Below are 144179 nucleotides of genomic sequence, written 5' to 3'. Positions count from 1 at the left end.
AGGAGGCACCAGAGTTGAGCCTTGAAGGAAGGTAAGGACTTAAATATGTAGTTATTAGTTGAGAACACACTTCAGGCATTATTGCTAGTGGAGCAATCAGGGGAAAGGATCCCCATTCTAGGGTGAGATTGGAGAACTTCAAATTTAATAGTCTAATTTAGTTTAAATATGGAATATATTCAATATAGTAGTGTGAAATGAAGCTAGAAATATAAGTTGGACCCAGACTGAGAAGAGGCTTAAATAAGGGAGTAGAAGATGGGGTGTGGAGGAGGGCAGGGGCAATATTCAGGTAATCACTAAGGTGTGTGTGTGTGTGTGTGTGTGTGTGTGTGTGTGTGTGTGTGTGTGTGTGAGAGAGAGAGAGAGAGAGAGAGAGAGAGAGAGAGAGTATGCTGGCTATACTTTTAAGTTTAATATATATTTCTAATTTTTTAAGTCTAGACAATCAACAAAATGAAAATACAAGCCCTGATTTATAGCTTTTGCAATTTTTAAGGTATACTCACACTGAAAATTTAACAATTAGCTCTCACAAGCTGGTATGCTGGCTCCATGACATCATTGTTAAATGTCAGACTAACAAGTGTAAAATATAGCCTAGAGGCAGTATAAAGCCCTAAAGGTTTCTGATCATCAAAGAAAAGAATAGAGTATACTAATGTTGAATAGGATAATATCATAAGGCATCTCACTTAAACATTGATAGATTTAGCTATTTTTTGGACCTCACTTTTGGTAATACTGCCTTGCCACTTAGTACTCAGTAAGATTCAGAAATGCCATCAACAAAACTACTCAAAAAACCCAGATATTCTAGCTTTGATAGTCTCAGAGACATAATTAATTAGAAGATTAGAAATTATGTCTTTATAGATCTTCGGCTTGGTCAATCCATCATCAAGCATTTATTTATTAAGTGCTTACTATTTTTCTTGTGAACATGTTAAGCCCTTGGAAAACAAACAAAAAACAGAGACAGTCCCAACTCTTAAGAAACTTATATTCCAATGCAGGAAGCAAGATATAAATAAAGAAGGAATAAAATATTCACACAGATTTAAAGGAAGATTGCCTTAATATAGATATCATTAGCATCTGGGGTGGGAGTAGAGAATGGGAAAGGTTTCCTTCAAGTGGCACTTGAATTTAGTCTCAAAAAAGTCAGGGATTTTGAAAATTAGAATAAAGAGATCAAAACATTCCCGGTATTGGAGATAGCTCACAAAGGGTCAGAGATGAGAGATAATTGAACTACAGAGTACATACAGAGTAGAAATAAATAAAAAGGTTGAATAGGTAGGACAGGGATAGATTGAAAAAAGTTTTGGATGATAAATTAGTTTATAGTTTATCCTAGAGGTAATAGAAAAAGGATTTTTATTAAGTAGAAGGCTCACATAGTCAAATTGACACTTTAAGGAAACTACTTTGGATATTTTATGAAGGATGCACGGGCTAGGGAGTTAGGGTAAAGATTAGAAAGGGAGTACAAATAAAAGAGATAAAATTGAACATCACAATTGAGGACAAAGGGTAATTTCTATCATATTCATTATTTTCTTAATGGAATTCATAGTTCTATGAGCCAGGCATAACAGTTAAAAAAAGGGGTGGAGGAGGGAGATTGGAGGAAATGAGACAAGCTCTAGAAAAACAGTGATTTAGAAACTCATAGAAAAGGGAGCTCAAATGAGATATTTTAGAAGATTTAATTCCATGAGTAACACAGAGACTAGAGAAGGTATAAATAAGAATACAGACTGCAAATCAAAGAATATAAATTCCAAACAGACATAAAAATAATTAAGAGAACAACATAAAAGCTCCTTAAAAAGAAAAAAAAAGAAAAAATAACAAGCACAAGAAATTGGAGGGGACAAGAGAAGTGAAGATTTAGAACTAACTACTTAAATGAAAGGGAAGAAGAAGAGGAAAAAGATAGAGATAAATAGACAGGAAAATAAAAGAAAGAAAAAAATTAGCTATTTAAAACTTGGGAAAAGTTGACAAATGAAAGAGAGTCAATTGTGAGGTAGTGTGAATGAGATCTCAAGCTTAAAAGAACCACAAAACAAAAAAGCATTGTCATTATTAAATTTATATGCTCATTATTGTTTAGTCATTCAATTGCATCCAATTCTTTATGACCCCATGACCATAGCAGGCCAATACTGTGCTTGGAGTTTTCTTTGCAAAGATACTAATATGGTTTGACATTTCATTTTCCAATGGATATAGGCAACAGATATCAATGACTTGCCCAGGGTCACATAACTTTTAAGTATCTGATGTCAGATTTAAACTCTGTTCTTCCTGACTCTAGACCTTGTTTTCTATCCACTGAGCAAGCTAGCTGCTTCCTAATATGCTCATTATACTTAAATAAACTTATATCTTCATTTATCATCTGAATATATTATCATAGTACTATTGTAACTGATTTCTCCACCATGTCCCCCAAAATTTCAATATTGAAATAATCACATTTTCTTATAATAATAATACATCATCCCTGATGCTTCACACCATCATTACCCTCTGCTTCTTTTATTGAAGGGTATGGCCACGAACTCCAAACTTCTTTTAAAGGAAATACCTCAGTTCAGACATTTCTTACCTGGTATTTACTAGCAGGGCTTCTCTAACTTCTCCACTTTTATCTCCATCTCCTTCCCCTCTAATTTTCAGCTTCCTTTGTTTTTTGACTTCCCTAATGAGATTGCAAACTTCTTGAGACCAAAGACACTTTTTTGTATTTGTATCTGTAGTGATGAACACTGTACTTAACAGAAAGTAAGTATGCAGTGTTTATTGACTGACAAATGGAATAGGATATTAATTTATAAAAGAAAAATTAACGCAACTGCAAGAAAATAGATTGCAGCAAAAACAATAGGACACTTTAATCTTTTTTTACAGAGATGAATAAATCCAATACATAAAAAAAGGAAATTACAATATTGAACAATTTGCTTTAGGGCTATAAAAGTAATCTAAGCAAATCTCATTTTATTCCCACAATAATGTTATGAAGTAGGTACTATTATCATACCCATTCATAATATGAGGAACTTGAGGCCAAAAAATGTTGAGTACAACTTCTGGCCAAGATGGCGGAGAGAAGACAGGCATAGTTCTAAAGTCTCCTGATCTCTTCCCCATCTATCACATGGAAAAAACCTCTTAAAAGAAATCTGACCCACAAAACCCAGAAAGAAAAGCCAGGAGAAAGAACATCTACCTCAGGCTTTGTCTCCAGCAGCAGCTTTGGCCGAATTCCAGCGGGTGAGTCTGGGCTCAGAGGGAGGATCAGCCCTGGATCAGCCAGATCAACAGCTGAATTGGAACCAGGAGTCTGAGGGCCCCAGAGCCAAACCTGCTGGATCAGCGGTGGAGCTGCACGACAGGGGCATGAGTCAGTGGTGGAGCAGAGGCCCTGGTGTTGGAGCTGTCCCCAAGCAGATCCTGGACAGTGCTAGGGGGAGAGTTCTGGAGCAGGAAGGCTTCTGACACCATCCCTGGGCTCCTCTGGTCTGAGTCCCATTACAACTCAGACTTCTTCCCTAACAAACAAATGCAAACTACTTCTGCCTCAGGCCCAGGTGTGTGAGCAGAAGAACCAGCCCAGCTGAGGAATGACCTCAGGCCAGGGTAAGGCCCACCATTGATTGAAGGCAAAAGAATTCAATAGCTCCAACTCCTCCCTTCAAGGAAAGGGAGAAGGCCTCAGCCAAGGTCACAGACACTCCATAGAGAGCAAACAACACCTCCTACTGGCCAGCCAGAGAAACTGCACTCAGTGAGTAAAGCCTTTAGTGATCCCAAGCCCCTGTGAACCAGCCCCTCCCCAAATCAAGTCTTAGCAAAATGAAGAAGGGTCAGCGGAAAGGTGGATCCATAGAAAAATTCTTGGAAGGGAAAAACCCTAACTCAGAGAGACCTGGAACCTCTGAGGAGAATACAATATGGTCTTCAGCACAGAAAGATTTCCTTGAAGAAATAAGGAAGGAGCTTAAAAATTTGGGAGCGACAATTAATAACTTGCAACAAGAAAACAAAACCTTAGAACGTACAATTGGACAAATACAAAATGAGAATAAATCTCTCAGATCTTCAAATGGTCAAATGCAAAAAAAGAAATTAATTCTCTCAAAACCTCAATTGGTCAAATGGAAAGCTCTTTCAAAAGTAGAATTGACCAATTGGAAAAGGAGTTGCAAAAGGTTAATGAAGAAAACTCCTCCCCCAAAAAGAATGGAGTCTACAGAAATGATGACTCCATGAGACAGCAAGAGTCAGTTAAACAAAATCAAAAAATATAAAAAAAGAAGCAAATGTAAAATACCTCATCAACAAAACCACTGACCTCAAGAATAGATTGAAGAGGGGCAACCGGAAAATTATAGGACTTCCTGAAATTATTGAAGAGAAAAAAAGCCTGGACTTAATATTAAAGGATCTAGTGATGGAAAACTGCCCTGGTATCATGGAATCGGAGGGCAAAATAGTTATTGAAAGAGTACATCGATCCCCACCAGAAAAAGATCCTAAAATGAAAACACCAAGGAATGTTGTGACCAAACTCCAGAACTATCACATAAAAGAGAAAATCCTGCAAGCAGCCAGAAAAAAAAAAACAATTTAAATATCAAGGAGCCACAGTAAGGATCATGCAGGACACAGCTGCATCAACATTAAGGGATCAAAGGGCCTGGAATGAGATATTTCAAAGAACAAGGGAGCTTGGAATGTAGCCAAGAATCTACTTTCCTGCAAAGCTGAGCCTTCTCTTCCAGGGACAGAGATGGACATTGAATGAAATGGAAGAATTCCAAAAATTTCTGATGAAAAGACCAGAGCTAAACAGAAAATTTGGACATCAAACAGGAGGTTCAAGAGACACATGAAAAGGTAAAAAAAAAAAAGGTTGGCAGTAAACGGAAAAAAAAATACAATCCAGTAAGTTGAAACTGGCTATATCCCAGCATGGGGGGGAAAAAAGATTCTCATAAACTTTGAGAATTGTAATTCTAACAGAGAGAATGCACCTAGCCAGAAAATATGGACATTCATGACCTATCCATGAGACTGCTATCTAAAGAGATGTAACTGGCTTTAACCGCACTTGGGAGAAAGACCCAAATAACTCTCAGGAATTTTGACTCTATTCGATAGAATATACTGAATTAGAAGGGACAGACACTCAGAATTTTCTATGACTTAGATAGAATGATCTAAAAACACTACCTCCTTAAAAAGGGGGACAGGAAAGAGACTGGAGGAGGGAGGGGAGTGAATGGTGTAATTCTCATTACACTTAAGAGGTATACAAAAAAAACCCTATGGTAATAGAGGGGAAGAAGGGAGCAGATGAGAAACACCTGAATCTTCTTCTCATCAGACTTGGCTTAAAGTCAACCTACGCATATTCAGTTAACTTATAAAACATCTAACCTTTCAAGTATTAAAAGGGGAAATGGGGAGGGGGGATGTAGAAAGGGAAGGGGAGTGTGGGAAAAAGGGGAAATAACAAAAGGGAAGGGAAAAGGGAAAAAGGGAAAGGGGAAAGAAAGGGGAGGGTGTGATATAGGAGGGCAAATACACTGAAGGGGTGGTATTCAGAAACAAAATACTGGGGAATATGGATAAAGGGGGGAAAATACAAACGGAGGGAAGATAGCATGGAAGGCAATAAAGAATTAGTAATCATAAACTTAAATGTGAATGGGATGAACTCTCCTTTAAAACGTAAGCAAATAGCAGAGTGGATTAAAAACCAGAATCCTACAATATGCTGCTTACAAGAAACTCATTTGAAGCAGAGAGATACATATAGAGTAAAGGTAAAAGGCTGGAGCAAAATATATTTTGCTTCAGCTGAAGTAAAAAAAGCAGGGGTAGCAATCCTTATCTCAGACAAAGCAGCAGCAAAAATAGATAGCAGCATTAAAAGAGATAAGGAAGGAAACTTTATCCTCCTAAAAGGTACCATAGAAAATAAAGTCATTTCAATATTGAACATATATGTACCCAGTGGGACAGCACTTGGGTGCTTATATTGGGTGCTTATATTCTTAGAGGAGAAACCGAAAAAACTACAGGAAGACATAGACAGCAAAACTCTACTAGTGGGAGACCTCAACCTCGAATCATAAAATAAACAAGAAAGAAGTTAAGGAGGTAAATAGATTGTTAGAAAAATTAGATATGGTAGACTTATGGAGGAAACTGAATGGGGATAGAAAGGAATATACCTTTTTCTCTGCAGTACATGGAACTTATACAAATTGACCATGAACTAGGACATAAAAACCTAATGATCAGCTGCAGAAAGGCAGAAATAGTGAATACATCTTTCTCAGATCACAATGCAATAAAAGTCATATGTAATACTGGGCCAAGGAGATATAGACCCAGAACAAATTGGAAACTGAATAACCTCATTTTAAAAAATGAGTGGACCAAAAAACAAATTATAGAAAGAATTAACCATTTCATCCTAAATAATGATAATAATGAAACAACATACCAAAACCTATGGGATTCATTCAAAGCAACTCTCAGGGGATATATTATAGCTCTAAATGCTTACATGAATAAATTGGAGAAAGAAGAAATCAATGAAGGAAACATACAACTAAAAAAATTAGAGAAAGAATAAATCAAAAATCCCCAATTAAATACTAAATTAGAAATTCTAAAAATTAAAGAGAAATTAATAAAATTGAAAGCAAAAAAACTATTGAATTAACAAATAAAACCAAAAGTTGGTATTATGAAAAAACCAATAAAATTGATAAACCTCTGGTCAATTTGATTAAAAAAAGAAAGAAGGAAACCAAACTGCTAGTATCATAAATGAAAAAGATGAACTCACCAACAATGAGGAGGAAATTAAAGTAATAATTCAAAATTATTTTGCCCAACTCTATGCCAATAAATTTCATAATCTAAGTGAAATGGATGAATATTTACAAAAAAATATAAGTTGCCCAGGTTAAATGAAGAAGATATTAAATACCTAAAAAACCCTATCTCAGAAAAAAAATTCAACAAGCCAGTATTGAAATCCCTAAAAAAAAATCTCCAGGGTCTGATGGATTCACAAGTGAATTCTACCAAACATTTAAGGAACAGTTGGTTCCAATTCTATATAAACTCTTTGGAAAAATAGGGAAAGATGGAACTCTGCCTAACTCTTTCTATGAAACCAATATGGTGCTGTTACCTAAACCAAGAAGAGTTAAAACAGAGAAAGAAAATTATAGACCTATTTCCCTGATGAATATAGATGCAAAGATCCTAAATAAAATCCTAGCAAAACAATTACAACAAGTTCTCAATAGGATAATACATTATGATCAAGTAGGATTTATTCCAGGAATGCAGGGTTGGTTCAATATTAGGAAAACTGTTAGTATACTCAATTATATCATTAACAAACCTATCAGAAATCATATGATCATATCAATAGATGCCGAAAAAGCTTTTGACAAAATACAGCATCCATTCCTATTAAAAACACTGGAGAGTGTAGCAATAAATGGACTGTTCCTTAAAATAATTGGCAGTATCCACCTGAAACCATCAACAAGCATTATATTCAATGGGGAGAGGCTAGAGGCATTCCCAATAAGATCAGGGGTGAAACAAGGGTGCCCATTATCACCACTACTATTCAATATTGTATTAGAAATGTTAGCATCAGCAATTAGAGAACAAAAAGAAATTGAAGGAATTAGAATTGGGAAGGAAGAGACAAAACTCTCACTATTCGCAGATGACATGATGGTCTACCTAGAGAATCCCAAGAAATCATCTAAAAAACTACTGGAAACAATTAGCAATTTTAGCAAAGTTGCAGGTTATAAAATAAACCCCCATAAATCCTCAACTTTCCTATATATGACTAGCAAGAAACAGCAGGAAGAGCTAGAAAGAGAAATTCCATTCAAAGGAACATCAGACAATATAAAATACTTGGGAGTCTATTTGCCAAGACAGATTCAGAATCATTTTGAAAACAATTATAAAACACTTCTCACACAAATTAAATCAGATTTAATATCTGGGCAAATATCAACTGCTCATGGATAGGGAGAGCTAATATCATAAAAATGACAATTCTACCAAAACTAAACTATCTGTTTAGTGCCCTACCAATCAAAATTCCAAAAAAATTACTTTAATGAGTTAGAAAAAATTTTAAGCAAATTCATATGGAGAAATAAAAAGTCAAGAATTGCCAGGAGCTTAATGAAAAAAAGTACAAAAGGAGATGGCTTAGCCCTACCTGATCTAAAATTACATTATAAAGCATCAGTCATCCAAACTGTTTGGTATTGGCTAAGAAATAGAGTGGTGGACCAGTGGGATAGAATAGGTGTAAAAGCAGGAGATGATTACAGTAATCTGCTGTTTGATAAACCCAAAGAGTCCAGCCATTGGGATAAAAACTCCCTCTTCCATAAGTTAGTATGGAAGAAACTTAGATTAGACCAACACCTCACACCCTTTACCAAGATAAGATCCAAATGGTTACAGGACTTAGACATAAAAAACAATACTATAAGCTAATTAGAAGATCAAGGATTAATTTACCTGTCAGATCTATGGAAAGGGGAGCTGTTTATGACTAAGGAACAGTTGGAGAACATCACCAAAAACCAATTAGATGATTTTGATTACATTAAATTAAAAAGCTTTTGCGCAGATAAAACCAATGTAATCAAGATCAAAAGAAATGTAGTAAATTGGGAAACAATCTTTACAACTAATGATTCTGACAAAGGACTCATTTCTAAAATATACAGAGAACTGAGTCATATTTTTAAAACAAAAAGCCATTCCCCAATTGACAAATGGTCAAAGGATATGCAAAGGCAATTTACAGATGAGGAGATCAAAGCAATCCATAGCCATATGAAAAATTGCTCTAAATCATTAATTATTGGAGAAATGCAAATTAAAGCTTCTCTGAGGTACCACCTCACACTGCTCAGATTGGCCAATATGACCAGGAAGGATAATGATCATTGTTGTAAAAGTTGTGGGAAATCTGGGACACTATTACACTGTTGGTGGAGCTGTGAACTCATCCAACCCTTCTGGAGAGCTATTTGGAACTATGCCCAAAGGGCAACAAAAATGTGCATACCCTTTGACCCAGCAATTACTACTACTGGGTCTATACCCTGAAGAGATGAGGAAAAAGGGTAAAAACATTACTTGTACAAAAATATTTATAGCAGCCCTGTTTGTAGTGGCAAAGAATTGGAAATCCAGTAAATGTCCTTCAATTGGGGAATGGCTTAGCAAACTGTGGTATATGTATGTCATGGAACACTTGTTCTATTAGAAACCAGGAGGGATGGGATTTCAGGGAAGCCTGGAGGGATTTACATGAACTGATGCTGAGTGAGATGAGCAGAACCAGAAAAACACTGTACACCCTAACAGCAACATGTGAGTGATGTTCAACCTTGAAGGACTAGCTCATTCCATCAGTGCTAAAATCAGGAATAATTTTGGGCTGTCTGCAAAGGAGAGTGCCAGCTGTATCCAGATAAGGAGCTGTGGAGTTTGAACAAAGTTCAAGGACTATTCCCTTTAATTTAGAAAAAAACAGATAACTTATTGTCTGATCTTGTCACCTCTCAGACTTCTCTTCTTTAAAGATATGATTTCTCTCTCATCACACCCAATTTGGATCAAGGTACAACATGGAAACAAAGTAAAGACTGATAGAGTGCTTTCTGTGGGTGGAGGAGGGAGGGAAGTAAGATGGGGGGGCAATTGTAAAACTCAAATAATATCTTTAATAAAAATTAATTTTAAAAAAAGAAAAATTTTATAACCTTGCCAAGTATCATTTCTATAACTATGGCTAAATAAACTGCTAAAAAAAATTGTTGCGTACTTTCCCAGGTGACAGAGAGTCAGAGGAAGAATTTAAAAGCATATCCTTTCTCTCAGCACCTCATGATAATTTTTTCAAAATCAAATATACATATTATATATATATATATATATATATATATACATAAATAATAATAAAATCAAGGAGGCTACAGTAGAAATAAAAGTCCCATTCAAAACAATTACTAAATAATGAAATAAGTAGAAGTCAGTCTAACAAAACACATTCAATACACATGTAGATTTAATTAGTTTTGCTCCTTAAATAAATAAATAATTTTTAAACAGCTTGAGAAGTATTCAGGTCTCATGACTGGGTCATGACAATTTAAGAATTCTAGTAGTACCAAAGTTAATCTACATTATTAATATTATTCCAATAAATCGACAAAGGGAAGAGTTTACAGAGATAGATAAAACAACAATAAATATATTTGGAAGAACCAAAATGTAAAACTATCAAATGAGATAATAAAATTAAAAACATAGGAATGAAGAGAGTAATACTGCCAGAAATCTAATCATATTATGAAGCAGCAATAATCATCAAAACATTTTGTAACTATTTTAAAATAGAAAAGTAGATAAATGGAACAGTCCAGAAAAAATCTTGTTAAACTGGAAAGGAATCTAGCAAAAATTAGTCTTAGATCAATATCTTAAATAAATTTCTGTAATAAACTCTGAATAGATGTGATCTGAAGATTAAATTTTATAAAATAAATTGGAAACAGGTAACGTTCCAGAGATATGTTGTTAATGTTCAATCATTTAAATCATGTTCAATCCTTCAGTACCCCATTTTTGGTTTTCTTGGAAAAGATACTGGAGTAACTTTTCATTTCCTTCTCCACTTCATTTTACAGATGAGAAAACTAGTGCAAATAGGGCTAAGTGACTTGCTCAGGGCCACAACTAGCTATACATCTGAGACCAGATTTGAACTGAGGAAGTCATATGAGGCTTAATGATTCCTGGCCCAGCACTCTATCCACTACTCCATCTAACTGCTCCCTGGGGATGTATTTTTAACCAAAGTATAGACGTAATTACAAAAGTTTTAATAGATTGGGGGTGGGGGAGTGGGGAGACAAGGTGGCAGAGAAAAGTCAAGAATCTCCATAAGCTCTTTCAAATTACCTTTCAAACAACTTTAAATGAATTCTGGGGCAGGGGGCAGTTAGGGGGCTCAGTGGAAAGAGCACTGACCTTGGAGTCAGGAAGATTTGAGTTCAAATATAACCTCAGATACTTAATAATTACCTAGCTGTGTGACCTTTGGCAAGTCACTTAAACCCATTGCCTTGCCAAAAACAATGAATTCTGGAATGGCAAAAGCATCAAACGAAAGAAGTAAAACAATTTTCCACCACAAGTAAACTTAAAGGTCAGGAGGAATTAAATGTTAAATAAGTATCAGTTATTATTATTATTATTATTATTATTATTATTATTATTATTATTCTCAAATAAATTACAACCTATTAATAACTTTATGAAAGAATGCTCTAAATAACTAATAATAAGACATATCCAAATCAAAACAACCCTAAGTTGTTGCCTCACACTTTGCAATCATCAAAGATTGCAATTGTCAAAGCAACAAAGTGCTTTGTTGGTGGAACTCTAAATTAGTACAACCATTTTGGAAAGCAATTTGTAATTATGCAAATAAAATAACTAAAATATCATGACCTTTGACCCAGAGATTCCATTACTATGCTTATACCCCAAGAAAGTCATTTATAAGAATACATCAAAATGTTTATATCATCACTTTTCATGAGAGCCAAAAATTATAAACAAAGTACTTTCTCAATGATTGGAAAATGGCTAATGTAATTGTAGTTAAAAAATGTAATGAAATATTATGCTGTAAAAAAACAGTGATCACTATGAATACAATGAATCATGGAAAGATTTACAAAAACTGAAAGGTAGAGGAAATGGAACTTACTGTGAGTATACAGGATGAATTTAGAATTTATAAGGCATTGGGAGAAATGGTGGATTCCATAGTCACAAAATCTTAGCATTGAAAAGGATTTTTTAAGCACAATTTTCATAATGGAATAGCAGTTACCTTTTTGAAATATTCAGCAAGTGATCACACAGTCTTTATTTCAAGACATTCTGTAAGTGGGAACCCATAACCTTCCAGTTAAGGCCATTGTACTTTTGAATACCTCTATGTGTTTGGATGTTCTTTCTTTCATAGAACCTAAAGCTGCCTTTTTGTAATATTCATTTATCTTACTTCTACCCTTGTGACCTAAGCAAAACACATTTAACTCCTTTTCTATAGAACAACCTTTAAAAGTTCTCACTGTCTTCTCTTCTTCAGTACAAACATGCTCAAATTCTTCAAATAATCATAGTGTGGCAGTTTCCAGTCCCCATTTCATCCTGCTTCCCTATGGTAGGTATAATAGTAACCTGTCCCATCTATACAAATTAGGCTATTTTTTCATGAAAAGATATTTAGAACATTCAAGTGTCTTAGTTGACTCAAATTCAGAATGTTAACATTCATTCATGGTTACCTAAGCACAAAGCAGCTCTAGGAGCTTTCTGAGATTTGACTGGGATAAATGATTAATAATTAATAGACAGGCAATTCAAATGAGGAAGTTTTGCTCAGCTGAATGACCTTAAGATTTTCTCAGTCACTATCCTTGCTATACATACTTCTGCTATGGTAAGTTTCCTTTGGATAACAGCTGAATGATCAATCGTTTATCTTATTTTGTTCCAAAACCATTAGGTAATTGGCCAAAGTGAAGCAAGAAAATAACTAGGTCAAAGATATTTTAGACACTCCAGATGTGTTGAGTTTTCTGTCCTGGTAAATTAAAACTTTTCTAAGTTTTACTCCTAGAAGATCTCTTCAAAAATCTATTTACCGGAGGCAGCTAGGTAGCACAGTGTATAGAGCACTGGCCCTGGAGTTAGGAGAACCTGAGTTCAAATCCTAATTCATGCACTTAATAATTACCTTGCAATGTAACATTGGGCAAGTCATTTAACCCCATTGCCTTGCAAAAACAAACAAATGAAAAAGTCAATTTACCTTTATAATAGTCTAGATGGGTTGTCCAGATTATTATCCTGGACAAAGAATTAATCTCAGAATCAGGAATTTAGGTTCAAGTCCCACCTAAGGATATACTGACTCTGTGATCAAGGGCAACTCACATAACCTCCCAGTGCACTAATAACTCCCTGAGGGGTTTTTTTTGTTTGTTTTTCAGTAATTTCAGTTGTATCCAACTCTGCAATTACATTTCAGGTTTTCTTGGAAAGATACTAAGGTGGTTTGCCATTTCCTTCTCCAGCTCATTTGACAGATGAGGAGACTGAGGTAAATAGGATTAATTAACTTTCCAATGTCACATGGGCTCACAGTGCTGAGAACAGATTTAAACTCATGAAGATGAATCTCCCTGACTTCAGGCCTGGTGTTCCATACACTGCACTCCTTAGCTGCCCTAAGGTTACAAGTTGCAAAGAAGTTGCAGAAGATATGATGGTAGTTAGAGAACCTGAGAAAATCATCTAAAAAAACTCCATGAAACAATTAACAAATTCAGTAAAGTAGCAGGTTATGAAATAAACCCACATAAATCATCAGCAGTTCTATATATGAACAACAAAGCCCAAGAGCAAGGGAATCTATCTCCTAAGACAAACCCAGAAACTGTATGAGCACAATTATAAAGCACTTCTCACCCAAATAAAATCAGATCTATATAACTGGAAAAAATGTCACATGCTCATGGTTAAGTCGAGCTAATATAAGCAAAATGACAATTCTACCAAAATTAAATTACTTATTCAGTACAGACAAATCAAACTACCAAATAACTACTTTATTGAGTTAGAAAAAAAAAGTAACAAAATCCATTTGGAACAACAAAAAGGCAAGAATAGCAAGGGAACTGATGGGGGAAAAATTAAAGGAAAGTGGCCTAGCTCTACCAGATCTAAAACTATACAATAAAGCAGCAGTCATCAAAACTGCCTGGTACTAGTTAAGAAATAGAGTAAAGGATCAATGGATTAGGATAGGTTCAAAGGAAACCACAGTAAATGACTACAGCAATCTACTATTTGACAAACCCAAAGACATCAGTTTCTGGGATAAGAACTCACTATTTGACAAAAATGGTTGGGACTGGAAAATAGTATGGAAAAACTAGGCATAGATCTACATCTCACACCTTATACCAAAATAATGTCAAATAGGTACAGGATTTAGACATAAAGAGCAATAACAGATAAATTAATAGATCCAGAAACACTCCATCTATCAGATCTATGGAAAGGGAATAAATTTATTACCAAACAAAAATTAGAGCATGTTATAAACTGCAAAATGAATGATTTTGACTAAATTAAATTTAAAAGGTTTTGCACTAATAAAAATAAATGTTGCCATAATTAGAAGGAAAGAAGAAAGCTGGGAAACAATCTTCACAATTAGGTGTTTTGATAAAGGTCTTATTTCTAAAATATATAGAGAAATACATTGAATTTATAAGGTAACAAGTCATTCCCTAATTGATAAATAACCAAATAATATGAATAGATAGTTTTCAAATGCAGAAATTAAAGCCATATATATATATATATAATTATATGAAAAATGCTCCAAATAATTATTGATTAGAGAAATGAAAATTAAAACAATGAGATATCATCTCACACCTATCAGATTGACCAAGATGAGAAAGAGGAAAAATGTTCTATATTGGGAGGATGTGGGAGGACTGGGATATTGATACATTGCTAGTCAAGTTGTGAACCACTCCAACCTTTCTGGAGAGCAATATGGAACTATGCCTAAAGAGCAATAAAACTGATCAAACCTTTTGACCCAGCAATTTCAATTCTAGGTCTATATCCAGAAGAAATCATTTTAAAATAGGGAAAAATCCCACATGTTCTAAAATATTCATTGCAGTTCTTTTCGTAGTGGCAAAGATTTGGAAATTGAGAGGATGCCCACCAATTGGAGAATGGCTAAACAAGTTGTGGTACATGAATATTATGTAATACTATTGTTCTATAAGAAACCATAAATCGTTGGATTCTAGAGAAGCATGGAATTACTTATGGGATCTGATGTTGAGTGAAGAGACTAAAACCAAGAGAACAATGTACACATCAACAACAACATTGTGAGATGAACAGCCTTGATGGAAGAAGCTCCTCTCAGCAGTCCAGAGAGTTAGGACAACTGTATTAGACTGGCTATGAACTATATTATCCCTATCCAGAAGAAGAAAAACAAAACACACATCCACACATAAGACAACCCCTCACAATCTGATGAATATATTATAAAAATTATCTCTTATGTATCTCCCTTAATCCTAACTCATCATGCCAAAAATTACTAATCTGAAAAACATGTTTATTAAAATATGTATGTACAATGCTGTTCACCTCTGGGGGGGGGAAGGGAGGATGGAAGAAAATTTTGTAAGTTAAAAATGTACATGTGCATATGTATGAAAATAAATAAATTTAAATTTGAAAAAATAAATTGCAAAGAAGGTGCTAACTTTCATTGGTGGAGTGAGTTCCTATTTCATCAAAATCACTTATCCAGTTCCCATCTCTTTCATATCAGAATGTACTTAAAGTTTACTAAACCCTTTCCACAGGAACTTTTCTGACTATGCTGCTTCTATCCTCTAACTTGTGACACTAATTATTTGAACCGCAAGTGTAGAATTTTACACTTACCCATATTAAATTTCATCTTATTTATATTCAGATCATTGCTATATGTTTTTGGGTTGAATTCTAATATTGTCATGCCACTTGTTTGTTATACCCCAAACTTCAGATCATATGCAAACTTGATAAACAATCCATATGTGTCTTTATCCAAAACACTGATAAACATGTTACTAGCACAGGGCCAAGGGCATATCTCTAGGGCCCTCTAGTGGAGAAGTCATCTTAAATTAATATCACCAACTTATGAATTCACTCTGGGTGAGCCAACCACTTCTATCATTGACTCAAAATTCCACCTCTTCTTCTAAACTTTCTGGTCTTTTTTTCCCTTAATTTTCAGCGTTCTTGACTTTGAGGTTGTCATGATCCAAACTTCAAAATTAGGAAGTTTGGAACCTGCAATAGTAAACTGTAGATTATTGGAGAATTAGAGAGATAGCTTTACTTTCTCTCTCTTTATGTCCTTATGTGACCATCATTCCAACTTGTCTTAAGATGAATGTTGAAAAGTGAAACTAGCATTGAGACTCATGAAACTGCAACTATTCCAGGTCAGGAGTCCCTATAAAACCTTCTCTACTGTAAAATTTGTGATCTTTTTGGTTCAGTTTTTTTTCTTATAAGGGTATAAGTAAGATGTGGAAGATTGTGGTTGCCCTCAGGGGAATTAAAGGTTGAAATGTTGGAGGCTTTATTCACCTGTCAGTTTCCCTACATAGCTTTTGCAATCTCATATTTTCAGTAAAATAGAAGTAATTTTTATATTGTAATGGGCATAAAAATACACAGGCATAAAAATAATAGCTCTATGTTAAAAATGTCAGTCATTTTAAGGGTTATTCCATCTGTATGATAGCCTTCCAGACTTACAAATTCTTAAGCACAATAGCCATAATAAACGATAGTCAGAAACACCTGGGTTTATTATATTTAATACAAGAAGATTTAGCTTGACCAATGAATAAGCTATTCCTTGCAGGTAAATTAGTCATTGTTGGAGGTTCATGGATTCTTTCTGACCTCCTAAAGTAAGTTGGAATTATAGAAAAAGTACAGAAAAATGCACATAGTATAATAGAAAGTACAGAGCCTGGAAATTTGCATTTACTAATAAGAGTAAATTCTCACCCTTCATTTCAAAAAATTAGTTTTCCTCAAACAAGATGGGGAAGATATCACTGCACAGCAGCTCTTCTGGAAAAATCTTGGGGGGTTTGGAAAACTACAAAGTTTATGTGGCAGCCAAGAAAGCTAAGGGTTCAGACTGTAGGAAGAGAAGTATGTAGAGTGTCACAGTTGGGAAGATCAAAGTCTTGCTCTAGTTTGCCCTCACCAGACTTACAGTATTACATCCATTTCTGGGCAACGCAGTTAATGAAGAACATTAACATGATGGAGAATGTCCAGAGGAGAGTGTGTAGGACCTCAAATTTCTGCTACGTGAAAATCTTTTGAAGAGAACTGAGAATGCTTAATCTAGAGAAGAGAAGATGGGAGGCAGGGGCACTTCAATAATGGATTTCATTTAATTAAAGGGCTATTATGTAAAAAGAAGGACTAAACTTATTCTGTTTAACCAAGTAGAACCAAACCAACCTAAAAAGCAGGTTGAGGTTTGATGCAAAGAAAAGCTTTCCTACAAATGAAACTATCTAAAAGTAGAATAGGTTGCTTCATCTCAACCACTAACAATCTTCAAGTAAACAAACACTGGACGGCCACTTGTTTTATTCAGTACCAGTTGGACTAAAGGGCCTCTATGGTCTCTTCCAATTCAGATACTGTAATTCTGATTGTTTATATCTCATCTCTGCCTTTCACTGAATGATATTTTAACCCTCTTAATATCAATTTCCTAATCTGTAAAACAAAGCAGATAAGTGGCAATAGCTTTGGACTTGGAGTCAAGAAGACCTGAGTTGGAATTCTCTCAGATACTTACTAACTTTACGATTCTGGGTTTGTCACTTAACCTTTCTTAGTTTTATTTTCCTCATCTGTAAAAAAAAAGTAGCATCTACTTTACCGTGTTGTTGTGAAGGATCAAATGATATGACATATACAAAGCACTTTGCAAATCTTTAAAATGAAATAAATATGTTAACTATTAATAATTATAAAAATATATGCAATGTTTATATGTGCATATGCATGTATATATATATATGTTTAGATAGATAGATAAATAGATAGATAGATGTGTGTGTGTGTGCATATTTTTATAAGGCACAGTGGATAAAGCACTGGCCTTGGAATTAGAAGGAGTTCAAATGTAGCCTCAGACATTTACTAGCTGTGTGACCTTGAAAAAGTCACTTAACACTGATTGCCTCACATCCCATCTCCAGTTGTCCATATCTGGCCATCAGTCCCAAATGGTTCTGTAGGAGAAAGTGAGGCTGCTGACTTAACACAGTACTTCCTTTAATGCAATTCATCTGCTTATCATGGCATCACCTCCATGATGTTGTGGTTTTCTTCAAGAATGAAGAATGGACATCAATCCTTTGGGGAAAGAGTAGAGAATGAGAAGATGGAGTAGTGAGCAAGAACACAATTTCTTTAAAGTCTCTGCTCCCTAAAAGCTAAGAGAGCTAACTGTCTTAACTATAAATGAAATTAGATAAAATGGTTTCTAATTTCCTTCCCAGCTTTGGACCTATGTACATTTTCCAAGTCCTAAGGTAGGTCCTGGGAATATAAAGGCAAATTAAAAGAAAATAAAATCCTCCTTGTTCTTTACGTTCTCTTGTGGGTGACTATTGTCCCATTTAGTCCCCAAGGATTAGGAGCAGAGGGGGTTGGATAGGGGTAGAAGGTCTTGATCAAGACATTGTCTCTACAATCCAATTCTGATTATAGAATTGAGTATCAAAAGAAATTAAAGAATTTGGCATATTAGTGACCCTTCACAATTGTTTCACTTTGTTTTTTTAACGACAATACAAAACAGTTTTTTATTCTAAGGTGAGATCTCTGTTGTACAAATCAGGAAAGAAAATATTTGAGAGATGTGACACTTTCATCTAAAAATAGATAAGCTGAGAAATTTCTCTACTGTCAATTTTTAAAAAGTCAACAAAAATTAATTTTAAAAGTGTCTACTTTGTGCTAAGCACTAGGGATCCAAAGAATTACAAAGAGCTTAGAATATAATTGACTAAACAAGTTGTAAGTAACTAAATACATTTAAGCTATATGCATAGTAAATGGAAGACAGTATAAGAAACAAACAATTAGGGGAGATTTGGCTCTTTTCTTTTTTGGAAAACATCTTTGCAGAAGATAAGTGTTTAGCTGAGTCTTGAAGGAGGCCAGGAATAAATAAAAATCAAGAAGATAAGGTGATAAGGTAGAGCATTTCAAGTACTTAAGGGTTGCCAACATAAAGACACAATGAGGGGAAGCAAAATGTCTTCAGAAAAAGGTTGACTAGTGAACCTGGAAGTAAAGGGAGCTACCACAACTCACTGAGCGGGGGAAATAATATTATTAGACTTAGCCTTTGGACAATCATCTTAATAGCTAAGAAATGAACTGAACTAAGGAGAGATATTTGCTTTTCCAATTCATTTTACAGCTGAGGAAACTGAGGCAAATGGGGTAACTAATTTGCCCAGAGTCACATAACTACTTAAGTATCTGAGATCAAATTTGACTTCAGTTCTTCCTGACTCCAGGCCCAGCATTATATCTAGTGCCCCCCCACCTTATACAAAGCAGATCATTAACAACTCTAATAATAAGTCTGATAGACTGAATAAATAATGCATTGCCTTAAGGCTACTAAGGTGGGGGGACCTATGCACGTTCATCTATTACCACACACAGGAGTCTTTTATCAGCATCTTAAGTTGGCACCATTTATTGTTTATAATAGGTATTTTCTTCAAACCATTTCTCCTCTTTGAAAATAAAGGCAGGTTATCTACATGTCATAATGCTGGCTTCCCATCAGTCTTTGCAGGACTCACAGTTATTAGAAAAAGATAAGGTTCTGACAGTTTTTGCAGCATGGTTTGAAGATTTACTTTGATTCCAGATTCTGACTCAATTCTTTCTCTATGTAGGACAGTGAAATATAGCAGCAGGCTTGGCCTCTTTTGCCATTTTATTCCAGTGTGACCAGGCTATGGGCTTCAGTAACATTAGCAAGATTAATGGGAAGGACAAAGCTCTTTGTGACCTTCCTGTTGATTTATTCTCAGACCCAACAGGTGCAGGATGTGGGAGTTGGAGGAGTGAATGTAAAGGAAACCTACATCTTAACATTTGCCATCAACACCTCTGCATCCCCTCTCTGGTCAATATGCATTGAAGAAAGAAAAATCAGTACCCTAGTGAGTTCTAAAATGATGACCAATTCTTGCCTCTATCCCAGGTGCTCCAATTCTTCTAAAGCACAATGGATCTCAAATCTTTTAGAAATTACTTCCCATAGTTTTCTTAATGACTTATATTCTGTTTTGTAGCCCCCCTAAGACTCTCTGAAAGTATAAACCTCCCCCCCACACACACATGCCTAATTGTATGCCTGCCTGTTTCCCTTCTCATAAATCAGGTTTATCAGCCTATTTCTCTGGTGGGTGTTCAACTACAACCATTCTATTAAAAGAAAAGTTCATGATGAAGGAAAAGAGAAGAGAATTTTTGAGAGAAATAAGGCCTGGGGACCCAAAAGGGAAGATTCCATGTAGCCTTGAATGTAAGGTGGTCAGACCCCTGAGCTACTTCATGAAGTTGGGCTCTCAATGAAGTTTCTTAAAGTCAGGGCCCACTTTCCACAGTGAAAACTAGAGATACATTCTGCTTGATTAGGTGATTAATTGACACTGCCTCCTATTGAAATAAAGGACTTGTGCCAATGTTCTTTGTCTAAATATTTTTAATTAATAGGTGCCTTCATCAAACAGTAGAAAAAATTAAGCATTATTGCTCACCAGAGACCCTGAAATTAGATTGATTATCTGCATCTTAATTTTCTTTTTCAACACCACTAATTTATTTTTAATAGATCTGTAATTTAGTTTTATCTATCTCTCTTACTCCGTTTGGGGGGGAAACATTAGCAGACTCCTATGCCTAAAGCCAGTCAGCCATCTCCTGTACCCTTCGGGCACTGCTTTCTGCATGGCGTATTCATTTTTAAATTATCTGGCCCAGTGTGAGGAGGAAAATCAATTAATTTTCAGATGAAAGTCAGGTTAAACCACAGTAGTAGCAAAACTGAAATGAAAAAGAGAAGGGGGAGGGTAGGAACCTAGATAAAGACAACTTTCACTACTAAACGAGTCCAAGCTCTAACTTGTCAATAAAATTTCTTTCACAAAAGGATCTGCTGTCCTTGCAGTATCTTCCCTTTGTAACTGGGGCAATGGATATTATTATTGCATTGGAAATAAACTTTCTCCCGTCAGCAGGTATTATCTATCAGATGAGACACTGGCAGAGATGTGAATGTTCATCCCTTTTTTAAGTATGACATGTAGGGTAGTTAGGTGGTTCAGTAGATAGAGCACTCACCTTGGAATTAGGAGGTCAGAAGTTCAAATCCAGCCTTAAATGCATGACATTTACTAGTTGTGTGAGTTTGGGCAAGTCACTTAACCTTGACTGCCTCACAACCAGGGCCATCTCCAATCAGCCTGATTCATACTGGACTCAGATGCCCCTAGAGAAGAAAGTGAGACTGGTAACCTAGCACAGCAACGCCCTCCCCCACCATTGTAAATGAGGAAACTGACTTGCCCAAATAGTCACATAGTAGAAGAATTTGGTTTCAAAACCCCTTTTCTGACTCCAAATCCAGTTCTCCTGCTTGTCATGACATCACCTCCCCTGATGTCATGATCCTCTTTAAGAAGGAAGGACAAATATCAAATATGACATAGGCCATCTTGTGACTATTCTATTCCTTACACTCACAGAAATGCAATCTACGTGATTCAAGTCAAATTAAATAGGAGGGATATTTAGGCAACTTCTGCAAGAAATCTACAAATAGCAGAGACTTGGGAAAAGAATCAAGACTTAATCAATTCCAAAGAAACAGCAACAGAACTTTAGTTTCCAGAGCTGTTTGCTCTAAGAATGATAGTTCACATTTATTTGTAGAGTGCTCTTTAGTTTGAATTATCTCATTTGATTCTTACAATAGCCGTTTTTAGTATCTTATAAATATCACATACTGCAAGTATTATTATCCCTAAAAAAGTAAAGAAACTGAGGTCCAGAGAAGGAGAAAAGCTTCTCAAGGTCAGCAGACTTGCAAGAAAATCTTATGACATGAAATCCATGGCTCTGCTCTACTATCCCACATGTTCCGCATCACATGGTATCCTTGATGTAGAAAATTTTTCAGCCTCCTCAGATCCTTAACACTCATAATCATTTAATTGCTGATTCCACTTCACCCCTGACATCCCCAGAGTATCAGAAGTTGTCCAGGTTCTGGGGAGTGGAATACATATCTCTGAGGTTAATCAAAAGAGATAAATTAAGGTTTTAATAAGCAAAGTACAAGTCAGATGTGAACACTAAAACAAAAACATGACAGATTTCAGAATCTGCAGTTCTGAAAAAATATACAAATGAAATAATGAATCCATAAAACTTTCAAAAAAATCTAGATTTCAAAGGATTACCCAAAGGACCCATTCACAATAAAATTGCAATTCTGGTGATTATTCAGGGCAGAATCTAGTCTAAGGAGTTGGGAAAGACTTTGGAAGTCATCTAGCCCAACCTATAAAGAATATTAGATTTGGAGACAGAAAAGGGGTTCTGAAACCCAGTTCTTCCACTATGTGTCAATTTGGGTAAGTCAGTTTCCTCATTTAAAAATATAAGAAATTTGGATGAGGACCTTTAAGGTTGCTTATAGCTCCAACTTTGCAATATGATTACAGAAATAAGCATAGATCCAATGTCTACTTGAAGACTCACAAAGATCCTCTACTTTGAGACAATCATGATGCAATTGCCTCAAAGTCTTTCCCTAGAGCAAATCAAAGTCTGTCTTCCAATATTTCCCCCACTAACTCTTATTCATCTCTGTAAGGGTAATTAAAAGAAGTCTTTTATAAAAAGGACCAGAGTTCTTCAAATATTTGAAAAAAGCTATCATGTGATTTCACTGTTTAACATGAAGGAAGAAATAGAACTAAGAAAAATCTTAATGTAGGATGTAAGAAGGTTATTTATTATATCTTTATGAACTTGTGTCAAGTTTGATAGTAATAACAGAAATATAAATAGTCTACAATCATCTTGGTCAGATAACCTCTTAGTTTTGGGAACTATGAAAGCTATAGGGAGGAGTTGCTTACAGTCAGTTTTTACAGATATGTGAGAATCGACCATTAAATTTTCACCATGAAAACCTCAAAAACTGGCAAATGTAATGAGAAAAACATTTATAATGCAGCTTAAATTTAGAAGTGTCTCATGCACATTTTCCCCAAGAGCCTGTTTTAAACATTTACCAGCATACTTCTAGATATCGACAAACTAGATATATCTAAATAATTAGAATGAACTTCCGATCAAAATGGTGGAGAGAAGACAGGCACTGTGTTATGTGCTCCTCTTTCTCCTCAAAAATAACATGAAAGAAACCTCTTAACAGAAATTCAGTCAACAAAACCCAGAAAGAGAAGCTAGGAGAACACCTACCAACGAGGTCTATCTCAGGGGACAGTGGGTGAACTGGGAGATGAGAGGAGAGTGTCAGCACAGGGACAGAAGCTGGGGGAAGCCAGAGGACTAGGAATTTGGTGAGTGGCAAAAGCAAGATCTAACTTTAGCTGTGGAATCTTTAGCTGGGGGGAGAGAAGGTACAGGAGGTGAGTTCCAGCACATAGAATTTCAGAGCATGCCTGGAGAATAACCAGCTGTACCAGGAACCTGAGCTCCATACTTTCAGCTAAATCCTATTCCCAGAACAAACAATAAACAACCCACCACCTCCTCAGACCCTGCTGCTGAGGGCCTCAAACACTCCAGAGAAAGCAACCAGCGATCCCTATTGGCCAGCCCTTGGAATTACTAAGCCAAGTGAACGAAGCCTCTAGAATCTTCAAAATCAAACCTCTGACAGTCAGCCCCGACCCCCCCCAACACAAGATCCTAGAAAGATGAATAAAGGCCAGCAAAAAAGGGGGGCCCATGGAGAAATATTTAGAAGAATTAGATTTTAACCCAGAGAAATCTAGCACTTCTGAGGAGAATATGAATTGGACTCCAGACCAGATAGACTTCCTTGAAGTAATCAGGAAGGAGTTTAAAAATCAATTGGAAAAACTGGAAAAAGAAACTCAAGAGAAAATTAACACCTTGCAACAATGAAAAAAATCCTTGGAAAATACAATTGGACAAATACAAAATGAGAATAACTTTTTTCAGATCTTCCTTTGGGCAAATGCAAAAAGAAAATGATTCTCTCAAAACTACAATTAGCCAAATGGAAAACATCTTCAAAAATAGAACTAACCAAATGGAAAAGGAGTTGCAAAAGGTAAATAAAGAAAATTCTTCTCTTAAAAAAATAATGGAATTGGTGGAAACTAATGACTTCATGAGACAACAAGAGTCAACTAAGCAAAACCAAAAGATAGAAAAAATAGAAGAAAATGTAAAATATCTCATCAGCAAAACCACTGATTTCAAGGAGAGATAAAGAATAGACAACCTGTGAATTATAGGCCTTTCTGAAAACATTGAAGAGAAAAACAGCCTGGACTTAATATTATAGGATTTAGTGATGGGAAATTGTCTTGATATCATGAAACCAGAGGGCAAAATAGTTAATGAAAGAATGAAATGAAAACACAAAGGAATATTGTGGCCAAATTCCAGAGCTATCAGATAAAAGAGAAAATCCTACAAGCAACCAGAAAGAATCAATTTAAATACCAAGGAACCACAGTAAGGATTATGCAGGATCTGGCCACATCAACATTAAGGGATCCAAGGGTCTGGAATGAGATATTCTGAAGAGCAAGGGATCTTGTAATGCAGCCAAGAATCCACTATCCAGCAAAGCTGAGCCTTCTCTAACAGGAGAAAAGACTGACATTTAATGAAATGGGAGACTTCCAAGATTTCATGAAGAAAAGACCAGAACGAAATAGAAAATTTGGACACCAAACAGAAGGCTCAAGAGACACATGAAAAGGTAATAAAAAAGGTAAAGAAAAAAACTGCTATCCAATAAAATGAAACTGGCTATATACCCACTTGGGAGAGAGATTCTCAAAACTTTTGAGAACTGTAACTCAATTAGAGAGAATACACTTAACCAAAAGTTAGGGACACTTATAAATTTTCTTTAAGAACAATACCTCCTTAAAAAGGGGACAGTAAGGAGATAGGAGGATAGAGGAGATTGAGTGGGATAAATCACATTACATCAAGATGGTAAAAAAAAAGACCTATTGTAATAGAGGGGAAGAAGGGAGGAGGTGAGAACCACCTAAACCTTCATCTCATCAGACTTGGCTTAAAGTTAAATTACACACAATTATCTTACCTTTCAATTATGGGAGGAAAAGAGGAGGGGAAGAAAAAGTGGAACTAACAGAAGGGAAGAAGGGGGCAAAGGGAAAGGAGAAAGGTGAAGGGGATTGATATAGGAGGGTAAACACACTGAATATGGCGGGATTCAGAAACAAAACATTGGGGAATATGGATAAAATGAAAAAGGGAAAAATACAAACAGAAGGAAGATAGCATGGAGGGGAATAAAGAATTAGAAATTATAACTTGGAGTATCAGTGGGATGAACTCTCCCTTAAGATGTAAGCAAATAGCAGAGTGGATTAAAAACCAGAATCCTACAATATGCTGCTTATAAGAAACTCATGTGAAGCAGAGAAATACATATAGAGTATAGGTAAAAGGTTGGAGCAAAATATATATTGCTTCAGTTGAAGTGAAAAAAGCAGGGGTAGCAATCCTTATCTCACACAAAGCAACCCCCAAAATAGAGAGCATTAAAAGAGATAAGGAAGGAAACTAAATCCTCCTAAAAGGTACCATAAGCAATAAAGTAGCTTCAATACTAAATATGTATGCACCCAATGGTATAGCATCCAAAAGTTTAGAGAAGTTGAAAGAGCTAAAGGAAGACATAGACAGCAAAGCTGTACTAGTGGGAGACCTAAACCTCCTGCTCTCAGATTTAGATGAATCTAATCATAAAAGAAACAAGAAGGAGCAGGGCAACTAGGTGGCACAGTGGATAGAGTACTGGCACTGGAGTCAGGAGTACCTGAGTTCAAATCCGGCCTCAGACACTTAATAATTACCTAGCTGTGTGGCCTTGGGCAAGTCACTTAACCCCATTGCCTTGCCAAAAAAAAAAAACCCTAAAAAAAGAAGCAAGAAGGAAGTTAGGGAGGTAAATAGATTGCTAGAAAACCTAGATATAATAGATTTATGGAGGAAATTGAATGGGGATAGAAAGGTATATACTTTTTTTTCTGCATTACATGGTACTTACAAAACCTGACTATGTACTAGGGCTTAAAAACATAATGATCAATTGCAGAAAGGCAGAAATAGTGAATACATCTTTCTCAAATAATAATGCAATAAAAATCATATGCAATATTTGGCCAGGGTGATATAGACCCAGAACTAATTGGAAACTAGATAACCTCATTTTAAAGATGAGTGGATCAAGCAAAAAAAAATTTAGAAAGAATTATTTCATTCTAGATAATGACAATTATGAAACAATATAACAAAATTATGGGATATACTCAAGGCGGCTATCAGGGAAATTATTCTATCGTTAAATGGTTACATGAATAAATTAGAGAAAGAAGAAATCAATGAACAAAATATGAAACAAAAAAACAATATTACAAGCAAACTAGAAGATCAAGGAGTAGTTTACCTGTCAGATCTTACTTGTCAGCAGTTTATTGCCAAGGAAGAGGTGGAGAAAACCATTTTTTAAAAAAACAAGATAATTTTGATTATATCAAATTAAAAATTTTGGCACAGACAAAACCATTGTAAACAAAATCAAAAGAAATGTAGTAAATTGGGAAACAGTTTTTACATCTAGTATTTCTGACAGAGGACTCATTTTTAAAATATACAGAGAACTGAGTCAAATTTTCAAAACAACAAGCCATTCTCCAATTGACAAATGACCAAAGGATATGCAAAGACAATTTACATTTGAGGAAATCAAAATGATCCATAGTCATATGAAAAATTGCTCTAAATCATTACTTATTAGAGAAATGCAAATTAAAGCAACTCTGAGATAACACCTCATACCTCTCAGACTGACCAATATGACCAGAAAAGACAATGATCAATGTTGAAACGGATGTGGGAAGTCTGGAATACTAATATATTGTTGGTGGAGCTGTGAACTCATTCAACTTTTCTGGAGAGCAGTTTGTAATTATGCTGAAAGGGCAACAAAAATGTGCATATCCTTTGATCCAGCAGTATCACTACTGGGTCTATCCCCTGTAGAGATTATGGAAAAGGCAAAAACATCACAGGTACAAAAGCATTCATAGTAGCCCTGGATATGGTGGCAAAGAATTGGAAATTAAGTGAATGTCCTTCAAGTGAAGAATGGCTTAACAAACTGATGTATGTATCACATGGAACTCTATTGTTCTATTAGAAACCAGGAGGGATGAGAATTAAGGGAAGCCTGGAAGAATATGCATGAACTGATGCTGAGTGAGATGAGCTGAATCAGAAAAACATTGTATAGCCTAACAGCAACATGGGTGTGATGATCAACCTTGATGGACTTGCTCGTTCCATCAGTGCAACAATCAGGGACAGTTTCGGGCTATCTGCAATGGAGAATACCATCTGTATCCAGAGAAAGAATTGTGGAGTTTCAACAAAGAACAAAGACTATTACCTTCCATTTAGAAAAAAGAAAAAAAACCATTATCTTATTATGTAATTTTGCTATCTCTTATACTTTATTTTTCTTCCTAAAGGATATGATTTCTCTCTCATCACATTCAACTGAGATCAGTGTATACCATTGAAACAAGGTAAATACTAACAGAATGTCTTCTGTAGGGGGTGGGGGGAGGGAAGCAAGGGTAGGGGATGAATTGTAAAACTCAAAATAAACAAAATCTTTCCAATAAATAAATAGAATGGTGAGAACTTGGATTGAATGATAAAAAAAACTGAGGATTCTTAATCTAGACAAGTCTAAAAGAAGGCATAATTACTATGTTCAGAAGTCTGAGAGACTGGTAAATAGTATTTGTCCTTCATATTGGAGCAGGACCCATTTTCAATAGTACAATACCTTTCAATAGTCAGGTCTCAAGAATCTTTGTGCCAGAAAGATGAATCAACCAAAATTGTTTAAGTAATGATCTATCTCTATTTTTTCCTTCCTAAAACAGTTCTAGAAGAGATTCTGAGTTCTCATTAGTGTCAAAGCAAAAATCATCACCCTGGTATTTTGCCTGGTGTTGCTGGAGCAACATGATGTCTCACTGATACAGGAGGGAAATCAAATCCATAATACCAAGGACTCACACAGCAACCAGACATCACCAGAAGTCCTATTTCCTATCACATTAGGTCAAGAAGTGAAATGGGTTAGTGGAGCAAGGTGGTGCAGTGGATAGAGCATTGGCCCTGGAGTCAGAAAGACCTGAGTTCAAATCTAGCCTCAGATGCTTAATAATTATCTAGCTATGTGAACTTGGGCCAATCACTTAACCCCTTTGCAAAAAAAAAAAAAAACAAACAACCAAAAAGAGGTGAAATGAAATGAAAATGCAACTAGAAGGATGTCTTTGCACAACACTCCCCCCCCGATATAATAAACATAATGTGTGTGATGACACCATAGAAAACTAGAGATATATGAGTACTGGTGATAATTTGCTATAATATCTTTTCTAATATTTCATTTAAAATTTTTGCATCCATTTTCATTAGAGAAATTGTTCTATAATTTTCTTTCTCTGATCTGGTTCTTCCTGATTTAGGTATAAAAGGAATTTGACTGAACTCCACCTATTTTTTCTTGTAGCTTGTGTAATATTGGAATGAATTGTTCTTTAAATTTCTGGTAGAATTCACTTGTAAATCCATCTGACCCTGGAGATTTTTTTTTCTGAAGGATTTCTTTCATGACTTATTCAATTTCTTTTTCTAAAATGGGGTTATTCAACTATTTCTTTTTCCTCTTCTGTTAATCTGGGCAATTCATATTTTTGTAAATATTCATCCATTTCACTTAGATTGTCAGATTTATTGGCATACATTTGGGGAAAACCACTCCAAATTATTGATTTAATTTCCTCTGATGATCTTTTATCAGTCCTTATCCTTTCAGACCTTGCCCTTTGATACTGCTGATACCTTCTAGTCTTGGTTTCTCTCTCTTGGGCAACTACATGGTACAATGAATAGACCACTAGACAGGAAATCAAGAGGCCTAAAATCAAATAAAGTTTTGTCACTTAATTTCTGTATGACTTCAGACAAGTCATTTAACCTCAATTTTACTCAGTTTCCTCAGCTGCATAATCAGAATGATTAATAGTATTTGCTTCCCAAAACTACTATAAGCACCAAGTACAGTAACTATACATACTACATTCTTCCTTTCTGGGTATTTTGGACCACCCTCTCTCCTAATTCTCCTCCTTCTTCTCTGACAACTCTTTCCTAAATTCTTCGCTGGCTTATCATGTACATTAGGATGCCTAACTGTGGGTACTCCAGTACCTACTGCCCTATCCCTATAATCTCTCTCAGTAATCTCAACAGCTCTCATGAGTTTAACTATTGCCTCTATTTCAATAACTTGAGAGAGGAAGAGTCCACCATCCTTTTGATCTCTCAGGTCCATAATCTTGAGTTATCCAGGACTCTCACTCTCCCTCACTCCACATATTTAATCCATTGTTATATCTCACCATTTCTACCTTCACTATAGCTCTCATCTCTGACTTTTGACTTCTTCCCTTTAATTCAGACAGTTACCACCTTAGTTCAGGACTTTGACCAGTTCTTGCCTAGAGTATTTCAAAATTCTCCCAATTATTCTCCATGCCTTCAACCTCTACTCTAGTATACTTTACACACTGTTACCATAGTAATTTTCCCTAAATGCAGATCTTACCATGTGAGTTCCTCAATGAATCTATTGCAGTGGCCTTCTATTGCCTCTAGTAGGAAATATAAATCCATATATTTAGCTTTAAAGGTTTTTAAGACCTAGTTCCTATCTATCTTTCCAGTTTCTTCCCCTTCCTATTCTCTTCAATTCAACCAAATGGTCTTTTTACACACAATAATCTATTTCCAGTCTCTATATCTTACTGTTGACTATTCCGTATGTAATTCATGACTTTCTTATCTCTATTTCTCATATATAGATATAGATATATACTTATCCTTCCTATTAGAAAGGAAGATGGGTATGTGGGGATTATTTCATTCTTTTATGTAGATCCTCAATGCCTGACATACATTTATTCCTTAAGATACATTGATTCATCAGCACAGGAAGTTCCTCCACCAAGGCAGATCAACTTTGTTATGCTATGACTGAAAAGTAGTCTAAACTAGTGGCAAATTTCTCTCAGTTTAGCTAGACTGAAACTCATATACCTCTTATCACCAAAGTAATTCTCAAAACTTGTCTAGCTAGGCAGGACCAATCAGAGTTTGTGTTCCACAAGCATAGTCCCCGAGTACATGTCATCATTATACTGCAATAAGGTACTTTGTTGTTGGTCAGTAGTTTCAGTCATGTCTGACTCTTTGTGAACACAATTGGGGTTTTCTTGGGAAAGAAACGGGATTGGTTTGTTATTTCCTTCTCCAGTTCATTTTTCAGATGAGAAAATCGAGGACACAGAATGACATGAATTGTTGAGGGTCACATAGCTAGTACATCATATAGTCTGGGTCCAGATTTGAACTCAAGAAGATGAATTTTCCTGACTTCAGGCCCATATTCTATCACCTAGCTGCTGATGAGTTACTAGAATAAGACTATTATTCTAAATAAATCCTGTTCTATCCCCAATCACTAAAGCTATAACTACACATTGTTGCCCCAGGGACAAGTATCACAAAAGCACCTGTGGGAAAAAGATATTAAGGGAGAGAATGGGGGTTTCCACTTGACCAAGGAAAAGCAGAGAATAAAATATATTAAAAGGTTATTGCTAGATTGCAAGAGTGAGGCAATAAGGGGTCAATATAGCATTTGTTCACCTGACATGTAGCAAGTAGCTAATTATTCTTGTTAAATAATAATCTTAGCTGTTTCTTCCTAGTGAAAGAGTGCAAACATAATCAGACCCCTCTAATCTTCAGAACCCTGTGACAAAAACCCTTATCACCCTACTCTAGTCCCAGCTCTTATGGCTACCTTATCCATTATATCAGTGCATATATAATAACATAAGACAATTCTACAACATGTTATTAATTAATACCCTAGGAATATGAACACATCAAACCTCCTGGTTCTTAATTCATAAGAAATATCTATCAAAATCTTTGGTATCTTCTAGGGCATTTCATGACTTTTAGAAAGATTGTTTAAAAGAACCTAACATCTTCCTGGTTATTAAAAAAAGATCAGAACAAGTGAATCAAATTATAATATGAAATGATCTGAACTTTTTTCTTATTTAAATTAAAGGAAATTTTCCATAAACCTTTGGGTGAAAAAAAAGAAAAGAATTACTTTGGGATACAGCTATTTTATAATTCCTTAGTGGCTAAATAAAGGGATTGACTCAAAATAGAGCTCAGTATTTCTTCTGAACTGAAAATTGCAAAAAATAATCTGATTTTATGAGCAGAAAACTTGAATCCATATACCTCATCTAAAATTTACTAGAAACCTAATTACAATACTTTAGATCTATAAATGTAGGTATTCTCATAATGAAAAAAGAATTTAGAGCTATCACTGTTATTTATATGAAGCACTAAAATTTCTTTTACTTGGGTAGCATGGCCTAAATAACATGGTGTTGTCAAACAGAATTAGATTCAGAGTCAAGCTCAGCTTTGCTATTAATTAGCTGTGTGACCTTGAGCAAATCAGCTAACCTCTCTGGGCCTCAGCTTCCTCATTTGTAAAGTAAGAAGATAGATTGGTGTAAAGTAAGAAGAAGATAGGTAACCTCTAAAATCTCTTATAGTTATTAACTACTCTATTTTGTTCAGAGTGCCACTGAGCTTATATTCTCCCAAAATAGTAAAGGAATGCTGAGATTGATGAAGGAAATTAATTCTAGCCTAAAGAAACCTGGGGAAAAGAACCGGGGAAGAGATCAGGAGGTAAAGGGAAAGGATTAAAAAGGAAATAGAAACAGTAAAAATATTTTGAAGATGAATGAGTTATTAGATAAGAGTTTAAAAATAGGAATCAGTCAATAGTTGAGACAGACTGGGACATTTATGAAATGCATTTGTAAATGTAAATATATTGTATTTGTAAATGTAAATCTATTTATGATATGCATTTATAAATGTAAATATATTTATGGAATAACTGCTGGAAGCTTCCCTGGCTCTTCATTGACTGGAATAAAATGTAAAACTCTCATTTTAAACATGATGCTTTTCACAATCTAGCCCCATACTACCTTTCCAAAACTTTTCATAAGTTACAAACCCTACTCCTCCATTTCTTGTACATTCTGCGTTCCCACTAAAATGGTTCATTTGATATTTTACATGCAGAGTTTTTTATCCTCTCCCATCTCTGTATTTTTGCATAGATCTTCCTCTTTGGCTAAAATGTACTTCCTTACTGCCCATCATCACCAAGTTCTTTTCAATGCTCCTACAAGAGACCTCCCTGGTATTGAATCTTTTAAAATTATTTTGTGTCAATTTTGTATGAATTTTTTAAAATTTACTTAACAATAAATATTTTATTTCTTCCCAATGGGATATACTAAGGTCGAGGAGGGCAAAGATTATTTCATTTTTGTCTTATATCCCTAGTGTCTGATACAATGCCTAGACTATAGTATGTATTTAATAACTGATTGATGAATTGAATTAAATTGAGTGGCATAGGGATGTGCTTGAGTTCAAGAATCACTCTAATAATTTACTTTTTCTATTAGTGAAGTATTGCCTCAAGCTAATTTTAGGACTTTTGGATAATGATAGAATATTATCTCTTACCTGAAAATTTGATTATGGGCATACATAGAAATAAATACAATAAAATTCACTAAATGACAATTTATGAAGTAGGGAAGAAATTATTTATTGGGTTTTCAAAAGTTTAGAAATTTTAGAAACTTTATAGAACCATTTTGTCTTTAATCTGCTAAAACCATAACACTATTTTCCAATTCTTTTATGCTATTACCCTCTCTATGAACCTTATTTAAAATCAGCTACTATCAAAGTATATATTAATTTATTTAAAAAAGCTTGGATCAAAAATGGTAAAATTAAAGTTGGAATCCATCTCAGTATGCTTTTCTTATTTTATGTGTGAGGATGATGAGACCCAAGGAGGCTAATATATTTGTTCAAGATCATATAGAATATCAGATTGCTTCATGTCTTGGGGAAGCAGAAGCAAAGGCAAGGAGGGAGAAAAATTGGAACTCAAAAACTTACAAAACTAAATGTTGAAAACTAGCTTTGCTGATAAATGGAAAAACAAAAAAGTAATATTGAGAAAAAAAAGATATCATATAGTAAATAACCATCAGGCAGAACTGAAATGCATATCCTACAAATTCAGATTCAGGATTCTTTTCCTTTTACTACCTTAAGTTCCTCATAAGATTTCTCAATTTCAATCTTTCTTTTATCTTCAGGATTTATCTTTTGGGGACTTAAAAAGTGAATTTTAATTTGTCCTTTTTCTAAGTATTTTTTATGTGACTACCCAGTTAATTGATCTGTGGTTTTTTTCTCTTCTTTATTGACAAAAGCATTTAGGGATATAAAATTTCCCCTAAGTACTGCTTTTGCTGCATCCCACAAATTTTACTATGTTGTCTCATTGCCATTGTTTTTAATAAAATTATTGATTGCTTCATTGATTTATTTTTCAACCCACTCATTCTTTAGGAACAGCCTATTTGGCTTCAAATTATTTTTATCCATGTTTCCAAGGTACTTTATAAATATAATTTTTCTTGAATTATAGTTTAAAAGAGATCAATAATACTTCTTTTCTGCATTTGGTTGTGAGGTTTTTGGAGTCCCATATGTGTTCAGTTTTTCCTAAAGGTGTCATATACAGCTGAGAAAAAGGTAAACTCCTTTCTATCACTATTCAGTTTTCTCCAGAAGTCTATCATATCTAATTTTTCTAAAATTCTACTCAACTCCTTACCTTCTTTCTTTCTTATTTTATAGTTACATTTATTCAGTTCTATTAGAAGAAAGTTGAGATTTCCCAGAAGTATAATTTTACTATCTTTTTCCTTCTATTCCTCATTTAACTTTTCCTTTAAGAAACTGGATAGGAATATTCAAGGCAGAGTCAAGATGGCAGAGAAACAAAAGGGAATCCCCTAAGTTCTAAACCCTCCAAAAAATTTAAATAATGGTTCTAATAAAATTCTAGAGCAGCAGAAGCCAAAAAAGACAGAATGAAACAATTTTCCAGCCCAAGACAAATTAGAAGGTTGACAAGAAAGGCCTTTGCACCAAGGTAAAAGAGGAGCACAGTCTAGTGTGGGCCACACCAGTGCAGATCCCATCTCAGCAAACTAGTAGCAGACTTGGGGCAACTAAATCAGTGGAAGCAGTGGTGGTTTCCAAATCTCTTTGCCAAATACAATGTAGATTAAAAGGTTAAAAGGAGAGGTACCTTGCACCTGAATGAGAGTAAAGAACAATTCAGGATAGACTGGCTACACATGCTAAGCCCAGAAAACCAGGAACAGATCTTGGAAGCCACTGAATCAATAGTGGTAGTGGCTACTTCTGGGACTTTCAGCCCACAGATGGTTAGTGGTAAAACAACTGTAAGAAGGAAATAATAGGGGCTCTCTTTGAATGCACTGAGGCAGGATTCTGTTGCTCTTCCCATACTTGAATTTGGATCTCAATTCTAAGTGGCAGCCCCAGGGCAAGGAGGTGCACTAGCACATTAGAATTTGCATTCATAGGGGAGCAAGTACCTCCTCACAGTTACAGGGCAGAAAAGCATACTGAGAAAATTCACCTCAAGCCAGAAGCACACATCCCTCTCTTTAAATCATACCAGCTTGGGATAACAAAAAATTTACAGGTCCCTAAATTATTTCTGGAAATAGATGCACAAAGCTGCTGAGTCTTAGGACAGTGTGTCCTCTACCTACTTTAAAAAAAGAGCAGATCCCTACTTTAAAAAAAGAGTTAAAAGGAAAATAATAGGCTGAGGAAATGAACAAACAACAGGGGCAAAAATGATCAAAGAAAGTTGCTATGATGAGAAGGAAGATCAAAATGCATATTCAGAAAACCATACAAAAGTCAAAGTTCGCATATCCAAAGCCTCCAAGAAAAATATGAGCTGGTCATGGACCATGGAAGAGCTCAAAAAAAAGGATTTTTGAAAACCAAGTAAGAGAGCTACAGGATAATTGGAAAGAAAAATAGTAGTAATGCAAAAAAATCATGAAAAAGAAGTCAACAGCTTAGTTAAGGAGACAAAAGATACTGGAAAAAAAACAGATAAGGTTTTCATGGTAAAAGAGATATTAAAAACCGAATGGGGAGAAGAGTGCCTTAAAAAGTAGACTTGGGGTACAGCTAGGTGGCACAGTGCATAGAGCTCTAGCCCTGGAGTCAGGAGTATCTGCGTTCAAATCCAGCCTCAGACATCTAATAATTACCTATCTGTGTGGCTTTGGGCAAGTCAGTTAACCCTATTTGCCTGCAAAAACCTAAAAAAAAAGTAGACTTGGTCTCATGGAAAAGGAGGTACAAAAGTTCACTGAAGAAAACACTTCTTTAAAAATTAGAATTGAGGGGCAGCTAGGTAGCATATTGGATAAAGCACTGGCCTTGGAGTCAGGAGTACCTGGGTTCAAATCTGGTCTCAGACACTTAATAATTACCTAGCTGTGTGGCCTTGGGCAAGCCACTTAACCCCATTTGCCTTTCAAAAACCTAAAAAAAAAATTAGAATTGAATAAGTCGAATCTAATGACTATGACAAATCCAGAAACAATGAAACAAAAAAAAATCCAAATGAATGAAAAAAGTAAAGAAAATGTGAAATATCTCATTGAAAAAACAATTGACCTGGAAAATAAATTCAGGAGAGTTAATTTAAAAAATTATTGGACTACTTTGAAAGCCATGATAAAAAAAAAGACCTAGAAATCATCTTTCAAAATAGGACTTCTGATCAAGATGGCAGAGAGAAGACAGGTATTGTTTTAAATTCTTCTTGACTTTCCCTCAGAACTGACATGAATCAAACCTCTTAGCAGATTTTGGATTGAAAGAACCCACAGAAGAATAGAGGGCAACATCTTTCAGCAAGGTCTGTCACAGGGAGAATGAGCATGCCAGGGCAGAGAACAGGGATCCAGTACAGGGGCAGCAGAGAGAGAGACTGGGGTCTAACCTGAGAACTGTGGCAGAAGCCACTGCAGTGTGGGCAGATGAGGAGAGCTCCAGCAGAGCTGCCAAGATACCAAGCCAGCCAGCTTGGCTGGTCTGGAAGGCGAGGTTCACAGGCCTGTGTTTCCAGTGCCCAAGGCCAGGGTATCCATGGCAGATCTTCCCCAGAACTGATTACCCAGAGAGAGTCTGACTTTTCTAGCTCTAGTATTCTAGCCCATATTGTGTGAGGACAGTTCATATCCAGCCCCAGGCATAGGGAGTAGGCCACTGAAGCCTTCAATAAAGACAATTCAAGAGAAAGATTCTGGTTTCCTACTACAGGACCTACTGAATAACCCCTGAGAGTTCCTAACTCCAGTTGGCAAGACCTCTAGGGATCTCAACACTGAAGTTCTGAGCCCTTCCCCTACACAAGACCTTAGGAAAAGATAACATAAGAAAATGAAAAAGGCCCATCCAAAGCAATGTCTATTGACTGTTACCTTGAACATAAGCTCACTAGCTCAAAAAAAGAGGGAAGAAGGAATAGTTTCAGAGGAAAATATGAATTGGATGCCAGCTCAGAAAGATTTCTTAGAAGAGATCAGACAGGAGTTTAAAAATCAAAAGGAAAAATTGGGAAAATAAACACAAGAGAAAATTAGCATCTTACAACAAAAAAAATGGCAGAAGAAAGCAAATCTTTTAAAAATACAATTGGAGAATGCAAAAAGAAAATCATTCCCTAAAAACACAACTGATCAAATGGAAAAATATAATAAGTTGTTCAAAACTAGAATTGACCAATTGGAAAGATAAATGAAGAAAAGTATTCTCTAACAAAAAGACAGGAATCTCTGGAGGCTAAAGACTTCATGACACACTAAGAATTCCTTAAATAAAATTTTTTTAACTAACAAAAACAGAAGAAAATATTCATTGAGAAAACAAGTGTGCAGGAAAATTCATCCAGGAGAGATAATTTAAGAATCATAGAATTACTTGAAAACTCTGAACAACAACAAAAAAAGAAGCCTGGACTCCTTACTTTAGGATTTAGCTAAGGAGAATTGCCCTGATATCCTGGAATCAAATGGCAAAATATGCTTTGAAAGAATACATTGATCCTCTCCTGAGAGTGATCCCAAAATGAAAACAAACAATAACTAATATTGTGGCCACGCTCCACAATTAACAGATGAAATAAAAATTCCTGCAAGTGGCCAGAAAATAATTCAAACATCTAGGTTCCACAGTAAGGATTATAGAGGATCTGACTGCATCAACATTAAGGGATCAAAGAGCCTAAAATATAATATTCCAGACAGCAAGAGAGCCTGTATTACAACCAAGAATCCACTATCCAGCAAAACTGAGCCTTCTCTTTCATGTGAAAATATGGATATTTAATGAAATAGGTGATTTTCAAACTTTCCTAATGAAAACACTAGAGCTAAACAGAAAATCTGATTTCCAAACAAGAGACTCAAGAGATGCATGAAATGGTAAATAGGCAAAAAGAAAAAAGTTTTATCCAATAAGATTAAACCAGTTACATCTTCCCCAGGAGGAAGATTCTCATAATTCTGTTTTTTGTACTTAATAAATGTGTTTTTTAATTATTTTTTCTAGTTTTCAATCTTATCTTTCTTTTTTTAAGTAAAAAATGATTGTATTTATTTTGAGTTTTACTTTTTCCCCTAATCCTGCTTCCCTCCCCTCACCCCTCACAGAAAGCTGTCTGTTAGTATTCACATTGTTTCCATGGTATACATTGATCTTAGTTGAATGTGATGAGAGAGAAATCATATCTTTAAGGAAGAAAAATAAAGTATAAGAGATACCAAAATTACAAAATAAGATATTGGGTTTTTTCCCCTAAATTGAAGGTAATAGGCTTTGGTCTTTGTTCAAACTCCACAGTTCTTTCTCTGGATACAGATGGTATTCTCCATCACAGACCAGAATTGTGCCTGATTGTTGCACTGATGGAATGAGCAAGTCCATTAAGGTTGATCATCAGTCCCATGTTGCTGTTAGGATGTACAGTGTTCTTCTGGTTCTGCTCATTTTGCTCAGCATCAGTTCATACAAATCCTTCCAGGCTTCCCTGAGATTCTCATAACTCTTGAGAACTGTACTCTATTAAAGGGAATATACTTAAGTTGAAGATATGGACATTCATGGTATGTCCATGACTTTGATGGGATGATTTTTTAAATTTTATATATATGTATATATGTATATATACATATATATATGTATGCATGTGTGTATATATAACTATTATATTTATTATATTATATTAAAGGGAGTCAGTAAAGAGATGGGAGGAAAGGGGAGATTGAATGGAGAAAATAACATCACATGAAGATGTACAAAGGACCTAGTGCAATAGAGGGAAGAAGGGAGGAGGCAACAACCCCCTGAATCTTACTCTCATCAAGATTTGACTCTAAGAAGGATTAATACACAGATTCAGTTGAACTTAGAAATATATATCTTACCTTTCAAGTATTATTAGGAAGGGAAAGTGTGTATGTGGGGATATAGAAGAATGGAAGGAAGGAAGAAGGGGAAAAGGGAAAGGGGAAAGAAAAAGGACAGGTGAATAGAAGGGTGAGTGGTGTTCAGAAACAAAACACTAGGAAAGAGGGATAAGGTGAAAGAATGAAAAAAATACAAATAAAGGGGAGATACAAAGAAGAGCAATAAAGAGCTTGGAATTATAAGTATTAATGTGAATGGAATGTATGGGAGTAATGTATGGATGTATGGGATGAATGGAAGTGGATATCAGAGTGAATGAAAAACCAGAATCCCAAAATATGCTATTGACAAGAAGGAAATCTGAAGCAAAGAGATACATACAGAGTAAAGATAAAAGGCTGGAACAGAATAATTATGCTTCATCTGAAGTAAAAAAAAAAAGTAGGGATAGCAATCCTTTCCACAGACAAAACAGTTGCAAAAATAGATCTCATTAAAAGAGATAAGGAAGAAAACTTTATCATCCTAAAGGGTACCATTGACAATGAAATAATTTCAACACTAAATATATATTCACTAAGCAGTATAAATTCAAATTCTTTGAGGAGAACTTAAATGAGTTGCAAGAAGACATAGACTGCAAAACACTGCTGGCAGGGTACCTCGACCTCCCTCTCTCAGAATTAAATAAATATAACCATAAAATTAACAAGAATAAAATTAAAGAGGTAAATAGGATGTAAGAAAACTTAAATATGATAGACCTCTGGAGAAAATTTAATGGAGATATAAAAGACTATACTTTTTTCCCTGTGGTACAAGGCACCTAAACAAAAAAATGACCTTGTATTAGGACATAAAAACCTCAATCAAATTCAGAAAAACAAAAATATCAAAGGCAACTTTTTCAGACCATCCTGAAATAAAGGGCCTTGGAGAGATAGATATAAAACTAAATAGAAACTTAAAAAACCTAATGTTAAAGAATGAGTGGACGAAACCACAAATCATAGAAAAAATTAATGATTTCAGCGAAGGCAATGACAATAACAAAACAATATATCAGTTATTAGGGGATATATCGCTAAATGGTTACATGGATAAAATCAAAGAAAAATTCAGAAGTATTTTGTCCAACTCTGTGGCAATAAATTTGATGATCTAAGTGAAATGGATAAATATTTACAAAAATATAAATTGCCCACCTTGAAAGAAGAGAAAATTAAATACTTAAATAATCCTATCACAGAAAAAGTAATTCTGGAAGCCATAAATGAACACCCTAAGAAAAAATCTCCAGGGCCAGAAGAATTCACAAATGAATTCTATCAAACATTCAAGGAACAATTGGTTCCAATTCTATATAAACTCTTTGGAAAAATAGGTGAAGTAGCTCTGTCAAATTCCTTCTATGACACCAATATGGTGTTGATATCAAAACCAGGAAGAGTCGAAACAGAGTAGGATAATTATAATTTCTCTAATGAATATAGATACAAAAATTTTAACTATAATATTAGCAAAGCAATTATAGTAAGTTACCAGTAGGATGATATATTACAATCAAGCAGGATTAATATCAGGAAGGCAGGTTTGGTTCAATATTAGGAAAACCATCAGCATAATTGACCATATCAATAACAAACTTAATAGAAAACATATGCTTATCTCCATAGATGCTGAAAAAAGCCTTTGACAAAATACTGCAGCCATTCCTAATAAAAAAACATTAAAGATAATAGGAATAAGCAGATTGTTTCTTAAAATTATAAGCACTAGGGTGGCTAGGTGGTACAGTGCATAGATCACTGGCCCTGTAGTCAGGAGTACCTGAGTTCAAATCTAGCCTCAGACACTTAAAATCACCTAGCTTTGTGGCCTTGAACAAGCCACTTAACCCCATTGCCTTGCAAAAACCTAAAAAAAACAAAAATGATAAGCAATATCTATCTGAAACCATCATCAAGCATTATCTGTAATGGGGATAAGCTAGAAACATTCCCAATAAGATCAGAGGTAAAACAAGAATGCCCATTATCGCCACTATTATTCAATATTGTGTTAAAAATATAATCCTTAATAATAAGAAAAGAAAAAGAATTTGAAGGAATTACAGTCAGCAATGAAGAAACTGATGATATGGTGATATACCCAGAGAACCCTAGAAAACCACCCAAAAGATTACTGGAAATGGCTAGCAATTTTAGCAAAGTAGCAGGATATTAAGAAAATCCACATAAATCCTTAGCATTTATATATGTGTGTGTGTGTGTGTGTGTGTGTGTGTGTGTGTGTGTGTGTGTGAATAGATCAATATCTCACAGTCTATACCAAGATAAGATAAAAATGGGTGCTATATTTAGACAAAAAAACATAATATTATAAGCCAAATAAGAGAACAAGGAATAGTTTATCTGTCTGATCTATGGAAAGGGGAGCAGTAGATGACCAAAGAAGAGATGGAGAATATTTTAAAAAATAAACTGGACAATTTTGATAACATAATTCAAAAAAGTTTTTGCACAAACAAAACCACCACATCCAAGATTAAAAGGAGTTTAATAAACTGAGAAACAATTTTTACAACCAGTGTTTCTGACAAAGGGTTCATTTCTAAAGTATATAGAAAACTGAAGCAAATTTATAAAAATATCATTCCCTAATTGACAAATGTTCTAAGGATAGGGAAAGGCAATTCTCAGACAAATAAATCAAAGCTATCTTTAGTCATATGAAAAAATTACTTTAAATAATTATTGATTGGGGCAGCTAGGTGGTGCAGTGGATAGAGCACCGGCCCTGGAGTCAGGAGTACCTGAGTTCAAATCCAGCCTCAGACACTTAATAATTACCTAGCTGTGTGGCCTTGGGCAAGTCACTTAACCCCATTGCCTTGCAAAAACTAAAAAAAATATCATTATTGATCAGAGAAATTAAAGCATCTCTGTGGTACTACCTCACACATCTTAGATTGGCCAATACAACAAAAAGGATAATGATCAATGTTGGAGGGATGTGGGAAATAGGGGATTCTAATGCATTATTAGTGGAGTGTGAACTGATCCAACCTTTCTGGAAAGAAATTTGGAATTATGCCCAAAGGCAATAAAAATGGGCATATCCTTTGATTCAGCAATATTACTCCTGAAGAAATCGTTGAAAAAGGGTAAAAATTCCACATGTACAAAAATATTTATAGCAGGTCTTTTTGTAACAGCAAAGAATTGAAAATTGATGGGATGCTCATTAATTGGGGAATGACTGAAGAAATTGTGGTATTTGTATGTGATGGAATGCTATTATTCTTTAAGAAATCATGAGGGATGATATTTCAGGAAATCCTGGAAAGATGTGCATGAATTGAGGCTGAGTGAAATGAGCAGAACCAGAATAACATCACACACACTAACAACAACATGGGATGATGATCAACCATGATGAACTTGTTCATTTCAGCAGTACAATAATTGAAGATAATTTTAAGGGATTTATGATGGAAAATATCATTTGTCTCCAGAGAAGGAACTGAGGAGTTTAAATGAAGATCAAAGCTTATTGTGTTCAATTTTTAAAATTTCTTTTATGTATTATATAATTTTGTTAACTCTAATGTTTTCTTTCTTGCTTTTGGATCTGACTCTTCTCAGAACACATTCAATTTCCATCTATGTTTAGCATAGTTTAAAATGTAAAGCCTATATCAAATTGCTTTGGGGAGTGGGGGAGGGAGGAGGGAAGGGAAGGAGGGAGAAAAATTGTAAAACTCAAAACCTTGCAAAAATTATTGATAAAATCTTCCATTGCATGTATCTGGAAAAGCAAATAAAACATTTATATAATTTAAAAAGACATTATCAGGAAACTGTCCAGAGGGTCTAGAACCAGAAGGTAAAATGGAGACTGAAAGAATCCACTGGTCACCTCCTGAAAAAGATTATGGGAACATTGTAGCCAAATTCCAGAGTTCCCAAGTCAAGGAGAAAATATTGCAAGAAGCTAGAAAGAAACAATTCAAGAATCATGGAATCACAGCCAGTATTATACAATATTTAACAGTTCCTACAAAAGAATCATAGAATGTGGAATATGATAGTCTGAAAATCAAAAGAGTTTGGGTTACAACCAGGATTCAACTACCTGGAAAAATTTAGTATACTCTTTTTAGGGGAGACAGAGACAGAGATTCATAAGGCACAGGAGTGAGTTGGATATGAGGAGATAATATTTAAAAATATAAGATTAAGGGATGAGAGTAGAATATACTAGGAGAAGGGAAAAGAAATGGCATTATCTTATATAAAAGGGACGAGAGAAAACTTTTACAGTGAACGGGAAGATTTAGGAACTTCAGAGGTTGTAAGTAAACCTTATTCTTATCAATATTGATTCAAAGAGTGAATAATATAGGCACTCATTGGAGTTTAGAAATCTATTTTACCAGACAGGAAACTTAGAGGGAAAGGGAGATTTTTAAAAAGGGGTGGGATTGATAGATGGGAGATTAGATTAGGAGAGGGCACAAGATGGAGAGGGCAAGATGAAAGAAGAGATTATAGAATAAATGGGGGAAATGGGATGGAGGGAAATACAGATAGCAATAACTAGGAAAAATTTTTGAAGCAAGTTTCTTTTTTAAAGGTTTCATTTCTCAAACATATAGGAAACAGTCAAATTTATAAAAATAAAAGCCATTTCCCAATTGATAAATGATCAAAAATGTGAACAATTGTCATATGAAGTAATCAAAGCTAACCATAGCCATATGAAAAACTTACCTAACTCATTATTTGGAGAAATGAAAATTAAAACAATACTGAGGTACTACCTTATTCTGATTAGATTTAATAATACAAAAGAAAAGTAACAAGTTTTTGAGGGAAGGTGGGAAAAATGCAATTTTGGTGCAATTGTGTATTGATGCAACCATTCTGTAGAGCAATTTAGATATTCCCTAAGGGTTGTAAAACAATGTATAACCTTTGACCTACCAATACCACTGCTACTTACTGTTTTGTTTGTATTCCCTAAAGAAATTTTTGAAAAGAAAAGAAAAAATACCTATATATGTACAAAATTATTCATTGCTACTCTTTCCTGTAGCAAAGAATTGGAAAGTTAGGGGTTGCCCATCAATCGGGGAATGGTGGGAGAAATTGTTCCATGTGATAATGTTGGAATACTATTATGCTATAAGAAATGAAGAGCATGGGGCAGCTAGGTTGCTCAGTGGATAGAGCACCAGTCCTGGAGTCAGGAAAACCAGTTCAAATCTGGTCTCAGACACTTAATACTTACTTAGTTGTGTGATTTTGGGCAAGTCACTTAACTCCATTGCATTGCAAAAACCAAAAGAAAAAAAGAAATAAAAGGAAAGAAAGAAAGAAAGGAAAAAATAAATGATGAGCAGGGTACTTTCAGAAAATCCTGAGTTGATGCAAAGAAATGTAATGTGGACAAAGTAATAGCAATATTTTAAGACTATCAGTTGAGATATTGTCAGCAATATAATAATCCAAGATAATTTTGAAGAAATTATAATGAAAAATGCTATACATCCCCAGAGAGAGAAGTGACGGTGAAGCATTAAAAAAAAAGATGAATGCTATGCAATTTTGTGCATTTATATTTAGTGTTGCTATTACTTCATTGTCTTTTAATAAGATGTAGGTTTCCTAATTATTTTAATTAGGTCTGGTTTTGCTTGTGCTCTTGAAATCATGATCTCTAGACCCTGATTTTTTTTTTTAGGTTTTTGCAAGGCAGTGGGGTTAAGTGGCTTTAGGGCCACACAGCTAGGTAATTATTAAGTGCCTGAGGCTGCATTTGAACTCAGGTACTCTTAATTCCAGGGCCATTGCTCTATCCACTGCCCACACCTAGCCACACCTTACCCCCTGATTTTTAATAAGGCATAATAGATTTGTCTTTGGCTGATACCCCTTTTTTTAACTCTGTGTATGTCCTTCTATTTTAGATGTGTGTCTTGTAAACAATATACTATTGGATTCTTGTTTCTGAGGTATTCTATTATCCACTTCTGTATTATGGTTGAATTCATGCCATTCACATTTGATTATTATGTATTTCCTTCCATTCTATTTTCTTCTGCTTAAATTTCTCTTTTTTTTTGTTTTTAATCTGTTCTTCCTCAAAAGTCTATTTTACTTTTGACCACTACCTCTCCCAAACTGTCCTGCCTCTTATTATTTCTTCCCTTGCCTTTTCTTCTATTCCTTTCTCCCCCTATATCCCTTATGGATAAGACAGATTTCCATATCCAATGGAATATATATATATATTAATTTCTATGTATATATAATAATATAGTGTATATATAATGTAATATATAATATATATATAATATACTTTCTACCCTACTTGAGCCAATTCATATTGAGTGATATTCAAGCATTCCTCACCTCTCCATTTTCCCTTATACTGTAAAAGTTCTCCATTGCATGCCTCTTTTATGTGAAATAATTTTCTTCATTTTTCCTATATCTTTTCCCTTCTCCCTTCTCCCAGTGCATCCCTCTTCTCAACTTCCATCTTGTTTTTTTATATAATCTCAATATAATAGAAATACCATGATCTTTGTTTATGCAGTCCCTTTCCCACTATTAGGAAATAATGATAAAATTCTTAAGAGTTATATGCATCATCTCCCATATAGGAATATAGACAAATAAAGCTTATTTAGTCCCTTATGATTTCTCTTCTATATGTTTTCTCTTCCACTTATGTTTCTCTTGAATGATGTCTTTAAATTTCGAATTTTCTTTTCAGCTCTAGTCTTTTCATCAGGAATGCTTGATGGTCCTCTTTTTCATTAAAGATCTATTTCTTTCCTGAAGGGTTATATTAGTTTTGTTGGGTACATTATTCTTTGTTATAATCTTAACTCCATTGCCTTCTGTGATATAATATTTCAAGCCCTCCATTTCTTTAACATGGAAGCTGTTCAATGTTGTGTGATCCTGACTATGGCTTCATAATTTTTAAATAGTTTCTTTTTGGTTGCTTAAAGTATTTTTATCTTTGACCTAGGAGTTCTGGAATTTGTCTATAAAATCCCCTTGGAAGTTTTTATTTGGAGATCTCTTTCAGAAGGTTATCATTGGAATTTTTACATTTTTATGTTCCCCTCAGGTTTTAAGATATCAGAACAGTTTTCTATCATTTAATAAAATGTTATTCTTTGGTTCTTTATCATAGCTTTCAGGTAGTCCAATAATTCCTGTTATCACTCCTCAATTTCTTTTCTAGGTAAGTTGTTTTCTGATGTGACATTTCACATTTTCTTTTATTTTTATAATTTTGAATTTTTTGTATTGTTCCTTAATATGTCATGGAGTAATTATCTTCCACTTAAACAATTCTTATCTTTAAGGAATTATTTTGTCAGTGAGTTTTTGTACCTCTTTTTCTATTTGAAAAAGTTTAAAAAGATCCTTTTTTTCTTCATTGAGACTTTGTAATACTTTTTACTATTAGGTCAATTCTGTTTTTAAGATATTTCCTTCAGTATTTTATGCCTTTTTTAACCAAACTATTCTCTTTTCATAATTTTCTTTCATCACACTCATTTCTTCTCCCAATTTATCTACTACCATTCTTATTTGATTTTAAAAATCTTTATTTTTTTGCTCTTCCAGGAATTCTACTGTCCAATCTAGATCTTTTCTCTGTGGCTTAATTCATATTTGTTTTAATGTCCTTGTGTTCTGAGATTGGGTCTTTATCTTCCTTGTCCTCATAGTGACTTTTTTATAGTCTTGTTCTTTTTTATTGTTGTTTTCTCACTTTTTCAGTCTATTTCTTAACTTTAAACTTTATTTTAAAATTGGACTCTGTCCTTGGGGATAAGAAGTGAGAAAAGCACTGTTCCAAACACTGGGCTTTTGCGCTATCATTTACACAGTTTGCTCATAGGATCTGTGAGATTTCAGTACTTCCAAAGTGGTATGATTTGAGGAGAAATATGGTCACTGTTCTCCTGCCTATACTCTGTTCCTAATCCAGTATGGAGCTCTGCTACCTTCCTGCTATAGTATGTTATGTTCCTTTCTTCCTGAAATTGTGACCATGGCCTTTGCATTGAGAATGCTCTCAGAGATCTTTTGAATCTCCTAAACTGGCTTGTACTAGAAAATAAATGTCTTATACCAACTCTTTGTTGACTATGCTGCTCCAGAATTCAATTTAAGACACTATTTTTAAATTGTAGAAGAGAATTTTGGGAGAGCTTGACAGAAAATCTTCCTCTACTCTGCCAACTTGGTTCCCAGATTTCTAAATTTCATTTTTTGAAAGGGAAAATGGCATAATTGTGACAGCTATTTTCATGGTCTTCTGTTTTCTTAGTCTTAATAACCATAAGTCACAGGCAATATTCTAAGAAATGATCTTCCCTATTGCCTTTGAACATACAATGTTTTAACCCTTCAAAAATTCATGGTCTCTGAGGGAAACCAGAGAATTTTTCATTGGCATGGGAGTGATTTGTGTCTTTTAAATTTTTTGGAGTTGCGAATGACCATTTTAATTTAGTTTGGGTTTTTTCAATTGTATGTCAACTTAGCTGTAGACAAAAATGAAATATTTAAAGACTACAACAGTGAAATTAACATTCAAAGATAGTATAAAATAGTAATTCTTAACAGCTAAACACAGGTATTTGTCAACATTTCATAAAGATGCTTAAGTGATTTAAAATGGCTACATAATAGACAGACCAAAAGAGATGAGAAAAATGCATTGGTCCTCAAAGATATGATTAGGGAAGGCATCATAATACAGTGAGTAACATGCTTGATCTGCAGTCAAAGGACTTTTGTTCAACCACTAGAATCCAAGAGATCTGTGAATAAAGTTGAACAATTCTATGATTTCTTTAATACTTTATAACTGTATTTAATATTATTTATTTTATTTTTAATTTTATGTATTTTATTTTATACATTTGAAAACATTTAAGAAGGGCTACATAGGCTTCACTAAATTCAAAGAATTCACTGATGCAATAAAAGGTTAAGAACCCCTGGACTAAAAAATCTCTAAGGTCCCTTACAGTTTGAATATGATCCTATAAATTTTAATACAGTTCTGACATAGCATTAAGAATCTTACTCATTTGCTTTGGCTTTAAATAGAAATCGCTCTCTTGTAAGGTGTCCCTGCATTTTAACACGTGAGAATGCATACTTTGATACGATCATTTCCTGAGGTCATTTGGACCCCTATATTCATAGAGCAATTTATTGGTTCTTGGGTATTTTTGTGAAGTATGGATAGTTCATCTTGCTTATGGAGAATTTTGGACTCACAAGAGGATCATAGATACATAAATGAAGGAGCTTTCTAAGGAGGTCATAAAGGTCCCTTTTGACTGTAACATTGTATAATTCTGTAATTCTAGGGAAATACATAAGAAAAGTTTTACTTAAAATACAGTTAAGTTAATAGAAGAATAGGGACAAGAACCTATGTTCCTAATTTCCAGTCTAATGCTGGTTCTACATTATACATGTATATTGTCTAAACCTTCATTTATTTCAAGTATCTCACCAAATTGTTACAAACATTGACTAGGCGTCTCTTCCAAAGCTGTTAAAGACCCATGTCTTCTTTAACTAGGGATCTACTAAAGTAACATAGAATTTTTATTGAGTTAAACTCCACTGAATATATAAACAAGCACATGTACTGTCAGGAAACTTCTAATAATAAAAAGATGAAAGTTTATAAAATATTTCTTCAATAAATAGGTTATATAATTATAATAACTAGGAAGATAAACACAAGCTTTCCTGAAAAGAAAACCAATTAGTATCTAAATAATCAGGACAGTTAGGTGACACAGGGAATAGAGAGCTGACTCTGGAGTTGGGACTTAGAGTCAGACCTGAGATCAAACCTGTCTCAGACCTTACTAGCTGTGTGACCCTGGGCAAGTCATTTAATGCTATTTGCCTCAGTTTCCTCATCTATAAAATGAACTAAAGAAAGAAATGTCAAACCACTCTAGTATCTGTGCTAAGGAACCCAAAATAGGGTCATGAAGAGATAGCACTAAACTCAACAGCAACAATCAATCCATCAGGCAACTCTTTCATGAGGAGTTCCAGCTGAATTCAATTCACTGGCTCTCTTCCATATCTAGAATGGTAACCCTCTTTGACTCCACTTCCTGTCTTCCCAGGGTTCTTTCAAGTCTCAGCTAAAATCAAACCTCCTGTAAAAAGTATTTTCCAATGCCCCCTAATGCTATAACCTTCCTGATACCTTCTACCTATTTCGTATGTATTTATTATGTATGTAGTTGTTTTTACATTGTCTCCTCCATTAGAATGTGAGACCCTTGATTGTAGAGACTGTCTTTTTTAGTTTGTCTCTTTGTTTGTTAACCTTTATTTACATTCTCAGCACTTAGTAGACTATCTGTCAAATAGGAAGCACTTATTGAAGGCTTATTGACTGATTACCACTAGTCCTTCTATATTGAAGAGGACTACACCAAGCAACCAAATGATCGGAGTTATTGTAGTGGATGAGAATTGCAGGTCGCCAATAGAGATCGAAGGTTAGTGAAAAGTGAATGAATTCATGGTCCCCTGGGATTTTAACTGCTCCAGATTTATTATAAATTGCTTCAAAATAGACAGGTTAAAACTTTTTACTCCTCCCAGAGGAAGTGACCAGCACTTTGAGGACAGACGAGAATAACAACTTTCTAGGAGAAGTTGCTGTGGAGATAGAGACAGACAGAGAGATAAGGAGAGAGAAAGCTAGACAATGAGGAAGAGCTGGCTGGGTCAGGGAGAGTAGCAACCCAGAGGGGAGTTTAGATTAGATTTTTATAGTCTTGCCCATTATCTGGGTACTGGCAACAAAGGGAGAATCCTTCTCCCTTACATGACTGAAACCAGGTAGAAGGTTGGAAGTTAGTGGGTTGGGAATGAGGAGACAGGGTACAAAATTTACAATTAAAAATGGAACAATAGTAGTCAATTTACATTTCAAGAGCAGATAGCATTCTACACTTTAAGAAATTTTAACTGCATAAAAAATTCCAAAATTTGTTTCTAATTACAAATTTCCTATATTCCCAGTTCTCTGAATCAGTATGATTGCACCATTATGTTTATTATAGTAAGGAGTATGCTGTGCAATCCTTCTCACTTGCCTATACCAGAATTGTTCCATCTAGAATCTGAATTATATGAAATAGGAATATTGAAGATGTTCTGGCTCCTGATGGAATCTATTGGTCTTAATGGTTTCATTTCCTCCAATATCAGCGAGGGACCACAACACCTCATCAATGCCAGGCAAACACCAGCCTGTGCTATGTGATGACAGAATACAACAATAAGGGACATCTTAACCTGTCTCTCAATAATTGTCAGTGTGATCTTTCCTCTCAAACTTTCCATCTCTGAATTGTGGGTTCTCATCAGTATAATACAATTGGCAATAGCTTGAAGACTAGAATAATATCAACTTGCCATTCAGAGAGCTCTTCTGCTCTGCTGTTAGCATACGCCCTAGTGGTCTATCCCACTGGACACCAAAGGATCAGAAAGCTTTCCAAGCCACAGGCCTCTTTCTTAAGCAAACCAGTGTTACAGTTTGACACCCTAGTACCACCCTAGTCAAACTTCCCACCTGACACTGTCCCTAGATGGACCAAATGCCTCATCATCTAATTAGTGAGATTCACTGTCCCTATCTACCATCTAGTGAAACCACAGCCAAGGAAACGAATTGACTGACTGTCAGTGGAGAGACCAGAAAGAGATCCTTTCTGGTTGGGTTATTTAAGAAAGGAATTTCGGTTTGGGGAAAGTGTTAAAAGATGTCTAGGAGTTCAATGAATGCGGTAGAGAGGAGATATCCCACGCAAAACTTTTTTTGTGTTCAAAGGAAGAAAAAGTACAGGGCATACCTAGTTCAGATGAAACACAATGTATTTGTGTGTGTGTGTGTGTGTGTGTGTGTGTGTGTGTGTGTGTGTGTGTGTGAATAAGTAGTGGGATATATGACTAGAGTTATTTTTAGAGAGCTTTAACAGTCACCTTTCAAAACACACAGACACACAGACACATAGACACACATACACACACACACACACACACACACACACACACACACACACACTGCTCAGAAACATCCCCAATAAAAATTATACTTCAAAAGAGGTACATTTAATTAGTAAGAATAGGAAAGCTAATTACTTAGAATAGTCTGACTCTTTATTAGTTTAAGAAAAAAAATAAACCTTTTAAATCATACCTTTCCATATATCTTCTGTACTAATAGTGATGTAACCAGGCAAGGACAAGCTAGTGTTCATGTCTCTCTACCAAATACCACCAAGCTTGTATCCATGCTTAAAGCAAGAACTGTATTCTGTATCTTTTTTGACAAGCCACAGTGCTTTGTAAAAAGATTATAAACATAGTAGGTTCTCCAGAAATGCCACTTACTAATTGGAAATTTGACTGCTCTATCTCATTAGAAAGGCGAGAACCATTTCTCCATGATTTCATTCAGTCAGTTTGATTTAAATTTATCTTATTATTAATGATTTGGAGCACTCTTTCATATGATTTTTAATCATTGGAAATTCTTCTTCTGAGAATTGTTTATTCAAATCATTCCCAATAGGGAATGTCTGTTGATCTTACGTATTTGTGTTAGCTACCATGTATCTTGGATATTGGACCTTTGCAGGAACATTTGATGTAGATATTTCCCCTACTGGAAAGTTCCCTTCTTATCTAAAGCTTATTGATTTTAATAGTGCATAATATTTCCAATTTCATATAATCAAAATTTTCTATTACATCATTTCTGATCACCTCTAATTTAAGGATATTTAAGTCTCCTAACCAAGGCTATAAAAGGCATGGGTTCTAATTCTCTACTCATTTCGCTTTTTTTATGGTATGCCCTTTAATATTTAAGCCATGTATCCTGAGCTTAAGGGAGTATGTGAAAATATGTCAATCCAAACTTAATTTCTATCAAATTTCTTCAGTTTTCCAAGCAGATTTTATCAAACAAGGAGTTCTCTACCAAATAACATATCCTCAGGTTAACAAGCATTGAATTTCTGAGTTTATCTCTTATTCTTTCTTATCTATTTTAAGCTACTGATCTACTTTTCTACTTTTTAAATAAGTGTCAAAAAGTTTTGATGATTACTGATTTATAGCATAATTTAAGAACTGGAAGTATACTTCCACCTTTAAAAGTACTTTTAAATAATTTTCCTTGATATTCTCTATCCCTCTAAATGAATTCTGCTATCATTTTGTCTGGCACTATAAAGCATCCCTTTTAGAAATTTGACTGGTGTAAGATAAAATATTTAAATTAATAGGCAATATTATAATTTTTATCCTGTTGTTATAACCCAGCTCAAACAATGATAATCCTTCAAATTATTTGTTGCACCTTATTTCTTTAAATCTTGCAAATCCAACTGGATAAATTTTGAGTATGCCTTGACATACTTATTCCAAGATATTGTAAGTATTTTGATTTCACTTTGAATTGCATATCTTTCAAACATTTCCTTCTAGACTTTGTAAATTCAATTGGCATTTGGTTTCTAAGGGCTGATTTTAATTCTATTAATGTACTAAATCTATGAATTGTCTCTTTTTCTTTGTTGTTTATTTGGAGTTTTCTAAATATTCTATGATATTATAAGCAAATATGATTAATTTCATCTCCTCTTTGCTTTATGCTTTTAATTTCTTTCCTTTGTCTTAATGCTACCTTTAGTGCTTCTAGAAGAATTGTCAATAATAGTAGGGAAAGGGGCATCCTTGATCCAGGGTTTCCCTACTGCAATATCAATTCCTTCTGTAATTTGTTTAGTTTGGAACAAGAGATGAGTCAACTGAATAATAAATGAGAAGAGTATTCATTAAGGAAAATGTAGTTCTTGGTCTTTTAGTTTCATCCAAATGAATTCTGCTATTGTTTTATCTAGTTCTATAAAATATCGACAGATTTCAGAAGTTTCTAATTCTTCATCTTGTCTTATGGGATAGATTTTTTTCTACTCTTCTACTTTCTACTCTTCTACTCTTCTACTTTTCTACTTTTCTACTCTTTTTCTACTCTTCTACTCTTCTATCACAGCTCTTTATTATCTAATTTCCTAACTTTGAATAGAATGCTAGGTTTGGAATCAGGAAGAGAAAGATTCCTCCTCTAACATTTTCTATAGAAGTCTCACAAAATATCTTTTGTGTTATGTAAAGTGGCATTTAAATAGCTGTTGTTAAACTCCAATGAGATTATCTGAGTGAAGTGCACTGAAAACTCTAAGGTACTATATAAATGTTGGTAGTTATTTCCATTGAGATTTTCTCTAATTTTTCCTTAATTTTTTCAACTTTAAAAAAAGAAAAAAAACTCTGACATCTTTGAAAAATCCAGGACTGAATGAATAAAACATTAATAAATGTTTTCATGGTTTGACCCTGCTCAAATCTTACTTATAACTCCATGAGAAATTGTAAATTAAGAATTCAACCATCCTGGTCCCCCAAAATCTCATTAAGCAGAAGTTATTATAACCAAGTTTGAACATAGTAGCCAGTTTTACCTGATTTATCAAGGTTATTTAAATCTTAAGGAAGGCACACAAGCTTTAGGTACATTTGGTTTTCATCTAACTTTGAAAAGGCTTAGATTTCAAAAATGAAACTATGCAAATGATTAGCCCATCATTTTGTGTAAATGCTTTTAGTCTCTCAATGTTACTGAGGGAGAAACAGCTTCTACATAGCTCCTATAAAAAAAAAAACTGTTCTATGGACATCACATTAAATCCTGAATTACATACTCTACCAAACCAGCTCCTAATGAGCCATTCAGGTCTCTGATGTATATAATATACCTTTTTAAAAATGCATGAATACATATTCCACCCACAGACTTGGATGGCTCCTTTGGGTTATTAAGTTTCAAAGGAGTCTATCAGTCTCTCAGGTATAACGTTCCATGAAAGCCTAAAAAGAAAATCCCAGAATTAGAAGCTTAAACTACCTTGAAGTGGAGCCATGCATCAGCAAAAAAAAAAAAAAAAAAAAAAGGCAAGCAATTCAAAGTTAAATTTGATGCTGTGGCATGCTTCTGCAATTCTTGCCTTTTGTCAGCTTAGGTCATAACCCTTAAAACAGTTCTAACTTTGTTCTTTCCTGATCTAATTATACATCTCAGTCCTGTTTTGTTTATAATTGGACCTTGGTAACCTCTGCTGGCTTCCTTCTGTGGAGTTAGAATTCTTGTTCAAGAAATATGAATGTGTTTATAAGTACTTATTCTAAAGGTACATTTCCAAGGCACTAAAACAGGTCAAATGAATGAACCTGAGTCTCAGAAACTGGGAAGTCTCAGGAAAGAACTTGTATAATGAAAAATAGTTGTTGGGTTTTTTGAGGGTTTTTGTGGGAGGGTTACAGGAGTGGGGGAGGGGAAGAGGATGATTCAACGTAGGAAAATAGGGTAGGTCTAAAGAAGAAATTCATATGACCTTTGAGTACAGAAACACTCAAGAGAGGCAGAACCAATCCGGAGACCAACTGTGAAATTCCCTTCAGGAAGAAGAAATGTAAGATATATAAAAGCAGCAGCCTAGAATGTCAATATGAGTTTCAATGAATAAGGAAAGAGAGGAGGAAGAGGGAATGGAGTTAAGAGAGAGATAAGATTTACCAAGAGCAGGGCAAATATAGAAGGAATGGTGTAGATGAAAAGCAAGGAAGTTAAAAAATACTTGTTAAGTGGAATGTGACATGAAGTTTGATGAGTGATTGCATCAGTATATGGGTCTAGGGAGGTACAAAAAAAGGACAATGATTTAAAAACAAAATTGGTTTGATTTGGGAAAGTTATAAAGCACTTCCAATTATTCAAAGTTCCTTATCAAAAAAACCTCTCTTTTAACAATATAGTATAATGGGCATAAAAATAGCATAAAAATCAGGAAGACATGAGTTCCATGTTTGTCCTCTGTCATATATATGTTAACTGTATGATTGTGCATAAGACATTGATTTTTTCTTTTTTAAAAAAATATTTTGCACTTAAATGCAAAATAGAAAAGAAAAGCATCACCATATACATAAGATTCAATATAAAGCAATGTATTTCCATTTCAAGAAAACCTATATAAATTCATACTACAGACATTGTTCAAAGTTATCCATTTTTTCTTTGTTTCCTTGTAGGTTTTCTTTTGTTCTCTGATGTACACTTTTTAACTTTATTTTTCCCCCTTCATTCCCCACAAAGTCTACAATTAAGCATAGATAGATTGACACATATACATATATTTGCAAATAAACACATATTTACATACATGCATATACCCATATATAGAGATATCTATAATCTTACACATATTCGTATATATATATATATATATATATATGTAAGACTGCACTATGCTTATTTCCAATTGTCCTCTGTTCCTGTATAGGTTTATAACATCTTCTTTCCTAAGTTCAAGTTTTTCCATATTTTTTGAAATCCGCCAGCTCATCATTTCTTACACCTTCAGTAATATTCCAAACTTATATTGTCTAGTTATCTTAAAATGTTTAAGACAATATTAATGAATATGGTGAATATATAGTGTAGCTTGCCTATTTTTTCCTCTTTTGATTAATTCTATTTTTGCTTTAACTTTATCTAAGATTAGGCTAACTACTCCTTTTATACATAATAAATTCTCCTCTAGATCTTTATTTTATGTTTATGGGTTTCTCTCTTTTTAATAGCATTTCCTAAAAGCAACATATGGCTAAATTCAAATTTTTCCATTTTATGGGTGAATTCATCCAATTCACACTCTAAGCTGTAATTATTATAATTTTTTTTAATTTTTTTGTGCCCAAGACCACACAGCTAGGTAATTATTAAGTGTCTGAGGGCGAATTTGAACTCAGGTATTCCTGACTCCAGGGCTGGTGCTCTATCCACTGTGCAACCTAGCCCCCCCTAAGCTATAATTATTAGCTGTCTATTTTCCTCCTTCCTATTTTCTTCCCTAGCCTTCTTACCCTTTTCCTATTGCTCCTCACTCCTTTGCTTTACTCCTACCTGCTACCTTGCCCCTCCAAAAATTCCTCCCTTATCCTCTCCTCCCTCCTTAACCCATCTGAATTTCGAGAACTTTTCTGTCCTTCCAAATGTCTCTCTGTCCCTCTTTATCCCATTACTGTTAATCTACACAACCTTCTAAAATTCATTTATCCTTTTCTCTCACGCTGTAATTCTTTACCCTCCTAGTCTTCTTACCCTCTTATTTCCTTATGAATTCAGAAGGCTTTTTTACTCTTCTAGTTATATATTTTAATCCATTTAATCCATGAGAGCAGCTTTCCAGAACTGCCAGTCTTCTTCTTTCATCTAAATCCTCTATCTCAGTTCTTCCTCTTTTATCTCATTTGAATGAAATGATTACTTTTTATCTTTACCTAAACCATTTTACATTTTAGAATCACATCCTACTAAGCTCTACTCTGATCTTTTTCTTTATTAATACTCAATTATTAATGACATATGGTTAAACATATGGTTTATATTTTGATATATAAAAAGTAAACAATTTGTCCTTATTGAGTCAATTGTAATTAGTCTTTAATGTTTGCATTATATTTCTCTTGGATCTTGTTTGTCATATTTTCGTTTGGGTCTTGTTGCAACAAAATCTTGAAAGTCTGGCAATTTATTAAATATCCATTTTTTTTCACTCAGGATTATGTTTGACTTTCTGGCAGCAAACCCAGTTCTTTTATTCTATGACATATAGTATTCCAAGATCTGTGGTCTTTTAATGTAGCTGCTGCTAGGACTTATGTGATTCTAACTGTGGCTCCACTGTATTTGAATTGTTTTTTACTTGTTATTTTCTACTTAACCTAGGGGTTTCAGAATGTGACTATGATATTCCTATAGTTTTTCCTCCCAAGGTTTCTTTCAGGTGGTGATTGATGGATTTTTTTTGTTTCTACTTTCCCCTCTCATTCTAACATTTCATGACAAATTAATTATTTCTTATATTATTCTATCAAGATTCCTTTTTTATGATAAATTTCAGTGGTCTAACTATTCTTATGCTTTATCATCTTAATCTTAATCATATCTTCTTAATATATAAATCAGTTGTGTTTCTTATGAGATGTTTCATATTCTCTTCTTTGTTAATTCTTTAAATTTCATTCATTATTTCTTGGTCCCTTTTAAGTTTACTAACTTTCTCTTGCCCAATTCTAATTTTCAAGAAGTCATTCTTTTCCCTTAAGATTCTGGATCTCAGGGGCGGCTAGGTGGCATAGTGGATAAAGCGCTGGCCCTGGAGTCAGGACTACCTAGGTTCAAACCCGTTCTCAGACACTTAATAATTACCTAGCTGTGTGGCCTTGGGCAAGCCACTTAACCCTGTTTGCCTTGCAAAAACCTAAAAAAAAGATCTGGATCTCCTTTTCTAGTTGGGTGACCTTCTTTTCATAATTTTCTTGCTTTTGTTCATTTTTCTGCAAAATTTGTCATTTGATTTTTAAAATCTTTTTTGAGTTCTAGGAATTCTTTTTGGGAAGGTAACCATTGGACATTACTCTTGGAGATGATAAACTATTATTTTTGCTTTAGTATCCTCCTCTGAAAATGAATTCCTATCTTCTCTATTCTCCTAGTAACTCTTTATGGTTGAGTTCTTTCTCTTTTACCTGCTCTTTTATATGTAGAAGCTTGTTATTATATTTACTTCTAGTCCTAGGGTGTGGGGGTTGGTGCCTCTAGTCTCAGAGACTTACCATTATTTTTTTTAGCTTTGTCATGGTCCCAACTTCTACTCCATTCCCCCTCAAGCCTCTGTGTCACTACTGACCGTGGACACTTACTAGAGAACTTGGTCTAAGCTCTAGAACAGAGGAGAAAATGAAAGTTATAGCCAGCTTACACTACTGCTTCTGAATTTACCAAGTGTGTGCTGGTTCTTTCTTGCCTAGGCAGCACAGTTGGGCTTGGTGTCTTTTGTCAGCAGAGATTCCTTTACTCTTTCCCTGCTCAGATGTCTGACTCCCCACATTTTATCTCCCAACCCAGATGGCCAAGTTAACTCTCAAACATTTTAAGTTATAGAGAATGCCCCTCAGCAATAGTAGAAGGGATTTCCTATCTCAAATCCTCCAAGACAATGAAATCGCAGCTCCAGTCTCTATTTCTATTTTTCATTGTGATATTATATGATCGGTAATCAGAGATAATCATAAACTCAGAAGAAACAAAATAATATAACCTAAGGGCAATAAAGAGCAACAAAGTAAAAACTAAGTAAGCTGCAATATGTTAACCATGATGATTTGAACAAAATAAAAGGAATAAAAGAGATTATTAAGGATCTACTACATTGTTATAATATGAATCCTCATAAATTCTACCTTTTAGAATGTTTTTATCTTCCTGCTTGACTGAATCAGGTGACACTCTTCCTTAAAGCCTTTCCTAATTCTCGTACCTTTCCTTCTGCCCCAGTTCCTAATGTTCCCTTCTTCCTCTAATTATTTATCTTATTTATTATACATGACATATACATGTACCCAATTCCTTTATCACCTTCACCCATACTATTTCATCCTTGAGGGCATCGTCTATTCCATTTTTTTATCTTTCTATCCCTAGAACCTATCACATTATATCTTCCTTAGTGAATGTTTAATAAATATTAGTTGAACAGAATTTTGACAAGAAACGAAAATGGGTAGGTCATGTCCCTAGAGGAAGATAACAGGTAGAGAGCCTGAGTACAATAATGATATGTGAAAAATATTTATAAGATCCAGCCAATGGTCACTAAAACATTATATACATTTTAAGATCAGCAAGAATCCTATAGTATAAGAAATTTTGGATGGATTTTTAATCTGTCCTGATGTAGGGATTAGTACTTTTGTGAGTAATTGCCAAATCTGGGGGTAGTGAAATGTGAGGAAATAACAACTAATAATGTAAACTTTGAAGACATTCTGAAATTCAGTAAAATAGGAGATAAGGGAAATAGTATGTGCAGTCACTTAATGGAGTCAGAAACAGAAATAATATTGTCCTTGGGAAAATCTAAGACAAACTAGATAGAAGAAACTGATGAGTTTAGAAAATAGAAAAAAAAAGCCTGTTATATAGGTATGTCATAATATAGGAATGGATGCTTCAGTTATTGGGACATATATTAGACCACCCCATCTAGAACAGATCAACTAATAATTTACTGGCTTACACTAAATGATTTCATAACTCAATAGATGGAGTGATCAACAAAGAAGAACTTAGTGTTAGGTTAGAAATCATGTAAATCTTGGGCACAGGGGAAAGGTAGTGAACCTGCCATCTTACAATTTGTTGAATACATAAGGACAAGAAAGTCAGGCATACTTTGACATGTATTCTAACAGATTTCAAAAACTTCAGAAAAAAGACAGCTAGAATTCCTAAAACTAAAATTCTTCAGAAAAAATCATCAAGAAAAGTGGGAAAGTTGTAAGAGTGAACTTATGAAAGCACAAAAACTTATTATTCTAATAAAGAAGAAAACAGCAAAGTATGAAAAAAAAATAGACTCATGTGGAGGTCCAGAAAACTTTACAGCTAACTCGTCATGTAAAGAAGATAGAAATAGAGTTAGGTAATAGGATACCACCTAAATGTATGGAGAATAAAGACAAAAGTGTGGCAAGTTTCTATAAAACTGTTATAAATACTAAAATTCAGAAAAAACTCAGACTAGAGATGAATATTAAGACAATATAAAGTATATGGAATTTTAAGTTGTATTGGAAAAACAAAAAGAATTTTAAAAGGAATTAAACATATAAAACATAAATTAATTTCACCAAGACATATAAGGGCCCCATTTTAAATAACTAGTTTTCTATGGCTATAGAAGTCTAAGTCCTGAGTGGACATATAGAGATCTAGATTTTCTTCCCCAAATAGCACCTTAGCAGATGGGATCCCAGATTCCCAGATGGGATAATAGAAATGAATGTGCATATAAGGGGAGCAACAGTCACAGGATATCAGGGACCCTATCTGGCTATTCCATCAACTAAGGGTGCTTTTTCTACATCATTCTCACATTTAAATCACAAGAAGCACAAAATCATTGTGATAACAATACCATTTGCTACATCAAAAATCCGGAACTGAATCTAACTCAGATTAGTCTAGTGATTCAGACTCTGGATATTTGTCAGTCATTTAGTGCAATAAAATATTTTTCCTTATAAAGAATGAAAAGAATATAATTACTAAACACAGACACTATTCCCCTGTGCCTCCAGATTTGCCAGGAAAGCAATGAGTCAGAAAAACAGCACAAGGGAGTGGTAAAATTCAGTAACTCTGAAAGTGGTAAAATTTTACCAAAACTCAGGAATATTAACTATAGGTTTGCTTTCTTAGACTCCAAATCCACAAGAATATCTGTCTAACCATCTCAGTTCATGTAAAATAAATGCTGTTCCTACTGTATCTCACCCTTAGTGGCAAGGCCCTAAAAATCCTTCAGGCAAATTTTCACTATTAATAAGACTGTTAAAACAACTCTTACATCAAGGAAAATTCTAGGATAAATATATGAAGGGAAAAACAACAAAAATTTAAAAGTTACAAATCATAAAATGATATAAAAATATATTTAAAAAGAGAATCGATGCAATGGGAATAAATAAGGGATAGTTCATAGCAGGTCTCCCATTATAACAATAATAGTGATAAACAGGATCAATAACAGGGCATGGCCAATGACATCTGTGTTGACATAGTCAATGATCCTCCTTACAGGCCAAAGTCACGAAAGTAGCTAAGAGTCTTTTCGTTCAGTTGTATTGCAAAAGATACTAGTGCACTGTATAAGAAATTAAGATTCTTATATGAGTAAGTTCACTCAAACCTGTATGAGAATGTGTCCTTCCCCCTGAAACATTGTCCTATGTGATTTGACCGCATTCTTAGAGTCCCAGGAACTAGCCATTCCTTGGAACATAAATAGTACTGAAAAGAACTGGCTATTCTCACAGTACTGACCTTAATTATGTTGTGTCTTGTGGCCCCATAAGACATCTTCCTAACATCATAACACTTACTGACTTCCTACGTTCATGATAAGAACTCTGGGATCCTTTCCAATTGAATTTGGCAACAAGCCTTTGTTCTCCCCTAATAAATATCCTAAGACTCCAATCATTCATTATGATGATGATAAAGAAGAAGGAGAAGAAGCAGAAGAAGCAGAAAAAAAGGAATCCCACCCATGGAGAATACATTCTACCTGGTGCTCCCCCGAATTGGTGATGTTTTCTCTCCCATTCAGGACTCTCCCGAATTGGTGATGTTTTCTTTATCTTTCTCTTCTACTTTTGTTATAGTATTAATAATCCTTTCTATTATATCCACATATTATTTGCTATATAGAATATTATTGTAAGCAATCTATTCCTTACATTATTAAAATACTTTCATTTTCAACTGTGTGAAAGTGTCATTTACAGGAAGGAATCTGAACTTCATTAAAATCACAATACATGCACATGGATGGAAATAAATAAATAAATGGGTGAAAATTGTATTGCAAAAGGCCTTTCAATGGGACTACACTATGGATCTAATTTGACAGGAGGTTTTGTTTATTTCCAAACACTAAGTTTTCCCTAGGTCACCATCCTAAAGGTCCTATTTCCTAATAGTCCCATCAAAAAGGATGAAAGCAAATCAAAGAATGATACTTTGTCCCTGTGGAATCCTCTGCTGAAGGGATATTCCTTCTTCAGAAAGATCTGAATAAAGCTCCCACATCTTCATGTAATCACTTAAGAATACCATCTAGAAAATTAATGAAGTTTCTTTCACGTGGATACACATTGACATGGATTTTGGTATTTTGTTTTTAATTATCACCTCCAAGTTATTGGGAAGCACCTCCTAAAAATTTCACACTTGGCTGTCTTCTCCTTCCTCCACAGGTCCTTCTAGGAGTTGTCTGAACCATCCCAAGGGAAAAAGGGAATATGCCATTTAAGGAGGACTTAAATTGTTCCTTTTTTATTTATTTTAAATCTTACAATTTTGCCCCCATTCTTGCTTCTCTCCCCCCACCCCCACAGAAGGCATTCTGTTAGTGTTTACATTGGTTACATGTTATACACTGATCTCAGTTGAATGTGATGACAGAGAAATCATATCCTTAAGAAAGAAAAATAAAGTATGAGATAGTAAAATTACATAACAATATAATGTTTTTATTTTCTAATTTGATGGTAATAGTCTTTGTTCAAAGTTCATAGTTCTTTCTCTGGATACAGATGGTATTCTCCATTGGAGATAGGTCAAAATTGTCCCTGGTTGTTGCAATGAAAAGATGAGCAAGTCCAAAGGGGTTGATCATCACCCCCATGTTGCTATTAGGGCATACAATGTTTCTCTGGTTCTGCTCATCTCACACAGCATCAGTTCACACAAATCTTTACAGGCTTCCCTGAATTCCCATCCATCCTGTTTTCTAATAGAACAATAGTGTTCCATGACATACATATATCACGGTTTGTTAAGCCACTCCCCAACTGAAAGACATTCACTTAATTTCCAATTTTTTGCCATCACAAACAGGGCTGCTATAAATATTTTTGTACAAGTGAGGTTTTCACACTTTTTTATCATCTCTTCTGGGTATAGACCCAGTAGAGGTACTGATGGATCAAAGGGTATGCACATTTTTGTTGCCCTTTGGGCATAATCTCAAATTGCTCTCCAGAAAGGCTGGATGAGTTCACAGCTCCACCAATATATTAGTGTTCCAGATTTCCTGAATCCCTTTCAACATTGATCATTGTCCTTTCTGGTCATATTGGCCAGTCTAAGAGGTGTGAGGTGGTATCTCAGTGATGCCTTAATTTGCATTTCTCTAAGAAGTAATGATTTGGAGCAATTTTTCATATGACTGTGTATTGCTTTGATTTCCTCAGCTGTAAATTGCCTTTGCATATCCTTTGATCATTTGTCAATTGGGGAATGGCTTGTTTTTTGTAAAAATTTGACTTAGTACTCTGTATATTGTAGAAATGAGTCTTTTGTTAGACACACTAGTTGGAAAAATTGTTTCCCAGTTTACTACTTTTCTTTTGAAATTGGTTACAGTGGTATTGACTGTGCAAAAGCTTTTTAATTTAATGTAGTCAAAATCATCTAATTTGTTTTGAATGATGTTCTCTATCTCTTCCTTAGTCATAAACTATTTCCCTTTCAATAAATCTGACAGGTAAATGACGCCTTGATCTTCTAGTTTGCTTATAATACTGTTTTTTTATGTCTAAATCCTGTATCCATTTGGATCTCACCTTGGTATAGGGTATGAGGTGTTGGTCTAATCTAAGTTTCTTCCATACTAACTTCCAATTTTCCCAACAGTTTTTATCAAACAGAGAGTTTTTATCCCAATAGCTGGACTCTTTGGGTTTATCAAACAGCACATTACTATAATCATTTCCTGCTATGGCACCTAGTCTATTACACTGATCCACAACTCTATTTCTTATCCAATACCAGGCAGTTTTGAGGACCAATGATTTGTAATATAATTTTAGATGTGGTAAGGCTAAGCATCCTTCTTTTGTACTTTTTTCATTGAATCCCTGGAAATTCTTGACTTTTTATTGCTCCATATAAGTTTGCTTACAAGTATTTCTAACTCATTAAAGTAATTTTTTGGAATTTTGATTGGTAGGGCACTAAACAAGTAGTTTAGTTTGGGTAGAATTGTCATATTTATTATATTAGCGTGACCCATCCATGAACAGTTGATGTTTGCCCAGGTATTTAAATCCGATTTTATTTACATGAGAAGAGTTTCATAATTGTTTTCAAAAAGTTTTTGAGTCTGCCTTGGCAGGTAGACTCCCAGGTATTTTATTTTGTCTGAGGTTACTTTGTTTTTTTTTTTTTTTTGTTTGTTTTTAGATTTTTCAAGGCAATGGGGTTAAGTAGCTTGCCCAAGGCTACACGGCTAGGCAATTATTAAGTGTCTGAGGCCAGATTTGAACTCAGGTACTCCTGATTTATCAGCTGCACCACCTAGCCACCCCCATCTGAGGTTACTTTGAATGGGATTTCTCTTTCTAGCTCTTTCTGCTGTATCTTGCTGGTCATATATAGAAATGTTGAGGATTTATGAGGGTTCATTTTATATCCTGCTACTTTGCTAAAGCTGCTAATTACTTCTAGTAGTTTTGCAGATGATTTTTTGGGTTCTCTAATATACCATCATGTCATCTGCAAAGAGTGAGAGTTTTGTCCCCTCCTCTATTCTAATTCCTTCAGTTTCTTTTTTGTCTCTTATTGCTGAGGTTAACATTTCTAATATAGATATTGAGTAGTAGTGGTGATAATGTGCATCCTTGTTTCACCTCTGATCTTACTAGGAATGCCTCAAGCCTATCTTCATTGCATATAATGTTTGTTGATGGTTTCAGATAGATACTGCTTATTATTCTAAGGAACAAACCATTTATTCCTACACTCTGTAGTGTTTTTAGTCGGAATGGGAGCTGCATTTTATCAAAAGCTTTTTCAGCATCTATTGATATGATCATATGATTTCTGATAGGCATGTAATTGATATAATTAATTATGCTAACAGTTTTCCTAATATTGAACCAACCCTGCATTCCTGGGATGAATCCTACTTGATCATAATGTATTATCCTAATGATAACTTATTGTTATTACTTATTCATTAAGGAGATAGGTCTATAATAGGTCTATAATTTTTTTCTCTCTTTTAACTCTTCCTGGTTTAGGTATCAGCACCATATATCTGTTATAGAAAGAGTTAGGCAGAGTTCCATTTTCACCTATTTTTCCAAAAAGAATTGGAATCACTTGCTCCTTAAATGTTTGATAGAATTCACTGGTGAATCCATCTGGCCCTAGAGATTTTTTCTTAGGGAGTTCAATATTGGCTTGTTGAATTTCTTTTTCTGAGATAGGGCTATTTAAACTTTTAATTTCCTCTTCATTTAATCTGGGCAACTTATATTTTCGTAAATATTCATCCATCTCACTTAGATTGTCAAGTTTATTGGCATAGAGTTGGGCAAATAATTCCAAATTTTTACTTTAATTTCTCCCTTATTGGTGGTGAGTTCACCCTTTTCATTTATGAATCTATCAATTTGGTTTTCTTCTTTCTTTTTTTAATCAAATTGACCAGAGGTCTATCAATTTTATTGTTTTTTTTTTCATAAAAGCCGCTCTTGGTTAATTAGGTCAATAGTTTTCTTGCTTTCAATTTTATTAATTTCTCCTTTAATTTTTAGAATTTCTAATTTGGTATTTAATTGGGGGTTTTCAATTTGTTCTTTCCCTAATTTTTTTAGTTTCATATTTAGTTCATTAATTTCTTCTTTCTCTAATTTATTCATGTAAGCATTTAAAGATATAATATATACTCTGACAGCCACTGTGAGTGTATCCCATAGTTTTGGAATGTTGTATCATTATTGTCATTATCTAGGATGAAAGAATTAATTCTTTCTATAATTTGTTGCTTGATCCACTCATTCTTTTTTTTTAGGTTTTTGCAAGGCAAATGGGGTTAAGTGGCTTGCCCAAGGCTAGGTAATTATTAAGTGTCTGAGACTGGATTTGAACCCAGGTACTCCTGACTCCAGGGCCGGTGCTTTATCCACTGCACCACCTAGTTTCCCCCGCACTCATTCTTTAAATTAGGGTATTTAGTTTCCAATTAGTTCTGGGTCTATATCTCTCTGGTCTAGTATTGCATATGTTTTGTTTTGGGGTTTTTTGCATTATGATCTGAGAAAGGTATATTCACTATTTCTGCCTTTCTGAAATTGTTAACTAGGTTTTTATGTTGTAGTACATGGTAAATTTTTGTATAAGTCTCATGTACTGCATAAAAGAAAGTATATTCCTTTCTATCCCCATTCAATTTCCTCCATAGATCTATCATATCTAGGTTTTCTAACAATCTATTTACCTCTGTAACTTCCTTCTTGTTTATTTTATGATTCAATTTATCTAAATCTGAGAGCATGAGTTTGAGGTCTCCCACTGGTAGAGTTTTGTGGTCTATGTCTTTCTGTAGCTCTTTCAACTTCTCCTCTAAGAATTTGGATGCTGTCCCATTGGGTGCTTACATATTTAGTATTGAAATTACTTTATTGTCTATGGTAACTTTCAGAAGGATATAGTTTCCCTCCTTATCTCTTTTAATGCCATCTACTTTTGCAGTTCCTTTGTCTGAGATAAGGATTGCTACCCCTGCTTTTTTCACTTCAGCTGAAGCAAAATAAATTTTGCTCCAACCTTTAAACTTTATTCTGGATGTATCTCTCTGCTTTAAATGAGTTTCTTGTAAGCAGCATGTTGTAAGATTCTGATTTTTAATCCACTCTGCTATTCGCTTAAGTTTTAAGGGAGAGTTCATCCCATTCAGATTCAAAGTTATAATTACTCTTTATTGCCCTCCATGCTATTTTCCTTTTGTCTGTATTTTCCCCTTTTTCCCTTTATCAATATTCCCCAGGTTTTGTTTCTGAAAACCACCACATTCAGTGTCTTTTCCCTCCTAAATTGACCCCCTCCTGTTTTTCCCCTTCTTCCCTCCCTTCTGTTATTTTCCCCTTTTTCTCCACTTCCCCATCCATTCCCCATCCTTCCCCCTCCCCTTTTCCCCTTTTAATGCTTGAAAGGTAAGATAAGTTTCTTAACTTGATTAAGTGTGTGTAAATTAACTTTAACCCAAGTCTGATGAGATGAAGATTCAGATGGTTCTCACCTTCTTCCTTCCTCCCCTCAATTACAATAGATCTTTTGTACCTCTTGATGTAATGACATTTACCCCATTCAGTCTCCCTCCAACCTCCCTTCCATTTACTGCCCCCCTTTTTAAGGAGGTATTGTTTTTAAATCATTCTATCTGAGTCACAGAAAAGTTATGAGTGTCCATCACTTCTGGCTATGTATATTCTAATAGACTTACAGTTCTCAAGAGTTATGAGATTCTTTCTCCCAAATGGGTATATAGCCAGTTTCATCTTATCGTATAGCAGTTTGTTTGTTTTTTTAACCTTTTCGTGTGTCTCTTGAGCCTCCTGTTTGATGTCCAGATTTTTCTATTTAGCTCTGGTCTTTTCATCATGAAATCTTGATTTCATTAAATCTCCATTTTTTTCCCTGGAAGAGAAGGTTCAGCTTTTCAGGATAGTGGATTCTTGGCTGCATTCCAAGCTCACTTGTTCTTTGGAATATCTCATTCCAGACCCTTGGATTCCTTAATGTTGTTGTGGCCAAGTCCTGAGTAATCCTTCCTGTGACTCCTTGATATTTAATTCTTTTCTTTCTGGCTGTTTGCAGGATTTTCTCTTTTATCTGATAGTCCTGGAATTTGGCCACAACATTCCTTGGTGTTTTCATTTTAGGATGTCTCTCCAGAGGGGATCCATGTATTCTTTCAATAACTATTTTGCCCTCTGGTTCCATGATATCAGGGCAATTTTCCATCACTAAATCCTGTAATATTAATTCCAGGCTTTTTTCCTCTTCAGTGTTCTCAGGAAGTCCAATAATTCTCAGATTCTCCCTTCTCAATGGATTCTCAAGAGCAGTGGTTTTGCTAATGAGGTATTTTACATTTTTTGTATTTTTTTGTTCTTTTGGTTTTGTTTAACACAATCTTATCGTCTCATGAAGTCATTAGTTTCCACTAATTCCATTCTTTATTTTAGAGGACAAGATATTTCTTCCTTTATCTTTTGCAACTCCTTTTCTAATTGTTCCATTCTATTTTTGAAGGACTTTTCTATTTGCTCAAATGTAGTTTTGAGAGAATCATTTTCCTTTTGCATTTGCCCAATTGAAGATCTGGGAGAGTTATTCACATTTTGTATTTCTCCAATTGTTTTTTCCAAGGATTTGTTTTCTTGTTGTGAGATGTTAATTTTCTCTTGCAACATGTTAATTTTCTCTTGAGTTTCTTTTCCCAATTTTTCCAATTGATTTTTAAACTCCTTCCTGATTTCTTCAAGGAAGTCTTTCTGGGCTAGAAATTAATTCATATTCTCTTCAGCAGTGCTAGATCTCTCTGGGTTAGGATCTGTCTCTTCCAAGTATTTCTCCATTGGTCCCCCCCTTTTCTCTGGCCTTTTTTCATCTTATCTTGGGGGGTTTTGAGGATCCTAGAGGCTTTGCTCACTTGGCTTAGTAATTCCAACAGCCAGCCAGTGGGGGGTGCTAGTTGCTTTTTCTGGAGTGAGGTCCTCAGAAGCAGGGTCTGAGTTGATCTTGAAAACTGAGCTGGGCCCTGGGGGAAGGGAGTTAATATCTTTCTGTGGAGTGAGCTCTGATGTCCTGAGGGGGTGGAGGGGGGGGGGGCTTGTTTATTGTTTGCTGTGGGTAAAGGGCTCTGCAGAAAGTATGGAGCTCAGGTCTCTCGCCCAGATGGTTGTTCTCCAGGTTGTTCTCCAGGTGTGCTCTTGGACTCTGTGCTGGAACTCACCCAGCCATAGCTCTTTTTCCCCTGGCCAAAGACTCCACAGCTAAAGCTGGATCTCACACCCTCCACTCATGTAAGTCTCCATGGCTGAGGCTGACCCTCTGGCCTCCCCCAGCAGCCATCCCCAGTGCTAATCATCTGCTCTTGTCTCCTGGTTCACCCATATTCCCCTGAGACAGACCTTCTTGGTAGGTGTTCTTCTCCTAGCTTCTCTTTCTGGGTTTTGTTGATCGAATTTCTGTTAAGAGGTTTCTCTCATGCTATTTCTAAGGGGAAAGAGAGAGCACTATCACAGTGTTTGTCTCCTCTCTGCCATCTTGGCTGAAAGTCCTTAAATTGTTTCCAAAGGGAGTGTAGAAATTTCCAAATGGACAAAAAACAACCCTCAAATCCTAAAATGAAATTCTCCCCATGAATCAGAGAGATACTTAAAGTGATGAATGTCAGTCTAGAAGACTATTATTCAGCATAGGCAGGGATGCTATCTACAAATTTTAAAGTTCATAGAATTCTTAAATTTCTACTTGAGAAAGCAGTACTGGCAACCCCTATGGAGGGATACTAATATGCACCTAGGATTCAAAAGATATTGGGAACAAGTGATTTTTAAGGGGAATTCCAGTCAGAAAAAAAATCATTATATTTCAGATAATCTTCCAAAATATCAGTCTGCATGTTAAGTATCCCCTTACCTCATAGGAAAGGGTCATCTTCAGTCATTTTCCCACAAGAAGGAAGTAGAAAAAAATTAAGTAGTATTTACTACTTAATGAAGCACATCTGGTAATCATAAACTGGGAGCAATCCACCATCCTTAAATGAGTTATTTTAAGGATATTCTCTCTCTCTCTCTCTCTCTCTCTCTCTCTCTCTCTCTCTCTCTCTTCTCTCTCTCTCTCTCTCTCTCTCTCTCTCTCTCTGCAAATGCCGATTACATTAGAAGTCTATATTTGTACGCATAGTGTGTATCTGCATCCATTAAAAGTATATACAGTATATAATAAGTTGATTAAGTCAAAGTAGTGAAAAGATCTAAATTTGCCTTGGGTTAGTTGGGAGGTAGAAAAAGAAAAAGGAGTGTTGAGTGATACATGAAATCCAAAAAAGTCAAGTTATATCTTAATATAATATCCTCCTTAATATAATACCCTTCTTGAGGGTAAGGATTTTTTAGCTTTTTCTTGATAAGTCTGGCTCCTACCACAGTGCCTGACACATAATAGGTGATTAATAAGTATTTGTTGAATTAAAATAAATCAAACAAGTAATGTGAATCAACTAAAGTATTGGAGATCTGAAAATGATACAATTCCTCCCTTCACTTTACAAATAAGAAAATTGAGGTCCAAGTTCATATTGGTCATGACTTGCCCTGGCATCATACAAAGAAAGAGGAAAAAAAATCCTAAAAACTCTTTCCACTACTTCATACTGCCTCAGATCTACCACAGTAATGTTCTGACTTTTTAGTGTCACATCTTTCAAACCTAATAATCTCTAAAATCAATGGTGAAGTTGGAAAGAACATCAGAGAATTATAGATTTTCAGAATTAGTATAATTCAATCCATATTTCACACAACTAACAAATTAATAGTCTTTATGTATTGGGAAGATTGATGATTTTTCTGTTCAATCTCTACTAACTCCCTGTTGACAATAAAAAATGCACACTTTATAACCTGGCATTCAAAACCCTCCATTATCTGGTGTTACCCTGTCTCTCCTGTACACATCATATGATTTCTTGTCTTCATATGATTTCATATCTTTATATCATTGGGGATATAACATTTATGCCCAATATGTCCAATGATCTCTTCCTTTTCTCTATCTTTGCTTAATGAAATCATATCCATCTTTCAAGCTCTAACTCAAATGCCATATCCTCCAAGGAGCCTTCCTGATCTTCCCAAATGAGAATGTTTTAATTTTCCCTCCTTGAATCTTACCTGTAATTTTGTTTGTACTTTCTTATGCATATCATATAATCTGTTTTGTATTACACTGATCTGTGAATATGATGGATGAATCAGTACTATTATATTATAAACTACATACTTGCAGGAAAAATTTTTTATTCACCTTTGTACCCTACACTAGAATCCCCCAACATGATTCTTTAATATGATAAATGTGTAAGAAAATTTTAAATTTAAATTTTACTTTTTAAATTCAATTTGATTTAATAAGTTAAAATTAAAACTTCATTTTTAAAAAATTTTCTTTAGTAGAAGGTAAGTTCCTTGAGGGTCAAGATTATTTCACTTTTGTTTCTATATTCCCAGTATAAAGTCTGCCATGTATGTATTTTTAAAAAATCTTGAGTCAAATTGAGTTTCATCAGATTGGCATGAGATTTGAAACAGGACATGGCTGAAACACATACCCTTATACACTAAACTCAACATATGGAATTATGCCTGGGAGTCAATACAGACCTATGAACGGAAGTTTATCCTATTTGAAAATGCCTCTTCAGAAGACAGAAAGCTTCACTCCAAATTAACTAAAATTTCTAAGACAATTTCAAAAGCATCCCTAGGCAGAGCCCACACAGGGATCCATAATACAGCAACAGAGAGGGAAAGCTTACAAATTCCCTGTACTCACTTCTAGCAATTAGACTGCAACACAGTGAGCCCTTTTTTCCACTCCTTCAAAACCAATTTGTGGAATAGGGGAATGTCCCTCCAGGAACTGTAGAAAAATTGGGACAGACCCTCGTAGACCTGAATGAATAGCAATCCTAGCAAAAGTTTCTCAGAGGAAAGGTTCTATGTAATTGCAAAATTCTTATTTAAAGAGCCCTAGGCTTCAATTGTTATACTCAAGAATGAAAATCTCTCTGATTTTGTAAGAAAGAATATGTATTGCCTATCTTCCATATTGGCTTATCTGTTGTTTGTGCTTATACAGATATTGATAGTAGTGTTTGTCCTGTTTGTCCCTTCAAGATAAATAATTTTATACATGATCATTCACATATAAATAGGTTTTATATTCTACATATTGCTTTACAGTTATTATTTCATATGAGACACATATACTACAAGATAGGTATCATAGTTAAGTATAACTCAATTTTGTAGATTAATACATGAGAATTTATTAAGTACCTACTATGTTTGTGATAGTACTAAGTTTTAGGAATGCAAAAACAATAAATAAAACAATACCCACTTAGATTAGGGAGACAACAATAATTCCTTTAGAATGAATAAAAAGAGAATAACTATGAATAAAAAAACAAAACAGTTAAATGCAAAATAGCTTAAGAGGAGGGGTACTAGTATTTTTTGAGAAGAGAAGAAAAATTTGGAAAAGCCTGTGAGGGGAATGAGATAAGAAATCTGTTAGGGAAGTATAAAAAGACTGCTTTGCTGCAGTGTGGGTCTAGTTGAAGTTGGATAACATTAATTTATAATGTACCCAGTCAGCACAATTTTATTGCTTCTTCCAGCTCTGTTCAGTAGCAACTGAGTAGAAAAGGAGGAAGCAGATGGTGGGAGTAATACAGGGCTGTAAAGGAGGGGGAAGGAAGACAAGGGAGAAAAATATTCAAGAGTAGAAGACAATTTAGAATTGAACTGGCTTACTATATGGTCAGGACTAGAGAGGTCAGGCCTCCGATGGAGTAAAAAAAGCATATGATCAGGGAGAAAAATAGCTTCTAATTAGGGTAGTAGAATACTAGGAGGTACTGGTGAAAGCTGCTGTGTGACCATTCTTATATCTAGCTATAGTAAAATAAAGGAGAATTGGAGGTTTGAGAGAATATCAAAATGGATATTGAGGTCCCCAATCTAAGTGCATGAGTTAGGAAGGAGAAGAAAATTGTGAGACAGGTGCTGAATTCCTTGAAAAAGTAGAGATAGTAGCCTAAGTTCTACTACATCACAGTTACTATAATTCATACTGGATGAGCATTTTTGATACTATGTATCTCTAAGGAGAAGTTACTCAGTGAAGGTGGTAAAAGGAATGTCTAGCAGTGCCAAGGAACAAGGACGAACTAGAGGCAATCTTATTCTCCCTCTAGAACCAGTGTGTTAGGGGATGAGAATGAAGGTACAGCCTCTGGTATAGAGGAGGGGAAGAGAGAAGCCAGGTTTCAGTGAAGGCTAGGATATGGAAGAAGTAAGAGAAAGAGTTAATGATAAAGGGAAGTTTGTTCACAATGGCACAGGATATAAAGAAAGAACAACAAAAAGGATGAACAAGATTGAAATGGATGACTGGGATAGTATTGGAGAGGATGGTGACAAGAAAACAAGAAACGGGGATTAGGGATAATTTATTCCTATGTGGTCAATGGCTGATTAATATAGATATGGGGTGGGGACCAGTTAGGAGAGAGAGACAGGGGGCGGCTAGGTGGTGCAGTGGATAGAGCACCGGCCCTGGAGTCAGGAGTGCTTGGGTTCAGATCCAGTCTCAGACACTTGATGATTGCCTAGCTGTGTGCCCTTGGGCAGGCCACTTAGCCCCATTTGCCTTGCAAAAATTAAAAAAAAACCTAAAAAAAAATAAAGAGAGACAGACAGAGAGATAAAGAGATAGAGAGACAGAGACAGAGAGACAGAGAGAGATGATAGATATCAGATGAAAAAAAAGTGGTCAAAAATTGAGAGCCATAAAGGCTGTAGTTAATAATTGGTAGATGATAAATAAAGCTCACAATCTCCAAGGGATCTTGTAAAACATGAAGAAATTGAGACTGAGAGAATGAAACATCTATTATAACAGTTAGCTGTAATAACACAGTTTATCTCTTATGATTTCAGGATTTCCATCTCCCATCTCCATGCCATCATATATATTATTCCCCATGTCTGGAATGCACTAGCTCTTTATCTCTGCACAGTTGAATTTTTGCTTTCTTCCAAAACTCAGCTTTGATGCCACCTCTAGCCAAAAGTTTTTATAAAGGTTTCTATGCATTTTTTTAACTATCAGCCTAAATATTATATTCTTCTAAGAGAATGGAGCTATCCATAAGGGACAGTTTTTATCTTTGTCTCTGAACCCCCAGAGTCTAATACAGTGTGTTTTATATGGTTGGACATTAACAAAAAAAAAAAAAAAAAAAAACTGTATAGTGGAGTTCTGAGAATTTCTTATCCACTGCACTCAAAATAATCTCCATATTCCTTTTATTTCTTGAAATTGTCAAATGAATGCATTCAAGAGCTGTGATTGATTAGCTTGGCTACATTCTAGTTCTCTTATTTTCTTATCTCTAACCACGCATTTGCACAAAAATCTTACTGTAGGCCTTTAGGGGTCTTCAGCAGAAGCAGATAGCAAGCTGGTCTTTTTATTTCATGTTTTGTCTGTTTGGTTTTGTCTTCTTCCAGTTCGGCTTAGCTTAGCTAAATTTTCTTTCTTTTTCCCTTATGGAGAACAGGGGAAAAGGGTCTGCACCCAAAATGAAATGCTCTGAATCATAGCCTAGTTTGTACTTAATTGTAAAGGATTGAGTTAATTAACCTTTGGCAGAGCTGATTAGTTTGAACCTTTTGTTGGGGCACTGGGGAATGTATTAGTGGTTGCTAATTAAAGGTATTGAATATACCTTTACTTTAATTTGAATTCTTGGTCCTGTATTAATTTGATTAGGAAGAATAGGAAAAGGCTCTATTTAGACCTTCCTCTGAAAATTTCCAAATGAATCTTATAGTAATGACTAGGAAAAAATAGAAGTATAAAAATATTTGCCCTTTTTCATTAGAGTTGCTTTCTTTTGGGTGAGGGACTGGGGAGAGGTAGGATTTAGAAGCTTCTATAGAAGACACAAAACTGGCCAACAATGCTGAAAGCAATGGGGCCTTTATTTGTTTCATTTTAACACACAGAATGGGTCATGAAAAAAAGAATGAAGAGAGGAAAGGAAATAACATGACTGAAAAGCAACTCTCTTTGTGATGCAGGGAACTATGAACATAGGAGATTTGTAAATGAAAACAAATTTTGTAATCCTTTATACCCTTTCTATTGTTTTAAATGTAAAATTTCTACCATCTCCTCATTCCCATCCCCCACCTTCAAATTTTCAGCTACCTGACCTTTCCCATTGACACTGGCATGAAAGAAATGACATGTTAAACTGAGAAGTCACATACCTTTGGACCAGGTTGAACCAATACAGTAGCTTGCCCACTGGAGAATATCTGAGCAAGGTGCTAGACCAATCCCCAAGCACCACCTTTTGTCCAACCCACTATAGAAGGGTATTTACGAAGAAGCGCCACCCCTCCTTGCTTCCTTTTTGACTCTACCTTCCATTTTACTAGTATGGCTTTCTCTCAAACTCTTTCCTAGGCCACTTGCTCCCAACCTAGGCCCTCCTGGAGCATCATGGGCCAGACTAAGCCAGCTGTCAGTTATTCTCTCCTTCTCACTCAAACTTCACCTAGTATGTCCTCAAGGTGTTTGCTACTTTTCTAAAAGTTTTAATCTGTATACTTTGTAAACCTTTTATAAATCCTGAGCAGTTTGTAATCCCAGAGCTTATGTGAATTCATTCACTTTCACTAACCCTCAATTTCTATTGGAGACCCTAATTCTCATCCACTAAATTTGGATCCAGATGCCATGCTCTCATCTTTCCTTCTAGTACTATGTGGAAATATCAGGGTTGTTTGGGAATATAGATTAGAATCCAGGGCTTTAGAAAGAAAGATAGGAAGAGGTTGTATTTGGGCAAATTTTATAGGTTTGTCACATTTGAGATGCACCAGGTAATAATGCCCCAAGTAATGATAAAAAAAATTAGACATTTCTGGAGAAGAAGATTCCAGAGTTATAGGAATGGTTTCCAGGGGGAAAAGTGGGAAAATGGTGGACTCAGGTTAGAGAAAAAAACACATCTAGAATAGAGACAATCTCACTAGAAAGAACAGGTCCAGAAGACAAGAGGTTTTTCAGACCATTGCAATATTAGAACCTAAAATCCAACTGCTAGTCATAAACTTAAAACCCCATATTTTGTGACTATCTTGCAGGTAAAAATATTTCACCATGATGGCCATTTAGTATTTCAATGAATAAGCAACAAGATAGAACTACCTCACTTGAAACAAACAATCAATCAAACAAACAAACAAACAATAAAGCTGAATTAAGTACCTATTGCATTCTAGGACCTATGCTAAGAGCTGGAAATACTGTTGCAGAGAAGTTCCACTGTACTTCCAAACAATCTGGCACCAAAAATCTTTCCCTTAAAAAGGAAAATGAGATTAATGGAAATAGGTTGCAAAATTGCAATATGCTAGAGAAAAGAATTTTTCCCAGCGGTTTATATTTGATACTTTTTGAGAAGATAAGGAGGGAGAAAGAGAGAAAGAAGGAGAGAGAGAGAGAGAGAGAGAGAGAGAGAGAGAGAGAGAGAGAGAGAGAGAGAGAGAGAGAGAGAGAGAGAGAGAGATACTGGAGAAAGAATCATTTTAATAGAAAAAAATGCAAGAGAGAAATACTGGCGAAAGAAACATTTTAATAGAAAGAAATGCAAGACAGCCATCTAATGGATGGTGAAGCAATAGGTCTGAGTTCTACACTTCTGGGTGTGCCTGAAGTAGGTCACAGAACAAAAGCTCTTTGTACACCTTCTTTGGTGGTTTGATTTTCCAGAGGGCTTCAGCACATTTGTTTCCTTGCCAGATATGGAAGAGGGCAAGGGATTAAGTCTGGGATTGGGTGCGGTTAGGAGTTAGGACAGATGCTCCTTACAACTCTGCTACCCAGAAATAAACAGGTATCAGGAAGAGGAAAAATACTATTGTTGACATTTCTCTATCAACATGTGGGGGAGAGACAGCCAGGTGTTCCAGGGACTGGGGGTGGTGCTTTTGCCACATTCATCTGTACTCCAAAAGTGATTTCCTCTGAGTTCTCTGCCTCCACCAATTAAAAAACCAAACCTCTACATACCTCATGCTTGACTATGCTAATTAAAAAAAAAAGAAAAAACAAAACAAAAACCTGGTGACAAACTTTCTGCAAGTCAACCAGTACTATCCTTCAATAGCAGAACCATCCCATCCAAGCTCAAAACCTTTTCCAGCCAGCAGTCACTGTAATGGAAGAGCCTTTGGGAAATTAAGGTCACCTCTTTATCTAGACAAGGCATAAAAGCACAACATGAAAAGAAAACAACCATAGCTCACATTTGCATGTTGCTTAAAAGTTTTCAAAGTTCTTTCCTTGAAACTTGTTAAATGGACACTCTGAGTTTAATATCTAATGATAATAGATAACTCATATAAAGCTGACTATGTGCTAGACAATGTGTTGAGCACTTAACATTTATTATTTCATTTGAACTTGAAAATAACTCCCATTTTACAGATGAAGAAACATAGGCATACATATACTAAATGACTGACTCAGCTAATAAGTGTCTGAAGCTTCATTTGAGCTGATGTCTTCTTGATTTGAGGCCTGGACCTCTACCCACTCTTCTCCTTCACTATGTCATTTCATTTTTGGATGAAAGCACAATTCCAGTCCTTATCCATTTCCCCATTAACTGACACAATCAGTAGTTAAATATCAGAACCAGAACTCCACTTAAATCTAAGTCTTCTGACTTCATGTTAAGACTTTGCATGGCACCTCACTATTCAGTGTTCGTGCAGAATCCAGACAGATCAGAAGTAGGATTGTGTCCTTTTTGGAGGGGTTTACTTCCCAAGCTGACCACAATATTCCTGTGATTTTGACTTATCTATATATTATACTTAGTGGCCACAAGGAAGCTAATTATTCACTAAAAAGTGGTTCATGATCATTTGCCCCAATCTATATGTTGAATATTGTAAGGAAGATTTTTCTCAAGGTTAATTTCAGTCAGCTTTTGGCTTGCTCTTAGACAATTAAACCAATGGTCTCTGAATGTCTGTCTCCTGAAGTCTAAATTTGATACTAAACTTGATCGCTAATTCACATTAAACATTTAACAATTGACATTTTTCTCTAATTCTTTCAGTTTGACAATAGCTAGTTAGAATGACTATTAAATACCAAGAAAGAACTCTGTATTCACTTTATTTTGTGTTTCTGTTTCTGTGATGGTTTTAAGGAGACAGGTTATAATTCTTTTTGTATTATTTAAATATCAATAAGTTGGCTACATGTGTACCAGTAGTCCTTCTAGACAGAAAATACTGTCAAATCAAAATTTTACAAATACAATCAAAATTTTATGGCATTAATAATAATAACATAACAAAATAAAATGGAGCAGCTATGGGTCTAATTCTAACCCATAGATATTGGAAATAGTTTTCAAAGATCTCAGAGAGAACACTGGCTAAGAGGGAAATAGTTCCAATGATAACATATACATATACAAACATGTACTCACTAATTCATATGTCTGTGAGCTTTCTTCAGACAAGGGAAAAATTGTTTCATACTGCAACAACGCCTCTCCCTGCCTTCTCCTCTTGGCAATTATGTTGGCCCAAGACTGCCAAGAACCTTTTAAATTCTCTCAAGGGAGGGGAAATGGGGTTTCATGATTTTAATGCATAGAATTTAGGTTCACATCTCATAAAGGCTGGCTCTTTACCCAACAGCCTGTGTGGCCTTGGGAAAATGTCTTCACCACTGCCTCTTCAACTTCCCTATTGATCAAGTGGGTGGCAAAACTTTGGCCATAAGGAGTATGTAAAGTCTAGGTGATTTTGTAAGCTACAGTGTTGGGGAGAGAGGAGGCAAGGGAAGGAGGGAAGGAAGGAAACAGAAGAGAAAAGAAAAGACAATCTTACCTGAATACACACACACACACACACACACACACACACACACACACACACACAGAGAGAGACTATTTGTGTGTGTGTACTTATATAGAAAGAGACAGAGACAGAGCAGAAAATGAGAGAGAGAGAGAGAGAGAGAGAGAGAGAGAGAGAGAGAGAGAGAGAGAGAGAGAGAACAGAAATTATCTTATTGTGGAATTGTGTGGAGAATTCTAGACATAGAATAAAAATGACCCTGGTTTTAATCCTTCCTCTGATTCTTACTAACTCTGTATCCATGGATAAGTCATTTAATTTCTCTAAACCTCAGGAAATGCCAAGGATGGAAAAGATCTTTGATACACTGACATATTTTCTTTTTTAAAGCACATTCATCATTAAGCATTTATTATTAATGTCCACTATAAGTCAAGGGTTTTGGGAAGGCAAAAGTATCTTGCAGTTCAAGATGTTATAAGTGTGTTCAACCCCAACTTTGTACAAATTGACTAAACAGTACTAATTTCTTACTATTTAAATGCAGATACAGACATCATGATAAAGTGGATAAAGTGAAAGGTGGGAAGTCAAGTAGATTTGTATCCAAAGATGACCTCTGATACAAACTAGCTCTTTGACCATGGACAAGTCATTTAAATTCTTGTTGCCCCAGCCAGTTCTCTATAACTTATAACAGATGACAATCTGTAAGGCTGGAGGGAGTTCCCAAAAGAGAAAATCACAGGCTTGAATTACAGGCTTAAATTGATTTGTAACCCCAACACTTAGTGTAGTGCCTAACACATGGTAGATGCCTAGTAAATGTATATTACTCTCTGATTCATCTTAACCCCCATCTATTTATATAGAAGTCTTGGGTCTGGGGGACTTAGAGGGAATTTATGCTATTGACTCCAGAAGAAAATTAAATGGTTTATACCAGTGTTTGTTTCTCCTCTGGTTGGGAACACCAAGGGAGGGAGGTGTCTGGGGATGATTCATGAGATTCTCTCTCAGATTTACCTACCAGAAGACCTTTGCCCTATACCATAAACTCTCTAAAGTGAGGAACACTAATGAGAGAGAGAGAGACAGAGAGAGAGAAGAAAAGAGAGAGACAGAGAGAGAGAAGAAAAGAGAGAGACAGAGAGAGAGAAGAAAAGAGAGAGACAGAGAGAGAGAAGAAAAGAGAGAGACAGAGAGAGAGAAGAAAAGAGAGAGACAGAGAGAGAGAGAGAGAGATAAAGGGCAAACATTCTACCAAATCATCAGTATTTTTCACTTCTCAGTCCTGGCTGCAAAAGTGAGCTTCACTTCTGCCCTGTGACCAGGGACTGGGAGAGAGGAAAGGGAGAAGAGGGAAGTAGGAAGAGATGTATATTCACTGTGTCCCACCTGTATCTGTCACCAGGGGCAGCACTACCTGAATCCCTCATCCTATAGTTCACTTTCTAGATGTCCCCAGGTATGAAAGAGAAATCCAAGGTTACTTATTATGTCTACAAGATACTGGCTAAAAATAAATTGTAATTACAAATGAATTCTGCTTAGTCTTGACTATTTCAGGCCAGACACTCCTCTTCCTGAGCAGACAGGATTAGCCCTGATCCTAGTGAAAGATGTGGTAAATAGAAACCCTAGTTTGTTTTTTAATCATTTATCATCATCATCACCAACGGCAACATCTAACATTTGAGTGACTTATGTAAAGATAACAGCAGGTATATAAAATGCCATATTATAAACCTTTCACATTTGATTCTTACAACAACCCTATAAGGGAAAAATTAACAATAGCCAATTTTTATATGTGACTTGGGGGGAGGGAGAATAGGAAGAGATAGAGTCAGAAATCGAATTCTGAACTTCTGACTCCAACTTTCCACTACTATCAAGGATGATGATGTTTGTCCTTCGTTCTCAAAGATCATGGCATTGAGGAGATGATGCCATGACAAGTACATGAACTGAATTTGAGTGATTGGAGTGCTGTGTTAAATCACTAGTCTCACCTTCCTCCAGAGCTATCTGGGTCCAGTAGCCAGTTATGCATCAGGATGACAGGAGATGACCATGGATATGGGGCAGTCAGGGTTAAGTGACCTGTCCAAGGTCACACAGTTTAGTAAGAAACAAGAGGTCAGATTCAAACTCCCATCCTCCTGACTCAAAACCAATTGCTCAATTCACTGCACCACCTAACTTCCATTATGCTATTTGCAGAAGGAATGCAAAGAGACAAAGAACATAATTCTTGTGCTCAAGTACCCAACCAGAAATTTGGAAATATAGTTTTAAAAATGTTTAACTAATTATCAGAAAGTGAGTTCTACTAAATATCTACCAAGTACAAATAATATGTGCTACTAGATTTCAGTGCTGAGTAGGAAATTTTTTCTCGAGGATGGCTTGCTTATTCCACAGATAATTTGAGAAGAATGGGAAGACTATAGGAAAAGCAACCATGGCCAAAGTTACAAAGGAGAACATACATATGATCTAGTTACAAGATAAAGATTCATTTGTGTTGTGGAAGATAAGTTTGAAGAGGTAGTAGGGGCCAAATTGGAAAATTTTAAATATAAGACTGAGTTTAGAATTTATTCTCTTGTCTAGGGATAGAGAATGTCTGACCAAGGGCCATAATGCTGATTTTGATTTAATCTAAATCATTGGGTCTGTCTCTGCCAAATCAATCAGAGGTGGACTCGAAATTCAATAAATCTAGGAATTGTTGATTTTGTATGACCCTCAAATGATGTTATAAATACTAAAATAGCCTTTGGCAGGGAAAAAAATTCCCCACCCCTACTCTAGGCAATCAATGAAATCTTCTGAGAATGGGACAATAACCCCAAGAATAACATTGTTTTGGGGATTTTTTTTAGATTTCAATTGCCTGGGAATTTGATTCAACAGATTTGAGAGCTGAAAGGGAACTCAGCAGTCATATCATTCTATCTGTACATAAAATGAATTCTTCTATATCATAACCAGAAGTGATTATGCAAATTCTGCTTTATGATTTTTTAAGGATAGGGAACCACCATCTGTTAAGACAGTCCATTCCATTTTGAGGCAATTTGAATCATTAGGAAGTCCTTCCTAACATGAAAGCCATCCATTGTTCCTAGTTTTGTCCTCTGGGGTCAAACTGATGAACTGTAATCCTCTGTTCACAGGACAGCTCTATTTGGAGACAACTATCTTGCCCCCTCTGAATCTTCTCCAAGACAAGATCACAGTTCTTTCATCTGATCCCCTTATTACAAAGATTTAATGTCTTTTAAAAGGTTGCCATTTTCTAGACACTCTCCAGCTCATTAATACCTTTCTTGAATTGTAACACTTGGAATTTAATGCAGTGTCTTAAAGAGATCTCAAGAAGATAGTAGAGGACTATCATTTCAATATTCCTGAAATTCTGCTTTTCAGTGTAGCCCAAGACCTTAGTTATGTTTTTCAGGAATTACAACTCTTTGTGACTTCAGGATTTTCATGGCAAAGATATTAGTTGGGTTTGCCATTTCCTTCTTCAGCTAATTTTATAGATAAGAAAACTGAGTCAAACAGGGTTAAGTGATTAGCCCAGGCCACACAACTAGTAAGTAAATGAGACTGGATGTGGACTCAGGAAAATGAGTCTTTTTGTTACCCATATAGAGTGATAATTCATTTTGAGCTCACAGTCCACTAAAATCTTTATTATATTTTTTCAGAACAATTGCTGTCTGACCATGCCCCTTCCATACTGTACACACATACACGCATACACACACATAAACACATACATAAAGTTATTTTTTGTATCCCAGAGTATTTTAGATTTATCCCTACTATATCCCACTTTATTTTATTCAAACTAATTTTCTTTCAATATTGTTTTAGACTGTGAATCCATTTTCCAATGTTAGTTATCTTTTCTAGTTTTGTGTCATCTGCATCTAAAGAGCATCCTATCTTTGCTTTTATAGAAGTTATTAATAAAAATATTAAAAAAGCATATGGTCATGTACCATGTGGTCACGAACCATTCCAGTTTCTGAAAATGTACCCCTAGAGACCCCCTGTTAGAAATTAAACCATTAGCAACTGAACACTTTAAGTTCAGTCAGACAACCAATTCTAAATCTGTCTAACTATATTATTACCTAGTCTAAAACTCTCTATCTTCTCCATAAGAATATAATTTATCAAAAGTTTTACATATCTATAGCCACAACATTCTCTTAACAACTAGTTTAGTAACCCAGTCAGAAAAGGAAATAAGGCTACTTTGGTATGACTTAATGAAGTCATATCAATTCTTTATAATCACTATTTCCCTATCTTATTCAGCAGTCATCTCTATAATGATCTATTCTAGAATTTTCCCAGCAATAGAAGTCAAGCTTATGGTCTACAGATTACATTCATCTTCCTTTTTAAAAAAAATGATACATTTTTTCTTCTCCAAATAGTACCAAATTAGTATTATTTTTGAGCATGGAAATAGCATAGTCAGACCTTTGATTTGGAAATATCATTCTGGAAGCTATGTAAAGGTTGAGTTTGAGAAGTAAATGATAAGAGAAAGGGAAGTCAATAGTAAATTTCTGGCTGGAGTCTAGGCAATAAGTTATGAGAGCTAGGTTTCATGAATGGGAAGAATAGGGCAGGTATGATAGCACAAATGTAGATTCGATTCACTAAAACTTTGCAAGTGACTGGATATGGAGAAGAGGGAGGAAGTGTCATTCATAAAAGGTACTTTATATTTGTGAAAATGATTTTATGGACAAAGTAGTGTTTATGACTATTGATGTCTCAATGATACATAAGATAGATTGAAACCTGGCCATGACTAAAGTTAAGGAGATAGTAAGAAAAACATAATAGAATAGGGGTTAAGGGACTGGATTAGTTTGTTGGTGGTAAGGAAATAAGGAAAGAAAGAAATGAAAACAAAATAACTACAATAGAATATTATTAGGACTTGGTATTGGCTGTATTTGAGGAAAGAAAAAAGAGGGAAGAGTCAAGGATGACTGAGATTTTGAGTGAATAACAAGGAGAATGTCCTTCATTGAAAAGAAGTAGGGAGAGGCAGCTAGGTGGTGCAGTAGATAGAGCACAGGCCCTGGAGTCAGGGGTACCTGAATGCAAATCTGGCCTCAGACACTTAATAATCACCTAGCTGTATGACTTTAGGCAAGTCATTCAACTCCATTTCTTTGCAAGCCCCCCCTCAAAAAAGGAAAAAGAAGTAGGGAAATTTGTCAGAAGAGTTGATTGGCATAACTTGGTCCAGCTCTTGTATATAAGGAGTTTGAAGTTAAGACAGATCATCCTAGTTTAGTTATTCACCAAGCAGTTAGAGATGTAGAACTAAAACTCAGGAAAGAATCCAGGTCCAGAGACGCAGATTTGAGATTCGTTAGTAAAGAGATAATTGTCAAAACCACTATAATGAGTGAAATATACAATGAAGAGTGTTGAAAATAGTAGAAAATGGAAGCAGTTTTCCCTGAGCATAGGTATATAAGAATCAGGATAAATTACTCAAATTACAGACTGAGAGTTTACCTATTTTGTTGTTTGGGTGCTCAGTGAAATCCCCAAGGCAAATTTAGGACTAGTTAAATTTTTTTTCTAAATGGCCATAATAGCAGGTGCACTGTCTCTTACAAACCTCCATCTCCTATAAAAGAAAGGATAGTTAGAAAAAGTTCAGTTGCTATGGATATCACACAGAAACCAAAATATGAAAATCAGAACCATACTTATGGTAGGACAGTGGGAGATTTTCCCCAAGTGCTGAGAAGTAGAGAAAGAAGAAGATACTTCTACATCATTCTGATCCCAAAGACTGAGAATCATATGTCATGCAATTCTCAAAAGAGAGTGAGAAAGAAGCGGCTAGGTGGTGCTGTGGATAAGAGCACCAGCCCTGGAGTCAGGAGTACCTGAGTTCAAATCCTACCTCAGACACTTAATAATTACCTAGCTGTGTGGCCTTGGGCAAGCCACTTAACCCCATTTGCCTTGCAAAAAAACCTAAAACAAAGAGAGAGAGAGAGAGAGAAAGCAGGTTCACAAATCAAAAGATGTTGTAAGTGGAGGGAAAGGGAGCAAGTTATTCCTTCCACTCAGGTTGATTGCTTTCTCAACTGCTTTTTAAAACTGTTCTCCATCTATGCTGCCCAATACCTGTTTTTACCCTAAATGAAAAAATTCCTTATTGTTCCTCTGAAACAAATGTAATATTTTATGAACTTTATAGCTATAACTTTCAATGTTTATCTTAAAGATGAAAAAATCAGTAATGACTCTTCTTATGAACCAAGATCCTTTCTTTAATTTGCTAAAAAATATTAACATAGCCATAAGTTCCTCAGCTTACTATATGGGATAAAGCAACAATGGCTGGTAAATATTTAATAATCCTTTTCTGGGTAAAATATGGATGTAGAACATACTTTGAAACTTAATCTATGCTATTAACATTTTCTCCATAAATTTCTAAAATCAAGCCCTGATTTGCAGTGTTTAATGGTATCTGAAGTGTAAATACTCATTCTTACTATTTTATTTCTTCCACAGAATCATACTCTGATGTGTCATTATTGTGTTGAAGTAATCTTAAATAAATAAGGTGATGCCAGTGGTACACAAGCTTAGATTCTCCAATGCTGAAAAGACCAAAGAGTAGTTACAGAGACAAACTATCAGGCTTTCATTGTTGTTGCTTCTGTTGAAGAACTTGAATTTTATCACTAAGGGACTGGTTACTTGGTGTATTATTGGGTGATAATAATCCATGTAACAAAGAAAAATTGAAAAGGCATTTTCATGTCTATAAAGTCCCCTCCTACTTCTAGAGTGATGGTGGCAGAGTACTAGAAAGAAGGGCAGAGGGTGCTAATTTTAACTCAGTTTTTAACCACATTTAAAAACATTAACTTGGTTGTTAGTAATTTAAGTAAAAATTCTTGTCCAATAACTGACCAGACTACTAGGATAACTTAATAACACAAACATAGTAATACAGATAATTTCAATAGTTAATTCTATAATATGTTTTATGTGTATATGTATATATGTGTGAGTGTATGTATAGTCAGAAGACAAAGGAAGCTACAGATAAATGGAAGAATGTCTCCCGAAATTTCTCTTTAGAGGCAAATAAATAAGCTTACAGAATTGGTTTTATCATGTGCCCAAGAAGAATTAGAAACATCATTTCTTGAAACATGATTATTTTATATGTCAGTGCTCATGATATAAATTTGTAAAATTATGTATCAACATCTGTTGGAGAAGACCAAGTAGAAAAGTTCTTAACAGATTTCAATTAAATCCTCTAAATTGAATGAACATATATTTTGATAAGGATTTCATTGATCATGGAGGAAGATGAAAAATACATAGGAAAATATGCTTTAGGAGTAAGGACGAAGAGATCAATTACTTAAAGACTATAGAGAAGTCTCACATTTAAATATCATGAATATTTTCTTAACATATAAAGAAACACCAAATCATTTCACCAAGATTCAAATTTTTAATATCAGAAATGTATGGATTAATGGTTCCATAGAGCCTTGAAGTACAGTAGCAAAGATAGTAATGCCTCTTCTTTTGATGTTGCTTCCACTTATAGAATCATATCATTTTCTAATGCTGAACCATTAGTACCAAGGACTGTGATAACAAGAACTTTTTTTCCCCTGAGTTTTTGGTACATATGATTTTAGCACCTGAAAGAGTTACTACCACCTAGGATGTGATGGCTTTAGGCACTGAACTGAAAGTACTGCTTCCAAAAGATCAAAAACTATTGGGTTCAGGATTCTGGGATAATCTATCAGGGTTGAAGAGGTTTTGATGGTCAAGGTGGTAGACTTTTCTAGAACATTCTGCCCACTTGCCTTGTGATTGCCTTTGGTTAGCAACTGCTGGGAATGACTGGCCCCTTTTCCATAGGAGAGGCTTCTCTGAAAAGAGACCATGAGGGATGTCCTAGAAGAAGGACCACTGGTCTGTGGAGATACTGCTACTCCCAGGTCCTCTGTGCTCGTCTACTTGTTTGGCATTTGGTCATCAGCTATAGCTAGTGGTGAAAATAAAAAAAAAGTCTTTTCTCCAAAATGATTTCTTACTTCAATGATGCCTGCATAGGGTGTGCTAGATGTAGGTCTAATGGTGTGAATGGCACTGCTCTTCCTAAGGCTTCTGAGTTCTGGGGCCTAAACTATTCTCATTATCCTCTCAGGGAAGACAGTAATTGAGGTAGTAGGGGTGATTCAAAATATCTAGAATATTCTTCCTTCCCTCTTTCCCTGAAGGGGCTCTACTACTTCAGTTAGACTTCCCCAAACTATTCATTACTAACAATGGAGTCATTCTCAGATCAACTATCTTCCAACAAAGAACAAAGCTCAACATTAATATCAAACCAAAAGAAAAATCAAGGCACAAGGATATGCAATTAACTTGAGCTATTTAATGAAACTTGATGGCAATTAATAGAAAATAGGTGGGAGGGGCAGCTAGGTGGCATAGTGGATAAAGCACTGGACCTGGAGTCAGGAGTACTTGGGTTCAAATCCAGTCCCAGACACTTAGTAATTACCTAGCTGTTGTGGCCTTGGGCCTTGCAAAAACCTAAAATAAAAAGAAAAAAAAAGAAAAAAGTGGGAGAACAAACCAGATTAAAAGCATTTTTTAAAGTTTCACCAGTATGAATTTTTTGCTATGATAAGGAAAGCAGAAAAGTCTTTAAGCCTTGTCAATCAGCAGACCACAAATCTCCTTGCCAAGAGTGATATGTTGCATATTAACAACATTGTGAGTTGATCAACCTTGATGGATGCAGTTCCTCTCACAAGTTCAGAGAGGTAGGACAACCCTAGGAGACCTGCTACAGCCAAAGCTATCCACAACCAGAGGAAGGAAAACAAAACAAAAACAAAAACCCTACAGAATCTGAATGAATACTACATTCACTTTTTTTTAATTTCGCTTATGTTTTTCTTTCCTATCTCATGGTTTTCTTTCTTTCCCCTTAATCCTAATTCTTCATACAGAAAATGACTAATCTGTAAACATGTTAAACACAAATGATTATGTACAATATTCACCAGACTATTCACCTCTGAGGGGAGAGAGGTGGGAAGGAAGGATGAATGGAAAAAAAATTATGTAATTTTAAAATATGCATTTGCAGGTACATGAATGTTGACAAATTTTCATAACATAATTGAAAAAAATAAAATAAATCAAGTGAAAAAAGAATGATATGGTAAGACTAGGGCAAAATGTAATAGAATATAAATTTCTCTATAACATCTTTTTTTCTGTTTTTTAGATTTTTGCAAGGCAATGGGGTTAAGTGGCTTGCCCAAGGCCACACAGCTAGGTAAATTATTATTAAGGTTGGATTTGAACCCAGGTACTACTGACTCCAAGGTCAGTGCTTTATCCACTACACCACCTAGACACCCCTCTCTATAACATCTTAAGAATAATTAAGAGAGAATCATAATATTCTTCCTTTTGTTGTTTTTTTTTTTAGGGTTTTGCAAGACAAATGGGGTTAAGTGGCTTGGCCAAGACCACACAGCTAGGCAATTATTAAGTGTCTCGGGCCGGATGTGAACGCAGGTACTCCTGACTCCAGGGCTGGTGCTCTATCCACTGCACCACCTAGCCACCCCTCATAATATTCTTCTTAATGAGACAATATAAAGAGTATAAGCTTAGGCAGAGAAAAGGGTTTAGAATCAAATGTATACTTTCATCATGGTAGTAAACACTTGGTTCAGAAACTCTGTCAGTGCAGATCTACAATTTATGGTCTCAATTTGATTTGAATAACTTTCTCAGTTTCATTCATCCACTATATATCAAAGGTAGGGCATGAATTCATGTTTTCCTGCCTCCAAGTACAACCTCTATGTTCCTTGCCATACTTCCTCATAAAACAGAGTATAGACCATAAAGCAGTGAGAAGCAGTGAAGAAAAATATAAATGTAAAGAATGTCTGGCAAAAGACAACTAAAAAAATATATCCTAAGGGTATTTAAGGATGAAACTAATAGAAATACAAAAAAACATGAAAAGATATATAAAGATCTTTATAACAGTTTCTTTACACCATGAAAAACAGTAGAGCTACTACCATATTTAGACTCTAATATCAATCACAGAGATGCTGCATGAGGAAGTGAAAATGCCACTTAAGAAAACAATGGTGGAATGAATTGATACACTTATTAACAAATATGCACAAAGAATATTTAGAGGCAATTTACATTTGAAGGCATTTAGATATTTACTGTTAAAATTCATTTTATTTCATTTCCTTTTAAAAGACTTGACCCTAACTATCCATATAAGAAAAATCAAGTATGTGAATGGGCATTTCCCACTGTGTAAAATGTAAGATGTACATAGAAAGACAATCTCATATAGTTCATTGATTTCATATATATATATATATATATATATATATATATATATATATAGTATATATCTTTTACAGACACCATAAATGTTCTCAGTATTAAATTAAGATAAGAGCAGGCAGGATTTGCTTTAAGGAGATTGACCCCAAGTTGTTCCCTAAAACAAAGGCTCATCTATTTTAATACCAATATTTTTTCTGAAAATTTTATGTTTTTCAATCACAAATTATCACACTTCTCAAAGAGGCCAAGTTGAAAATAACAAAAGGCAACTAAGATATATAGAGTAAACATTAATGGGATATATTATATTATAAACAAGGAATTCAAAGGAAAAGTAGTTTTTTAAACAAAGTACATCATGAGAGAAAATGTACATGCAGCAGGGAAAAAAGAAACTAGTCATAGTGAGAACAAAATAAAAATCAATAGGAAATCTAGTCATCCTGTCCATATTCCTACATGACCCTTGAGTATATACTGGAACATTTCCTTGTCCATAAAGCATATGGATATTTACAGACAACAAAGAAGAAGGGGGAAAATTAAAAATAATGATACTCTCAAAGAGTAGGAGTAAATTCCATGAGAATCATAACTTCAAGATAATTAGAGGTAACCATCAAATATATCAGCAAATCCACCTCGTTATGCTTGAATCAACATGTATAGTCACAAGAATGCTGATTGCTAAATTTTCAGTGTGAGCATTTATATATTGGAAATTGCCAAAAAAAACCCATAAAACTATACATTAGAACATGATTTCCAATTTTCTTGATTGTTCAGGTTTTAAAAATGATGGAGATGGGGCAGCAAGGTGGCACGGTGGATAATACACCAGCCCTGGAGTTGGAAGAACCTAAATTCAAATCCAGCCTCACATACTTAATAATTACCTAGCTGTATGACCTTGGACAAGTCACTTAACACTATTGACTTACAAAAAAATGATGGAGAAGATGTTAATAATTCAGATTCAACTTCAAAATTCCTACGACTTCTCAGAGATCCAGCTGGCAAATATTTACCAATGCATGACTGAGGAAACTAATCAGGCAGATTTATGGGAGGACATGGACAAGAGTTGCACAGGAATTGATAGGTTTGGAGCTTTACTTTTAGAGGGAATTCCCACATTAATAAGAACAGATTTACTGAAGTATCAACGATGATAACACTTATTTGGATTCATCAATACTATCAAGGTGACTCTTAAAGATGTCACTAACATATATCTTGCTTGTTTCTTCTGTCCATTGATATATTTAGCAGCTTATATTTCTTATATTTAACCTCCATTTTTGCTTTAGCATAGAGTATCTTACCTACTCTGCTAAGTATCTTACCTACATCCTCTTTGTGATGCTTTCAAAGGCCTCAGATGATTCAGAGAAGGAAATCAGAGAGTTAAGATTTAAAGCTCTATATTAGAAGTAAGGTTAACCTGAAGTCACATTAAATTCCCTATGATCAAAAAAGAATTTTAAAATGGGATCAAAGGGAACCTATGTGTATTTTACATCCTTTATTCCTCTCATTAGGATTTACAGAGTCTAACACAATCATCACCAGGGATAAAGTTATAAGAACCAACAAAGTAGTGTCCAGTGCCAGAGATAGAAATGGCTATATTGGGAAAAAGTCAATTTCTATAGTCTACTGAAGTTTTAAACTACAATTATTCCTTCCACAACTTCCCCCATGGCAGTCAATTTATCTAGGGGTCAGCAAAAGAAATTAAAAGGGAATTTTGGAGGAGTTTTGCAGAACTCACAGATGACATACAAAGGTCAATAAACAGAAAAAAGTTTATACAGAAATGTATAAAAATATATGAATAGTATTATATAATATCAACACCCCATAAACAAAAGAAAAAATTCAGACTTCTCTGGTAGAAAGGGAAGGTTAAATAATTTTACAGGGAATTTCCAGATCACAGGAAGGTGAAGAAAAATAGGGATAAACTGTACTATGAATTTTGTCAGCAATTCTGATGACTATCCTTCCAATGCTTTATGCTTGAATAAAAGTCATTCTCTTCCTCCCTTTTCCTCTCCATCCTACACATATCCCTTAGGTATGCAATGAAATATTTCTTAGTCCATAAAGAATATATGTTGAAGACAAAGAGGAAGAATGGGAGAAAGTAAGAAGTATCTCAATGTGATTAGAATTGATGGAGCTTTTTTTCCCTTTTACTTTATGTATATTAAAAGTTGTCATCATCACCTGCTTTTTTAATTTTGTTCTGTAGGGTCCAACTTGTGACCCCATGAATTTTTTTTTCTCATGGTGTTTTCTTAGCTGGTATTGAAGTGGTTTGCCTTTTCCCTCTCTATTGTGTCCATATCTTGAAGATGAGAAAGTAAAGCAAAGGAGGTTAAGTGACTTGCCTGAGGTCACACAAGGAGTGTCTGAGGCCAGATTTGAACTCAGGAAAATGAATCTTCCTAATGACAAAGCTGAGTGCTCTATCCACCTCTATTTGCATTCTACTCTAATCTTAACCTCTTTACTGAAATTTTACTTATGTGATTCCACACATTAGTCAAATTCAAAATGATTGTCACATTTCCAGGAAATCTAAAGAGAAAAAGACTTCAGTTAATTTTTTTGTTATTCTAAAATAGAGTGAAAATTAAAATGTCTCATATTCATGGAATTTTAGGGTGGGGGACATTTCAGAGTTAGGAGAATTTTAGGGTGGGGAAATTTTAGTACTACCCCTTGCTGTTATACCTGGGGGAACTAATATCAAAAGAAGGAAGAAAATAATTTGTATAAGAATCAAAAAGAATGAGGAAAATCTTAACTTTGTAAAGTACCAAATATATAGATACTAGAGCATTAAGGCTCATTAAAAAAAAAAATCAAGAAATAAATAAGTCGGGGTGGCTAGGTGGCACAGTGGATAGAGCACCGGCCCTGGAGTCAGGAGTACCTGAGTTCAAATCCAGCCTCAGACACTTAATAATTACCTACCTGTGTGGCCTTGGGCAAGCCACTTAACCCCATTTTCCTTGCAAAATCCTAAAGAAAAAAAAAAGAAAGAAAGAAGTCTATAAGATTCCAGTTTAAGACTTCAGAGTTAATGACTCCCAGAGTCCACAGTACTATCAGCCCAAGTAACTTGAGGCAAAATATAAAAACTTTGGACATTAGCTTTGTTACTCTTAAATTGCTTGTTCAATTTAATCATCAGTGTCATTGGACAAAGCCTCCCTTCTCTCACCCTCACCCCTTAACATACATTTAAGTGAGAGCCATGTAGGTTCCTCTCCAGGAAAGAATAGTAGATCCATATAAGTCCCAATGGATAAAACTTAGGCTAACCTTTGAAGCTACCCTGGTACATAGTGATGCAGAATCTCCAATTTCCAAGGACTAGGAAGTACTGCAGGGGTTATAGGAAGATTTAGGAGACTAATGGCTATTCATGCAGTATTACACTGATGAGAAAAACAACTGTTATTCATAACAGATTTTTCATATAAAAAAGCTGCTCTTAGATTTAGGTCATTTGGAGCTGTATCAATATATGTATTGTTCATAAATACAATTTGCATTTATGTATTAGAATTTTTTTGCTCTTTATTCTCTAGCAGCCCTGCTAGATAAAGGATTATGTCTTCCCACTTAGGGGGAAAAGGATGAGAGCAGAACAGAGAGATAGTTTGGGAAATAACTCATTAAATCCTGTTTCTGAAAATCTAAATGCACAGTGACAGCTCTATATCATAAGAGGAAAGAGAGCTGTCTAGTTCTTGCTTGCCATCTTTCGTCTCAGCATGCCACCTGATATGAATTCCATCACTCTAAGGCTACAATGGCACTAGCAAAGTTAAATAAGATAATTGAATGCCCGACCTAGCCTTAATTGCAGTGTTTAAGTTCACACTCTAGCAATTGAATGGAGCTTTGAAGACCAGTTCTGAGATTGCTGTTGGGGTCAGGTAGACTGCTTTCCTACAGTATCAAGGCACTGTAATCATCTTGGGCTGAGCTGATCCCAACGCCATCCTGCCTGCATGTCTACTGAAATGTCTGCTTTGAGCAGCAGGACCTGAAAAGACTTGTTAATGAGCTCAGTTCTCATCCAATAGGATTTATTCTCTGAGGCCGCTGTGCTATCATGATATAGTTATTTTGGTCTTCTAAAGGCAGTGCTGCAGTCCTATTAAAAAAAAGGGGTGGGAGAGAGAGTTTTGTATTCAAAAGGAAAATAGCATTTTTTCTAATGGGAACATGTTTTTGATGAGATCAATAAAAACCAAGTCCAAGTCTATGTAATCAATGAAATGAATACTATCAGCAGGATTATTTTAAAACCTGAGGCTCAGGGATCCCATTTAGCAAATATACTTTAAGATTTTAAACAATTTTTTTAAAAAATTCTTTATCAGACACAGGAACAGTCAGATCCATGGTCAGAGACACAAAAGAGACAACCTAGCATAGACAGACCAAGGATCATCAGGGTTGAGGAACAGTCAAAGATAGACTGAAGTTTAGATTATCAGGAAAGAGTAGATAGAATAGGAATGTTCTGGTGCTTGGTCCTGATAGAAAGGTAAACGAGATGGTACCTTGGTGCACCCTAATTCCAAGACACAGAAAAATTGGATGTAGGAATAAAAGTTTATATATTAGGGGATGATGAATTAAATTGGCAGCCTTAGCTTCATGAAATGTTTTTAAAAATTGAATTATAGGAAAATGAAAAGCTATGCATAGTATCTATTTGGAATGAATTGAATGACAATAAATAATGATAAAAAAACACCAGAAGCACTGAAATTTGATAGGTACTTTATAATTTGCTATAAAAATGTGCTCATTCCTACATTAATTACAAATTCAGTTAAACCCTTAAATATTAATCTTAGAGGAAAGAAACAGAGATATGCATATTCTGAAACAGCCAACAATGCAGAAACCATATTTGCCTGGGCATGAGGGAAAGGCATGATTTATTAAAATATGGAATCACATTTCAATTGACATAATAAAGTTAGTATTTTCTTGAGAGAAAAAAGCAAGCTATATACAGGATAAATAGGAAATAATAGAGGGAAGGGACTAGAATTAAGAGGGATTAAGGGTTATTATGCAGGCAGCCATACTCAAGACACTCAGAAGAGAATGACCACAAAATATTCACAAATAAATTCTCAAAGAAAAACACAATTTGAGCACAAATTCAATTAGAATTCCGGGAAGAAATTAAACAAGAAAAAAAGTTTTAAAAGCTTTGTTTTGTTATTTTTATTAATGAGAGTACTAAAGGGGAAAAACCTAAGCATAAAGAAAGAGGGGAAAGGGAAAATAACTTGACAAAAAAGGTACAAAAAAAATTGCTTGAGCAAAAAAATTCCTGATAATTAGAATGGACCAAATAAAAACTGATTATTCTGTTAGAAAATAAGAAACATTAAAATATAGTGACAAGACCTAAAAAAATTAGAAAATGTAAAGTATATCATAACAAAACAGTTGACCTGGAAAACAGATAGAGTAAAAATAAATTAAGAGCTAGATTACCTGAAATCTCAAAATAAAGCGGGGGGGGGGTTGGGGAGAAGTACAAAATTTACTTCAAGAAATCATAAAAAAAGCTACATTTCCTAAAGAAAGAAAAAAATGAACCCTTTAATGACAGAAGATTTTTAAGTATTTGCACAAAATGAGAATAAAAAAATAAAATTTAAAAAAAGAATATATTTTGCTTGGGACTAGTGCCCTCCTTGGAGCAGCTAGGTGGCACAGAGGAATGACCCTGGGCTTGGAGTCAGGAAGAACTGTGTTCATATCTGGTTTAGACATTGCTAAGCTGTGTGACTTTGGGCAAGTCACTAAACACTGCCTCAGTTTTCTCATCTGTAAAATGAGCTGGAAAAGGAAATGGCAAGAGCACCCTATTGTCTCTGCCAAGAAAACCCTAAGAAGAGTTGGACATGATTAAAAACTACTTTATAACAACAATCCCTTAATTAATCTCTTCTCCCCCTTTAATCTTCCTTTTCTCCTTTCCCCTCCTGTTTCCCCATTTAGTGAAATGCATTTCTATACTGTACCATACTGTATGTAGGTGTGTATTCTTTTTTTTTACTAGTTCAAATGAGAATGCATTTCAAGTGTTACCTATTTTCTATTGTTAAGGTAAATTACTCCTTTCATATAGCAATTATGTGCAATAACATTTCCTAATATTTATCTTTGTCAGTTTCCCCATCACAGTTTATGCCTCCCACTTTCCTTTATTCTTTTAAGATAATCAAAGTATAAAAAAAGTCTACTTTCAGTGCCTCTAATTGCACTCCTCCTACTGCCCTTGATAATGATAAGATTCAGAGGCTACACATGTATAATCTTTACATATTTGAAATTAACAGTTTGTCCTTATATTGTTTGCTCATGTTTATCTTTTTTTTTTTTTTTTGGTTTTTGCAAGGCAATGGGGTTAAGTGGCTTGCCCAAGGCCACACAGCTAGGTAATTATTAAGTGTCTGACATCAGATTTGAACTCAGGTACTCCTGACTCCAGGGCCTGTGCTCTATCCTCTGTGCCACCTAGCTACCCCATGTTTATCTTTTTATATTTCCCAATTCCTATGCAGATATGTTATAGTTTCTATGCAGTTCTGGTTTTTGTACCCTCAGGACTTGCCACAAAATCTGGCACATAGTAGACTCTGCCCCCTTAATGTTTATTTATTTTTAACATTACCACAGATCATATTGTAAAAGTAAACATAACACCTCCCCCTCCTTCATCCCTTCCTGTCATCCCTTTCCTCTCTTGTTTTCCTCTAGGGTAAAATAGAGTGTGTATATTGAGTTTGTATATTATTGAGTGTGTATATTATTGAGTGTGTATATTATTCCTCTCTGAGACAATTCCAATGAGAGTAAGGCTCACTCACTCCCTCTCCCTCTCTCCCTCTTCCACTCTCCCTCTTCCACTCCACTGCAAAAACTTTTATTTTTTTGTCTCTTTTATGTGAATTAACTTATTCCATTCTACCTCTCTTTTCCCTTTGTCCCAGTTTATCCCTTTCTCCCTGATTAATTCCATGTTTTTAATATATTATATATTATTATAATTATATAATATATTATAATATTCAAATTCAACTCCCACCTATACCATATACTATACTATATCTATATGCTCCTTCTAACTGCCCAAATAAATAAGAAAGTTCATATGAATTGTCAGTATCATCTTCCCATGCAAGAATATAAGCAGTTCAACATCATTAGTCCCTTATGATTTGTATTTACTATTTACCTTTTGTATGCTTTACTTGAGTCTTGAATTTGATGATCAAACTTTCCTCAGTTCAGCTCTGGTTGTTTTATGAGGAAAGTTTGAAACTCCCCACTTTCATTGCATACTCATCTTTTCCCCTGAAAGAGTATGCTCAGTCTTTGCTAGGCAACGGGGTTAAGTGGCTTGCCCAAGGCCACACAGCTAGGTAATTATTAAGTGTCTGAGGCCGGATTTGAACTCAAGTACTCCTGACTCCAGGGCCGGTGTTCTATCCACTGCTCCACCTAGCCACCCCCACTACGCCACCTAGTCACCCCAAGTATGCTCAGTCTTACTGAGTATTTGATTTTGGGTATAATTCAAGGTCTTTTGCCTTCTAGAACATTATATTCCAGGTCCTATGATCCCTTAATGCAGAAGCTACTAAATCTTGTGTTATCCTGATCTTTTCAAAGAGTTTACCAACAAATGGGGAAAGGGATATTGTTTGTTAGTTGGGAGAGGGTGAGTGATTCAATGCAGGTTTTTTTGAAGATTAGGAGAAATGAGAATGTTTGCAGGCAATTGGAAAGTAGCTAGTAGAAAGGAAAAGATTGGAAGTATGAAAATAAATAGGATAGACAGTGGAATGTGCTGGAGAAAGTAAATGGAATGGGATCACTTGGGTAAGTAGAGAAGGATCATCTCTTCATGTTAGACAAGGAACAAAGAGGCTATAATGGCAGAAGGCATCTGAGTAATGTGAGATGATGAGGAAGAGAAAGCCCCTGGCAAATGGTCCCTTTTTTAAAAAGCAGCATTTCACTATACCTAATAACCTAGAGCAGAGACACATTCTTTGACTCCCTTCTCACTCATCACTTGTGTGCTAAATCCTCTTCTTTCTTTTTCTAGTTAACTTTGATCAGATGGTCCTAATTTCTTAGCTAATTTCCATCCCAATTTAATAACCCTTCTGACAAGGCTAGAATGATTTCCTCTTAAGAGTCCTAAATCACTACAAATCTTAGAAGTTATTTTTCTTCCAATGAAGAAGGATTCTTGTCTCAGTACTGGTTAGTATTGAAAATTAAAGTTTCCCTGAACTTTGTGTTAAAAAAATCTTTCTGGGGATGGCTAGGTGGCCCGGTGGATAGAGCACCGGCCCTGGATTCAGGAGCACCTGATTTCAAACCCGGCCTCAGAAACTTAATAATTCCCTAGCTGTATGGCCTTGGGCAAGCCATTTAACCCCATTTGCCTTGCAAAATCCTTCAAAAAAAACTCTTTCTGGAAAGGGACAAGAGGGGAGTTGGTGGCAGATTTCTGAGAAGATGGCATTAAAGCAATTGTATCATGGTGGCTAGAGATGTTTATTTTCTCCAGCTCAGAAGAGAGTGACTGAATTCTCACTTCTTCGAGAACAATGAAATAACGATAAATCTCTTCCATTTATATAATTAATAATTTTTAATTTTCTTCTCTATATAAAAGTAAGATAATTTTAAAGGTATCTTTTTTCCCCATAGAAACTATGAAAGAGAGAAGGAAAAAAATCTGTGGTTATTTTAATGGACATCTTAAATGCATCTAAGTGAGTAGTATCAAATCTTGGTAATCAACACATTATCTAGCATCTTAAAACTTTTTTTATTTTTTTTAAACCTTGTAAAGAAAGGAACCCACATGGAATGGTAATCTTTTCTTATCTCTAGTCTGAAGTTTCTATCAGTAATTTCACTCTTTATCTCTAACTAGATCAGTCACTTTTGAGTTTGGTTTTTTATCTACCTACTAAAAGAGAAAGAAGTAAGTATACACCTCAAGATATAGTCATGCCCTGAACCAGTTATTTTGACTATCTCTGCTGAGCACACTAAAATCTTCTAATAGGTTAAAAACCATTCCAGAGTTTCATGCTGCTATTTAAGGTGAATCCATAAATTTCTCTTTCTCCCTGTGTATTTTAGGTAATTTTTTCTTCACATTGTAGGAAATACATGTTCAATATGCTAAAGATATTCTCTGAATTTTCATTCATTCCTTCTATCTTTTGACTCTCAGTATTGGCTCTGCTTGGAAACTAGATAAGGGCTGCTAGGTGGTACAATAGATACAGCACTGGCCTTGTAATCTTGAGAACAAGAGTTCAACTCCAGCCTCATATAATTGACACCAGACACTTATTGGCTGTGTGACCTTGGGCAAGTAACTTAATCCTGATTGTCTTGCTTTCAGGGTTATCAGGTCTTTTATGACCACTGGATCCAGATGGCTCTGGAGAAGAAAGTGAGGTTAGTGACTTTGCACAGCATCCCCTCACTCAGATCCAAGTCATGTGCTTGTCATAGTATCACCTCCCAGATGTCATGGGCTTCTTTGAGAATGAAGGACAAATATCATCATCATCAGATTTATATCCAGTCTTTTTCCCTTGGATTTTTTAGACTTTTTTATCTCATTTTCTCTAGCTTCCCTCCTATTGCTAAACAGACCTTTAGACTGGGTATTCTAAGCTTCTCTATCCTGGTGGATTTATGTACCTAGCTCATTGTCCAGAGTAAACACTTTGAGAGAAGACTGTAACCCCAATGGATTTCTGGTTTACTTTCTCTTAGCAGAAAAGATCCTAGGACTTCATCTCTAATTTACTGTAGAGTGACATCTTCCATGCTACTATTGCCAAGTTGCACTGTTTTATCTTCACAATCCTAGGCAGAAGTAATGTTGTCTACCTTCTAATTATTATGGACTGCAGGAACTCATATTGACTAACTCCCAAAAGGCTGCAGGCAAGGACCCCAACACACACATATAACTGGATCTCAACACAAATCTGTAAGATGAATTATATTAGGTTTGTGCCTAGTAAGCATAGTGGAATGGGAGGGCGGACATTGATTAGGAGCTCTAAGTAGTTCAGAAGTTTAATTGTCATAATTTAATTATATTTATTTTATGATATGTTCTTATTTAATATTTTCAACAATTTGTTTGGAGGCTTGAACTTCAATTTTCTATATTTAGTGCATATTTTCCTTCATTTGAGGTCATCAGGGCAGAGGGGTATAAACAACTACTCTACCATTTTGTTGATTATTGTAGAAAGGTAGTCAGAAATTATTCACTACTCATTTGGTTAAAGTAAACTGTTTGAGATTTTTCTTCCATGCCCACAAATTAAAAAACTGTTTCTTACACCTAGGATACATTTTTCATAAACTCGGCAGCACCTACTAATAAGGCTAAGCTCAGATCTTAGCTATTATAAAAAGTGACCTTGATATCCTGGGTAGTATCCTCTCCACCAAAATTATCTTGCATTTACTTAATATATGTAATGAGAACCTTCCCAATGGAGCTTCATTCCCAATATATTTAGAGTATTCTCCTTGTTCCCAGCCCAAATGGATCAGACTGGGGAGCTGTCTTCCACATAATTACATGCCTATGGAAGGGTCTTGTAATCTAGTGTGGAACAGGCTAGCCAATTTTGAAACAATTTTGAGCATATCTGTATGTAGTTGTAATCTGCTAACTGTAAGGTAAAGACCGAACTGAAACTGGGATATAGGTGTGTGTGTGTGTGTGTGTGTGTGTGTGTGTGTGTGTGTGGCACTACTGACTAAAGTCAGTGACTGACTCTTTTCTCTTTTTTCCTAACTGGCTGTGTTTGAAGAGAGAGACATGATAGAAGCCTCCCAATGGGTAAACATTCCCTACCCAGAGCTAACATGTGGTTGGAAAATATGGACTTTGTCTCTTTGCATTTGTTTTTTTTTTCCACTTTTAGTGAAAAAAAGCACTGGAGACAGCATTGAACTGAACTTGTAAACTTTAAAGAGTCATAGTGCTGAGTCACAAAAGGGTTAAAAGCCACAGTTCATACAAGATTTGAGGGCTAGCTATGAGAACTAAACTTCAAAGTCATATATTTGACCCAACAGAGAAGAAAAGGCAGCCAACAAGAAGGGATGGGATTCTTCCACTAGTTATGCCACACATTCATAAGTTATTTTGATGGAAAGAATGTTCATAGAAGCTATGTTAAGTTTGAATGCACGATCTCCAGTAGCCCAGATATGAAGAGAAGAGGACCTAGACCAAGATGGTGGCAATATCAAATGAAAGGAGGGGGCCTGGAGGACAGAGGCTGCAAAAGTGAAATTAATAGGCCTTAGTAATATTAGATATGGGGAATGGAGGTGGCAAGGGTGACACCTAAGTGGGAGCCTGGGAGATAGTAATGCCCTCAACAGTAATAAGGATGGGGTCAGGGAAAGATAATGAGTTCAGTTTGGGGCTTGTTAAGTTTGGGATGTCTATAGAATATATAGTTCAAGATGTCTTAAGTTAGAGATGGTAGACAAGTCAACAGAGATCTTAGAGCTAAATAAGTAGATTAATGAATCAAAACACAAAGAAGAATCTATGAGAGATGTTGAGGTCATTAAACTATATATAGATGGAGAAGAGGACCTATACAGAGTTTTATGGGTTTCCTGTGATTAGTGGTATTATCTGGATGAAGAGCCAACTGTAGCCTGAAACAAACTGGTCAGATAGATTAGGAGGAAAACTAAAAGGAAAACTTGATTTTGTGTGTGTGTGTGTGTGTGTGTGTGTGTTTGCATATTTATGTGTGTGTTTGAATGTAACTAAAAGCAATTCCCCAATACATAAGTAATCAAAGGAAATAATTTTCAAAAGAAGAATTACAAACTATTAACAGCCATATGAAAGAATGCTCCAAATTATTAATAATGAGAGTTACAAACCAATACAACTCTTAGGTTTTATTTCAACATGTAAATTGACAAAGATGTTAAAGATGGTCAAGGGGTTGATAGGCACACACACTAACACATTGTTGATGAAGCAATAAAGAAATACAAGCATTTCAGAAAGAAATTTGGAATTATGCAAATAAAATGACTACCATGTCATAGAATCTATTACTAGATTTACATTCCAAGGAGGTTATTGATAAGAAGAAAGTCTCTACATATACCAAAATACTAGACATAAAACATTTTATGATCGAAAATAATTTGAAACAATGTACATGCCCATAAACTGAGGAATACCTAAATTAACTGTGATATATACCTGTACTGAAATATCACTGTGCTGTAAGAAATGGCAAATGAATACAGAGAATCATGGAAAGATATACATGAACTGATGCTTAGCAAAATGAACAGAACCAAGAAAACAATACAGAGGATGACCTCAATAATATAAATGGAAAGAACTACATACACAGAAATCAAAAATGAATGTTGAAAAATTACAAAGAACTAGATTGACTGAAAAGAATAAATGCAAGTAGATATTCCCAACCCCATCCCTTTGGCGACATAGGAGGTTAATAATTGTTGTACATTGCACCAATTTTCAGAATTTTTCAATGTATTTATCAGTTAGGCTGATTTTGCCTTCTTCAAAATTAATACTAAGTAGGAGTAAGAGGAATAATGAGGGAAATTATGGTGAGGTAATGAAAAAGACATCAAGAAATAAGGGGATAATGTCTCTAACTTAAGACTTTTGCTCCAACTGAAGAAATATAATGAACATTCATTCTGTCATCTAATAGACCTTTAAATTGAGTGATATATCTTCATGGAATTAGATTAGGGTCTTCGCAAACTGCTAGTTTTAACTTTCTCCTTCACTTCTGGGAAAAAAATTTCTTGCAATGAGCAAGTAACCTGTTTCAGTAACCTGAAACAAGAAGCATTTCAACTACCTCACCTATGATTTATAGCACAGATACATGAACCATAACATGCTTTGTTTACAAATTATAGTCAAGATAGAGTGTTCAATCATGAGCTAACAAGAGAGATTTTAAAATTCACTCACTCAAATTGGTAGTGATTAAGAGATATTTTTCCAAAATAAATTTGCTTTCTACTATCTCTCAAATAAATTATTTAAGGAGCTTTGCTTAGGGAATATGTAGGTCTGCTGCCATACATGATTCATGTGTTCAACCTGAATTCAAGTCCCACTCAAGAACCTTACTAGCACTAGGATCCTAGAAAATTATTTGAGATCTCTCTGTCTGCTCCTGTTAAATATCTGCAGATGAGGATAATCATAACTATAGTATCTTTTATAGGTTATTGTGAAGATTAAATGAAGTGTTTCAACCTTAAAATGCAATATAAATGTTATTACATAGGGCAATGGAAAAGACATGGATGGGGAATCAAAAACTTTGAGTTCTAGTCTTCATTTTGCTACTAGATGATTTTGGGGAAGTTGATTAGCTCCTCAGGACCTGTTTTCATATCTGTAAAATGAAAAGATTGGACAATATTATCTCCAACATCCCTTCTAGTCCTGAACTTGAGAAAATTATTTAACTTCTTGCATGTTTCCTTATCTGTAAGATGGGGGGAATACTAGTAACACCTATTTTTGTGAAGATAAACTGATATAATATTTGTAAAGTGCTTTCCAAAGCTAAAAGTGCTATTTAAATGGTAGTCATTATTACTATTATTAATATCCTGGCATCCTGTGATTTAAGAAAAATGGATAGACTTGCATAAAATAAGAGTAAAATGAGTAGAACCAAGATAATGTTGTATATGGTAATAGCAATATTGTTTTAAGAACAACTTTGAGCAACTGAGTCATTTTTACTATTATAAATAACCAAATTAACTACAAAAAACAATTGAATGAAGATACTATCTGCATCCAGAGAGGGAACTGATGAAACTATGCAAAGAATGTTGCATACATGTATACATAAATATATATGTACATACATATTTGTGTCTAATGATATTCATCTCTAAGGTTGAAGAGAAGAAAAAAAAGAAAGGCACATAATTTTATTATATATTTTAAAAGATATGCAATTTGTATGTAATAGATTTAGTTTTACATGGAATCATCTTTTTTTTAAAAAAATTCTACTGTTATAGAATTGCTTGTTTTATTTCATAAATGAGAAATAAAACTTTAAAAAAAAAAGAAAAAAATGAATCCCAAAACCAAAAATTTAGAAATAGAGGTTACCTTTGAAGTTACCTACTGTAACCCCCTCTCTTTAAAGATGAATAAATGGAGAGAAGTTAAATGATAGTGTTTAACACATGGTAGATTCCTGGTAAAGACCAATTGATCTACCTATAGACTGATGACTTACCCAAGACTACACAGGTTGCAGGTGGCAAGGCTGGGAATTTAAAGAACCAAATGTATGGGGCCATTCATAATCATAAGACTATACCAGATTTTTACATGTGTTTTTGTCTCTGAAATTATATTTAGTGTCATGTCAAACCACTCAGAATCTGCCCTTCTTTGAAATATTCCCCTCACATGAAAGGGACTCTGTATTGTACATTTGAAATAGGAAATCAAAGAGCAATTATACTACAGCATCAAAGTCTTCAAAACAGTCTTTTAAATCAACCTAATCCAACTTTCTGAAATGACTAATACTAAAGAAGTTAATCTAACTGAGAACTCATTGCATTATAACACTGAAAATATGCTATTTCCTTAAAAAATTATGAAGGGTTCTGCTCTACTAAACATGATTTTAAACTTGAGGAAAAAATTTACCACCTATTACGTACTTTCCTCTATGTGGGGTAGCTAGTTGGCTCAGTGGCTAAAGCACTGCTCTAGGAGTCAGAAGGACCAGAGCTCAAATCTGGCCACAGTTAAATTACACTAACTAACTATGTGACCCTGGGCAAGTCACTTAACCCTAATTGCCTCACATCCAGAGCCATCTCCAGTCATCCTTATTCATATCTGGCCACTGGATCAAGATGACTTTGGAGTAGTAAGTGATTCAGGTGACAGAACAGCACACCTACACTCAAATCTAATTCATGTGTTTTTCATGACATCACCTCCCTAATGTCATGATCTTCTTTGAGAACGAAAGACAAACATTATTACTATTCCTCTATGTACCTATGCTTAAAGGTAAAGTGTCCTTGACTTTGTTCTCTTTTGCTTTCCTAACTTTCCTAAACCTATTCCCTATGCTTAGAATACTGTCTACTTCCCTCTATCAGGTGAATTTATTCAGTTCATAAATCACAAAACAAATGCCACTCCTACATGAAGAAAGAGAAGAAATTTTGTATCCTCTATTGTACTTATGTGATATATTATATTATGATTATACTTTATTCCTTACTATACTATAAGCTCCATGAGATAGTTATAGCTTTAAAAGTCTATCTATATCTCCTCCACTACCTGTGTAGTGTTATATATACATGAAGTAATAATAAATTCTACTGTCTTATTAAGATAAGCAGGAATAAGTTTAACTTAACAAAACTGGCAAATATTCAAATATATAAAATACCCAAACTATCAGAAGATCATTTAGAGAACTTAAATAACCTAATCTAGCAAAGGAAAATGATCTAGTTTTAAAAGAATTATCAAAGAGGGAATTCTTGGGAAAATTCTATCAATTTTTTAAAGAATTTCACAAATCCTTCTCAAAAGCTGAGAAAAAAGTACCCTACCAGCATTCTTTTATGGGATAAATGTAATTCTAAAACCTAAACCAAGGACGGATGAAACATAGAAGGAAAATTATAATTCAATAACATTAATGAATACTTATTGATTCATAAATTTTCAACAAAATACTGCCAAAGAGAATGAGTTTAGTTCAAGAAATAATTCATTATGATCAAGTTGAATTCATGCCATAGATGCAAGATAGTTCAACATCAGGAAAATAATCATATTAAAAACCAAAACATCTAAATAATATGATTATTTAATAGATGCAAAAAAAAACCTTTGACAAAGTAGCCCATTCTTACAAAGTATATGCATAGGACTTCTTTCATTAAAAAAAAGATTTTCTTAATACCAAAAGTAAGCTTCATATAAAATGAAGTTAAATTAGGACTTTTTCCAAAATTAGGAATAAATAAAGATACCCATTCTCCCCACTATAGTTTGATATAATTCTGGAAATGCTATCAATAGTCATGAAACAAGGAAAAAATTAAAGGCATAAAAACAGATAAAGGAGAGATTATGTTATCTTTATTGGCTGATGATATGAGGGTACATTTGGAAAATCCTAGGGAATCAGCAAAAAATACTAATTGAAACAATTGTTAGCTCTAGTAATGTTGCAGACTATAGAATAATGCCTCAAAAAATCAATTGCAGATATATATATATATAAATAATAAAATTCAAAAGGCAATTATAGAAAGAAAATTCTGTTTCAAATAACTATAAAATACATAAAATAGCTGGGGAATCAGTCCAGCAAAATACATAAAAGATTTGTGACAGAAGAAACAGTAAAGTTCTCCTTAAAGAAATAAAAATCAATTTCAACAGCTGTAAGAATATTCAGTGCCAATATAAGTTGTGCCAATATAAGAAAAATTGTGCTACCAAAGTTAATTTATACTTTTAATATCATAAATTACCAAGGGCATACTTTATTGAACTTTATAAAATAATAGCAAATTCATTTGAAACAACAAAATGTCTAGGATATAAAGGGTAATTATTAAAGAAGGTAGGATCAAAGGGAAATAACATTTCTAGCACCTCTAACTACATGTAAATCAGCAGTCAACAAAATCATCTATATTAGTTAAAAATTGAAGAGGGGAAAAACACATTCTATTTGGATACTTCTTAATATTAAATATCACACTATTAAAAAAGAGATCTTATCTCTCCTAGGAATAAGACACACCTAGTAAAAGGAAAAAAAACCATCAAATGAGAAATAAAACTGTATCAAATTTCTGTGATAAAGGTTTGGCATCCAAGAAATATAAATAACAATAAATACTTTAAAGAGTCAACAGGTATATTTCAAATTATTCTCCTTGGTTGAGATTCTTTCTGGGCTTCCTTTGGTACTTATCTGTATTATTTTTTTAAATGCTTCAACCATTGTCTTTTTTGTATTCTATCCCTATTTCCCTTCCTTCTCCTATCTCGCTTTCCAAATTGGGAAGAAAAGAAAACAGAAAAGAATTGTGAATATTTATTAGCAAATCTGCACAATTAAGCAAAGCAAATTTCCATGTTAGCCAGATCTAAAGACATATATATCTTCTTATGGATCTTGAGTCCATCAACTTTATATAATAAAGTAAGTAATATGGTTCCTCATCAATCCTCAGAACTGTGGCTAGTCATAACCTTGAATAGAGTTCTTAAGAATTTATTATTATTCTACTAGTTCTGCTCACTTCAGTCTACTTCCATTCATACAAATCTTCTCAGGTTATTCTAAAATTATCCATGTTATCCTTGCTTATAGTAGACCAATATTCCATTCCATTTATTAAACCTAATTTGCTCAATCATTCCTCAGTTGAAGTATGTAGTAAATATATAATCCTTTGCCACTATAAAAAGTTCATATAGGTCCCTTTCCTTACAAGCCTAGGAGTGGTATCACTGGGTCAAAGGGTATAGACATTTAATAGAACACTTAAGAGTTCTAAATTATTTTTTTAAGAACACATAATCCTTGTGACCAAAACATTCTTTTCTTTACTTGGACTTGTAATAGTACTCTTTTCATTTTTTTCTTGATTTATCTCTTAGGCTTCTCTGAGTCTTTCATTGTGCTTGGTATTTTCTTTTGGTTTCTAATATAAGCAACCTCCATTTCTAGATTGTGACTTTTGGTGGTGGTGGTGGGGAATTGGAGGCTATTTTTTTTTGGTTCTGTTTGGTTTTAGATTCAATGACTAATACTCTTATGAAAATTACTAAGTTTGAGTTTAGTTTTGGTGAAAAACTCAGATCCCTGAGTGTCTTCAACACAGTTCCAACTGAACTGATTAAAAAATTGGTCTGTCCTGGTCTCTGATGTATCTCAAACAAGGATTCCTTAGTCTGTCAGCTGCCTGTGTGATGGGCTGTACTAGCTGGGCATTAAACTGCCCACGACTCTTGTTCTAGATTAGTGCTTTTCTCCTCCTCTTGCTTATCTCTATTAATAGAATGTGTATGTGTGTGTGTGTGTGTGTGTGTGTGTGTGTGTGTGTGTGTGTGTGTGTGTGTGTGTTTGTGAGTGTGCATGCAACTCCACAAGCAGTCCTGGACTGGATGTAGGAGTTTAGAGTTCTCTTTATTTTTCTCTATTATTGTTTCTTCTAATGCATTTTTGGATTTTTCTGGCATGATTATCAAGGATCTATGCTCCTTTAGGTTCCCCCAATTTCTCATCCTATTCCTTTCCACAAACTGCAAGACTTTGTTGATAGGATTCTTTCCCTCTGGAAAACATCTGGGAAATAGAAGAAAATATGTGTATGCTCATGGTAGTTAATATAGTTTCCTCTTCATTTTATTCTATGTAAAATGTGTTAGAGAATGCTGTCTTTGAATCTATAAATGTAGGGGGAAATGACTAAGAAAATGGAATCTACTATTGAGTAGGGATTCTGAATAAGGTATACATAGATTTAATACTTTAATCATCTCAGCAATATTTTATTTCATCTCTTAGATTAAATTTGGATCCAGATAGCAAGGTGTTGATCAAGGCTACTTTAGCATTGCTACTTCCACATAATCTAGGGATAAAGAAACAACCTAAGTAACTTGTGTGTGCTAGAGCCAGCTCACCTCTACCCCTGAAAGCTTCTTGTTATATTTTCGGTGTGAGCAGTCATACCTCAGAAATTGGCAAAGTCTAAAAATTAGGGTCTGATTTGTTTTCTTGGTTGTATAGATTTGAGAAAATTATGGGAAAGTGCTATTAATGCAGATTAAATTTTAAAATGTGCCAAGTGCACTGGGAGGGGGGTATAGTGAAAGGAAGCTGACTGTTGAATATTAACCAACACATCCCCTGTTTGATGGCTGAGAACCCTGGGTCTGGCGACTTAGGAAAGGGTTATCCCTCAAATCAAAGTTCTAGAGTCAGAGTCAGATCAAGTAGAATATCAACTAGAGATCAATGCAGATGCTGAATATAGGATCTTATGGTGATGTCATTAATGTCATAGATCTCAAGGTCCTGGGATCCATCTAATGCATTGATGTTGACCCTGCCAATACTTTATGTCATCCATTAGGATACTATACCCCTGCTTCTGGGAGGAAGGAATCAGCATCATCTTCCCATTGTCATGTCTATTGGGGGTAGTTGGGGAGGGAAGGCAGCATTTGGGGAACCAAGTGTTCTTGCTGTAAAAATACTGAATTCAAGTAATTAAATTCCTTTTTCTTAAAAATCAGCATAATAACATGATTCATTTTGGCAACTTACAGTCAGCACTTGAGTGTCTATGGAGATAGATATAGACAAAGATATAGATATAGATATAGATATAGATATAGATATAGATATAGATATAGATATAGATATAGATATAGATATAGATATAGATATAGATATAGATATACACACATACAAACACACATCTACATATTTATAAAAATTTATAAAAATTATATTTACACATATATAAACACACACATACATATATATACAGAGAAAGAGAGCAAAAAATGACAAATATCTTATCTGATAAGGTCTATCATTTATACTAAGACCCGTTTTTAAATTCATGTGCCCACCTACAAATTATAATATACTTGAGATTCATAAGCTTTTAATTTCACAGCCAAATCTAAGTTTGGTCAAAATTATCTGATATTGATATTTGTGATCAATCATGTATTAACATTTTATATATATATATATATATATATATATATATATACACACACACACATATATGTGTGTGTGTATGTGTGTGTGTTAACAAAAATATATTACAATATAAATATAACCAAGAAATGTGTTCATTAATTTGCCAATTGTTTTATTTTTTCTATTTAGTATTTAACATTAATAGTTACATCAAACACAGGTTAGAAGTTAATCTATTTAGGTTAAACATGATATTGACAGCTCTTTTAGACAAGTTAAACCTAGATACTAATTACTAAAGCATCTATCTGATAGACCTATCCATTGACCAATTCTACTCAATTGCATTGGCTATCAGAGATAATAGAGAGAAAATATAAGTTAAAGATTACAAAAGAACAGAGAATTCTGATGAGAAATACTAAATTCTTAAGTAAATTTAAAATTATGACTTAGCAATAAGTATTACATTCTTAATGATAACTTACTCCTTTTAGAGTTGAAAAATAAAAAAGTTCATGAGCAAATCAATGCCACTTTTCATCAAATGAAATATTAAATGATATTACATTTTAAAAAGCATATCAATTCTTTTTTATAGTTCCCAAGAGAAAGATATTACTGATATTCATGTTTTATTGATGAGGAAAAGGAATCAATTTATAAATACAAAATGACCAAGAGTCTATAGGAACTAGAATCATAGCAAATTGTGCTTAAATACCAAAGCAGCTCTAATTTTATCACTACACATCCCCACCACCTAGCGTTCTGGGGAGTTTCCTGAGGCACAAAAAAAGATTCAGTGACTTGGCAAAAGTCAGAGAGCTAAAATATGTCATTAAGTTGGATTTGAATCCATGTCATACAAACTCCAAGGCTAGCACACTGTCTGTTCTGGTATGATGCAGTTAATAATATACTGAATTTGGATTCACATTCTAACTCTATCTTTTATAAACTCTGTGACCTTACAAATTACTTAAGATCTTTGGAACTCGATTTCCTTTACTATAAAATTAAGGAATTACATTAGATCAGCTCTAAAGTCATTCTAGCAGCCAAATTAATGTTTTTTTATTGTTATTGTTTAGACATTTCATTAATATCTTCTTGACTCCAGATTTGGCACTCTATCCTTATTAGCACAGGGAGACGGGGGACACACTGCACAGCCTAGTTGTCCTTGTAATGTAGTTTTAGGGGCTTATTTTGCTGAGGTTTTTAACAAATCTAGAAATTTTATTGGTATAGGGAATCTGCATAGGATCTACTCATGTAAATCAGGCTCAGTTTTGCAATTTATTGCCTTTGAAAGTTGTCTGACATATGAATGCACTATTGATAGAGTTGTAAATGGGTCCAGTCATCTTGGAAAGGAATTTGTAACTACTCTCAAAAAGTCAATGGAATGTGCATACTATTGACCAATGTAAAACTGCAACTAAAACTATACATTGAAGAAATCAAAGAAAGAACAAATGGAACAATATATGTATAAATACACACACACAAACACAAATATGTATAGCAGTTGTTTTTTGGTACAATCAAAGAACAGCAACTAGAAATTAAAAACTAGGAACTACAAACTAAAGGGGTGACCATCAATTAGAGAAAAGTTAAGCAAATCAGGATAAGTGATGTAATGGGATAGCATTGTTCTGTAAGAAATGAAGAAAGAGACCATTTCAGAGAAATCTGAGAAGACCTGCATAATGTGAGGCAGAGTGAAGTGATCGGAACTGGAGAACAATTTACATGGTTGACAATACAATAAAAGTAACTTCAGACAGTTTAAGGACTCTAATAAATACAATGACCAGAGTTTCATAGGATTGATAAGAAAGCATGCTACCTATTTTATGATAATAAGAAGATGAATTCAAGATGCAGAATGAGACAATTTTTTGGACACAGTCAATAGAGGATGTTGTTTTGCTTGATATATGTATCACTGATAAGAATTTCTTTTGTTGTTTTTTTCCTCCCAGTGGATTGGAATGGTAAGTGGAGAAAATTACTTATTAACTGGAAATAAAATAATATTTAAAGGGGAAAATGAAAGAAAATGTCTGGGAAATTAAGTGAGTTATTCTGAGCCACATAGTCAAAATGGGTCAAAAATGTAACTTGATATTTACCTAGAGATATGTGGATGCATAGTAATCTATACACGTGTTTGTGTGTGTGTGTGTGTGTGTGTGTATGTGTGAGCGTGCATGTGTGTGCGTGTGTGTGTGTGTGTGTGTGTAATTTAGTTGTTTTTAGCCTTGCAGGAAACTTTTCAAGTTTAAGACATCTAAAGTTCCTGGGTCCTTCAGTCAGATCTGATTAACAGGATAAATTTGGCATCAAAGAAGATGAACACCATGTAGAACAAGGGTTTTATTCTTGACCTGCCTTTGTAACAGAGAAATTTGGAAAGTTGGTTGGACAGTACATAATAGAAATAAAATTGAAATTCTAATGTATTAGTCCTATAAACTGCTTACTTTTAAAAGGTACGAAAAAATCTTCTGAAAGAATATAACAGTAGCTACATGATTTTACTGGTATATTGTTAAATACTTTTATATGCACACTTGAGTCTCTTGTTTTTAACCTTAATGTCTTTGAAAAAGTTAAACCTGAACCCAAATATTTATGATACCAACCAAGTCAGTTGTCTATCCACTGTGCCACACTGTTTATTGTGCCAGATTAAATCAAATAAAATTTAAACTATCCACTTACTGTAAAGAACATGTCTCAGGGCAGCTAGGTGGCACAATGGATAGAGCACTGGCCCTGAAGTCAGGAAGACTTGAGTTCAAATTTGACCTCACACACTTAATAATTGCCTAGCTGTGTGACCTTGGGCACGTGCCCTAGATAAATAGAACAATATTTAAAAAAAAAAAAAAACAGGTCTCAAAGACTAAGAAAGGTCATTTTCAGTACAGTGCAAAAAATATATTTTAATTCAGAGGTTTTTGATCTTTTTTTGTGTCATTAGCCCCTTTGATGAAATCTATGGATCCTTCTCAGAATGTTTTTAGATATCTAAAATAAAAAATATAGAAATACAAAAGAACACAATTATATTGAAATAAGTTGTCAAAATAATTTTTTTTAATCAAGGTCATTGACCCCAGGTTAAAATCCCCTATGTCTGGTCAATTAAAAAGACTAAGAATTTCATTCCGTTAAGTCACATTAAATAGACTCAGCCACTGGTTATTTTTTCCTTGCTAATATGTAACATTCCTTTTCCAACAGAAAAACATAGTCAAATATCCTCTATCCAAGTTACCATTTCCTCATCTTTGGAATGTTTTAAATGATGAAAATTCTAAGATTCACATAAACATGATCCTAGAAATTCTCAATCTGTTTCTCTTCATTCAATGAACAGGTCTAAAATATATTATTTTGCTTTCTAAACCCACTCATTTTTGAGAAAAATATTTTAGTTCTTAAAACAATAACCTGTATCATCTAATGAGAAATGCTTAGAAAAATTAAGTTGCTTTGCATTTCATTATCTTTGAATCATGCTTCTGTTGTTTTAATTTTGAAAACTGAATTTGTTTCCTTTGTTAATGCTAAAACTCCAAGGATCAGTGATGAAACAAAAGATGCCCTGTCATTTCCACTTGCAGGGAACTGAGCAGCGAATTTGCTAGCACCTCCTTAAATACTTGTCAGAAGGAGTGGGTTGTCAAGACAGTCAAATATCATGTCAGCTCTGGTCCACATAGGGAACTTGAAAATGTTTGACTCAAGCAACTAATTTTCAAATGGAAAAAAAGGCATGAGTATTTTTAACAATATGTTTCAAAATATATTTTTCTTCATCATTCCCTTTATGAACACAATGTCTTCCACCTCTACATTAGAAGGAACTTTGTGTCAATGACCCCAAGAAATGTGAAGTTTATAGAACTGTCTATAAAACCTTACTTGACTTGTGACTCATTATTAAGAAAATTCAGAATCAGAAAATTTCAGCTATTTAATTAATAATTAAGATCCTTTGAAGCAATTAATGTTCAAAAAAGAAATGAAAAATAGGAGATGCAGAAAAACTTGGAAATATTTCATTAACTAATACATAGTAAAGTGAGTAGAAAAACAGATTAAAACAGATTAAACAGCTATTACAATAATATAAAAAATTGCTTTGAAAAACTTTGAAAGAACTCTCATTAATAAAGTGTTTATTTGTGAAATCAGAAGGATGATGATTAAGGACCACTTCCTGGAAGATAAGTGATGCATAAGAGGTAAAAATGAGACATACATTTTCAGAAATACTAAATTGGTTTTGTTTAACAATTCGTATCATGTTTGTTCCAAGAGAGGACTTCTTCGAGGGAATGGGAGTAGGAAGGGAGATGGGAAGAAATAGAGTAGCTTAAAAAAATGAAAAGAGGACAAGAGTAATGAAATGTAATACATGATAACAAAGGGATACTCAGAAGGGAAGAAAAACAAATAGAACAAAATTGTTATTTCCATGAATACTTTTAAAAAGTGGTACAAAATGAAAACTCAGTTTCATTTTCAATTCTTTAGGATTTTTTCTATATTGAAATGTTGTTTGTGTTTGTTATTCTTAAAATAAAAAGGTTTTAAGTGACTTAGTACCTGCTGAGACATTTGAAGAACTACTATTATACAAATTTCTACAATATAGAGATAACAATAGAATCAGAATAATACAAGCCTGCATTGTCATTTATTAACTATTAATGTTCTGGGCTTCAGTTTCCTCATCTGCAAAATGAAGGATTTAGATTAGAGAGCCTCAAAGATCTCCCTCTAATCTTAGAACTATAAAATTATGACTCTGGTCCTTTTTGTCTTTGGCCCTTGTTCTCTTTTGAAGAGAAAAGGATGAATAAAGGGAATGAGGGATATTCAGAGATAAAATAATTAGAAAGAGAAAGGAAAAGAGTAGAACAACAGGGCTACCTAACTAGTATTTTTCTCATTCCTTTGCACACTCATTTTTTTCTCAAATAAAGAGTGTTATATGATGATTTTCCTTAAGTAAAAACAAGTATTTGCATTCTTTAAGTTTCTTTTTTTAATATTTATTTATTCTCTTTTTGTACAAATAATGTTTTTTATACATTAATAAACTATTCTTGTTTAAGAGTGAACAGAATACCCCCTCCCCCCACAAAATACAGACTCACTTGAGGGATAAATTAAAGGGGAGAGAAAAAAATTAAAATTAAAAAATAATAGTAATAATTGTAGATATGGCCAGGTGGCGCAATGGATGGAGCCCCAGCCCTGGAGCCAGGAGCACCAGAGCCCATATGAAGCCACATACACCCGACAATCACCCAGCCGTGTGACATGCATGCAAGCCACCCCAACCCCACTGCCCTGCAAAAAACCAAAAAAAGAAAAAAAAGACCCAAAATAAAATAAAATAGTAATAATAGTAGGGGTGGCTGGGTGGAAGACAGAGCATTGGCCCTTGAGCCAGGAGCACCCGGGTCCAAATCCAGCCTCAGACACCGAAAGATCAGCCTGCTATGCAGCTCCAGGCAGGCTACGCAGCTCCATTTGCCCTGCACCCACCAAAAAAAATAATAATAATTAAAAATGTGCTTCAGTCTTTGTTCCAATACCAACAACTCTCTCATGGGTGGATCACATTCTTATGGTAAGTCCATCGCAAAAGTTACTTCCATATTTTTCCACCCTTGCCACTGCTGATCACAACTCCCTCCTTTCATATTTCTCCACTACCATGTACTATATTTTCCCTCTCCTTTCACTCTAACTCTGCTGTAGGGTAGGTGAGTGGTGCAGCAGACAGATCCCTGGCCCTGGGGCCAAGAGGCCCTGAGCCCCCCTACCACCCTTTAGGCCCAGCATTCACCTGGCCCTATGATCCTGGACAGGCCATCCAATCCCATCCCCTTGCAAGAAGTAAAAAAGGAAAATTTGTTATATATGACAACTCTCCCCTCATGGTCCATCCTCTCCTCCATTACTCACACCCCCCCCTTACCCCTGCCCCCCCTTCTTACTCCAGATGCCTATACCCTATTGAGTATATATGCTGTTTCCTCTCCTAGCCACCTTTGATGAAAGTGAAGATTCCCTGATTCCCCCTTGTCTTCCCCCCTTCCATATCATTGCAATAGCTCATTGTAATAAAGAAAAACACTTATATGAGATATCTTGGGCTATTTCCCCCTCTCCTTTTTCTTTCTCCCATTACATTTCCCTTTTTTCTATTGACTCCATTTTTACACCATATTTTATCTTCAAATTCAGCTTTCTCCTGTGCTTTAACTATAAAAGCGCCTTCTACCTACTCTATTAACTGAGAAGGTTCATATGAGTATTATCAGTGTCATTTTTCTATGCAGGAATACATTCAATTCATCATCAAGTCCCTCATATTTTCCCCTTCTCCTTCAATTTCCATGCTTCACCTGAGTCATGTATCTGAAGATCAAACCTTCTGTTCAGCTCTGGCCATTCCAACAGGAACATTTGAAATTCCCCGGGTTCATTGAAAGTCCATCTTTTTCCCTGGAAGAGGACATTCTGCCTTGCTGGGTAATTCATTCTTGGCTGCATTCTAAGCTCTTTTGCCTTCCGGTATATTATATTCCAAGCCTAAATAGCTTCCAATGTAGTTGCTGCTAAGTCCTGTGTGATCCTGACTGCAGCTCCATGATATTTGAACTGTGCCCTTCTCGCTGCTTATATTTTCTCTTTGACTTGGTAGTTCTGGAATTTGGCTATAATATTCCTAGGGGTTGGTTTTTTGGGATCTCTTTCTCTGGGGGATCGGTGGATTCTCTCCATTTCTATTTTGTGCTCTGATTCTAGAATATCAGGGCAATTTTCCTGTAGTAATTCTTTGGAAATGATGTCAAGGCTCTTTTGCTGATCATGACTTCAGGTATTCCAATAATTTTTAAATTATCTTTCCTAAGTCTGTTTTCATCAGTTGTTTTTTCAATGAGATGTTTCACATTTTCTTTAATTTTTCATTGTTTTGGTTTTGAAATAATGAATCCTGGTTTCTCCTAAATTCATCAATCTCCCCGAGTTCTATTCTTTGTCTGAAGGATTTGTTTTCCTCAGAGAGTTTTCTTATCTCTTTTTCCATCTGGCCAATTTTGCTTTTTAAAACATTCTTCTCCTCAATAACTTTTTGAACTGTTTTATCCATTTGACCTAAGCTGGTTTTTAGCTTTCTATTTTCTTCAGAGTTTTTTTCGGATTTCCTTGACTAGGCTGCTGACTTCATTTTCATGTTTTTCCTGCATCTCTCTCCTTTCTTTTCCCAGTTTTGCCTTCTAACTCCCTCATTTGATTTTCAAAGTCTTTTTTGAGTTCTGTCATAGCCTGAGCCCAATTTCTGCTTTTCTTGGAGACTTTAGATGCAGAAGCTTTTGCTTCCTCATCTTCAAACTGAGTATTTTGATCCTTCTTGGGCTGATATGCAAAATATTTCTCAATGGTCTTCCTCTTATTTCTCTGTTTGCTCATTTTCCCAGCCTAAGCCTGTTTTGGGGGGGTGCTTCCGGTGCTTTTGGGACAATCCCACAAGGGTCTCAGTGTGTGAGGCTCTGTTCTCCTTCCTGGTCTGTGAATGACCATATGCGGCCCCTCTGCCACAGGGCTAAGGTGGAGGGGGCCCATGATGTTCTATGGGGAGGCCTAGACTGTGGTCAGGATCTAAATGTGGTCAGAACAACAGAGTCCTGTTCCAGGAGCAGAGGACAGAGCTTGGCAATCTCTCTCTCTTTACTCCCCTCCCTAGGTTCAATGGGCTCATGCCCTGGGGTCTCCTGTTTAGTGGATCTGCCTGCTTCTGTTCCTGGATCTGGGCTGCCAAAAGACCACCCTGCTTGCTGTGTGCCCTGAGGGCTGGGTTTCAGGAGCTCACTCTGGCAGAGGTCCCCACCCCCATTTCCCACTTTATGCCTGGTGCTCCCTCAAGCGTAGGTCAGGAGACTGGCCCACTGCTGTGAGCCCTGGCTCCCAGCACCCTGGGGCTATCTCCAGGAGGCTGAAGTTCTTTGGCTCTGGTGGGCCGCCCCTCCAACCCCAGGGGACAGAGCCTTTCTGCTCTTTGCTTTGAGTAGAACTGCCTCACTGGGTCCCTCTGTGGGTTCTCTCTCTTGAAAGTTTAGTTAGAGTCCTTAGTTTCGAAGTTTTATGAGAGAGCTTCTAAGAGAAGTTCCTCTCGTTGCCATCTTGGCTCTGCCCCCCATTTTTTAAGTTTCTAAGATTTGGAGGGCAGAATTCTAGAAAGATCATAGATCAGAAAACTCCAAGTTCTCCAGATTTCCTTCATTTATAAGACAAAACAATGAATCAGGGAGAATGTAGAATGGCAAAAATAAACAAGAATTAGGATAGAGCAGGACAATTGGAGAAGAGTCAAGGAGCAACTTCAGGGACCTGTTTGGAATCAGATCATCTCTGAAACAACAAACAACAAACCTTGAGGGCAATTAGGTTAGAAGACAGGATCAGTCTCAACCACAAGAATTTTCATCTCACAGACAGTGTTGGGGTCAGACATCTGAACAAAGGAAGTTTGATGGATCCTCTGATGTCAAGGGTACCAGGTTCAGTTGTACTAACTAGATATGGTCTGACCTACAATTGAAGATGAGAAGGCACTAATATTTGCCCAGGGAGTAGAGTAGCAGTGGGACAAGAATGCTGCTGGCTATGAATACTTACAAGAGAGCTGACTTTCTGATTTCATTTCCCAGGCCAGAGAGGAGAGCTAAAGGGTCATCAGGGAGCATGAGCATTTCCAGCACAGCCTAACTAGGAGCCCTAACTGTGACTTGGAGTGGGAAAGGACTGCCAAGGTTGGACCTGGGTCAAAGTTCAGAAAATAACAGTTAAGAAGGATCTAAGGTTTGAGGCACCATTCCCCACACCCCAGAGTGAGAGATGATTATAATAACAAGCTACTAAAAATAAAAAAATTAAAAATAATATATATATATATATATATATATATATATATATATGTAAGCTAAGGAGAAAAAAACCAATTATAGACAGTATTAGGGAGATTCAGAAGACCTGGGCTCATAATAAGAGTATTATATTGAAATATAAAAAGTAACTCCTAACCCAAAGAGCAAGATCAAATGACCACATTCCCTAAAAGAGTTCTTAGAACTCAAAAAGTATTTTAAAAATCAACAATATAAAGACTGACAAATTGCCTTCTTTGGGGGAGTGGGGGAGGGAAGTAAGATTAGGGGAAAAATTGTAAAACTCAAAATAAATAAAGAACAGGGGAAATAGTAAAACAAAATAAATAATGTCTTTCTTATAAAAAAAGAGATTGAGGGGGAAATTAGAAACAAATTAACAATCTAAGAAAATAAAGAAAATTATGAAAAGAAAGTCAAACAACTGGAAAAAATCTGAATCTTAAGGAAGAAAGTAACTCTTGGAAACTAGAATTGAGCAAGGGGAAGAGAATGACTTTATAAGAAACCTAGAAATAATAAAGCAAAAATCAAAAGAATGAAAAAATAGAAGAAAATAAAGAGCAGACCAATGAATTGGGTATGTAATTTAAAAAAAAATTTAAAACTTCAAAATCCTCAATTCAACACTAAATTGAAAATCCTAAAAAGTAAAGGTAAATCAATAAAATTTAGTGTAAGAAAATCATTGAATTAATTAAATTTTTATTATATATATATTATAAAAATTGTAATGAAAGGGGAATGGTTGGTTCTTGTCCTTCATTATCAAAGAAGACCAAAATGACATCACTATGTTTGAGACAAATTATGGTGTGTCCTACCTACTGTGACTAATCAGACCAATATGAGGGTGGAATGCTCTATCACAGGTTGGGTACAAACAGTCCATGTGAACACCTGGGGTGGGGTACTCTATACTTAAGGATGTCATGTTTCCTTTGAACAGCTTCAAATCTGCCTTCCTCATAGAGTACAGCTCCCTCAATGATGAGGGCATGCCACAATGGGTGGCAATATCTCCCATACTGTACAGTCAATTCTAAAGTTCTTCAATGAGATCTTCGGGGTGTTTCTGTATTGCTTCTTCTGACCCCCTGAGGAGCATTTGCACTGTGTGAGTTCTCTATAAAATAATTTTTTTGACAAGCATACATCTGTCATTCTAACAACATGTCCAGCCCATCATAGTTGCTAGCTGAACACTGTAATAATGTTGGAATGCTAGACAGTTTAGCTTGAGAAAGGACTTCATTGGCTGTTATCTTCTCCTGCCAGGTGATCTTTGGAATCTACCTAAGACAATTTAAAGGGAAACGATTCATTTTCCTGACATAGTACTAGTAGAATGTCCAGATTTCACAAGCCTACAGCAATGAGGTGAGGACAACAGCTTTGTAGACCTTCAATCTGGTAGTTAGTCTAATACCTCTTCTCTCCTATACTTTCTTTCAGAGCCTTCCATAATTCTGGCAATGAGAATGTCAACCCTCATTTTCAATGTGTACTTCCTTGGAAAGGACACTGTTAAGATAAATGAAATTGTCCACTTTACTCAAAATTTCTCCTTTTGCTGTAATCAATAATTCTACATGTGAATGGTGTGGTCCCAGATGATGGAGCACCTGTATTTTCTTGGTGTTAATTGTTAGAACAATTAACACAAGCCATACTTCATTGCATCTCCATTTCAGAGGTTGCATTAAATACACAATCATCTGCAAAAAGAAGAAAATGCACCACACTTCCCTCCATTTTGGTCTTGGCTTGTAGTGTTTTCCAGTTGAAGAATTTGTCATCAGTGTGGCAGCTGAACTTGAAGCCATGTTCATCTTCAGTGAAGGTGTTTGATACCATGGCTGAAAAATCATGCTAAAAAGTGTGGGGAAGAAGGACATATCCTTGTTTTACTCCATTGTTGACTGGGAAATCTTTAGAGAATTATTCACAATCTAGAACCCAGGCATGCACACCATCATGAAACTGACATACAATACCAATAAACTTCTCCATGTAACCAAATTTTTACATTATATAATAAATTGCCCTGTGGCAATTTCTCTTTTAGTCATTTCTGGTAACATTCTCACCAGAGTCCTTCTCACTAAACTGATCCTTTACCTGGAAGATGTTCAACTCCCTGAGAGTCGGTATGTCTTCAGAAAGGATCAGGTTACAGTGGATACGGTGTTTGTTGTCCAACAACTCCAGGAAAAATGCCAGGAAAAGAACAGAGAAAATAAGCAAGGCCTTTTATACATGAGTTGTGAGGGTTTATAAAAGGGAATTACTAGAAGAGAAATATGTTTTATACTTATTGAGTTATACAAGTAATTGAGATGAAGTCAATGAACTTTTAGTAAAATAACTTTCCCCTCACTGAAATCCCATCAACAAAATTATGGTCCTTGCCTTGTCTGAAAGGATTAAGTCTTTCAGCTACCACCCCTCTTCTACATGTTGCTAAGGATGTCTCATGGCAGTTTAAGTCTAAGGTATTCTTTTCTTTAGCTTCCCTCTCTACTTGGGGATCAGTGGTTTCCTATCCCTTAATCTCTCTTTCCTTTTAGCTCATAGCAATACTTAAATTTTCTGGGTTAGAGTTGATCTTTTACATGAACTTTTTCATGTTCTGCCCTAATCTTTAGCCAGTCACATTTCCCTAGCATTAATTGGTTGATACAATTTTTTAAAAAGGGAGAAGGAAACCAATTTACTAGAATCAAAAGAAGATGAAATTGTTGTCAATGGGATTTAGGTGACCAGATAAGTAAAGGAATTTGGGAGCCACTGAAAACATGAAGGAATTTACACACTTTCTAGAATTTAAAAGTACTTGGGATTTTATTATGGCAAAATATTGCAAATATATGGATTAAAACTCATAGAAAAACAGTAACCATTTTAGGAATAGACTAGTTGAAGTTTGAATGAAAGTGTGTGTGAGAGAGAGAGAGAGAGAGAGAGAGAGAGAGAGAGAGAGAGAGAGAGAGATTGAGAGAGAAGGGCAGCTAGCCATGAGGCTTGGTTTAGTCTGATCATGTAGCTTGGGGAGGCCCATGGTGCTCCACGTGGCCTAAGAAACATCAGAAAACTCATACTGCCATAGTCAAAGAAGAAAAGTATAAAGAACCCAGAAGGATCTGTGCTTCCAGTGGTAGGTTGGGCATGGGGGAGCACTTGGGGAGTGGTCTTACAACTTGGGCCAGGTATCTTCCAAATGGCAATCTAGATCCTGTTCTTTCTTGTCCCAAGGTGTTTGACCACCAGGTTCAACATACCATTTCCTGTCACATCAGCGTCTATGGCCAAGGTTAGGTAAAGGGGAAAATGGGGGACAAGATACTGAACAGCAGGATCAAGGGGCGACAGGATACAATTAATAATCAAGGTCAGTTTGCAGCAAACAGCCTTCCACAATTAACAAGATTTTAACATCATTGAAGCTACATTCAAAATTCACTACATTATTTCCCTGCATCAAAATAAAAGCAATTATAAGAAGTTATTTTGCCCAACTATATGCGATAACAAGTGAAATGGATGAATATTTACAAAAATACAAACTACATAGATTAGCAGAAGAGAAAATAAAATATCTAAATAGACATATTTTAGAAAAAGAATTTATACAAACTTTAAAAGAACTTCTTATAAAAAAATTAGAATCAGAATTTACAAGTGAATTCTATCAAACATTAAAAAAAACAACTAATTCTAATATCAAATAAATTTTGGGAATGATATGTAAAGGAGTCCTACCAAACTTTTTTTTAATGAAATTTTATGAACTTCTTTTGACTATGCAAAATAGGTCATTCTTTGCTTCATTTCTTTTTTTAATCTGCCTTAATCAATGAATAGGTATTGTCTCAGTCAAACTGAGTGTTAAAGACCTTAGCTTTAAAAAGGCTAATATCTCCTACTGTATCCAGGACATCTCTGATCATTCTGATTCATATTTGGCTACTGTGCCCAGATGACTCCAGAGGAGAAAATGAGGTTGGTGACTGTGTGAGAGCCCTACCTCACTTAAATACAATTTATTTGCATGTAATGGATATCAATCTCCCTGATTACAGTCCTCTTCCAGAATGAAGGACAAACAAAAACTTATATGAGTAGTTGGAGTTGTCCCACTGCTGGTCATATGGGCAACACATTCACTTTTTTTTCTTCCTTCCTCCTTTTCTTCCTTTCTTTCTTCCTTCCTCCCTCCCTCCCTCACTTTATTCTTTCTTCCCTTCCTCCCATCCTCCCTCCCTCACTGTCTTCCTTTCTACCTTCCTTCTTTCCTTCCTTCCTTCCTTCCTTCCTTCATTCCTTCCTTCCTTCCTTCCTTCCTTCTATCCATCCATCCTACCTTCCTTCCTTCCTTTTTTCCCTTTCTCCTTCTTCTGTCCACATCAGGGTATCACCCCCTTACCTGTGAATACTTTGCCCGAAGGAATGTAAATTTTGATATCTGAAATCTTGCAAGATATCTTAGGATTCACCATTCCCAAATTACTCTGGCTTTCCATGATTGACCAACAATATATTCTGGACCAAACTAGGTCATTAAACTTTGACTGGCCTTTCGTGAAAGGAAATCATGAGAGAAGGGGAAATGACAAATGTTGATGAGGATGTGGAAAAATTACCATCTTAATTCAATGATAGTAGATGTGTGAGCTTGCAACCTTTTCAGAGAGCATTTTAGAAGAGTTGTTAGACTTCTATAGCTGATGATCCAGTAGTACCACTATTAGGTCTGTTTCCCAACATCATTTGGGAAAAAGGAAGGGAACTGGGGCAGCAAGGTGGTACAGTGGATAGAGCATTGGCCCTGGCTGGAGTCAGGAGTACCTTGAGTTCAAATCCGACCTTAGACACTTAATAATTGCCTAGTAATTTGACCTTGGGCAAGTTACTTAACCCCATTGCCTTAAATTAAAAAAAAAGAAAGAAAATTAGAAAGGAAAAGAACTTATATGTTGAAAATATTTATAGCAGCTTCCTTTGTGTGACAAAGAACTAGAAATTGGGGAACAGTCAAGTAAATTGTGGTATATAGTCATGCTATAAAAAATGATGTGCTCATTGATTTTTGAGAAACGTGAACAAAATAATGAAGAGTGAAATAGTAGAACCAAGAAAACATTGTATATAATAATAGCAATATAGTTTTAAGAACAACTTTGAGCAACCAAGACATTCTGACTATTACAAATGCTCAAATTCACTTTAAAAAATCCTATAAAGTTGCTGCTTATACCTTGAGAAAGAAATGATATATTATATATATATATACACACATACATATATATGTGTACATACACACATATATATAAATATGGGTATATATATGCATATATTTTGTCTATTGATAGCCATCTTAGGGGTGGGGAAACAAGAAAATTACATGATAGCTTTGGTACATATTTGAAAGGAATAATAAGTTGTATATAATGAATCTAAAGTTTCAGGGGCAATCCTCTCTTTTCCTATTCTACTTCATTATGGAAATGCTTATTTTATTTCTTAAGTTCATAATAAAAATGTTCACAAAATTTTAAGTCTGAAAAAATGAATTCTTTTAGGTTTATAAAAGCTATCAATAATCTATATGTTAAAGTGGAGGGAGAAAAGTAGATATTAAGCAAACAGCATCAAAATAGCTCCAAAGCTTTGTAATGCAGGCAAATACAAACCTACCATTCCTAGTATAAATCCAACCTGCATGTACTTTATAATCTTTATGATTTGTTATTTTTTCTTTGATAATAGTTTACATCTATGATTATTCTGAATATTTTCTAGAGTTTTCTTTTTTCATTTTGACTTTTTCTGGTTTGTGTATCAAGACTATATCTATGATATTTTTGCAAAGAAGTTATATGATATTAGAATTTTTCTCTAAATCTTTGATAGAATCCATTTGTGAATCCTAGAGATTTTTTGCGTTTTTTTTTTTACTTTGGAAGTTCATTTATGTCCTATGCAATTTCTTCTTCTGACATTGGGAAGCTTAAATTCTCTATTTCTCTTTCTATTAACTTGAGTACTTTATATTTTGTGAATATTCATTTATTTTATTTAAGTTGTCAGTTTTATTGGAATATAGTTCAGTAAAATAGTTTCTAATATTAATTTTCATTTCCTCACATCTCTCCCTCTTCTCTCTGCAAAAAATATTTCTGCTTTACCAAGTCATTCAACATGAACTCCTCTTCATTCTTTCTCTCTAATCATTAAACCCTTTAATGTAATTCCCTACTCTTTCTTTCCCCCCAGTCTAAGATAATGAGGTACATGTTTGGACCAATCCCTCTTGCTCTTGCCTTTGATACCAATATTTTCCTGTCTACTCCAATAGAATGCAACTTCAATTATCCCCTTTCTCTCTCTCTAAACTTCAATCTTCCATGCTGGCTTCAAGCATGACTGTTTCCTTGCATCCTTATTTTTTAAAAATTGCTAGATATACTCATCTTCTCAAGTCATTGTTCTATATATCTCTTCCTTTCTCATCCAAACTCCTGATGATGACATTTTATCTTTCATTCTCAAAGAAGACCAGGGAGGGTAATGCCATGATGTGCACATAAATTGGATTTGTGTGAGGGGATGCTATGCTAAGCCACAGTTTCACTTTCTCCTCCATAGTCCTCTGGGTCTAATGGCCAGATATGAATCAGGATGACAGGAGAGGTCTCTGGATGCAGGGCAATCATGGTTAAGTGACTTGCCTAAGGTTATAGATAGAGTAATTGTCAAGTATCTAACTCTGGATTGGAACTTCTGTCCTTCTGACTCCAAGGTCAGTGTTGTTCTATCCACTGGGTCACCTAGCTGCCCATTAGAATGTAAGATCTTTGAGTGCAAAGATTATTTCACTTTATATATACATATATGTATATGTATATGTATATATATATATATATATATATATAAGTTTTCATATACAAATCTCTAGCTTTTTTAAAATTGTTGATTAAGTGAATGATTAGCTTTTCTCATCTTTGAGTTCTTCAATGTCAATTTCACTTCCCCTATAAGTATCTGTAATTTTGAATACAAAATCCAAGGAAAAGAAAGACAGAAATGAAAAAAAATAGTCCATACGTTGAAAGAACTTCTATTTTACTGGAGCATATATATACCATATCAAGGGATGAAAAAATACCACATAATTTGAAACAGTTGAGAGTACTATAAACAAAAAAAGGATCAGGTCAGTATTCCTATGAGAACAGGAATAGCGCCTGAGCTAAGAGGAATCTGAGGTTGAAATGAGAAAAGAATGCATTCCAGGCATAGGACAGCCGATGTAAAAGACAAGGATGGATATCTGAGATGGAATGCAGAGATCAGGGACAAGTAACTAGTTCAGTTTACCTGGAACATAGAGTAATGTGAAATAAGACTGGAAGATTTAACTGTAACAAGATTATTAAGAGCTTTAAATGCTGAATTGAGTAAGTACAAAACAGAACTCATCTTCTCCCCATAATTATCCTTTCTTCCAAACTTTCCTACTACAATCATCCCAGGCATCCATCATATAAAATCATTGTTATTCTTGTCTCACAGAATAAATCTATTTCCAAGACCTGCCCTGGACTCAGTTATGTCTGAAGTCAAATCCAACCTCAAATATGTGACCCTAGGTAATTCATTTAACTTTTGCTTCTTCAGTTTCCTCACCTTTAATATAGGAATAATATTATTATCTATGTCCTAGGGTTACTGAAAAATAAAATGAGATTAAATTTATAAAGCATTTCTGCAAATCTTAAAGTATATAAATGCCAGCTATTATCATCATCATCATCATCATCATTATTATTATTATTATTATTATTATTATTATTATTATTACATCACATTTGACTTTTTTCTCATCTAGGTTCAGGCCCTCATCATCTCATGCCCGAACTATAACAGTATCCTCCTGGTTAGTCTTCATGTGTCAAGTCTTCCTCATTCTGGTTCATTCTCCATTCAACTATTAAAGTGATCTTTCTAAAGATCATATCTGACTAGGTCACCTTCCTTTTCAATAAATTCCAGTGAAATGCTTTGTCCTCTAGAATTAAATATAAAATCTTCTGTTTGGCTTTTAATATTATTCATCTTCAACTGAATTCTTTACAACCTTTTCCAGTCTTAGTCTTTATTCTCTTCCACTTACCCTCCAATCTTGTGATACATGTCTTCTTCCTATTCTTCAAATATGTTATTCCATCTTGAGGGCAGGGACTATATTTTTGCTTTCCTTTGAATTCTAAATACCTAACATAAGTATTTTTTCCTAGTATACACTTAACAAATTTTTGTTGATTGACTGAAAATAATTTGTATTTCATCCCTATTGGCCATAGATTGCCATTGGAATCACTTAACAAGGAAAGTGATCTGTTTACAACTAGGAAAATTATTTTGGAAGTTGGAGTAGAGAAAGGAGAGCATAAGAAAACCACAGTAAGGAAGTTGTTACACAGTTTAGGCAAGAAATTATGAGGGTCTGAACTGAAGTTTTAGTAGTGTAAATGAAGAAAGAGAGATGTGAGAGATATTATGAAGAAAGAATTAGCAAATTTGGAAAAAAAGACTATATATGAGCTAAGTGAGGGAAGATTTGAACATGATTCCCAGGCTACAAATCTGAATGTTTAGAAGGATGATAGTGTACTCAAAATAAATAATTAATTTTGGCAAAATTGTAAATTTGGGGACAACATAACATAACAATTTTTACTCTGAACACTTTGAGATAAATTCAGGCATGGATATATTTGAGATAGAGATTTCTCTCTGAATATCCATCAGGCAGTTAGTAATGCACGAAAGAAGTCTAAAAGAGGCATGTGTTATGGATATATCAATTTGGAAATCATCTACATAGAAGTAATAATTAAGTTCACCTTACAATAAAATCACCAAGAGATTAAAAAAAGAGAGGTCTTAAAGAACACATAAAGATGTAGGACAAAGAATATTCAGCAAAAATAAAAGATAATAGGGAGCTTTCAAACAAATTGAGGGTGCACCAGCAGAGAGGAGTGCAATGAAGCTAAAGTAGCATATTTAGAAAACAAATAGTCATATAAATTTGGGAAGAGTTCCAGAAGATGACTGAAAGAAGACCACTAAATTAAGCAATTAAATGATTCATTTGTTGATGGACTTCAGAGAGAAGTGAAGTTATAGAGCAAAAAGCCAAACTAAAAGGTTAAAAGCGTTGTAAAGTGAGAGATGAGAAAGTAAGGCAATGGATAACAAACATTTTCTCTAGAAGTTTAGCAATGATTTATAGTTTGAGGGGATGACAGGTCAAGTGAAAGGTTTATTAAGGGTGGCATGGAGAGAAAGAAGAATCTGGATTTATTTGAAAGTTTCAGAGTAGGAACCAAACAGGTGAAAACTGTGTCCCCTTTCATAGAGTGCCATGTGGTCCTCCTACTTCAGAAGCATTCCTCTAGACAGAAGTTAACAATATACTTTGGTTTTGTTTGTTTGTTTTTACTGGATCTGTGATCCAATTGATAAAGGGAACTCTTAGTAAGAAATTTCATATGCCAATTCAAATCCTCTACAATTTATAGACTTGGAAAGTTAAAGGCAGTTAGGTGGCATGGTGGATAAAATATAAGCCCTGTAATTAAGAGGCTTTGAGTTCAAATTTGGCCTCAGGCATTTAAACAGGCTTTTGACATTTAACCAGCTGTGTGATCCTGGGCAAGTAACTTAACCCCATTGACTTGCAAAAAAAAAAAAGAAAAGAAAAAGAAAAAAGAAAAATGAAGAAAGGGATAAAAAAAATGTTGCCTAAGATATTGAGAGATAAAGTTATGTACATAATATCAAGGTCACTCAGTTCACATAGTTGGTATGCATCAGAGTCAAGAATTTAACTTAGTTCTTTGCCACAGTACTTGATAATAGTAATTTATATTTATATAGTGCTTTAAGTTTTGCAGACTACTTCCCATCGACTATCCTATTTGATTCTCATAAACAACATTGTGAGGTAGATCCTATCATATCCATTTTACAAATGAAGAAATTGAGACTCAGAGAGGGTCCGTGACTTTACTGTAATCATATAGTTAGTTAAGTGTCACAGTGTATTTAAACCTAGGTTGTCACAGTGCATTTAAACCTAGGTTGTCCTAACTTTCAGTTAAACATTATAATTTCCATACCATCTAATATCTCATTTTGTTTACTTTTAAACCCTTCAAAATACATTAGATAGAATTAACTGCATACATAATATGAATTTTTTAATGGTCAAGTGCATGTTTTCTATTCTCTGTCAGTGTTCCTATCTCAATTGTTCACTGTGCCCATTTCTCAATAAAGAATTTATTATTTACATAACCACAAGAGGTCAGCATAAGCTCAGTCATTGAAATACTTTCCTGCAATTTTTACATTGTTTTGGTTTCCCTCATAGCTTCAGTGGATTTAATTAATCCTCTTCCAACTCTCCAGTCCTCTGACATAAAAATTTTGAAGAAAAAAAAGAGTGAGTAAATTATCTCTACCCTATCTCTCCCCACCCTCATGAATTCTATCCCTCATGAAAACACCTACAACATGTAGTATAATGAAAAGAGCACTGATTTGGCATCTAAGGATACTTGTGTACCCTTGGACAAATTATTTAGTGTCTCTCATCAGAGGCTTCTTCTAGTGGAATAAATATTTGGTATCTCCACTTGATGTGGTTCGTAGGGAAGGGGAAGTCATGGTTGATTCTTCAGAGAATATTAAGTGTAGGAGTTTAGTATTATTCCTAGGGAATTTATTATTAATTTTGGTATAAGAAAAAGTTGAGCACAACTGAAGAGCGATATCTTAGCCACTTAGTCACAGATGACACTGATGAAACTGGGTAACTGTACTGAAAATGTTAACTATGCTATTGTCTTTCTATTTCCTGTGTTTCTACTGATTAATCAAGACAACTTTATATGGAGACACCCACTGTGAAATGAAGATTTGTCATCACCCAACACATAGATCATTAAGATTTGTGACCTGATCCTTCTGAAGCAGGAAGGTAGAAGAATAGGATTTCTGCTAATTTTCTTCATATTCTATCATTCTTTCCTGGAGTCATTAACCTGCTTCTTATCCTTTGGGGTATCTTTCTGCTTTTGCTTTTGTTTTTCTTTTTCTTCAACAGTGCCTTCAGCAACAAAGCTGTTAGTAATGACTCTAAGTCTTTTTAAGCAGTAAAAAGTCCTTAGACTTTTAGGATCTTGCCAACAAGGGATGGAATGTTGTGGTTTCAATACTTAACATGGACAGACTAGAATGATTTGGTTTGGTTTTGTTTACTTCCTTTAAAAATGATGAAACAATCCTTGAAGTTCAGTTTGTCCAGGGAAATAAGGTTAAAGCTATGGAAATAGCTTCCTGGCAGCCTGAGTGCAAAGTGTTTCTCAAACTTACCTACAATATATATTTGACTAGATTATAATAATCACAAATGTGGAAGCAGGGAAGCTGTGCTCAACTGAATCAAGTACTGCTGGAATACATAATTCTATGCTATCAGGTTTTAGGAAATCTTTTGTTAACTGTCAAATGTACTAGAAATGTTTCATTACATTTTAACCCAGAACCTGAACCACCTGATTTTCTGGGTCAAATCTAAACCACAAATATTCTTTTAATCATGAATTTTATCAAGGATATGAGTCAAGTTAACTAGCTTATTGTTTACTGACTTTATATTCTTGTCTTTCTAAGTCCTAAGAAAATTCTATCATTTTCCATATTCTTTCCAGGATTGCTGACAGTGTCTTAGAAATCTCATGTCTGTTCATTCAGGAATTATTTGTGGGCAATATGTTTTTCCAATGTGACCATCAAATTACTTCTATAATAGTATAAATAAAACAATTCTTCATATTTTATTGTTTGCTGCATAGACTTAGTCTTGTTCTGTTCTCTGTTGTTGGAGTTCCATCATACATTTTGCATGCTGTGGAAGACTGGTTTTTTCCTCCCCATAATATGGGGATAAGGCCTATTCCATATTCTACCTTGAGGCACAAATCTCATCTAGATGATTTCAAGTCACCAGGAAAAAATATGTTTAGAGATTGCATATGGAGTATGAAATTAACTACTTTTGAATTTGGTGAAATGTGACATTCTTTCCCTTATATGTCTTGATTTCTGTCAGCAGAAAAATAATCCCAAATCTCAGAAAAATAGATTATATCCAAAGGTGACTTTTCATGCATCAAAGAAAATATACGTTTAAGAAAATAAATGACAAGCTAGGTATAAACTCACAAATACAGATATCAGATAAAGGCAAAAAAAATTGGAAAAGGGACTAAGAATGTAGTTCATTTTATACATTCAGATAAAAAGAAATCTTAAGACTATTATTATGTTTTCTGTTTTTTCACCAATAATTTATCTTGCTTTTCCTATTCAGTCCAATGTGATTATTCAAAAAAGAGTTTCCCTAAATTGTTAGATAAAAGTTATTTGTATAGGTGGGGAGGGGAATGCCTTAAAAGATTAATTAAATTCTCTAGTTATCCACTTAACTCTTCATGTATAGACACATACTTCATGACAATGTTTTCTACTTGGTTCAAGTATCTTCACAATCAAGTATCTTCACCTGGAATATGTGGTCATACCTGTGCTCTTTATCTATATGTTAACTTCCATATGACTGTTCTGCTGAATGGCAATTACAGATGCCATGAACAGATTTATTTCTAGAATTGAAAATAAGGTCCATATCCTATTGTAAAGGACAATACTAGCACAAAGTGTGTATGAATTATTTTTGGTTCAGACCTATGATTTTTATCAGTATAGGGAACTCTAGTCCTTCATTTCCTCCTCTAATACAAATTCAAAACTCATCTCCTATAAAACTTAAGGTCCTTAGGTTACCAGGATTACAGAGCTAGTGTGTCACATGAGAGACTTGTGCCAAAGTCTTTCTAACTACAAGGTCAACCCTCTATTTATTACAGTTCAAAATATAACTCATTAGTAAAACACATACACAGCAAAAAAGCAATAGTTTTGGTAGAAAGTGGTCTACTCTTAGAGAAATTTAAACATATTAGTGATGTTACATTGGGCAAGTTATTTAAGCGATTTCTTAATTTTTTTTAGGTTGTTTTGTAAGGCAAACGGGGTTAAGTGGCTTGCCCAAGGCCACACAGCTAGCTAATTATTAAATGTCTGAGACCGGATTTGAACCCAGGTACTCCTGACTCCAGGGCTGGTGCTTTATCCACTACGCCACCTAGCTGCCCCTTTCTTAATATCTTTATCAAAGAAATGGAGATGAAAATCCAGACTCTTTCTCCCACCTGTTCGACTTTGTGTAATATTCACTATTGCCTAATGGACTAGCCTTCTACTATCTAGACTCAGGAGAAATTATTTCTAGTCCTTATTCTTCCACAGCTACCTTTATAAATTTCTGTAACTTCTCAGTGCTTCAGATGCTTCATTTGTAAAATTAGAGGCAGGGAAAAATTATTAAATTAACTTGCCTTGAAATTTTGTATTAAATTAAATCAATAGAGTAAAATTCTTAATTGCAAAAACAACAACAAAACAAACAAAAAAATTGATTATTTACATAGGCCATAAAATAGAAAGGATAGTTGGGCAAAAGAAAAACAAACTCTTCCAGAAAAACTGGCTACTTTCATTAACCTTTTCTTTAGACAAAAATTCACTTGAATGACTGGACTGAATGAAACAGAACAGTTTATATTGGTTGACCAGTATCTGGGAAGTCCTTAAAATAGTAATAAGGTGAGGAGAAACAAAATCATAGTATTTTAAGATCATAAATTTAGAGCTAGAAAGAAATTGAAGGTTAGCTAATCCAATCCTGCCATTTTACAAATGAGGAGCTAAAAACCAAGAAATGTTGAGACTTGCCTAAAGTCACAGACATAATAATTAGCAGTGCCAGAATTTTAACCTAGATCTGCTGCCTCCAAACACTGCACAGAAATGACCAAGTTGCCTCCAAGGTAAAAAAACAAAACAAAACAAAAAAAATAAAATAAAACAACTGGAACAGGAAAATAAAGTGCTTGCTGAGAACATAGTTCATAAATACTGGGTGAATGTAATTTAATTACTGGAATAAATTGAATGAGAAATAATTAAAAAGCACTATATTTTGACTTCTTATAGACTTTCTAAGACAGTATCTTATAACAATACCCCAAATTATTCCAAGGTAGTTTTTTGTTAATGTTGCTTGAATTGTAGGTAATGACTAAGGTTAACACCTAGGAATAAATATCTCCTTCACCAGGAACAACAATATTGTGAATCTAGTGAAGAAAAAAAGTCAATAATAAATTTCCTTCCCATTTGCTGCAAAATGGCAGCCATAATTTTGAGTAAGATAGTATATAACAAGAAGAAAAGTCTCCTTAGTTGTTTTCCATTTGGGGGATATCTTGAGGCCACATAATTAAAATGGCCCTGTGTACCCCTAAGATCTTATCAATTCTTCCTGATCTTCAAGAAAATAGTGTAGAGTTCAAGAAGATACTGCCAGTCAGTTTGAATCTTAAGAAAAATTTCAGGTGACAAGTATATGTAGATGTTTGATTTCTTCTGTGTCAATATTGAATGAACAAAGAAAAGGCTTAGAGAGTAGGAAGAATGGCACAGATACAGAACTAGACCCAGAGAAATTGTTTTTGGAGGATTTCCACTCCTCTAATTACCACCTGAGGTGACCAAGGGCAAGTCACCTCTGAGGGCCTCTATTTCCTTATTTAGAAAAAGAGGAGGTTGGACCAGATGGTGTCCAAGTACCTTCTAGAATCAATGATCTGATGACAATGTTATGTCACCATAAGGATAAGGATTGTGACACTATCATACTGTTTTTACTGCCTATTTCATCTAGAAGTTGGCAGTCAGCAATACTAGCTACTATATATAATTACAGAATCATGGAGTTGGAAGGGACATAAGAAGTCATCTACTCCAACCCATTTCCTCTACAACATTGTCAAATGAGTGGTTGCATGATTTGTTTCAAAATTGCCAGAAAGGGAAAAGGTACAACCTCTGAATTCAGGTCCTTCTACTTTAGGATAACTCATTACTTGGAAGTTTTTCCTTATGTCAGGCTTAAATCTGTTACCTCAATCTTGCCCCTACTTAATCCCTAGTCACTACTCCTACTTCTGTCCTCTGAGTCCCACAAAATAAAGCGAATCCCTCTTCCAGAAGAAACTTCTTAAAATGTTCAAATTTTCTCTTCTCTAAAGCTAATTATCCCCTATTCTTTCCATCAATTTTCTTATGACATGATTCTGAGGTCCTTCAATGTCCTGCTGATCTCTGGATATTATCCAGATTGTTTAAGTTCTTCCTAAAATGAGGTACACAGATCTGAACATGATTCTCTAGATGTATCCTAACTGGAGCAATGTACAATAAGATTATTATCTCCAATGTATCTTGTCTTACTTAAGAAGGCTTAATAAGCAGATGGAATAAGAAAATTTGAAAGTTTGCTATTTTTTTACCAAAAAAAATCACATATCTAAATATATATGACCTAGAAGAAATCAAAGTCCATATGAAGGCAAATGGATAGCAGATACACTGAAAATCATTAAGTAGTCCTAAAGCAATTTTGTCAAACTCAAATAGGAATCTGTACATAAGGATCCTTGATGGTCACATATTAACTTAGTTTTAAAAAGTAATATTGGGGGCAGCTAGGTGGCACAGTGGTAGAGCACCAGCCCTGGAGTCAGGAGTTCCTGAGTTCAAATCAGGCCTCAGACACTTAATAATTACCTAGCTGTGTGGCCTTGGGCAAGCCACTTAACCCCGTTTGCCTTGCAAAAAAAGTAATATTATCTATTCATTATTTTCTTTAACCTTATAGCTAGAAGTATAATACTTCACCTACCACCCCCAACTGGCAAGATTTTTGTAATGACCAAATGAGGTGACGTATGAAAATATTCTTTTAATGTAAAGCATCATGTAAATGCCAGTTATTGTTCATTTGAATGTACAGTGCCTTTCTACTTTTTATTAGTTTAATTTCTAATAGAATCAGTGTTTCTGAAAGTAGGCTGAGAACATATTTACTTTTGGGAAACAGATGGACAACTGAAAAAGTAGTAGATTTTCTTTCCATTTTGGTCATAAGTAAATCAAACACCTAAGCTTTTTCTCTATAGATGGCACATATTAGTACAGAAGGGTGGTTACAAGATACAAGATACTTAGAATGTTTATTTTATAAATATCTTTATATTTTATAAATATCTTTATATTTTATAAATATCTTTATATTTTATAAATATCTTTATATTTTATAAATATCTTTATGAGATATGATTGGAGAGAATAAATTTATACAAGGAATGTAACAGATAAAAGTTTAAATAAACAAGAATTCAACAAATATAGCAAGACATATGTACTTGAAGACTGTATGTTCTCACAAAACTTAAAAACATATCCGAAAATGAACTTATTCACTTCCCCAAAAATATAATCTTCTTCCTAGTTTACCTCTTACTAAATCTACGCTATCCTTCCCAATGACCCAGGCTAAGTATAATCTAGGTGTCATCCTTGACTTTCTGTCTCTGTCTCTCTCTCTCTCTCTCTCTCTCTCTCTCACACACACACACACACACACAAACACACATGTCTTCAATCTAATCTATTATCAAGGCTGTCAATTTTACTTTAATAATATTTTTTGTATTCTGCCCTTTCTCTCCTTTAGCACTAATAACACTATCCTTTAGCACTAATAACACTAACACCCTGGTATAGGTCCTCATTATCTCATGACTGAACTACCCCAATAGTCTACGGATTGGTCTCACTTCCTCAAATCTCTCCCCACTCCAGTCCATTCTGCACTCAGCTCCTAATCTCATTTTACTAAAATCCAGGTCTGAAGATATCACCAGTCTGTGTAATAAATGCTAGTAGCTCTCTCTCACTTCCCGAATCAAAAATAAACTCCTTTTTTGGCATTCATGTTCTTCACAATGTCCTCTACCTACCTTGCTCCTCCAAAGTATTCTGTAATCATAAATACTGATCTCCTTATTGTTTCTCCCCTAACTCCAGAGTTTCCCAATGTCTGCTAAACTCTCCCTTCTTATCCTCTTCTGGTTTTCTTCAACTCCCAGTTAAAATTTCACTTTCTATAGAAAGTCTTTTCTGATGTCCCTTGAAGTTAGTATCTTGCTTCTATTAATTATTTCAAATTTATCACATATATATATATATATATATATATATATCTTGTTTGAACAATTGTTTTCATGTTGTGAAATCCATTAAAATGTGAACTCTGGGAAGGCAAGAATAGTCTTTTGCCTTTATATCTTCCATACTTAGCATAATATATAGAAGATACTTAATAAATTCTTACTGACTGACTACAAAGAACTGTAAAATGATTTTAAATATGGAAAATACAAAAAATAAATTCAAGCAAAGTGTTACATTAAGATGCTGAGGAAAGGTAATCATTCTTTTCTAAATTGGAGAGTGAAGGATATGTCTATCATCAAGGAGGACTCTTAAAAGACCCATAGTCAAGAATTCTCATATGAGTTAAGTCAGTTTTTGTTAAGTCAGAATTTGAAGGGTATCCATATTCAATGGATCAGTCAGGAGGATGGAAACTTATTTGCAGAAATATTACAAATCAATTTCTGGCCAAGATGGTGGAGAGAAGACCAGTACAGTTCTACAGTCTCCTGATCTTTCCCCATCTATGATATGAAACAAACCTCTTAACAGAAATCCGACCCATAAAACGCTGAAAGAAAAGCCAGGAGAAAGAGCATCTACCTCAGCATTTGACTTCCACAGCTGTGTGTGAGTCTGAGCACAGAGGGCAAATCAGCCTCATATCAGTCTGATTAGAGGCCGGATTGTAGCTCCAGGTGCCTGAGGTCCTGAGAGCTAGACCTGCTTGATCAGTGGTGGAGCTAGACAACTAGACCACGGGGGATTGGGTCTACTAGGGAGCAGGGGTACTGGTATTGGTGCTGACTCTCTGGAGCTTGCCAACAGGGCTGGGGCGAGAGTTCCAGTGCAGGAGAGCTGAGGACACTATCCCTGCAGCCTCTGGTCTGAGGAACAATGAGTCCACACCTCCATTGCAGCTGAGGCCTCTTCCTGGAACAAACAATTGCAGACTACTGCCTCAGGCACAGGTGTATGAGCAGAAGAACCAGCTGAGCTGACAATAGGGATAGGAATGACCTCACGCCAGGGTAAAGCCCACCATTGATTGAAGGCAAAAGGATTCAATTGCTTTAATCACTCCCTTCAAGCTAAGGAATAAGGCCTCGATCAAGGTCACAGACATGCCAGAGAAAGCAACTAGCACCTCCTACTGGCCAGCCAGAAAAATTGCACTCAGTGAGTAAAGCCTCTAGTTATCCCAAGCCCCTGTGAACCAGCCACTCCCCAACTCAAGGTCTTAGAAAAATGAAGAAGGGTCAGTGGAGGTAGATCCATAGAAAAATTCTTGGAAGGAAAAGACTCTAACTCAGAGAGTCCTAGAACCTCAGGAGAATACAATCTGGTCTTTAGCACAGAAAGATGTCCGTGAAGAAATAAGGAAGGAGTTTAAAAATCAATTGGGAAATTTGTAAAAAGAAACCCAAGAGAAGATTAACACCTTGCAACAAGAAAACAAATCATTGGAAAATACAATTGAACAAATACAAAATGAGAATAATTCTCTCAGATCCTGAATTGGACAAATGCAAAAAGAAAATAATTCTCTCAAAACATCAACTGGTCAAATGGAAAACTCTTTCAAAAGTAGAACTGACCAAGGGGAAAGGAGTTGCAAAAGGTAAATGAAGAAAACTCCTCCCTAAAAAAAAAAATGGAGTCAGCAGAAACTAATGACTCCATGAGACAGCAAGAGCCTGTTAAACAAAATCAAAAAATAGAAAAAAATTGAAGAAAACATGAAATACCTCATCAGCAAAACCACTGACCTTGATAATAGATTGAAGAGGAGCAACCTGAGAATTATGGGACTTCCTGAAAACATTGAAGAGAAAAAAAAGCCTGGACTTAATATTACAGGATCTAGTGATGGAAAATTGTCCTGATATCATGGAATCAGAGGACAAAGTAGTTATTGAAAGAATACATTGATCCCCTCCAGAAAGAGATCCTAAAATGAAAACACCAATGAATATTGTGGCCAAATTTCAGAATTATCAGATAAAAGAAAAAATCCTGCAAGTAGCCAGAAGGAAACAATTTAAATACCAAGGAGTCACAGTAAGGATTATACAGGACCTGGCTGCATCAACATTAAGGGAATCTAATGGCCTGGAATGAGATATTCTAAAGGGCAAGGGAGCTTGGAATGAGGCCAAGAATCCACTATGCCGCAAAGATGAGCCTTCTTTTTCAGGGGGAAAAGATGGACAATTAATGAAATGGAATAATTCCAAAAATTCCTGATGAAAAGACTAGAGCTAAATAGAAAATTTGGACATCAAACAGGAGGTTCAAGAGACACATGAAAAGGTAAAAACGAGGGAGGGGTAAAGAAAAAAAACTGTATCCAATTAAGTTGAAACTGGCTATATCCCAGTATGGAGAAAAAAGACTCTCATATCTCTTGAGAATTGTAACGCTAACAGAAAGAATATACCTAGCCAGAAGTGATGGAAATTCATGGCCTATCCATTAGACTGCTATCCAATGGGATGAAACTGGCTATAACCCCAACTAGGAAAAAGACTCTAATAACTCTCAAGAATTTTACCTCTATGTACTTAGCTGGAAGTGACAGACATGCAGAATTTTCTATGACTGAGATAGAATGATTTTAAAAACACTACCTCTTTAAAAAGGGGGATAGGAAGGAGACAAGAAGACAGAGGGGATTGAATGTGGTAAATTTCAATACACTAAAAGGTACAAAATACCTATGGTAATAGAGGGGAAGAAGGGAGGAGATGAGAAACACTGAATCTTCACATCAGACTTTACTTAAAGTCAACTTACACACATACTCAGTTAACTTAAAAAACATTAACCTTTCAAGTATTAAAGGGGGAGATGGAGAAAGGGAGTGGGAAGGGGGAAAAAGGAAAAAATGAAGGAAAGGTAAAGGGGAAAGAAAGAGGAGGGGTGGATATAGGAGGGCAAACACATTGAAGTGGGTGGCATTCAGAAAAAAAATTGGGGAATACAGATAAAGGGGGGAAAAGGAAAAAAAATATAAAGAGAGGGAAGATAACATGGTGGGCACTAAAGAATTAGTAATTATAACTTTGAATGTGAATGCTATGAACTCTCCTGTAAAACGTAAGCAAATAGCAGAGTGGATTAAAAAACAGAATCCTACAATATGCTGCTTACAAGAAACTCATTTGAAGCAGAGAGATACATAAAGAGTAAAGGTAAACGGTTGGAGCAAAATATATTTTGCTTCAGCTGAACAAAAAAAGCAGGGGTAGCAATCCTTACCTCAGACAAAGCAGCTACAAAAATAGATAGCATTAAAAGAGATAAGGAAAGAAACTATATCCTCCTAAAAGGTACCATAGACAATAAAGTTATTTCAATACTGAATATATAGGCACACAATGGGATAGCATCCAAATTCTTAGAGGAGAAGCTGAAAGAACTGCTGGAAGACATAGAGAGCAAAACTCTACTAGTGGGAGAACTCAACCTCCCACTCTCAGATCTAGATAAATTGAATCATAAAATAAACAAGAAAGAAGTTAAGGAGGTAAACAGATTGTTAGAAAAACAAGATATGATAGAATTTCTATGCAGTACATGGCAATTATACAAAAATTGACCATGTACTAGGGCATAAAAATCAAATGATCAACTGCAGAAAGGTAGAAATAGTGAATACATCTTTATCAGATCAAAATCCAATAAAAGGCATATGCAATATTGGGTCAAGGAGATATAAACCCTGCACCAATTGGAAACTGAATAATCTCATTTTAAATTATGAATGGACCAAAAAAACAAATTATAGAAAGAATTAATCATTTTATCCTTGGTAATGACAATAATGAAACAACATAACAAAACCTATGGGATTCACTCAAAGAGGCTGTCAGGGAATATATTATGTCTTTAAATGCTTACATGACTCAATTAGAGAAAGAAGAAATCAATGAACTAAATATTTAACTAAAAAAGAGAAAGAACAAATTAAAAATTCCCATTTAAATACCAAATTAGAAATACTAAAAATTAAAGGAGAAATTAATAAAAAACAAAAGAAAAAACTATTGAATTAATAAATAAAACCAAAAAGCTGGTTTTATGAAAAAACCAATAAAATTGATAAATCTCTAGTCAATTTGATTAAAAAAAGAAGAAAACCAAATTGCTAGTATAATAAATGAAAAAGATGAACTCACCACCAATGAGGAAGAAATTAAAATAATAATTCAAAATTATTTTGCCCAACTCTATGCCAATAAATTTGATAATCTAAGCGAAATGGATGAATATTTACAAAAATATAAGTTACCCAGGTTAAATGAAGAGGAAATTAAATACCTAAACAACCCTATCTCAGAAAAAGAAATTTAACAAGCTGACATTGAACTCCCTAAGAAAATTCTCCAGGGCCTGATGGATTCACAAGTGAATTCTACCAAACATTTATGGAACAATTGGTTCCAATTCTATATTAACTCCTTGGAAAAATAGGGGAAGATGGAATTCTGCCTAACTCTTTCTATGAAACTAATATGGTACTGATAGCTAAACCAGGAAAAGTTAAAACAGAGAAAGAAAATTGTAGACCTATCTCCCTGATGAATATAGATGCAAAAATCTTAAAATCTTAGCAAAATGATTACAAGTATCACTGGGATAATATTACATTATGATCAAGAAGGATTTATCCCAGGAATGTAGGGTTGGTTCAATATTAAGAAAACTATTAGTATAATCAATTAGATCAACAACAAACCTATCAGAAATTATATGATTATATCAATAGATGCAGAAACCTTTTGACAAAATACAGCACCCATTCTTATTAAAAACAATAGAGAGTGTAGGAATAAATGGACTGTTCCTTCAAAAAATTAGCAGTATCTATCTGAAACCATCCACAAGCATTATATTCAATGGAGAGAGGCTAGAGCCATTCCCAGTAAGATTAGGGGTGAAACAAGGATGCCCATTATCACCACTACTATTCAATATCGTATTAGAAATGTGAGCTTCAGCAATTAGAGAAGAAAAATAAATTTAAGGAATGAGAATTGGGAAGGAAGAGACAAAACTCTCACTCTTTGCAGATGACATGATGGTCTACCAAGAGAATCCCAAGAAATCAACCAAAAAACTACTGGAAACAATGAGCAATTTTAGCAAAGTTGCAGAATATAAAATAAACCCTCATAAATCCTCAACTTTTCTATATATGTCTAGCAAGATACAGCAGGAAGAGCTAGAAAGGGAAATCCCATTCAAAGTAACCTCAGACAATATAGAACACCTGGGAGTCTATTTGCCAAGACAGACTCAGAAACTTTTTGAAAAAAATTATAAAACACTTCTTACACAAATTAAATCAGATTTAAATAACTGGGCAAATATCAACTGTTCATGGATAGGTAGAGTTAATATAATAAAAATGACAATTCTACCAAAACTAAACTACATGTTTAGTGCCCTACCAATCAAAATTCCAAAAAAATTACTTTAATGAGTTAGAAAAAGTTGCAAGTAAATTCATATGGGAAATAAAAAGTCAATAATTTCCAGGGATTTAATGAAAAAAGTGCAAAAGAAGGGGGCTTAGCCCTACCTGATCTAAAATTATATTATAAAGCATCAGTCATCAAAACTGTTTGGTATTGGCTAAGAAATAGAGTGGTAGACCAGTGGAATAGACTAGATGCAATAGCAGGAAACAATTATAGTATTCTGCTGTTTGATAAACCCAAAAAGTCCAGCTATTGGGGTAAAAACTCTCTCTTTCATAAAAACTTCTGGGAAAATTGGAAGTTAATATGGAAGAAACTTAGATTAGACCAATACCTCACACCCTTTACCAAGATAAGATCCAAATGGATACAGGATTTAGACATAACAAAACAATACTATAAGCAAATTAGAAGATCAAGGACTAATTTACCTGTCAGATCTATGGAAAGGGGAGCAGTTTATGACTAAGGAAGAGAAGAAGAACATCACAAAAAACAACCTAGATGATTTTTATTACATTAAATTAAAAAGCTTTGCACAGATAAAACCACTGTAACCAAGTTCAAAAGAAATAAAGTAAATTGGGAAACATTTTTTTGCAACTAATGATTGCAACTAATGATAAAGGACTCATTTCTAAAATATACAGAGAACTGAGTCATATTTAAAAAAAAAAAAAAGCTATTCCCCAGTTGACAAATGGTCAAAGGATATTCAAAGGCAATTCACAGATGAGGAGATCAAAGCAATCCGTAATCATATGAAAAATGGCTCTAAATCATTAATTATTAGAGAAATGCAAATTAAAGCTTCTCTGAGGTACCACCTCACACCTCTAAGACTAGCCAATATGGTCACAAAGGATAATGATCATTGTTGAAAGTGTTGTGGGAAACCTGGAGCACTATTACACTATTGGTAAAAGTGAACTCATCCAACCTTTCTGGAGAGAAGTTTGGAATTATGCCCAAAGGGCAACAAAAATGTGCATACCCTTTGATCCAGCAATATCACTACTGGGTCTATACCCTGAAGAGATGATGAAAAATGGTAAAAACATGACTTGTACAAAAATATTCATAGCAGCCTTGTTTGTGGTGACAAAGAATTGGAATTCAAGTAAATGTCCTTCAATTGGGGAATGGCTTAGCAAACTGTGGTATGTATATATATATATATATATATATATATATATATATATATATACACATATATATGTATATATATATATATATATATATATATATATATATATATATATACATATGGCTTAGCAAACTACTGTACATCCTAACAGCAACATGGGGGTGATGATCAACCTTGATGGACTTGCTCATTCCATCAGTGCAGCAATCAGGGATTATTTTGGGCTGTCTGCAATGGAAAATACCATCTGTATCCAGATAAAAAACCATGGAGTTTGAACAAAGTTCAAGGACTATTCCCTTTAATTTAGAAAAAAAATAGATATTTTATTGTCTGATCTTGTTATCTCTTATACTTTTTTGTTTCTTCCTTAAGGATGTGATTTTTCTCTCATCACACTCAATTTGGATCAATGTACAACATGGAAACAAATTAAAGACTGACAAATTGCTTTCTGTGGTGGGTTGGGGGGAAAGAAGTAAAATTGGGGAAAAATTTTAAAACTCAAATAAAATCTTTAATAAAAGAAAAAATATTTTAAAAAGAAGTAAAGAAATTATACAAATATATTTGTGATTTTTTAAATCACCCTATAAAGGGAATATTGGGTATATAAGAGATGATGTTTTCTCTTATAAATTCTCTGGTGCTTATTTCTATGTCTGCCTCTTTATCACTCCACTGAATTAGTCTTGTCATGATTCTAAATATTTATGAACTGTCAGGATCAAGGGAGGCTTCTTAGAATTAGTAGCATTTGAGTTGGACTTTTAAAAGTGGGTAAGAATTGAATATGTTTGGTAGGCAAATATATGGAATAAAGTTTATGTGACTACACTTATCTTAAACTCCTTCTATGATATTTTTACTCCAGGAAAATTAAATTAGCCACATAAGTCTAAAAATTAGGGTAACAGCATCTAGTAAGAAAGCTTTAAATACCAAGCTAAATAATCTTAATTTCATTCCGTAGCCAGGAAGAAGGCACTGTAAGGTTGTGGACAGAAGAGTCCTAACATCAAATTTATAAGGAAAACAAACAGTCAAAAGTGAGGATAGAAACAAATGCCAATGAGGAGTCCTGAGACAGAGGAAGTATGTTTTTCTCAATACATGAAATAACTTTTTACAGTAGATTGTAGATGAGGAATCAATGAATAGTCACAGAATGACAATGTTTACTTGACTAGAAAAATTTCATGCAGGGCAGTTAGGTGGCACAGTGAATAGAGCAGCACTTGTCCCAGAGTCAGGAGGACCTGAGTTCAAATTCAGCCTCAAAAACTTAATAATTACTTAGCTATGTGGCTTTGGGAAAATCATTTAACCCCATTACCTTTCTAAACCTAAAATAAAAAAGTTCATGAACTGGATAGTAAGAAATTCCCCCTAAAATTGTCAGCCAATCAAGTGTTATATAACCATTATTAGGAGTATTAATATGACAGGTTGGGGAATCAAAAGCTATTATTGGGTTAAGAAAATAAAACTGGCAAGGATAAAAGTGACTATGGCTAGCAGAAAGAGAACGAGACTGGCAATCACAGAACAGTGGGTAGGGTGTCAGGTCTGGTGGCAGGACTCCATCTTCTGGAGCTGGTCTCAAACACATTAACTGAGTGACCCTGAGCAAATTACTTAACCCTGTTGATCTCAGTTCTTCATTTGTGAGATGAGCTAGAGAAGGACATGGCAAATTGCTGCATTGTCTTGGCCAAGAAAACCTCAAATGAGGTCATGGAAGAGTCAGACAAAACCGAAAAACAACTGAATAATAGAAGTTTCTGAAGGTACAATTCCAACCACTCAACTTATTCATATATAAAATATTAAATATATATATATATATATATATATATATATATATAAATTGAATTATACAACCTCTAAGTAGGAGTGATAAGAATAATAGGTACCAGAATTTTCTCTCCTCCCTTCATATCAGAGACAAATTTCTTCTAAAAGTCAATAAAATTATCCCTTGAATCTGAATCTGACTTATCTTTGTCTCCCCTGTCATCCAAAAGCATTGAAAATTTTACCCACATGGATGTGGCACTCATATAACTTGGACATCTAAAGATGACCAAAGACCAAGTATCCTACCCTGCTGAATAGAAATGTTTCCAAATGGAAATTTGAAGGGGGCTTTACAACTAGTAAAGCTAAATGCTATTGAATTTTTATTTTATTTCCTTTTCATGTTTTGTTAGGGCTAAGTAAACCTCCTTTAGTTAACTGCTCAATAACTCTAGATGGTCTCATTTTATCTCAACAGAAAGTATGAACTATTAAGGGGAGAATTTCAGTCATAGTCCTATCATAGGGGTTCTTCACTTTTTGTGTGTTATGAACCCTTTACTAATCTGATAAAACCTACAGACACTGGGGTCGGCTAGGTGGCATAGTGGATAAAGCACCGGCCTTGGAGTACCTGGGTTCAAATTCAGTCTCAGACACTTAATAATTACCTAGCTGTGTGGCCTTGGGCAAGTCACTCAACCCCGTTTGCTTTGCAAAAAGAAACCCTACAGACACTTCTGAATTATCATAAATGCATAATAGAAAATATATAGAACCTGAAGTGATATTGTAGTCTATGATCCATATGTTTCTATCCCAGGAAAGATCTATATCTCTTCAAAAAATTGAATCATAGGATCACAGATTCAGAGTTGGTTGGGACCTTACAAATCAACCTAATCCTATATCTCATTTTAGAAGTGAGGAAATGGCCCAGAGAAATCAAATTATTTGCTAAAGGACATGGAATAGCTCTTAAGTATCAGATCCAGGGTTCAAAGCCAAGCCCTCCAACTCCAAATTAAATGCTCTTTCTGCTAGGCTATGCTGCCTCCTACTAGGCA

The sequence above is a fragment of the Macrotis lagotis genome, chromosome 1 (genome assembly GCF_037893015.1).
Source record: "Macrotis lagotis isolate mMagLag1 chromosome 1, bilby.v1.9.chrom.fasta, whole genome shotgun sequence".
NCBI lineage: Eukaryota > Metazoa > Chordata > Mammalia > Peramelemorphia > Peramelidae > Macrotis > Macrotis lagotis.
This window is presented reverse-complemented; position numbering follows the sequence as displayed.